At 41.1% G+C, this 144,179-nt stretch overlaps 3 protein-coding genes and 2 long non-coding RNA genes across 5 annotated transcripts; 2 read left to right on the forward strand and 3 right to left on the reverse strand.

Annotated features, from left to right (window-relative positions):
* Positions 1 to 3,279: 3,279 nt before the first annotated feature.
* Positions 3,280 to 8,681, reverse strand: LOC307136885 (uncharacterized protein). Its single transcript, XM_079834222.1, has 3 exons — positions 8,485 to 8,681; positions 6,706 to 7,926; positions 3,280 to 5,406 (listed from the first exon to the last, which is right to left on the reverse strand). The coding sequence occupies exons 2-3, from the start codon at positions 7,849 to 7,851 to the stop codon at positions 5,341 to 5,343; spliced, it is 1,212 nt and encodes a 403-aa protein (XP_079690348.1). The 5' UTR covers positions 7,852 to 7,926; positions 8,485 to 8,681; the 3' UTR covers positions 3,280 to 5,340.
* A 17,557-nt stretch (positions 8,682 to 26,238) lies between these two features.
* LOC307136898 lies at positions 26,239 to 44,628 on the forward strand. Its single transcript, XR_013817853.1, has 3 exons — positions 26,239 to 26,388; positions 40,210 to 40,778; positions 44,122 to 44,628. It is a non-coding gene; the product is annotated as an uncharacterized lncRNA (long non-coding RNA).
* Positions 44,629 to 53,045: 8,417 nt separating this feature from the next.
* On the reverse strand, positions 53,046 to 63,833 carry LOC307137830 (protein NLRC3-like; the record flags this gene model as incomplete). Its single annotated transcript, XM_079835802.1, is given in 12 exon segments — positions 53,046 to 53,137; positions 53,140 to 53,222; positions 53,545 to 53,718; positions 56,686 to 56,859; positions 59,397 to 61,193; positions 61,518 to 61,634; positions 61,727 to 61,843; positions 61,972 to 62,085; positions 62,471 to 62,587; positions 62,719 to 62,801; positions 63,620 to 63,734; positions 63,811 to 63,833. Coding segments are annotated over 12 exon segments (3,006 nt in total).
* Positions 63,834 to 97,768: 33,935 nt separating this feature from the next.
* On the forward strand, positions 97,769 to 109,597 carry LOC307136897. The gene is made up of 3 exons (XR_013817852.1): positions 97,769 to 97,913; positions 101,366 to 101,943; positions 108,958 to 109,597. It is a non-coding gene; the product is annotated as an uncharacterized lncRNA (long non-coding RNA).
* A 1,796-nt stretch (positions 109,598 to 111,393) lies between these two features.
* On the reverse strand, positions 111,394 to 133,171 carry LOC307136879 (protein NLRC3-like). The gene is made up of 5 exons (XM_079834211.1): positions 131,381 to 133,171; positions 130,767 to 130,940; positions 125,184 to 125,357; positions 117,857 to 118,030; positions 111,394 to 111,875 (listed from the first exon to the last, which is right to left on the reverse strand). Exons 1-5 carry the CDS (start codon positions 132,970 to 132,972, stop codon positions 111,869 to 111,871), a joined length of 2,121 nt encoding a protein of 706 aa, XP_079690337.1. The 5' UTR covers positions 132,973 to 133,171; the 3' UTR covers positions 111,394 to 111,868.
* Positions 133,172 to 144,179: the final 11,008 nt, after the last annotated feature.

Here is a 144,179-nt window from a genome sequence, read left to right on the forward strand (position 1 = left end):
CGGCTTGGGGAGTCAGGGTGGCTTGGGTACCCTTCTGGATCCCTGTCATTCAGAGAGGGGTCTCACCCCCCTCCTCTGACCCACCAGAGCTCATCCTGGTCGGCTTGGGGAGTCAGGGTGGCTTGGGTACCCTTCTGGATCCCTGTCATTCAGAGAGGGGTCTCACCCCCCTCCTCTGACCCACCAGAGCTCATCCTGGTCGGCTTGGGGAGTCAGGGTGGCTTGGGTACCCTTATGGATCCCTGTCATCCAGAGAGGGGTCTCATCCACCTCCTCTGACCCACCAGAGCTCATCCTGGTCGGCTTGGGGAGTCAGGGTGGCTTGGGTACCCTTCTGGATCCCTGTCATCCAGAGAGGGGTCTCACCCCCCTCCTCTGACCCACCAGAGCTCATCCTGGTCGGCTTGGGGAGTCAGGGTGGCTTGGGTAACCTTATGGATCCCTGTCATCCAGAGGGGAGTCTCACCCACCTCCTCTGACCCACCAGAGCTCACCCTGGTCGGCGTGGGGAGTCAGGGTGGCTTGGGTAACCTAATGGATCCCTGTCATCCAGAGGGGGGTCTCACCCACCTCCTCTGACCCACCAGAGCTCACCCTGGTCAACTTGGAAGGTCAGGGTTGCTTGGGTGCCCTTCTGGATCCCTGTCATCCAGAGAGGGGTCTCACCCACCTCCTCTGACCCACCAGAGCGCACCCTGGTCAACTTGGAAGGTCAGGGTTGCTTGGGTGCCCTTCTGGATCCCTGTCACCCAGAGAGGGGTCTCACCCACCTCCTCTGACCCACCAGAGCGCACCCTGGTCGGCTTGGGGAGTCAGGGTGGCTTGGGTACCCTTCTGGATCCCTGTCATTCAGAGAGGGGTCTCACCCCCCTCCTCTGACCCACCAGAGCTCATCCTGGTCGGCTTGGGGAGTCAGGGTGGCTTGGGTACCCTTCTGGATCCCTGTTATCCAGGGGGTCTCACCCCCGGTCTGTGCAGAATGTGTATCAATTTATTAATTACATCACTCTAACTCTTCCACCGTCCTGCCGCCTTTCTGAGACGGTGTTGATCAGGCTTCTGCGGGAAATGCAAAGCATAAAGAAATCACTGAAGAGGAAGGTGGCCGTGCACCAGACTCCGGTGAAGTCAATGAAGGAACAGAGGATATTGAGTAAATCTACTATTTTGAAGTGCCAGAGTCTGGCAAAGCAGGCCATTCCCAAATACTGAGTACGCCCCCCATTTAACTCATTGTACTGACATATTGTAAAATGCAGAAGAAATGTACAACCTGAACTCTGATATAGCGCTCTGTGTTTCTAGCCCTCCTGGAATGTGACACCACTCCCGCACTTCAGTGGAAGTTTTATGGCCATATGTCTGCTTACCTGGCAGCTCTCTATGGTCACAGAGGAGGGGTCTTTCAGAATATGACCATCCAGGAGTTTAAGGAGGTCCAGGAATCCCCCTCAGAAAAGGCTTTTCTGATCAACGTGAGTGTATGACATCCTTTTAATGCATCAGGTGACCATACTTTGTTTGATTTCTGTTCTGATTTGTCTTTTTTTTTTGAGTCAACAGAAAGAATCACATGACTAACCAGATGTTTGGCCCAGCCCAAATTGCAGTGAACGCAGAGGAGTACGAGTGGATGCGGCGTTTCCTGAACATTTACTGCAGACTTCCGGGTGGGAAGGATGTGCAATATTTATTTTTCATGTCCACTCCCAATCCCTGCAAAAAGGTGGTGATGTACTTTCAAAAGGCTTGGACGTCAATGGGCCTACCTGGCAGTCCGAATTTCACGGCACCTCCATCGCCAGCCTTGTAAGTGTTTTCTCTCATGAGGGCATGTTTCAGAGACATTTAGCTAGGTGTTGTCTTATCAAATTGCTTTTGTTTTTTCTTTTCTCTGTCTTTCTAGGCAAAATTCACTCAGGATCACATGAAAATATCTAAGTTCATGTGCAATGATGTACAGACGGCAGACAAATTTTATGTAACAAACTTGTCGGCCAAGCAAGCTGTGCATGCTATTTGAGGCTGCTTTGGAGGGTGAGGAGAAGACTGCAGCTGGGAAAAAGCGACCCGCCCAGAAGACTATCTGTCTGGGAAAAGCCATCTGAACAAGCCCCAGCCCCTTCATCATGACTTTTTTTTGGAAGGGTGAAGCAGGGATGTCCGAAGGTGAGGTAACAGGGTACAGCGGAGAGAAGGCGAGGCATCCACCACTAAGCCCCATTCAGCACTCCTCCCCAAATCACAGAGTGTTTTGATTACCCCGCTATGGTCTTCCATCAAGAAGAGATTTAGAGTCAGCCATATCTTACCCCTAAAATTCAGAACAGTAAAGAAAATGGCCCAGCAGAAGACTGATAAATTGAAGGTGAAGCGAGCAATCGAAAAGTGCCGTGGTAAAAAGTAAAGCCTTTTTGCATTTTCCCCCCGATTTTCCCCCCCGATGGACATTCACAAGGACTATACAAAATATGTTTCGTAATAGGCTTTTTTAGTTTAAATATTAGATTATTTTCTTAAATCTCTTTTTATTTATTTATTTTTTAAAAGTTTCGTTTTAACATCTAACTCTTTTATTTAATTTTTTTTAAATATATGCTATATATTTTTTGTATTAAAGTATTCAACTTATTCTTGTGCGTGATGATTCTATTTAATCTGCTGTGTGAACATTTTGTCTGTCATTTTTCCTTTTTATTATTGTTGGTTAAATACACCATAGTCACTTAAATATGTGTTCCAGCTTGACCAAGAACCCAGGTAACGTATGAACCCCTGTAGCTTATCTGACTCCCCTGTGTGGTGCACTGTTGGTTTTACCTAAAAAACCCCCACTGCAATTATGAAATATAACCCATTAATGTATTGACAGCCGACAGGGACCCTGTCAAATAAGTTACAGGTGGGAGAATTAAAGTTTCTGAGAATTCAACCGCTCCAGCATCCCATCTGTAACTCATCTGACAGGCCCCCTGTAAGCAGTCCATGGACAGGTCATTTCTAGGAATTATTATGCATAACTAATAGCTATAATGTACATCAGTGTGTTGTATTGTGGCCCCTGTGTGGTGTACAGTGGGTTTTACCTCATAAAACCTCTGTAATTATGAAATATGACCCATTAATGTATTGTCCACAGACAGCCTATAGCGACCCTGTCAAATAAGTTACAGATGGGACTTCACCAACTAGATCCCATCTATAACTTATCTGACAGGGCCCCTGTAAGAAGTCCATGGACAGGTTTTAGGCTAATAATACATAATTAATAGCTGTAATGTACATCAAGTCAAGTCAAGCCATCTTTATTTATATAGCGCTTTTTACAATGCTGATTGTTTCAAAGCTGCTTCACAGTGTTAAATATATGCAAAGTGTTAAACAGGAAAATAATGCGACAGAATTTGATTCGGCTGTACAGCCTCTCTGGAGAAAACAGTGATGTTATCCAGCTCAGTTCAATTATCATATAGTGTCAATGCGGACAGATCAGTAATATATAGTTGAATATTTAGTGTCCCCAACTAAGCAAGCCAAGCCAAAGGCAACAGAGGCGACAGTGGCAAGGAACCAAAACTCCATCAGGTGACAGAATGGAGAAAAAAACCTTGGGAGAAACCAGGCTCAGTCGGGGTGCCAGTTCTCCTCTGGCCAATTAACAAACAGTGTGTGATTATGATTCAGGCAACATTACAATTCAGAAGTCATATTAGATCAGAATATTCAGAATATTTGTCCAGTTCCATCTGATTGAAGATCAGAGATGGGTTTGTTGAGGCTGTTGTGTCGATGAGGAAGTCACAGAGGAGATTCTAGTTGACATGGTCTCTGCAGACACTTCAGAGATGCGTTGGTCGTGTCTAGCGCAGGTCCACCATCTGATCTGGATACGGCCCAGATCCGGCTGACTGCAGTAAACCTTGGGATAAACAGAGAGACTAACATTAGCGTAGATGCCATTCTTTTTATGATGAACGAGTACATCAGGTGTTATGGGAAGTGTTCCCGGTTCCAGCAGACCTAGTAAATGCAGCCTAAAACAATCATTTAACTGATTTGAATAATATAAACTGATAATGTTCTATATGTATGCAATAGTAAAGAGATGTGTTTTTAGTCTAGATCTAAACTGACAGAGTGTGTCTGCTTCCCGAACAATGCTAGGAATGCCACTCTGGCTCCACTCTGGCTCCGCTCTGGGGCTCTGTCCGCTCTGGCTCTGGTCAGGGGGCCGGAGCCCATCGCTCTGGTCTCTGGCCGCTCTGGCTCTGAACAGGGGGCCGGAGCCCATCGCTCTGGCCACTCTGGATCTGGTCAGGGGGCTGGAGACCAACTTTCTAGTCTCTTGCCGCTCTGGCTCTTGTCGGTGGCCGGAGCCCATTGCTCTGGACTCTGGCCGCTCCGGCTCTGGTCAGGAGGTTGAGGGCACAACATCCTCAACATCGCTCTGGCCGCTCTGGCTCTGGTCAGGGGGCTGGAGCCCATCGCTCCAGGCTCTGGCCAATCTGGCTCTGTTCAGGTGGCCGGAGCCCATCGCTCTGGACTCTGGCTACTCTGGCTCTAGTCAGGACTCTGGCCGCTCTGGGCTCTGGGCGCTCTGGCTCCACTCTGGCCGCTCTGGCTGCTCTGGCTCCGCTCTGGTCTCTGGCCGCTCTGGCTGTGGTCAGGGGGCTGGAGCCCATTGCTCTGGACTCTGGCCGCTCTGGCTCTGGTCAGGGGGCTGGAGCCCATTGCTCTGGTCTCTGGCTGTGGTCAGGGGGCTGGAGCCCATCACTCTGGACTCTGGCCACTCTGGCTCTGGTCAGGGGGCTGGAGCCCATCACTCTGGGTTCTGGCCGCTCTGGCTCTGGTCAGAGGGCTGGAGCCCATCGCTCTGGACTCTGGCCACTCTGGCTCTGGTCAGGGGGCTGGAGCCCATTGCTCTGGTCTCTGGCCGCTCTGGCTCTGGTCAGGGGGCTGGGGCCCATCACTCTGGGCTCTGGCCGCTCTGGCTCTGGTCAGGGGGCTGGAGCCCATCGCTCTGGGCTCTGGCCGCTCTGGCTCTGGTCAGGGGGCTGGAGCCCATCGCTCTGGGTTCTGGCCGCTCTGGCTCTGGTCAGGAGGTTGAGGACACAACATCCTCAACATCGCTTTGGCCGCTCTGGCCAATCTGGCTCTGTTCAGGTGGCCGGAGCCCATCGCTCTGGACTCTGGCTGCTCTGGCTCTGGTCAGGGCTCTGGCCGCTGTGGGCGCTCTGGCTCCACTCTGGCTGCTCTGGCTCCGCCCTGGTCTCTGGCCGCTCTGGCTCTGGTCAGGGGGCCGGAGCCCATCACTCTGGACTGTGGCTGCTCTGGCTCTGGTCAGGTGGCCGGAACCCATGGCACTGGACTCTGGCCGCTCTGGCTCTGGTCAGGGGGTCTGGTCTTCTGTCAGACACAAATGAGAACAAACAAGGTAAGTCAATGTAGTGGGTGCAGGTAGTATGCAGATAGGATTATGGGAAGTGTAGTGCAGATGCGGTGAGTGAGCTGGTGACTGTGACACTCTACACCAGGGGTGGGCACTTCCAGTCCTGGAGGGCCACTGTCCTGCAGAGTTTAGCTCCAACCCTGATAAAACTCACCTGCCTGTAGCCTTCTAGTAATCCTGAAGACATTGATTAAACTCTGCAGGAAAGAGGACTAGAAGTGCCCACCACTGCTTTACTGTAAAATGATCTTGTTTCAATAAATGGTACACGTGACAAATTCAATTAGAGTATTATTTTGTATTTAAGCTCCATGCTTAACTCATGTCTTTTTAAAAGTTTGGAGAAATATTACATTAGATAATGTTTGCAACAAAGTGAGGGGAAAGTTTAACAACCATGCAATATTTTTAAGGTGGAACGGATAGTTCGGCGAATAAGGAGCTAGAGTCAGTCATTTTCAAGGAAGCAAACATTACAAAAACATTACAGATGTTAAAGTAAATGTGTTTCAACATTCTCTGTACTTTTGTATTTCAAATATGTAAACTACACCCACCATTTTTGGTTAACTAATAAACTTTAGTTGTGGCTTTTAGAACGTTGGATATTTTAAAAGTAATGTTCTCCAATACCAATAATTAAACAGTGTAATTTAAGCATATAGGGCATGTGTTTACCAAAAAGAGAATAGGATAATCATTAAGAGAAATTCATGTTTGGTTAAGTACTTGACGTTTAGGTTTTTACAATATATTTAAAATACAAGAAAATATTTCATGGTTACTTTAACAAGTAAGTCAGTTGAAATCAGCTCACATGCTCATTCACCTTGATCAGGTTACCACCGGTTCACAACATGTTAGTGGCTCCCATAATGTACTGTATATTCCTGCAGAGGTATAGAAATATTAAACTCTTTGATGCTTGGTTTCTCTGAGCTAAAGAATTGTTTTATGCCCTGGTGTAAAATGGCGCCGAGTAAAACTCTGAAAATACTTTCACTTCTATTAGCAAAGTAGCCATTCCTGTTTGATGAGAAAAATCGAGCTCATATTAAACAGTTCAGTTATGATAGAGACTAATACCTGACTAGTTTATAACAGTTATCATTTAAAAATTGTATGATTGTGTTGGAAATGTTTTTTTTCTTCTAATAAAGACAGGCAAGTTTGACAAGTTTCAGTTGAGGGTTGTTGGTTATTAGTGTGTGTGTTTTTTTAATTTAATTTATTAAGTTATGCCAAAAGAAGATCACTTGGACTCTGGTCAGGGGGCTGGAGCCCATCGCTCTGGACTCTTGGACTCTGGTCAGGGGGCCGGAGCCCATCGCTCTGGACTCTTGGACTCTGGTCAGGGGGCCGGAGCCCATCGCTCTAGACTCTTGGACTCTGGTCAGGGGGCTGGAGCCCATCTCTCTGGACTCTTGGACTCTGGTCAGGGGGCTGGAGCCCATCGCTCTGGACTCTTGGACTCTGGTTAGGGGGCCGGAGCCCATCGCTCTAGACTCTTGGACTCTGGTCAGGGGGCTGGAGCCCATCTCTCTGGACTCTTGGACTCTGGTTAGGGGGCTGGAGCCCATCGCTCTGGACTCTTGGACTCTGGTTAGGGGGCCGGAGCCCATCGCTCTAGACTCTTGGACTCTGGTTAGGGGGCCGGAGCCCATCGCTCTGGACTCTTGGACTCTGGTTAGGGGGCCGGAGCCCATCGCTCTGGACTCTTGGACTCTGGTCAGGGGGCCGGAGCCCATCGCTCTGGACTCTTGGACTCTGGTCAGGGGACCGGAGCCCATCGCTCTGGACTCTTGGACTCTGGTCAGGGGGCGAGAGCCCATCGCTCTGGACTGTGGATGAGGACAGGAGACAGCACGGGACTCTGGACGGGGACAGATGATAATACATATGGAAGAACATGGCCTCTCTCCAGTCCACTGCTGAGATGTCTGGGAGGTCCTTTGGATGTACATAGTCCACCCCAATCCAGTACAGTGCCTCTCAGATGCCACTTCGTCATCAAAGGGGCTCGTGGTGACAAGATGACAGAAGCCTGCAGTGAATTCGAACAGATCTCGGCTCTCTTGAGCCACCGCCGCAGTCTGTCCCGCGAGTCCCCAACTCATATTCTTTATTGTGGTCTGGTCTTCTGTCAGACACAGATGAGAACAGACGAGGTACGTCAATGTAAATGGTTTACTGCAGAGAAATCCAGAGGCAGAGTAGAGAGACAAACAGGTGAGAGGATATGCATATAATAGTTGGTGATTTAGCTGGCTAGTAACAGTGTTCTCGGTGCAGGTGAAGGACTGGTGCAGGATGCTGGTGAAAAGGGTGAAAATATGATCCTGACAGGCACAGAAGAATGGATACAGGCAGACAGAAGACAGAAGACGGATCAGGTGATTCATGTAGGTTTTCAGGTGAGCAAGACAGGGTAGGTCATGTGGTGCTTATCATAGATGAGACCAGACAATAGTGACACACTGTAAAAACGTGACAAATTCAATTAGAGTATTCTTTTGTATTTAAGCTCCATCCTTAAGTCAATGTCTTTTTAAAAGTTTGGAGAAAGATTACATTAGATAATGTTTGCAACAAAGTGAGGGGAAAGTTTAACAACCATGCAATATTTTTAAGGTGGAACGGATAGTTCGGCGAATAAGGAGCTAGAGTCAGTCATTTTCAAGGAAGTAAAAATTACTAAAACATTACAGATGTAAAAGTAAATGTGTTTCAACATTCTCTGTACTTTTGTATTTCAAATATGTAAACTACACCCACCATTTTTGGTTAGCTAATAAACTTTAGTTGTGGCTTTTAGAACGTTGGATATTTTAAAAGTAATGTTCTCCAATACCAATAATTAAACAGTGTAATTTAAGCATATAGGGCATGTGTTCACCAAAAAGAGAATAGGATAATCATTTCAAGAAATTCATGTTTCGTTAAATACTTGATGTTTAGGTTTTTACAATATATTTGTAATACCAGAAAACATTTCATGGTTACTTTAACGAGGAAGTCTCTTAAAATCAGCTCACCTGACTAAAGCTCATTCCCCTTGATCAGGTTACCACCCATTCCCAACATGTTAGTGGCTCCCATAATGTACTGTATATTCCTGCAGAGGTATAGAAATATTAAACTCTTTGATGCTTGGTTTCTCTGAGCTAAAGAATTGTTTTATGCCCTGGTGTAAAATGGCGCAGAGTAAAACTCTGAAAATACTTTCACTTCTATTGGCAAAGTAGCCATTCCTGTTTGATGAGAAAAATCAAGCTCATATTAAACAGTTTAGTTATGATAGAGACGAATATCTCAGTAGTTTTGAACATGTATCATTTAAAGATTTTTAGTGTGTGTGTGTGTGTGTGTGTGTGTGTGTGTGTGTGTGTTTTATCTCATGAATATTAAGTTAAGTTATAAGAAGATCATAACATCTTGGGTCTGTATATCAATAGTAGAGTATTTACTTTTTTCAAGACAAAATAAAAAAAACATTTAAAGAAATCATTTAAGTAGCACACAGATTAGACATTACACAGTGATTTCAGGGAGTTAATTCTGTACATTCTAGAGCCTTTTTAATTTATAAAAATGGATTTACTCTATGTGAAATATGAAGGAAATATGTGTTAATATCTTATATATACAGCAGCATATTGTAAGAGAAACATTCTATCGGTAAACACAAATAACCAAAGGCACATTCCTTTAAATATAATTTTGAAAATTGAGTTTACATAAAATTAGTTTATGTCATTTTTACAAAACCAGAACTCTTCATTTGGTTCATAACAGTTCAACAGAATGTCCTGTTGTGGGAAAATGCATTCAAGCGTGTGGTTATGGATGATGAATCCAGTGTGTTTCTGGACAGTAATGTAGTCCAGCATCTGATCTCTAAAGAGCTTCATGGGTAAAGATGGCGGCTAGATCACTGTTAAACAGCCTTCAGGTCTGATATCAGAACTGTGCATGTGTAACGGAGGCCAGCTAGTAGTCACTGCGCGAGTAAACCTCACTCCTCTGATCTCAAGAGACGCTCTAACGACTGATGCTAAAGGGTAACAACCTTTAGTCTCCTTGTTAGAGCGGCTGACTCCCATGCCGGCGGACCCGGGTTTGAGTGCCGCTTAGAGTGGGCGGTTTGAACGGGAAGGGTTACACATGCTTTCATTTAGATATGGCACTGATGGTTTTAGCTCCATATATATAGGTCCAGTTTGGGACCGAAAATAAGAAACAAGATTTCAAACAGAAATTAAAGCTGCAAGCAGCGATGAAAGGGCCCTCGCACCTGTGCCACCCTCACCCGGTGGCTTTAGGAAAACTGAGGACGGTGGGCAATGTGCATTTAGGTATATAAAAATAGGAGGACTACATCAGTCATTTGTATTTGCCACACTTTGAATAGGCCCTAACAAGATTTTTTTTTTTTTACCAGACAATTTAGCTTGTTTTAAGCAAAACATTATTTTACTCATCTAGTAAATGCATCTTGATTTAAGAATTTAGATATTTAAACTGTAAACAAGACAAAAATACAAAATAAGAAAGGCATTTTTTGTGGTGTATGAGGTTTCAGCTGTTTACAGAGAGTGTGTGTCGCTCCAGGCGTGGGCGGTTCTGAGTGCAGAAAACACACTCACGAAGCTCCTGATCAGAATCCTGTCGAGTGTTATGTAAGAGAAGAGTGTGTGGTGAATGCTGAAGAAAGGAGTTACTTTAGTGACGCTTGCACAAAACACCTTATGTCAGGAAAGCATGAGCGATAACTCCATCATAATTGCAAAATTGTCTGGTTTTGTGCAGATATTAAAAACAATAGAAGATCTATAGTTATTGTTAGTGTTCATTTAAACTATTTTTTTATTCCTAATATAGATGTTCAACAAGTCAGATTCGCTCCATTCATTTTAAAGCAAGTTTAATATTTAAGATTCATATTACACGGTGAAGTAAACATTAGTGATGCTTTTCCACAAGCTGCAACTGTAGGAACTACTCTAACTATGGTGATGCGGATCATCTTCTGAGATGGTATTCCTTGGAGCATCCACGTTGTTGAGACCCTTCCGCATCCTCAGCAGGGATCTCAGGGTCTCAGGTGTTTTGCCCCTTAACCTGAACACCTCGCCTGAGTGGGACAGCGAAGACTGACTAGCCTTCACCTGCAGAAGGATTCCAGCTGTGGGCTCTCTTCAGCCACAGCCATCTTGAACTGGACTCGGCTGCTGCAGCTATGTCCCTGGTGGCTATCTTCAGCTGTTTAGGCTCCAGGCCCACCCTCTGGAGGAAGTAACACACCGATTTTGCTGGGAACCCGCGGCAGCCGACTTCAATGGGATAGCTGGTTGCGTGCCACCCCTTTAGAACTGCTTCTTCGACCAGGTCTTGGTACTTGGCTTTTTTCAGTTGGTGGGACGTGGCAAGCCTCTCTTCCCAGGGCACCGTGAGCTCAGCAATTATGATGGTTTTCGTGCTCTTAGATAACAGGACCATATCTGGACGGAGAGTGGTCACTGCCACCTCCTGCTGGAAGACAAGCTTCCTCTTCAGGTACACTTTCAGCTCCCAGTCAGAATCTTGTTGCAAAATAGAGGGTGGGTTCTTAGCCACCTTGCTGGACTTATGAGCCTTGTCTCCTTCCCTCACAAAAGTTATGGCTTCGGGCAGATGGGCCTGCTTGTTGTTGTTGGCCTTGACTCGCCGCTGTTCCACCCATTTGGCGATTTCCGTGAGGACCTTGTCATGCCTCCATCTGTACCGCCCTACTGCCAATGCCCTTTGACAACCGGTCAGGATGTGGTTAAGTGTACAGGAGGCTGCTCCACATTGGTTGCAAGATGGATCTTCCCCTCCGCCCCAGATACTTATGTTTCTTGGAGTTGGCAGCAGGTCAGTCACCGAGCGCAGGAGAAAGCTCAACTTCCCTTGGTCGGTCTGCCACAGTTCCTTCCATGACAGCGGTGGCTCCTTTGTGTCTGCCACCACTCCCACGATATCCTGGTGCTTCCAGTGGGATTCTGCTTCCATCATGGCTTGCTGGGGCTTCCACTTCATGCCACATTTGATGGTCTTGATTGCATATCTTACTTTCCCATCATTAGATGCAAGGAGTGTACTGACTGCCCTTCCTTTGGTGACTTTAAACTCCTCGACTACTGATGAGACTGGCAAGGGAAGCTTGGAGGTCTTGCTGTACAGGTTGATTGCGATGAATGATGGGGGGACTCCCAGCCACTTCAGCAAGAACTTACTGCAAAGTCTTTCCATTCCTTCCACCTGGGACATGGGAAATTCGTAAAGTAGCAAGGGCCATTGCAGCCGGGGTATGATGCCATACTGAAAACACCAGACTTTAAACCTCCCGAGCAGTTGGCTGTGCTCGATTGCCTTAAGCCAGGTGTTCAGCTGGGCCTTGCTATTAGTGAGATTGCCACTGTCCTTTAAGGAGCTATCATACTGCTTTCCAAGGCATCGGATATTTTGATCCTGGATTGTTGGGATTTCAGAGCCTTGGATGTTGAAGAGGTTTCCTGTTAGCTTCCCCTTCAAGATACTGAGGCTCCTTGACTTTTCCGGTTTAAACTGCAGGCATGACTATGTTGTCAACTTTTCCAATGCGCTCAAGATCCACTGTGTTCCCTGGATAGATGGAGTCATCACCGTCACAACATCCATGAAAGCGCGACAAGCGGGGTGTCTCATGCCGTCCTTTGCTTTCGGGCCTCTGCACTGCATTCCTCCTGCCTTTAGCAACAAATTCATAGCTTCTATAAACAGGGCCACAGAAATCGTGCATCCTGCCATGATGCCCTTCTCGGTCCTTTGCCATTTGGTGGTAACGCTTCCCACGGTGAACCTCATCTGCAGCATATCCATGTGTGCCATTACTAGCTTAACTACCTCTGATTACATAATCAGCACAATACTTTTTTTTTTACAGCTTTGAGACTGATGTCGATTTTTCTATTTTTAGTTTATCATCCATAAAAATATTAATTATTGTAAATATATTAAGTTTCTTCCTCCTCCATATCTGAATTGGATCTTAGTGAACTGTTGACGAGTGAGATGGAAGTCTTGGTCAAAATGAAAACCAATTAAAGGTGTGCGATATTGACAAAAAATTATATCTTGATATTTTCTGGGATTTTTCCAGTAAGGATAATTAGACAATATTTTGCTCAGTGTGTTATTGTGTTGAAACTTTTGGCAGAAGTAAGAGAAATTACCTTTTCTAATAATTTTTAAATAATCAATTTTCTTTAGATTAGATTAGATTAGATTCAACTTTCCTCTCCTTGAACTGTCACCTTATCGTGGTGGAGAGGTTTGAGTACCCGAATGATCCGGGGAGCTATGTTGTCTGGGGCTATATGCCCCTGGTAGGGTCTCCCAAGGTAAACAGGTCCTTGGTGACGGGCCAGACTAAGAACAGTTCACAAACCCTTTATGATGACAATTACAGCCAGGACCGAGACGTCGCCCGGCATGGCGCAGCCGGGGCCCCACCCTGGAGCCAGGCCCGGGGTTGGGGCTCGTATGCGAGCGCCTGGTGGCCGGGCCTCCCCCCATGGGGTCCAGCCGGGCTTAGCCCGAAGGAGTGACGTGGGGCCGCCCTCCTGTGGGCTCACCACCTGCAGGAGGGAGCATAAGGGGCCGGTGCATAGTGGATCGGGCGACAGTCGAAGGCGAGGCCCCCGATGACCCGATCTCTGGACACGGAATTTGGCTTTAGGGACGTGGAATGTCACCTCGTTGGTGGGGAAGGAGCCTGAGCTTGTGCGGGAGGTCGAGAGGTAGCGACTAGAGATAGTCGGGCTCACCTCCACGCACAGCTTGGGCTCTGGAACCACACTTCTTGAGAGAGGCAGGACTTTCTACCACTCTGGAGTTGCCCATGGTGAGAGGCGGAGGGCTAGAGTGGGTTTGCTTATAGTCCTCCAGCTCAGCCTCCATGTGTTGGAGTTCACCCCGGTGAACGAGAGGGTCACTTCCCTGCGCCTTCGAGTCGAGGATAGGTCTCTCACTGTCGTTTGTGCCTATGGGCCGAACGGCAGTGCGGAGTACCCGGCCCTCTTGGAGTCTCTGGGAGGGGTGCTGGAAAGTGCTCCAACTGGGGGACTTCTACTGGGGGACTTCAATGCCCATGTGGGCAGTGACAGTGACACCTGGAGGGGCGTGATTGGGAGGAACGGCCGCCCTGATCTGAACCCGAGCGGTGTTCTGTTATTGGATTTCTGTGCTAGCCATGGTTTGTCCATAACGAACACCATGTTCAAGCATAAGGGTGTCCATCAGTGCACGTGGCACTAGGACACCCTAGGCCGGAGGTCGATGATCAACTTAGTGGTCGTGTCATCAGACCTTCGGCCATATGTCTTGGACACTCGGGTGAAGAGACGGGCGGAGCTGTCAACTGATCACCACCTGGTGGTGAGTTGGATCCGATGGCGGGGGAAGAAGCTGGACTCGGCAGACCCAAACGTACTGTGATGGTCTGTTGGGAACGTTTGGCCGAGCCCCCTGTCAGAGAGATCTTCAACTCCCACCTCCGGCAGAGCTTAGACCGGATCCCGAGGGAATCTGGAGATATTGAGTCCGAGTGGACCATGTTCTCCACCTCCATTGTCGCTGCGGCTGCTCGGAACTGTGGCTGTAAGGTCTCCGGTGCCTGTCGAGGCGGCAATCCCCGAACCTGGTGGTGGACACCGGAAATAAGGGATGCCGTCAAGCTGAAGAAGGAGTCCTATCAGGCCTGGATGGCTTGTGGGACTCTGGAGGCAGCTGACAGGTACCGGCAGGCCAAGCGGACTGCAGCCTGGGTAGTTGTGGAGGCAAAAAATTGGGGCCTGAGAGGAGTTCGGTGAGGCCATGGAGAAAGACTATCGGTTGGCCTCGAAGAGATTCTAGCAAACCGTTCGACGCCTCAGGAGGGGGAAGCAGTGCCCTACCAACACTGCTTACAGTGGAGATGGGCACCTGTTGACCTCAACTGGGGATATCGTCGGGCGGTGGAAGGAATACTTCGACGATCTCCTCAATCCCACCGAAATGACCGTTGAGGAAGCAGTGGCTGGGGACTCGGAGGAGGACTCGTCCATCACCCGGGCTGAAGTCATCAAGGTAGTTAAAAAGCTCCTCTGTGGCAAGGCACCGGGGGTGGATGAGATCCGCCCTGAGTACCTCAAGTCTCTGGATGTTGTGGGGCTGTCTTGGCTGACACGCCTCTGCAACATCGCATGGCGGTCGGGAACAGTACCTCTGGACTGGCAGACCGGGGTGGTGGTCCCTCTTTTCAAAAAGGTCCACATGTGTTTTGTGGATTTGATGGATGGAAGATGATGGATGGATGGATGGAGATTCAACTTTATTTCAACTTTATTGTCATTACACAAGTACAGGTACAAGGCAACGAAATGCAGTTTAGGTCTAACCAGAAGTGCAATAGCAGCAAGTGCAGGATATACAATGGTTGCATAAGTGCAGGATATACAATGGTTGAATAAGTGCAGGACATGGATATGTACTGAATATATATGTATATCAGTGATGCGCGGGTCAATGTATAAACAACCCGCACCCGACCGACGTTTTCAACTAACCCGCCCGCAACTCGGACCGCAAAAAAAAAAGAAGAAAATATTGTACCCGACCCGCATTTTTTAAAAGTAGTAAATGCTCATCGTAGCTCATTGGGCCATTGAGAAAATGTTTCAGGCCCTGACGTGGTGTGCTCAGGTGCAGCAGCGAGAGCAGGAAGTTCTTGCGGCGGCCCATCATTTTCCATTTCAGCTCCAGATGCATATTATTGATGAACGCGATGTGTATGTTTCGACCCGGCTTGAAGAATTCATCAGCCCACATTTGGAAAACATTTGGAAAAGTGTGAAAGCCCTTAGGAGCGCAAACTGTTATTTTTCTGAATGCTGTATGATATAGCCTAGTGTTATGTAATACAGGCTTGATTTATTCATTTATTTCGTTTAATTTTCTTAACAATTAAGATGCTGCATGTGTTTATCCAGTCTAATCGAAGTGTGCGTCTCTCCCCCGACTTTCCCAACAAAAATCCCGCCCCCTCTCAGAAAATACATAAAACTGACTTTAAATGCGTTTAAAAGTAGCCTATTAAAATGGTACAATGGCATTGCTCAGTTCAACGTTTTGGGAAATCGGGCATTTTGTCCCGCGTCAGCATTTATTCAAAAGTTAATAACGCTCAACATTCAAAAGGTAAATAAGGATTTATTGACGATCCGACCGACGGTGACCCGAATATCATTAAAAATATTTTTGGATGACTCGTAACCGCGGGTAACCGCGGGTGGCCGCGGGCACCCGCTCATTTTGGATCAACCCGCGCATCACTGATGTATATGTATATATATATATATATATATATATATATATATATATATATATATATATATATATATATATATATATATATATATAATGTTCATAATTTTTATGGACAGAATTTGTAGGCGCAGCCAAGGACCGGAGAGTGTCCGGTTTGGGGACCATACTATTTCGTCACTGCTTTTTACGGATGATGTTGTCGTGTTGGCCTCCTCAGACCAGGACCTTCAGTGTGCACTGGGATGGTTTGCAGCCGAGCGGCTGGGATGAGAATCAGCACCTCCAATCCGAGGCCATGGTTCTCAGTTGGAAAAGGGTGGATTGCCCACTTCAGGTTGGTGGAGAGTTCCTGCCTCAAGTGTAGGAGTTCAGGTATCTTGGGGTCTTGTTCACGAGTGAGGGAAGGATGGAACGGAGATTGACAGACGGATCGGTGCAGCTTCTGCAGTAATGCAGTCGATGTACCGGTCTGTCGTGGTAAAGAAGGAGCTGAGCTGTAAGGCAAAGCTCTCGATTTACCGGTCAATCTACGTTCCTACACTCACCTATGGTCATGAGCTGTGGATCATGACCGAAAGGACAAGATCCCGGATACAGGCGGCCGAAATTAGCTTTCTCCGTAGGGTGGCTGGGCGCTCCCTTAGAGATAGGGTGAGAAGCTTGGTCACTCGGGAGGAGCTCAGAGTAGAGCCGTTGCTCCTCCACATCGAGAGGAGCCAGCTGAGGTGGCTCGGGCATCTATTTCGGATGCCCTCCTGGACGCCTTCCCAGGGAGGTGTTCTAGGCACGTCCCACCGGGAGGAGGCCCCGGGGGAAGACCTAGGACACGCTGGAGGGACTATGTCTCCCGGCTGGCCTGGGAGAGCTGGGAGAGCTCAGGGTTCCCCTGGAAGAGCTGGATGAAGTGACTAGGGAGAGGGAAGTCTGGGCGTCTCTGCTAAGACTGTTGCCCCCACGACCCGGCCCCGGATAAGCGGAAGATGATGGATGGATGGATGGATGGAGATTCAACTTTATTGTCATTACACAAGTACAGGTACAAGGCAACGAAATGCAGTTTAGGTCTAACCAGAAGTGCAATAGCAGCAAGTGCAGGATATACAATGGTTGCATAAGAGAGAGAGAGAGAGAGAGAGAGAGAGAGAGAGAGAGAGAGAGAGAGAGAGAGAGATGGTTATTACTATAAACAGAATTTACAGGTGAATATGTACAGTGAATAAATATACAGATGCTATTACTATAAACAGAATTTACAGGTGAATAATGTACTATGAATATAATATAATATACAAATGGCTATTAGTATAAACAGAATTTTACAGATAGAGGTATACAATGAGATGTTAGGCTAAGATGAGGAATATAGCAGTGGATTAAGGTAGTGCAATAAAGTATGGACAGAAGCTATCCAAAAAAAGTGTAAAAGTGCAGTGGAAGTGATTGCATATTACAGTTAGAAGTACGGTGCAAAATGCAAATGTAAACAGTAGGTACTGTAAATAACAGTCGGCAGTGCAAATGAGCATAATCCAGTTAAGGTATGGTAGTGCAAGATGCATAAGAAAACAGTTGTTACTGTAATAAACAGTCGGGAGTGCAAATTGACATTCCAGTAGTGGAAATAACAAGTGAAGGCAGATGTGAAGTGGGAGAGGAGAGTTAGCAGTATATGAGGGAAGTGGATCAACGGGGGTTAGAGTTCAATAAAGAGACAGCTCTGGGGAAAAAACTGTTCTTTAGTCTGCTGGTTATGGTCCGGAGGCACCTGAAACGCCTGCCGGAGGGCAGGAGAGAAAACAGTCTGTGGGCTGGGTGAGAGGAGTCCTTGAGGATGCTGCGAGCTCGATGCAGACAGCGTTTCCTCTGGATGTGCTCGATGGCAGGTAGTGGAGTCCCTGTGATGCGCTGGGCAGTTTTCACCACCCGCTGCAGTGCCTTGCGCTCCGCAACAGAGCAGCTCCCATACCACACTGCGACACAGTTGGTCAGGATGCTTTCTATTGCGCAGCGATAGAAGTTCACCAGGATAGCCGAGGAGAGCTGATTCTTCCTCAGTGTCCTCAGGAAGAAGAGGCGCTGGTGAGCCTTCTTGACCAGGCTGGAGGTGTTGGTTAGCTTTTTAGTTCTTTAGCTTTTTATGGGCATTTTTACCTTTATAAACAATTTTTTTTAAACCTAATTAAATGTATGCATCATCTTTTGTGTCAAATTCTTACATTTAATCAAATTCAATTCTAATAATAAGACACAGTAGGGCTGTTACGTTCAACTGAAACCAATATCTGCAGTAACATAATTCATGCATTGCAGCGGAAACGTCTCGGTTACGTATGTAACCCTTGTGCCCTGAAGGAGGGAACAGAGAGACGTCACCAATGAATTGGGATCACTTCTGGGAGCCCTATCAGCTTTGAGTGTATAGCCTACAGAATGAGCCAAGGCACATTGGCGTGCAAGATTTGTATCTCGCGCTCTGCCCCACAGAGCGGGTATAAATACAGAAGCAGATGCTTCAACACTGACTGGACTCACGCCTCTATGAGGCGCACTGTCCATCTCCATACAAAGAAAAGAGATCCTCTGCATGGGGGAGAGTTTGCTCTTTTCCCAGTTGACCCAAAGTCCCAACTGACTGAGGTGACTGAGCACCATGTCCCTGTGTTCGCACAACTGCTCTCTCGATTGGGCCAGAATCAGCCAGTCGTTGAGGTAGTTGAGAATGCGAACTCCACGCTCTCTTATGGGAGCAATGGCCGCCTCAGCGACCTTCGTAAAGACACGGGGCGACAGGGACAGCCCGAAGATTAGGACTCTGTACTGATATGCCCGCCCCTCAAACGCGAAAATGTTTTTCTGCGTTAGCATCTTGAACAGCAGCCTGTGCAGGGACTGATTCAAAAACCGCAGGTCCAAGATTGGCCGTAACCCACCGTAAAAGCCCACTGTGGAAGCCTGTCTTCATATCGGCTGGAGGGAATGGCTCTATTGCATCCTTCGCCAGTAGGACTGTTATCTCCACCCGTAAAACAGGAGTACAGGAGGCTGCCAGGTGAACTGAATCGCATAGCTTAGTCTGATAGTATGGATTAGCCAGCAAGACGGGCTTCCAGCGACCGAACAAGCGGGACTAACGGCACCAGTGGGGCAGCAAGGAGGAGGGCCAGTGGTGGAACACAAATTAAATGAGAACAAAGGATTTTCCCTCTGCCCTCCTCTGGGAAGCGGTGCGGTCACCATTCCTCGAAGAACTGTCCCCTCCATCTCGGGGTGGCCCACCTCAGGGTCGAAGAGAAGAGAGAGAGAGACTCTGAGATCTCTCTTTTTACAGTCTGGGGGTGGTGACACCCTCCTGAGGTAGACTTGACCAATGAGATTTTTGGGATTTCCAAGCAGGAAAGATTTGACGGCTCTTTGTTTCAAACATGAAACCAGAAGGGTCTGTGCCCATTTATATTCTAATTAATGCAACAAACACATATTGTCTCCTACGAGAACGTGACATACATGAAAGTGTAAGTCGTGAAGCGAGCATTAATTTAATAGAAGACAGAACATATATGAGGTTACATGAAATAGTTAGTTGTTCATAAGTTATAAATATAATATAAATTGTTCATTTATAGACGGGTTGTCTATAACTTGAGGCAAAAGCGTGTGTTTTACAGGCTTTGTGTCTTTTCCCTGTGGACTTTCCACGTGGCCAAATTCTTTTGAGGTCGTAAAACATCTTATCTGTCTTGTTTCCAGGGTAACCGAGGATCCTTCTCTGTTGTGTTAAGGGAGAGTCTGTTATTAAGCATAAGCATTTAAAACATATTAGTAAATGTAACCGGCGATTATGTGTCTGATTTCACCTCAGTTGCTACAATATATATATACACTCACCAAAAGGATTATTAGGAACACTATACTAATACTGTGTTTGACCCCCTTTCGCCTTCAGAACTGCCTTAATTCTATGTGGCATTGATTCAACAAGGTGCTGAAAGAATTCTTTAGAATGTTGGCCCATATTGATAGGAGAGCATCTTGCAGTTGATGGAGATTTGTGGGATGCACATCCAGGGCACGAAGGGTTGCTCTATTGGGTTGAGATCTGGTGACTGTGGGGGCCATTTTAGTCCAGTGAACTCATTGTCATGTCCAAGAAACCAATTTGAAATGATTGGAGCTTTGTGACGGTGCATTATCCTGCTGGAAGTAGCCATCAGAGGATGGGGACATGGTGCTCATAAAGGGATGGACATGGGCAGAAACAATGCTCAGGTAGGCCGTGGCATTTAAACCATGCCCAATTGGCACTAAGGGGCCTAAAGTGTGCCAAGAAAACATCCCCCACACCATTACACCACCACCACCAGCCTGCACAGTGGTAACAAGGCATGATGGATCCATGTTCTCATTCTGTTTACGCCAAATTCTGACTCTACCATCTGAATGTCTCAACAGAAATCCAGACTCATCAGACCAGGCAACATTTTTCCAGTCTTCAACTGTCCAATTTTGGTGAGCTTGTGCAAATTGTAGCCTCTTTTTCCTATTTGTAGTGGAGATGAGTGGTACCCGGTGGGGTCTTCTGCTGTTGTAGCCCATCCGCCTCAAGGTTGTGCGTGTTGTGGCTTCACAAATGCTTTGCTGCATTCCTCGGTTGTAACGAGTGGTTATTTCAGTCAAAGTTGCTCTTCTATCAGCTTGAATCAGTCGGCCCATTCTCCTCTGACCTCTAGCATCAACAAGGCATTTTCTCCCACAGGACTGCCGCATACTGGATGTTTTTCCCTTTTCACACCATTCTTTGTAAACCCTAGAAATGGTTGTGCGTGAAAATCCCAGTTACTGAGCAGATTGTGAAATACTCAGACCGGCCCGTCTGGCACCAACAACCATGCCAGGCTCAAAATTTCTTAAATCCCCTTTCTTTCCCATTCTGACATTCAGTGTGGAGTTCAGGAGATTGTCTTGACCATGACCACACCCCTAAATGCATTGAAGCAACTGCCATGTGATTAGTTGATTAGATTATTGCATTAATGAGAAATTGAACAGGTGTTCCTAATAATCCTTTAGGTGAGTGTATATATATACACTCAAAAAAATTAGTTGTTGAATTTACTTAAAAAAGCAGCGTCAAGTGGTTCCAAACAACTATATTGAGTAAATTTTACAAATAACATTTTAGTTATATGATCAAAAGAAATTCAAGTAAAGCTGACAATATATCTTTGAGTAAATACAAACCATTTGAATTTGTCACTGTTACATAATATTTATATGTCCAGTTTACTTAATAATGTTATGCTAAATTTATGAAAGTTTATTATGTGAACACATTTACTGAATAAATTTACCTTATTAAATTAACTATTTGCTCTACAAGTGTAAGTGGAAAACTATTAAATAACAACAAGCATATTTTTGGAAACAAAATGCAAAAATAACTTATTGGACAAGCTCATTTTAATTAAGGGCAGAAATTCCATCCAATAAATGTGTGTATGAGTGCCCACAGCCTAAACACAGGCACTCTTCTGCATGGTAACCACAAAATTACAGAAACTCCTCTAAATGTACAACATAACCATACCTGTCAAGTATCCCGTTTTGGCCGGGAAAGTCCCGTATTTTACCCTTCTTTCCCGCCGTCCTCCCGTATTAGTATTTTCCTGTAAATCTCCCGTATTTTAACCTGCGTTATTAAAAAACAATAATACCGGAGTAAAAAAACGAAAACATTTCCAATCTGAGCTCTGTAACTAGCCTCGCGATAACTCCCATCTGCAGTAGCCTACAGTATAGGTGTCAGTTGTCGCGAGGTTAGTGTGTGAGGTCAGATGACGAGTGACAACGCGGGAAAAAAAACAAAACAGAGACGGATGATGGACGTAACGATAGAGACGGATTAAGGCACTCCTGCCAACAACAACAACAAAAAAAAACCCTATTGTCAATACCGTGATCAATGGGACAGCGGATTTAATTATAAAATGTAAGTGACTTAATGTTAATTAATTGTTTATGGAAATGGCATATGAAATCAGTGTAATTTCCAGTAGTGATGGTATTCAAGAAAACAACACTCTTGTTAGTGTGATGTTGCTTAACTGTATCATATGTTATAAATATAATAACTTCACCATTTTAACCGTGTATGTTAACTGAGTTTCTTTGTATGAGTGGCGCTCATTTGTTTTCGATTTTCTCGTCGAGAGGCTGCGCGAGCCTCAACAGCACAACCTTGTCAGTTCGTTTTATATTATCCACTATCGATCGCCACTTACACTAACTGAATGCAGAATCATTATTGCACTTTGGTGATTCCCTAGTTATTTTTTGTTTTGACATTTTACTCAGGATACTTGTCCGTTGGGCAAGTAAAATTATTTTTCACTCAACAAGCGTTCATGTCGAGCCCTGCCCATAGCAATGCAAGTTCAGAAAGGGTATTTATGGTACGAAAGATTGTTACAGAGAATAGGATGACATTAGCCAACAGAACAGTTTGTGCTCTACTCTCATGTAAAATGAACCACTCTGGCCCAGCCCACAAATACACTCCTTCCAAAACAGTCTTAAAGAATGCAAAGTCTGCAACAAATTTGTACAATAACTCACTAAAAGAGTAAAGAAAAGTTATGTGAAATGAAAAGAAAAACTGTAAAAGAAAAGCAATATGAAATGAAAAGAATGTGTGGAATGAAAATAAAATGTAAAAAGTTTAATGAACAGAAAATATGCAAATAATCCTTTAAATAAATGCTCATCATATATACCCTTTTGTGTTTTCATTTGGGCTATAACACCTGTCTTAAAATGTAAGGGATACTGGAGCTTGGTTGGGGTGGTGGGACTGCTTGCGGTGGGCGCCGAAAAATGTCCCTTATTTTCAAATCCAAAACTTGACAGGTATGAACATAACTGAACATTAAACATTAACATAACAAACAAAAAACACATACAATAACACTTTAATCCCTAAATTTACTCTCCTAATGCAGTCCCTTGCAAAGCATGCTGGGAACTACAGATCCACTGCCCAGTTTGTTCGTTTCACTCAGCAATGTTAAGTTGACCGAACAAACAGTGTGCGAAATACGGGACATATTCACCAAGTATACAGAACTCAAAACATTTATTCACAAATATTAGGGATGCACCGATTGTTCGGCAACCGAAATTAAGAATAAGTGAAAAGACTGAAAACATTTTTACGAACAAAGAGGTTTTTGATGACGCGATCAAATATAGCAACTAGCGTGTGTGAGAGAGGCATGCATGCTTCTAAATGCAGCACATGTCGGAGGTGTGGAAGCATTAGGCCTTGTTTTTTCGACTTTTTTCTGACTTTCGACTGACTGCGCACACGCTTCGTCCGCTTAGCACTCTGCGATGACGACATTTTTGCCACGTGCACCCGATCGCGCTCGTGCGGACGTGTCGAGTATAAACAAGGCTTAAAGAAGGCTTTATAAAGTGTCGCAAAATGTGTGTATATGTATCTTAGTGTTTTGTCTGGGTTGTTTGGGTGTGTGCGAATGTGTCCAAGGACTACTGAATGTTTTGTCAAATTGTGCACGCATACCATAGCAGAAAAGTCAGTGTTATACAAGGAAAGTTAGAAAGTGAAGCTCAAGAAATAAGAAAATATTAACAGTTAGTCAGACTCCACTCACTGCTCAAACCGCCGGAGTTTTTATTCAGTGCTGAGTTATACAGGCTTGCAAAACCTCTCATGAACAAACAGACAAAATTTGATTATGATTTGATTATGCAGAGCTGCCAACTCTCACGCTTTCGCCGTGTGACACACGGTTTTGTCTGTTTTCACACGCACTCACGCCACACATCCAATTTCTCACGCAAAAAAAGCACACAAAAAAAAAGAGTCCGATCTTGGGCCGAGACTCGTTCGTCCTTTTCAAACTCCCTGACGGTATGAACTGAACCCTATGCGCTGCTGTCCATATATAAGTAGATGCCTAGCGAGTGTTTCTATGGGCCGCTTTCGAACTGTCAAAGCTGGTCGTGAACGCGCTTTGTGAACATTCGAATGTTGCCTGTGCGTCTGCAACTGTAGTTATACGCATGCTGCATGTATGAATATCTATATCTGCAATAGACTGAAGCAGAGGATTTTATAGGATTTAGTTTATCATTAATGGTAGATAATTCTGCATATGCTAAAATCTTAACATTATTTTAACATTGTTAATATTATATAATCAGAGAAGTAATTAATTGGAAATAAATCATAAAGCAATCAGCCATCAAAATAAATTATTTATAAAATTAGTAATAAATTAGCTTATATGTTTAATAAACATCAATATAGACTATTTATTCAAATCAAGTTTTAAGTAGGCCCTATGCCTAATCATTATAGGTATTATTTGAAAGCTTAAATTCTCAAAAATCATCCTGTTTTGTAAAAAACATCACATAACTGAATTTAAACAATTCTTAAGAACAGGGAAAATTATAAATTAGGAGTCAAAATGATAAATTATACTTTTATTTAAAATATGATTTTATATAATATTCTAGATACATTATTATTCTACATTATTTGAATGCACGTAGTTTATCAATCCAACAGTTAACAACCGTTTACAACACTGTGTGTATGTGTAAACTGTGTAAAAATAGGGGTTTTTCATTTGCATTCATCTGAATTCGGCAGCAGACTCCCTGAATGAAAAAGCAGAAATATGTTGGTTTCTCTTCTTTAACTACTCTTAAACTTTGTTTAATTTAAGCACTTTCTAAGACCAATGTTTGTTTTCACATAGTTGCCAGTCCTTGAATACTGTGTCTGAAATTCAAGAACCGTGAACCATGTGTTTTTGTGTAGATCCAAACATCCAAACATTATAATTGCTAAACTAGCACAATACATGAAGAACACGTTAGCTAATACCATTCTAATACCATTCTAATACCATTCTAATAAAAATATCAATCAACCTAATCAGCCTTAAACACTGGTCTATTAATAAGTCATTAGGCACAACAATAGTTTTCTGGTTGAATGTTTAGCTCAAGTCTAGAAGGCTCTACAATGATGCCGAACATGAATCAGAATAAGTTCAGGTATTGCACATCAGACCACCCCAAAATCCACTAGAATGCAGGAAATCACATCTATTTAATCCAAAATTTCCTGGGGGTGGACCTTCAGCTATGTCTGCTTCACAGAATGTAACCAATATTGTCCATCTCCAGTAGGCTGCCCATATCAACGGCTTTGGGCCTCCCCACAAACCACCAGAATGCAGGGTATTCATGGGTACAACATCACATTAATTCCAATTCTCTGATATCTGAGCCACCAACTTGTGTGGCTGCGTGTGCGGCATCATTTTGATATCCCCTGACAAAATCTCACTCCAAGGTTTTTTGAAAAGTTGGCAGGTATGGATTATGATACCTGTAGGCATAATAGGCCAAAGATAAGATAAGATGGCCAAATAAAAATATAACTTTGTTTTTAAGTTATATTGTGCTTTGTTTGTATAATATCTGCTTGAATGCAAAAAATGTTCAGTGTTAAATAAATGTTTTTAAATTGTAGTTTTGTAAAAAAAAAAAAAAAAAAATTGGATCGGTATTGTGACCCCCCCCGAATATTGATGTGTATTTCGTACACTGCGAACAAACACTTATTAAGTAAAGCTGACAATACTAATTTTTAGTAGAAACAACAAAAATGTAAGTTCATGTAGTTACATGAGTTTTTAAGTAATGTGAAGAAGGATTATTTGAGTGCAACTAACAACAGTGAAAGTTATTTTTTTTGAGTGTATATAATTTTCCTTTTCCTCTTTTTTCTCTCCCCCTTATTTGTAATTGTGTGTATATTTATTTGATTTGTCTCTTACTTGTATAAGCAGCTGTGTTGTTAATAAAAATTAAAAAAACTTCCCGTTTCAGAAGCCACTTTGAGCCAGTTAAATAAGGACAGTAGTCGCCTTGTCAGAACAGAACTACGAAAATGAAAGTATTCTGTGGTAAGAAACTGTTTTATAATAACAAACCTTGTGACTTCAGTAGTAAATATAGATCCTGTTTGCATCCTGTTTAAATGGACACATAATATTTTTGCACTAAATCCAAATAAGGATAATTACTATTCATACAACGTGTATTTGCACAATGGGTAAATTGTATGAGCACTGGTGGGCAGAGAGGGCAGAGTGAAAACAGCCTTTGACTATTTGCATTTAATATAAATAGGCACTGTCTTTTTCTAGGAGTATGAAAATATCATAAATGAAATGTCCCAACAAGTATTACATATAGTGTGAAAACCTGTTAAACAAGTAGGGTTGTTGATATTTGTATATTGATATGTTATGCAACAATTGATCATAGATAAGGAATAATGATACAGTACACATATATAGTTCTAGTTCACAACAACCCCAAGTTACAAAACGCATCCAACGGCATTGTGTCTGGTCAAAATTTGGTGTAAAGACGCCTCTATACTGCTCTGTACTGCTTATTGTCACATAAGCTTGAAGGAATCATACGAAGACAATACTTCAGAACAGACAAGAAGAGCAAAAACAAGAGTAAGTAAAAGAGGACCAAGAATTTTAGTATAAAATTCATTTTAATATTCAGATGTGATATTCAATGAATTATTAATAGCTGATTTTTACTTAAGTTTCTGCTCTTGACATGGCTGTAGTTTCTCACTACTGTGTGTAATATTGTAAAATGGTTGTTCTTTATTTATTTTTCATTGAATCATTTTCTTACAAAGACTTTTCTTTTGTATTTGGGTTGTTGACGTGACATGAAATATATATAATTCATATTGTCATCATTTAAAATGCAGTAAATGGTTAAACATTTCTTTGTCTTACATGGACCTGTTGATATAAAAACTATAATTTTTGTTACATTTTTAAGCCAAATCTCAAAATTGTCCTCTGGTGTGACGGTCTCTAAGCATGGTTCAATAAATTACAACTTTTATAAATTAAGAAAAGCATAAAAATGTTAATAAATAGCTCAAGCATAATTTTACAAGTGTCTATTTTAGTAAATGGCAGTCTTTTTTTGTTCATCTATATATTTCTAAAAGCATCTTGATACATTTTGTCACTGTAAACCATGTCCTCCTATATGACACCATATCCTGAAAAAGCATTTTAAATAATTAAATAAGATTTGTTCAACTGCTTTCTATTCTTTTTTTGGACCCACTTTATATTAAGTGGCCTTAACTACTATGTACTAACATTTTAATGAATCATTTGATACAATGCACTTATTGTGTACATACATGTCTTTACATTGTACTTACATTTTTAAATAAACCTGAATGTAATTACATCTGTAATTAATTTCTGTAGTTACATTTGTAATTACACTATTGACACTTCCCTAACACCAAACCCTACCCTTAAACTTACCCTTACCACCACACCTGTCCCTAACCCTACCCGTATCCCACCTCAATATCAGCAAAGGTGTTTTGCAACACAATTTGAACACAATAAGTACATTGTACTTATTTTTTTATGTAAGTACACAGTAGTTAAGGCCACCTAATATAAAGTGGGGCCCTTTTTTCAGTGTTCTTTAAAGGGTTAGTTCACCCAAAAATGAAAATTCTGTCATTAATTACTTACCCTCATGTCGTTCGACACCCGTAAGACCTCCGTTCATCTTCGGAACAGAAATGAAGATATTTTAGTTGAAATCTGATAGCTCTGAAAGGCCTCCATTGGCACAATGGCACTTTACACTCTCAAGACCCTTAAAAGGTACTAAAGACGTCGTTACAAAGTCCATCTCACTACAGTGGTTCTAAAATAACTTTATGAATTGGCGACAATAGTTTTTGTGCGCAAAAAAACCCTAAATAACGACTTATATAGTGATGACGATTTCAAAACACGGCATCATGAAGCTTCGAAGCGTTATGAATCAGTGAGCCGAATGATGATTCGGATTGCGTGGCAAACCGCCAAACTGCTGAAATTTGGCGATTCAAACTGCTGATTCGACTCGCTGATTCATAACGCTTCGAAGCTTCATGATGCCTTGTTTTGAAATCGTCATCACTATGTAAGTCCTTATTTAGGTTTTTTTTGCGCACAAAAACTATTCTCGTCGATTCATAAAGTTATTGTAGAGCCGCTGTAGTGAGATGGACTTTGTAACGACGTCTTTAGTACCTTTTAAGGGTCTTGAGAGTGTAACGTGCCATTGAGCCAATGGAGGCCTTTCAGAGCCATTGGATTTCAACTAAAATATCTTCATTTCTGTTCCGAAAATGAACGAGGTCTTACGTGTGTCGAACGACATGAGGGTAAGTAATTAATGACAGAATTTTCATTTTTGGGTGAACTAACCCTTTAATGCAATAATTAGAACATTTTTACTGTTATAAATGTGATTTTCTTTGTTTTTGAGACAGAAGGAATTGAGGGAGAGAAATGAGTGGGAGGGAGAGAACACAAGTAAAGAGAGATAGAGATAATATGAACAGTGGTTCACGCAGAAGGGAAGAGATCCTAAGAGATTAAAGCAAAGTAATTAAGGATCGAAATGATGCCTTTAACTCTTTCTTCTATGCCGCATTCAAAGTTAAATAAAAACACTTTAATGTAATACCCCTCACTTTCTTTAATGCAATAACTACAATTTCTGTCCTTTAGTGTGACATCTGGTGACACACATAAAAGAACCACAGTTCCCTTTCAGTCGGTCACTACGACGTACGTCGGTATTACCGACGAATTGGGATCACTTTAGAGAGCCCCTATCAGCTTCGAGATTTAGAGAACAGGCCAATGGGCCATTGGCGTGCGAGATTTGCATCTTGCGCTCCGCCCCGCACCACGGGTTTAAACAGGAAGCGAGAGCATCGCACTGACGTCATTCACTTCGGAGCCGAACGGCGTTGATGAAGCAAGCCTGCTTTTCTAAAAGAAAGCCTATCTGCAAGAGAGATGCTCCAGAGAACGAGAAGGACGCTCTGTTTTGGCGAAAAGTCACAATCAGCGTGACCACGTGCTCACCGCTGCATCAGCATAACAAACTGCTGTTCTCACAGCAACTGTCGGTCTGGTGAGGGCGTTTGTTTCAGTGAGCGCAAACACAGGACTGCACTTACCACCTGTGTGTTGCCGCGGTCTTCCCCTGGGTGCTTCAGCACTGTTTAAAGAGCGTTTCCTCACAAAAGAGCAACACTGGTGTGACACTGCGTCTTTTTCAAGACGTCATTCCACTCGTGCGTTTCTGGATGCGGTTGTTTCCTGTCCTGACGGCCACGATCCCTCTCGCATAAACATGTTGAGACTGTGTTCGTGGGTGATCCGTGTTCTCTCAGGGGAACGGGATCACGTCGACGCGCTGGTCATCTCGCCTTCCGCGTGAGGGTTTGAGTGTTTGAGTGTTCAGCGCGCCGTGTGCCGTCTAGCTGCCGAGTGACAGGGCTACGCATGGCGGCCACAAACACAGTCTCAACAGCCCGCTACGCATGTTGAGACTGTGTTTGTGGGTGGTCTATGCTCTCTCATGAGAGCATAGCCACGTCGGCGCGCTGTTCGTCTTGCCTTTTTCATAAGGGCTTGAGTGTTCAGCGCGCCGTGTGCCGTCTCACGGCCACGCCCACTGTCTCACATGTCTGCTGGTAGCTTACAGATGGGATTGCTGGTCCTAAAAAAAAAAAAAAATGGGACCTAGCGTTTCGTTTGGGGCTCTAGCAGAGGACAGATGTCAATCGCTGCATCGGAGAGAGGGCTGTTAAGTGTTGAAAATGAAGATAATGCTGAGATTCCCACTATAATAGTGGGCGCTCGTGCTGAATCCGATTCATACTCGACAGCCATGCTTTCCCGGGTGGCTGAGGCATAGTGCAACGCATAAATCGCCTTGCCTGCCCCTTGCCTTTCCCGGATGTGCGTTGGAAGGCTTTTGCATTATGGAACTATTGGTGCCAAAATATGGAACACCAATAGGGCCATAATCTGTATAAAGTTTTCCTCTCTCTCACTACCCTCATCGGTGGGGTGGCAGTGCCACTGGCAGGCCACCTCCGCCCTGCTTAGGGCATGAGGGTAGTTCTCAGCCGAGGTTGAGCTACGCACAGCCCTTGGCTAGACGATGTCCAGAAACACCATTGACCCGGATTTGGTTCGGGACTGTTCTTCCCCCGGAGGAGGGCCGGGTAAAAACCATTAGTAATTCTGTTCCGCCACTGGGGTTAAAAACAGCCAGTGGTACCCAAATATATATATATATATAAAAAAAAAAAAAAGAGAGAAGAACAGTTCCAATATCTCTGGGTCTCGGGAGTTCAGGAATGGCAGCGTGTGACGCTACAAGCCTCGCCGCCCTCATTCCCCTCCCCACAAGAGGGCGAGAATGGCAGTGTGTGACGCCACAAGCCTCGCCACTCTCATTCCCCTCTTCTCAGCGGTGTGTGGACGACAGTGCGCGATGCTATGCCTCGCCGCTCTTGTTCCCCGCTGAGGAAGGAGGTGAGGCAGACCGCGTGCAACGCCACAAAGCCTTGCCACGCTCAGCCCCTCCTTCATTTGGAGAGCGCGCTGGGCGGTGTACAACGCTCCCATGCCTTGTCAGCCTCTGGTGCCTCTCCAAATCACCAGCAGGGGGTGCCGGCTGTGGGAACGCACTCAAGCGGCCTTCCCACACTCGCGCACCCCCTCAGCGGATGCAGGTCGTGTGTCAGACCCAGACCCCTACACGGACCACTCCCATGTCGTCCTGGGGTCCCTGCATTCCGCCTCGCTGCCCTGCTGCGGGTACGTCTGTGGTACCGATGACCCCGCTTGTTCGGTCTCTGGGGGCCTGGCTAGCGCTCCCCAGCCCGTCTCGCTGGGTCATCTGTACCATCAGACTCGGCTTGCGATTCAGTTCGCCCGGCGTCTGCTCAAGTTCGGGGAAGTTCACTCCACGTCTATTGCATGGGTGGATGCCCCCGTGCTTCAGGCGGAGATCGCTGTCCTACTGGCGAAGGACGCGATAAAGCCGGTCCCTCCAGCCGATATGAAGTCCGGGTTCTACAGCCCGTACTTCATTGTACCCAAGAAAGGCGGCGGGTTACGGCCAATCTTGGACCTGCCTTACTTGAACCGTTCCCTCCACAGGATGCCGTTCAGAATGTTAACGCAGAAACGCATCTTCAGGTGCGTCCGTCCCCAGGATTGGTTTGCAGCGATCGACCTGAAGGACGCGTGCTTTCATGTCTCGATTCTCCCTCGACACAGACCGTTTCTACGCTTTGCTTTCGACGGACAGGCATGTCAGTACAAAGTCCTGCCCTTCGGGCTGTCCCTGTCGCCCCGTGACTTCACGAAAGTCGCGGAGGTGGCCATTGCTCCCATGAGAGAGCGTGGTGTTCGTCTTCTCAACTAACTCGACGACTGGCTGATTCTTGCCCAGTCGCGGGAACAGTTGTGCGAACACAGGAACATGGTGCTTTGGCACCTCAGCCGGTTGGGTCTTCGGGTCAACTGGGAGAAGAGCAAACTCTGTCCCGTACAGAGGATCTCTTTTCTCGGGATGGAGATCGACTCAGTCGCCATGACAGCGCCCCTCACCGAGGAGCGCGTCCAGTCGGTGTTGAGCTGCTTGAATACGTTCAAACGCAGTACAGCGGTTCCACTGAAATAGTTTCAGAGGCTCCTGGGGCATATGGCAGCAGCAGCCGCAGTAACGCCACTAGGGCTGCTACATATGAGACCGCTTCAACACTGGCTACACGACCGAGTCCCGAGATGGGCGTGGCACAGCGGGTCCCTCCGTGTCCAAGTGACGCAGAAATGCCGCCAAACCTTCAGCCCGTGGTCGGACCCTTCATTTCTACGGGCAGGAGTGCCTCTAGAACAAGTGTCCAGGCATTCTGTTGTCTCCACGGATGCCTCATCCACGGGCTGGGGTGCCACGTACAACGGGCTTGCAGTATCGGGTCTGTGGACGGGGCCCCAACTGCAATGGCATATCAATTGCCTGGAGTTGCTGGCGGTTCGTCTTGCTCTCAGCCACCTCAAAGGGTCGCTCAAAGACAAGCACGTTCTGGTCCGGACGGACAGCACTGCGGCCGTTGCGTACATCATCAAACAGGGTGGTCTACGCTCCCGCCGTATGTCCCAACTCACCCGCCATCTCCTTCTGTGGAGTCCGAAGCATCTGAGGTCCCTTCGTGCCATCCACATTCCGGGCCCGCTCAATCGTGCGACGAGCTGTCACGGTTGCCCGTGCTGCCCGGGGAGTGGAGACTCCACCCCCAGGTGGTCCAGCTGATTTGGAGTCGCTTGGGGCCGCACAGATCGATCTGTTTGCCGCCCCGACACGACCCACTGCCAGTGGTACTATTCCTTGCCCGGGGGAACCCTCGGCACGGATGCCCTGGCACACAGCTGGCCCCGGGGCCTACGCAAATATGCGTTCCCCCACAGTGAGCCTTCTTGCACAGACACGGTGCAAGGTCAGGGAGGACGAGGAGCAGCTCCTCTTGGTAGCTCCGTACTGGCCCAACAGGACTTGGTTCCCGGAAGTAGTGCTCCTCGCGACAGCACCTCCTTGGCCATTCCTCTGAGGAAGGACCTCCTGTGGCACCCGCGTCCGGACCTCTGGAAACTCCATGTCTGGTCCCTGGACGGGATGCGGAGGTTCTAGGTGACCTACCACAAGCGGTAGTTGACACCATCACTTCCGCCAGAGCCCCCTCTACGAGACATCTATATGCGTTGAAGTGGAACCTGTTTGTCGACTGGTGCTCTTCTCACCGAGAGATCTGTGCTCTCTTTTCTTCAAGACGGGTTGGAGCGAAAGCTGTCTCCCTCCACCCTCAAGGTGTATGTTGCCACTATAGCGCAATCATGACCTGGTTAATGGTTAATTCATTAGGCAAGCACGATCTGATCGTCAGGTTCCTGGGGGGGCGAGGAGATTAAATCCGCCTCGTCCTCCCTTTATCCCCTCTTGGAACTTGACTCTGGTGCTGACGCACTTCAGAGGGCGCCCTTTGAGCCTTTACAGTCAGCGGAGTTTAAGATCTTGTCTCTAAAGACAATACTCCTGATTGCATTGGCCTCAGTTAAGGCATTTTCGCCTGCTGGGCGACACCTAACACGTTCGCTAGGTTTTATAGCCTACGTGTAGAACCGGTGGCTTCTCGTGTGCTCGCTTCCCATAGTCAGCTTCACTGAAGTGCCCGTTCTAAGTGTCGGCTTGCTGCGCCATTCCCTTCCCCATGGAACGGATACGTGCGCTTATTTTCTCCAGTCGAGTTCCCCAGGATTGGCGAACCCTGTTGAGTCCTCCGCACCCCTCGGCAGTCGGATGTGGCGGAGCGTCCGACGCCAGGTCTGGCACTTGTATGCATCGGTGGAACTTGTGTCGGACTGGGGTCTGTATGTCGTGACCCCTACGGCGGTCCCATACGTGTATTCTCCACGGTACAGCTCCCTACGGCGAGCTCGTGTCTTTCCCTTGGCAGAGTTCCTCTGCCGTCTCAGTTCGGTGTCGTCCCCCGCCTGTATAGGCCGGGGCCACCTCTGGGACTTCTGTATGTTGTGCTGCCCACGGCCAGCCCATACGTGTTCTCTCCACATGGTAACTCCCTCCGGGCATGATGTGGCTCCCGCAGCGTCCTTCGGGCACGCTTTCCCAGCGTTATCCAATAAGTCTGCTGAGTGGGTCTTGCGGAACAGCAGTGTGACTCTCCCTGCGTGAATCTCCCCGCCCGCATCAGAACGGGGTCTGAGGGGCTCTCGCTGGGCGCTGGAAGTGGTAGTAACTGTGGCGTTTTCCATAGGGATCCCAATTCGTCGGTAATACCGACGTACGTCGTAGTGACCGACTGAAAGGGAACGTCTCGGTTACGTATGGTAACCCTCGTTCCCTGAAGGAGGGAACGGAGACGTACGTCCCGTCGCCACAGTTCCTTACCATCACTGCATGGCCGAGTCACTAGTTCGGCTCCTCAGTGAAAAACGTCAGTGCAATGCTCTCGCTTCCTGTTTATACCCGCGGCGCGGGGCGGAGCGCAAGATGCAAATCTCGCACGCCAATGGCCCATTGGCCTGTTCTCTAAATCTCGAAGCTGATAGGGGCTCTCTAAAGTGATCCCAATTCGTCGGTAATACCGACGTACGTCTCCGTTCCCTCCTTCAGGGAACGAGGGTTACCATACGTAACCGAGACGATTTGTTTTTATCTCAAAATATCTTAAAATAATAGTTGAGAATTGCTAGGGCATATATAATCATCACTCATCTTAAAATGGTATAATTTTCAGCAGTTTCGAAAGGATGACAGTGAAGTTTTTCTCATATTTATTGAAAATGCCCAACAAGTCCAAGTCATGGGGGAAAATAATGTTATTTATAATTATTAAATAAATGGCACTATATGAAAATAAGTGTCTAACAATGAAGATACATCTCTCATGGTATTTGTAAATTAAGTGTTTTTTTTAAGTGTTTTCTTAATTTTGTGTATAATATTACCAATTCTGATAAAAGGTCGGAACTTTCAGCATGAGTGAAAATGAGGAGTAAGTGCTTAAAAATACCATGATTGACATGAAAATATGAGACAATTGATGGGTGATGAACTGAAATGATGTTTAAGTCGTGTATTAGCTGTGTGTGTAGCAGAGGTGGGACAAAGTCATTGTTATGCAAGTCACAAGTAAGTCTCAAGTCTTTACCCTTGAGTCCCGAGTCAAGTCGAGTCAAAGATGAGGCAAGTCCCGAGTCGAGTCAAAAGTCAAAGCCAACAAGTCTCAAGTCGAGTCCAAAGTCCTACCATTTTAGTTTCGAGTCATTTCAAGTCCTCTTACCACAGAAATAAAATGTATACAAATCATGTATGTCTGTAAGATTTGTATTTATTTAAACCTCTTTTTATACAATGATATTAATCAAATACAGTAAAAAACTGAAAAAAATAATTTTCACAAAAAATGCTTGTATTTCAACAGCATATTGCACTAGAACAATGCACAGCAGCTTCAGTCCTGTATTGTATTGACCTCATATTGCAAAACAGTTTAACTTTCAAATAGACATGGGTCCTTTTAGCTTAAACTTAGGGCTAACTTAAACATGTCATCAATAAAATCCTCACTCCTCAAAATGATCACTTCTGAAAAACTGGACCAATGTGAAATATGAGAGAGAGAGAGAGAGAGAGAGAGAGAGAGAGAGAGAGAGAGAGAGAGAGAGAGAGAGAGAGAGAGAGAGAGAGAGAGAGAGCGCCCGCCAACTCTCCAAATATACAATACTCAAGTGTAGTCTAAACCTCAAACTGACTGTCAAAGTGTAAAATCGCTACAAATGTCATGTCAGATCAATGCAAGAACCAAATATAAGCAATTTTGATACACAGGAGTAAGACAAACACAGCACTAAACTATATCACAATATTGTTTCTGTTCAATTGACAGATGCTTTGCCAGTGCAATGACGCAAACTCCACATTAGTGATCTTTCAGGTTCTTCATAAAACTGGTGGGACAGATTAAACTATGGCGAATATACATAGCAGGATAATCAATTTAAAAAGGCTATTATTCACCTAGCTGTTGAAGTCTTCGATGCAGACAGTGTTTCAGTCTTTTGTTGGTAGGCTATAAATCAAGTGTAACCTTTACTAGACGATTCGTGCAGGCAACGCGCATGCTCTCTGCATGCATACAGGTGGTGCACATTTTTTTCACAGAGATACACTGAGAGCGGCACGGCCGTGTGAACATTTTTTCCCCCAGGTTTTCATGGGAAGTAGCAAGTCTTCTCGAGTCAAAAGGTGCAAGTCCAAGTGAAGTCACGAGTCATTGATGTTAAAGTCCAAGTCGAGTTGCAAGTCTTTGTACATTTTGTCAAGTCGAGTCTGAAGTCATCAAATTCATGACTCGAGTCCAGGTCACATGACTCGAGTCCACACCTCTGGTGTGTGGTGTTAAAGGGTTACTTCAGCGATTAGCATTAAGCTTTGTATCATTAGAAATCCAAAAGTATATTCAAATGACCGTGCTTCCCTCCCTGATGTCCCCCTGAGACAAAAGATTTTTTTTTAAATCTTCATTTTGCGTCATCGGAGGCTTTTTTGACCAGAGGCTAGAGACTACAGTCAGTAGAAGGAGCTCGTTCTACATGTTATCAACCCGCCCATAGGAGTGGGATCTCACTTACAGAAGGTAAATGAGCACGGCCGCTTGGGCATTGATAACGGAGCGGTGCGAAGCAAAGCGATTGTTCTCAATGAATTTCTATGAAAGTAGAGCTTCCATAGGCATTAAGTGAAAACACACCAGACTGGACACGCGCCGTGAATGAGTTTCGGTTTAGAATTAGCACCAATTCGGGGCAGGTTGCTTGAATTGTGGGTTCATGAAAGCACAACAACTAAACGGCACAATGACAAACTAACTTAAATAGGCACATTTCGCTTTGATCATCTTGCAATCTTCTGCGATCATCTGGTCTGTCAGCTCTTCGCTCTTTTGATGAATGATATCTAACTCTAGCTGTGTTTGTGCTGAGACTCTCGTTCGGCTCGTGCTGTATTGAGCCCACGTTCAGTTTTTAATTGCAGTGTCAGTTCTCTAACTGAACTAAATTATTTTATTACAATAAAAATCAAAACGACAGCGGGGTGATGCCGTGGTGGGCAAGAGCTGTAACTGGTAGGCGTGGCTTTGGGAGTGGCCTCGTAGGGCAGCGAAGCAAGTGCATTCTGGGAGTTGTTGTCTTTTGTCCATATGAGCCAAAAATAAATTTTCTGTCTTTTCTCAGTCTAGAAGGCACCAACTTCTAAAATAATTTCACATTTCTACTACATAAATGACCTAGTTTAAATACACATTCATCTTCTCAGCACTGAAGTGCTCCTTTAAAGAAGCGAAGCTACAACGCACACGTGTAACCAGGCCTATAATCACCCCACTCACGTGTTAAAACTTTATCTAGTGTCATTCCATCAGCCATTAACTTTAAAGGGGTCATGAACTGGCTTTTACATTTTTTTTATACTGTTGTCTGAGGTCAACTAATGACGTTCGTGTGGTTTTTACATTCAAAAACATCATAATGAATATGTAATAGGCTATTTTCCACCTTAGTTTTGAGGCTCTCTGAAGAAACGATCGGTTTTGATGGGCGTGCCGCACTGAAGACTTGGAAGTAAACGCCCACGGCTAGGATTGGATAAGATTTGGATATTATAATGAGCGTCAGCTCCTCTCAGTACATGTGGGAATTGTTTTGAAAGTGTCTGGAGAATCGCTCACAGGGCTTGCAAAATGTCTTTATCAAACAAACACAAAGATTCATCTCTCATCCACCCGCGATTGATTGGAATGTTATTTCTGTATTACTTGGCTGATCATCAGTTAATATAACCGCGAACCGTACACACACATACACACACATGCGCGCAAGAAAGTAATGTTATTTCACTATAGCCCGTCGGCAGGCCGGTGATAGCCCGTCTGAAAAGCACATAGCCCCGGGACGCTGGGCTTTGCGAGTGACCGCGTGCTAAGGTATGTAATCAATAGATATCAAACGATCTGTAACAACGTAATGCTAACACATATAAAAACATGTTTTATGCAAACTGCACCATGTGTGCGTGGGATCGACGACGCTGATAATAAACCCCTGTGAAATATCAGATACGTGAGTTTTGCTTACACTTGGCTACAACCATTCATGCCAGCTATCCGGTCTCTCTGTGTAAAGCGTTACAAACACATTATCAAGGCTTGAAATCGCTCCATATGCTCCCAAAATGTATTCTCTGCAACCTCAAAATTCACACCACACAAATCGACCGATGTTATAGTTAGATATGACAGCACTACGGCAGCACGGATCGCCACAGACGAGCAGCTGAATATCTCTTCAGCAAACTGCCGCGAATGAAAGTAAAAGTTACACTCTATACACCATCATCATCATTAAAGGTAAAGAAACTAAATGATCAATGCTTATGCCACTCTCTCTCTCTCCTATTGCGGTCCTTGATTTTGAAATTAACTGTTTATCAATAAAATGCAGCTCGTATTTGTTGATTTCGGCGATGTGAACTCCATTAAAAATGCATATAGCGTGAGAATTGAAAATCGGATTTGTATCCGTTTTGCGGAGACACATTTATGTGGCCAAGTGTAAATGGAATCGTTCTGATAAATCAGATAGATATCCGATCTGTAAAAACACATGAAGTGGACCAGCTTATAAATAGGCCCAGCAAGAAAACTCTTCAGGAAGATTGAAATATAGGAAGAAAAATATAAATATTGAATTGGGGAGGGGGGTTACATGAATGTATCTCTGAACAAAACTGACTGTCTTCAGAATAGTTTCTATGGCATTTTACAGCGGTACCCATACGCTTCTTTTCCATAAGCACCACCTACTGAGAGTGAATTAGCATTTTTATTCAGTCCATCTGTAAAGTCAGAGCATTCTGTATTTGCTCTAAGTCTTGAAATTATGCAATCTAATTTAAATAAAAAACAACTGCTCATGCTACATGTGTGTATCTTTGTTTGAATCGAGATTAAATGCAGTGGTTGCCTCACATTTCAAATGGCAAATTTTTTTAAGGCCAGTTTGGCCTGTTATAGAGCAAATAAACAACAAATAAATTTGTTTAAATTAAGAAAAAACAGATGGTTTTGGAAATAAATAAAAAAAACTCTGAATCGGCCATGAAAAATCTATAGGTAGATCTTGCCTTTCATCAAGGCTGAGGTCAGGGATATTTGGCTTGAAAAGTTGGTGACCACTGGTCTATGGTTTGAATTAGTGATGGGCAGACCGAGGCTTCGTGCCATATTGTTTTGAAGCTTCGAATCAATCCGACACTCGTCTCTACGGCGACACCTAATGGTCACTTGAATGTGTTGATCTGAAATAACCATGACAATGAAAAAAAATTATCGTTTTTAACATCTGTCTGACAGCTACAAGATCTTGGTTTTGTAACCTGTAGCCTCCTCATTGTGAATAACTATAGGTTTTTTTTTGGTCATGAAAAATTAGCATTAATAAAATAAATAAAGCCACAATGTGTGACATTTTTTACATAACATTTTTATTCAAAAATATTATTTGCTCTGTTGTTGAAGGACTTAGCCGGACTTAGGACGACTCCAGCCTTTAAAAAAATCCTCTCACAAGGGACACTTGTTGCTGGCATGCACAACATTTTTTTTTAGCAAGTAACTTACATACAAATGAGGGAAAATCACTGCTATTACAAAATCTCTCTCCTCTCAAAAAACCCACGAGGTTGAAGATGGATTAACTTCACTTTTAAACTGTGGGGAATGAGGTTCATACAGATGTGTGACTGTGTGGTTTGTTCCCGCACCAGTCACGTGACATGGGTGTTTCGAATCACAGTTCGAAGCAGTGTTTCGAAACATCTGCACTTCGGGATCTCAACAAAGCGCCGAAACATCAGTTTTGCGTCAGCCATCCCTAGTTTGGACTGCTTGCCTGTGTATGACCTTTTGCCTGTTTTTGACTACGATTGTGGATTACCCTTCAATAAAGCTGCATTTGGATTCTCAACCTTCGTGTCTCGGAGCAGTACACTACTGTTTGCACTTTGAGGCATTATTTTGATAGCCTGGCTCCTATGTACTTCCGCTCAATTTTCATTTTCCTTCAGTTCTCCGTCTGAGATTGCGGAATATTCTCTGGTTTTCTCCGGTCAAATTTTAACTGGTCCAATCAGCGAACAGAGGGAGTGGCTGAGAATGATAACGTTGATGTTGTGCGCTAGTTTGAGATGTAGTTCAGTAATGGTGGCGGAGAAAGATGCTAGCGAAACCATTCTTTCCGTCGTAGCACCGCTGCCGAATATCCAGAAGTTAAAGCCGGAGGAAGAACAATCTTTGCTGAGTTTTGTTGGTGGCCATGATGTTGTGGCCCTCCTCCCCACAGGGTTCGGGAAAAGTTTGATTTTCCAGCTTGCTCCATTAGTGGTTATACGTCACGACCAAACATTAGCGATTGGTTATGGCAGATCCAGAGATCCAATAGTTTTAAACTTCAACAAAGTACCCGCCTTCAAGGAAGTTAACGCTTGTCAATGGAGAGTGGCGACAGTCACTGTACGACATTCTGATAGGACCAGGCTATTATTTTGATACTGGTTTAAGAAAACTAACGCTAGTAGAGTAAAAAGGGCGTTCAGTATGTAATGAGTGCGTTCTAGTGTACACACTATGGAGAGTGTTCCCGATCTAATCTGCCTTTTTCATATTTCATACAGAAATACATTTGTTGCACCAACACCCGTTCTTAAAAAGGGTAACATGTAAATGTAATGTCTGTTCTTTACTTGTTGGATATGCAATAATTAAGATATTTTCTTGTTCATTGAAGGGGACCTGTCCATCTTTAAACACCTCAAGGGAAGCAGTCAAACATCATCAATCAAGCTGATTGTGTGAACCCAGAAGATGTCTTTAATGCAAGATTTTTCAAACACATTTAAAACTGGACTGGCCAAAAAGGCTGTTTTCACCTCTCTTCCAATGAGTCTTTTGTTAGTTCCATTGGAGGGGCTGTTTGATGGCCATTTTTCATGCCCATGCAAAGCTGAGCTGAATATAAAAATATCAAACTATATGTTTGCTGCACCTTTTCTTTTCTCTTTTGCTTTAATGTTTTTATTTTTACAGCCAATTAAACCCTTACCTCAAGATCAATGTTGCAATTACTTTGCAAATCTTTTCAAAAAGTTGTTACTTTGCCTGATTCCACCTTTTGTGTGGATCATTCTTCTGCTCCTTGATGGTGATTATATTGCCTGTCGGAACACAGACTGGAATGGCGTGTATGTTTCTGAGGATGAGCATCATGTGAAATGGTGTAAACCCAATGAATCGATCCCAGGAACAAATGAGACCAAACTACGAGATCTGACTTTGAGCTTTGTTGCCGGTTCACAGGTATGGCTTATGGATTTTTTTTAATTCAGAAATGTTGTAGGTTATGTTAAAAATCATAAGAAAAAGACATTTTCAAAAAGATAAATAAGTAAATTATTATTATTATTTATTTTATTTTTATTTTTTGTTCAGGGGGGGGGGGCGGCGGTGTCTAATGCTATTTCATGCATTCTGAGTTTTTTTACACTGCTTAAGGGATTCCCATGCTAAACATGGCCAAAGTTTAAAAAAATAAGTTGGTTGTCTGATGGAGTATTTCTGTACCAAAAATACTCCTTCCGGTTTCTCACAACTAAATGATTTGAGCTAAATTAATTATTTCATATTACACCTAGGGGACGAGTCTGACGTGCAAAACTGTTCCTTGCTACTGCTAAGTCAAATACAATAGTCCATAAACCAAATCATGTCCTCATAAACGATGAGTAAACTCACACAAATGTTGTAATACTCTCACATGACATGGTGTTCTAAAAAAACATTTTTCCCCATTCCCCATAACACAAGCCATTAGGCAAATATATACAGTTACAGTACACACCACATGAAGACGTCCAGCTGTAGTCGTTGTTGCTGCTGCTCCCGTTCAATTTCAGCCTCTGGATCTGATTCTGGATCAAATATGTATGGCTGAATCTGATTGATAGCCATCGTGTATTTAGGATAACGTTTTTCCATGTTTAAAGGTCCCATGGCATGGCATTTTTCTATTATTTTATAGTGTTTTCTGAGGTGTACTTATATTATTAGTATGATTTTTACATCATGAAATGTCATCATTTAGAAATAAAAGGCATTTTTTCTATACTGCTGTTTGCCCTGTGGCTGAATGCCCTGCTTCAAGAGGCGTGTCTGCTGTGAGACTTCAGTAAAAACGCCCACTGTTGTGATTGGCTGACATCTTTGCATTTTAAATGAGCGGAGGGGGCGTGGTTTAACGAGGCACGAGCAGGCACGAGTCTGCCAGAGAGACGGATGGACCTGTGTTCACTTCTCATCAGTTCTCTCAGCATGTCTCAGTTCAGGGTGAACTGTTGTAGTTACTAGCATATACTTCAGGTTATTAGTTTATTTCTAGTCGGAGGGGCTGTCACTCATGTCAGAAAGTTAGTAACTTTAGTAAATTATGGATCAGCGCTGACTCGAGACGCGAAACGTTTAGAACGATTCAGTCCGATTTGGTGAACTGGTTCGGTTCACTAAAAAGAACCGATTCAAAAGAATGATTCGTTCGCGAACCGGACATCACGGAGACGAAGCGATTGCTAACAAAGTTATTTATAGTAACTACTGAGTTATGAGAGCACTGTCAGTCAGCGCGAGTTTATTGTGTTTGTATCTGAGAGTTCTGAATAAACACGAGTCCCAGTCACACCGAGTCCTCTTCATCATTATTCTACCAACTTTGTAACACATGCAATGTACCATTACAGCGAGATGAACGAGTTAGTAAGTGTTGAGTATAGCATTATTTCTAGATATGTTCCAATCATATGAATAGCGTCATTGACGCGCATTGAGTAACGTTACACAGCGCAAACAAAGACACAACAGCAGTAATCGAATGTAATCCAGTTTATTGTGGGGAAAGCTGGCTAGCCTAGCCGGATACCCTCACGCTTACCCTCCTTCTGCTTAATCTAACGCCGCGTTTGGTGCCTCCGCTGTGGGCCAGATGCAGTACTGGGGGTCGGGGATGTTGGAGGCCGAGCTTTGGCGTGTGTGAAGTTTATCTCTAAAGATGTGACTGCTGATGTTAAACAGAAAAGACTGTATGCACATTTTAGAACAGATAGACGCGACAAGGACGTACAAAAACACTGACTCACAAGATAGAAAACACGAAAACACTGTTCTGTCGGGAGAGAGAGAGAAGCCGCTGCGTGTCCACAAATAATAAATAATAAGCTACACATAAGAAATCAATGATCACAGATCAGAAGGAACTGAAGAAAGACTTCTGTTTTCATTTGTACATCCAAACACTGAGAAACTGCCAGCGTTCACTCGTTCACAAATAACGTTAATGATCTCTCGCGCTTGCATGGGCGTGCCAGATTCTCTGGGCGGAGGAAAGGGAGGAAACCGTTCCTGCTTGGACGTCAAACCAGGAGACTTCAGGATTGGCTCGTCTGGCCTGTCATTTTCTCAAAGGCAGAGAAAGACAGCCAGAACTCGGGTTTACACCGATCAACATTTCTATCCACTTGGGGACAATATTCAGGCTAGGGGAACTCATATTAATGTTGAAATACCTCATAAAATGAAAATTTCATGCCATGGGACCTTTAAGGATGTCACAGCTTTCAGACGCTCTCAACGCAATAGCTGCGCGCCCTCGTCATTCGCCGCTCGGTTTTATTCAGAAAGACTTGGTACAGCGGATCTGTCTTTTATAAATATAATAAAACTAAAGATTCTTGGGAGATATGAAGGATGCAATACATGTGCCTTTCTTGTACAATGGAATGATCTTTGCTATTTTCATGTCAGATGGGACTATACTCCTTTCTAGAGAAGGATTCACAATAAATGCAATAATTGGAGCATATCTGCAGCATCTTTTAAAAATCTCGCTGGAATACCATCTAGCCCAGTTTACATGGACACCTGAAGTTCTTCTAACATCTTAATCATTTAGTCTACTGTAACCATAGACAAAGGGAGTTTATCCACTAAACTCTTTGCAATTGTTGAAAAGAAAATATTACGTTTATTAGCAACTTTACTTTTATCAAATTCAATCTTACCATCAACACCTAATTTTGATTCTTTAACCTTCAATTTACCAATCGATTGAAACCTATTTAGCACTTTCCACAAAGATTTTGGGTCTTCCTTATTAATCTGAATTTGTTATTTTATAAAATTGCTTTAAGCCACCTTTATAGTAATAAAGGTAATTACTAAATTTATAAAATTCTTAAATTCTAAGCCATTATTCTGGTTTTATCATCTCAATTATTTACAATAATGCATGGACCTAACTTGACATAATGATTTTATCATGATTAATATCGCATCTAACTTTACATAATATACATGTATACATCACACACACACACACACACACACACACACACACACACACACACACACACACACACACACACACACACACACACACACACACACACACACACACACACACGAAAAATGTGTACCAGTGAATAACTATGAATATGAAATCACCCTCTATCAAGACATTTAACTCTACACTGCTTCACTGGTTATAATATCCCTGTAAAAAGTGGCCACTTTGGATAAAAGTATCTTCTGAATGTCAGTCGACTATAAAATTGTTGTTGTCTTCATTTACTGACTGTTGTTTTTATTTCCCCAGGAAAATGGTTTTATTGTCCTCATACTTTTAAGCTGTCTTTTGATAGTCACTGCATTCATCAATGGCTGCTGCAGTGAAAATTGAAGGGACTGAGGAACAAGTAAACTTCTTCCAAAGAACAAGACACCACTCAAAGTTTCAAAATTATAACCTTCAATGTACATGCATTTAGGCTCACATGATTGTTCATTCTTTTTCTTGCATATTTTCTTGCATCACTATTTTCTAAGTAATCTTTTTAGTGCATTTTGAACATTTAAGATGATAAAGCAGGGGTATATACATATATAGGCTGATTTGGATGTGCACAAATACAGTATCTTTACAATGTACCCAAATATTAATATCAAAGTTTTGTGATCTTGTCCATGTCTTAATCATTGAGATTTGTACTTGATAAATTGTAAAAAATAAATAAATCTGGTTTACTTGTAGTGTCTTGATATAACTACAGTATGTGTTAAATTAAAATGGCTCTCCCTGCTGCATTAAATTAAATGTATAATTAAATGTGTGTTTTTTAATAAATAATTAAACACACACACACACAAATAATAATAATAATAATAATAATTATAATTATAATTATAAAACCTACCTATAACTAACAACCTGTCAGGGTTGTTGTAGGGAAAGGAGCGAGGACTCATATGCAGGGGAATGGGCTTTTTAATGATAATAATAAAATAAAACAAGACAAAACAAAAACTACCCCGAGGGGGAAAAACAGACTTGACTTGACTTGACTTGACTTGACTTGACTTGACTTGACTTGACTTGACTTGACTTGACTTGACTTGACTTGAAGGGAGCAGGGAAACATGAGGTAAATACGACGACGATTCCGCACTGGACTGCAAACACAAGGAGATTAAATAGGGAACAAACAAAAGAGGGTAACGAGGGAAGACAGGTGGGGCAAATGAACCAATAATCAGGAAACAAGGTGGGCGGGGTTAGACAATGGACACGAGCACATGGCACAAAGAAACACTTGACAAGACATGTGCTCACACCAAACATGACATGAACATGCAGCTAATGAAAACTCATCAGCTGCATGTTCACACAAAACTTGACAACATAAAAGCACGCAGCCAGTGAAGAACACCAACCACGTGCTACACAACATAAGACAAAACATGAAAGCACACGGCCGATGTAAATATGAACCGTGTGCTACACAGAACACAGACAGAAGAGCACACGCTCACATGACAAGACAGAGCGCACGAGAACGAACGAATGCTCATTCCGTGCGCTTGAGACAAAACAAACACGCGGAGCATGAATGTCCGAATCCCAACACAAAACTGAAACCCAAACTAGACCGAAGTGCTGGGATCCGAACACCATGCCCCGCACAAAACACAAGGACAGAAGAGCACGCAGCTCAAGCATGCTCAAAGCTGCACGCTCACACAAGACAAGACAAACAATACAGGAGTGTCAGGGCTCTGTCACAAAACCATCAATAAACTAGACAGAAGTGACAGAACCCTGACACAACCCACTTTCTAATTTCCCCCTTTTGCAGCTTAACTACATAAACGCATACAGTCAAAGCAAAAATCAAACAGCAGATATAATGTTTTCTAGTGTGTGCAGGACACTATAGTTAATATATATAAAGTGAGTATAACAACATTTAATATTACTGTGAAACAACTGTGAAATATTATACCCAAAAATTCTTTAAACAGTGGACTACCAGTAAAATGTATCAAAAATTGGGACCAACATTTATTCTGACACTTTGACCTGACCATGTTTTGCAGAAGTATTTTTTCTTTAATTGCTAATGCGACCTTTGACACCACAGACTGAACAAAATGAAGCATTGCTTGGTCATTGGTTGACCTAAATTGGTATTATCTAATTGTGTACTTACATTTACCTAACTGGTTGATTGTGATCCATTACATCCCTTTCTATCGAAAGTTATCGGACATTATCAAGATTAATTTGTTATGACACAGTTTAACTCTGAGTTCTTATATTTTATTACCATTTTCTAAACTACCGTGATAATGTGAGACATGTTGAAGGTGTCTGAATAGATTTTTTGTTTGACTGTAGCTAACAGTTCAAATACATCATACACTCAATCTTCAAAACAACAAACAGATGTGTTGCAGTAGCATGCATATGCAAGGTATAATGGTGTGTGCATACCAAACGCAAATGTAATTATTTGCGAGAGTAGATTGCATATAAAGTCAATGCAAAGACATGAATTCGCACTGGGGCGAAGCAAATGACGTGAAGATGGTGACACATTTGCCACAAACGCAAACTTCTGCACGAGTTGAAAAATGTCAACTCAAGTGGATAATCCGCATGGGAGCGTTTTTGCGCAAGCCAATCAGTGTAGAGCTTATTGAGACGTCTGGTTTGACAGGTTATCAAACTGGACACCCATTATCCTCAAGTAGTTCTGGAAGTGGCTGTCATCCAGGCGCAGTTCCTGGAGAAGACGGTGAAATAACAATAATAAAAAGAAACAGACAAATAATTGAACAAATCAATGAGTAAATGAAGAAAGGAATCAACCACCTTACACCTGCCTCAAACTGTCCAGTTTACCAGAGTTGTAACTGACTAGGCTATGAAACAAAAAAGTAACAGATCATCAGAAAAACAGAATATAAAAATATAATAAAATATATAATATAAAGGTCAGATCAGAAATCACCTCATGAAAGAATATAAAGTAATAATAATTGGCCCCTTCCTTTAAACGTATAGAATTAAACGTAATGCCAACAGTGTGGTAAAGACGATTACCTTACACATTCCTTCCCTAAGCACAATATTTTCTGTACTAGTACCGAAGACAGTTAACGGGGTCTGGGTCAATAGAAACACCATAAATATCACTAAAAGATTTAAAGATATCTTTCCAAAACCTCTCCAGTCTTGGCCATGACCAGAACATATCGGCTGTTGTGGCTGGTGAGTGTAGGTATCTTTTGCATGCAGGACTAATTTTAAATTGGTGAAATGTAGCCTATAGTTGGGTCATCTATAGCAGTTCCGTGACCATGGAGAGCGATGGTTCGTTTCTCACTGCATTTTTCATCTATAAAGGTTAAAGAAAAAAATGAGCCGGGGTGCCCCTCACAAAAATGTGGGGAAATTTTGTGAGAGCCCTATATCCAAAATGGCTGCCGTCAGCCAAGCTGGAAATGAACTTTTTAATGGTTTTGCCCACAATGCTGCATAATACATGCAAAGTTTCTTAGACTATGGGTTTGTGTCTGTTTATTCTGTTGAATGTGATCTGTCTGTAGTAGCTCTTTATTCTCCATCAACTGATCCAGAGAATGTCAGACTATCATCTGCAACCTGTAAAAACACAAATTATCAACAAACTATTTGCACAATTATTCAGAGATAATGAAATAACCCTGGAATGTACAATTTTTTAAATGTCTTTTTAACCATTCATATTTTGATTTTGCATCTAAACCACCATGAATGATGACCCTTGACACTTATCCATAATCCTGTATGACTGCCCTCCTTCTGTCACTGGGCCAGTTTTATTTGACAACGAAAGTAGTAATAAATATTTACCATTATCTTCTATTGCATTCTATTCTTCTTCTATTCTCATTCAAAACACAATTTCTGGTATAAAAAGACAATGACTATGTTTATAGGTGCAAGTAAGTCTTTACTCTGATTACTGAAAATAATCACATTATTATAAATTTTAGTTTTTATAACTAAGTACAAAAACATGACACTTTTTAATCAAAATTATTTTATGTATAGTATACGATTTAATAATATATAATAAAGTTTTGTTTCAAAATGGATAAGGAAAACATAGTGCCTTGAAAATCTCTGCAGTTCATCAAAAAATAAAAATGGGACGTCTGTCAAATGAAGGAAGGCAGTTGGAGTTTTCGATACTGACAAAAAGAAAGGTAAAATAAACAACATCTTCTGTGTCTGAATAAATAAAATTATCACTAAAAGAAATCACTGAGGCAATGCAGCTGAATAATTTATTCATGCTGCAATGCATGCTGGGAGATATTGATGAGTTTTGATTGGTGGCCCATCATACACTGAAATTTTATCATCACCATTGTTGAGATGCATATGTTGATTCTTGATGTCTGTTCAAACATTTTGATTTTAAAACTCTTCAGATTATCACAACACTGGTGGATCTCATGCTGTAGAATCATAAGGCTACTATAAATAATGTAAAATTCCTGACCCATACAATCAAATATAAGACTCTATATCAGATCAGTCAATCAGGCCACTACATGATATCATCTGATTCATTTTCTCTCAGATTTTCTTACCATAGCCAATGTGTCTTACAAAAGAGTAAACATAATGTTAAAAAGTCAAGGGTCAAAAGCCCATCTAAAGCAAACACTGATCACCATCGTGGTAGCTTCAAATGAAACAATACATTATCAACATCTAAACCTGTTAATTCTCCAAAATAACTTCTGCAGACATTACAGAAATGAATGTAATCTGGTTCATAATAAATTAAGATGGTAATGCTGTTTGTGGAGTTTAGTCCTCCTCTGCTGAGATTTTGAGATATTTAATGTCTTATTTTATCTTCAGTTGATTTTATCTGTGGCTGCATTAGTTCTTGTGTTTCTGTTTGTCTCTACTCTTTGTTTCTGTTCTTGTTGTTTCTCTCAATTGACATTCCCGCATTTCTCTGTGTTTCTCACCTCTTCGATCTCGAAATCAGAACAATTTAGAAACAAAATCAGATTTATAGACTCGACCAGGGACTCGACCAGGGCCAAAGGAACAGGCAGGTTCATTATGGCGAATAGTGTCCTCGTCCAGGCCCATCAGAAAAAACGCGTTAAGTGGTGCACTTGGCCAGTTCACCAAATAAGACAGCTCAGCAAATTCCTCCACATACCTCTCCAGAGGGCGACCTTCCTGCCTAAGCCCCCACAGGCGATCCACCGCTGATGTGTCTTCTAGGGAAGACACGGGAGAACACGGGGTCAGGAAGATACCCATCTCTTTGTGGAATTCCTTCAGTTGGGTCCGTTCTTCTGTCACGGTGTGTAGTGCAGCAGGGAAGAGAAGATACGGAGCTTCCACAAAAGATAAGTTTATTCACAGGATGAACACTAAACACCAAACACATGTAAGCATAGCAATAGAACGGACAAGGAGTGTTGGGAGTGAGTCCAATATAAAGGGAGTGCAGATGACGAAGACCCGGTGCAGGGAATCCAGGGAGAGCGGGATAGATAATGAAGGAGTGAATTCAGGTGTGAGACATCATGGGAAATGGAGTCCGGGACAGACGTGGATTGTAACACCTATCATATAATAAAATATAATTGATTGTTACTACTGTAAATCTATATTAAATTATTATGGGATATCCTTAAATGCTTTCAGAATCTTTACTTTTTTAAATGATTTTGTTTCTACATTTGTCAGATATATTTCTATATTAACATATTTTAATGACAGCATATTTATTGATCAAAAATGAATTATTTTATTCATCAAAATAAACAGAAAATAGTTCAAACTTTTAAAATTAAGTAATAACTTATTTTTTAATAATGTGTGGGGTAAAAAGCCCCCCTCGATACCCCATACATTTTTAAGATTTTTAAATGAAATAAACCAATTTTATGATTTATTTTCACACAAAATCCATTGCTCCATAAATGTACAATACAAACATATATATTTTTCTGTATATCATACATTATAGAAGTAGTGAAAAGCAAATTTTTCTTAAGGTGTGCCTTTAGCCCCGTTGTACCCTACCTATTATTAGTTATTGCATGGTCCACAGCAACCCTGTACTCTACCAAATATTTAAACATTCCAAGCAAATCAGTATTTTGTCCATCATTTTTACATTTGGGATTTTAAAATGGCCAACTTTGCCTGTCCCGCTAAAAAGTTGCCAAGTGTACACTGTGCCTTCCGTTCTTTCTTACATTTCACACCCAAAATGCACATATTTTTGTAAACATCAAGCCAAGCTTAGTAAATATTTTATCCAACAAATCAAACAAAGGAGTTAATCTAAAACAATCACAAAATAAGTGAAAAACAGTATCAAGAATATCACAAAAAGGACATGTAGATAGAACCATTCCATTGAATTTTGACACATAACTATTTGTTGCCACAGCACAATAGAGTACTCTCCACTGGAGATCGCCAGACCTCTTAGGAATAGGGGGCTTATACAAACACCTCCATGATGGAGTTATTTCTGAAGAAACTGTTAAATACTCTCCCCATTTGGAATCAATACGTTTTTTCAATTGAATGTAAAACAAGGATTTCACACACATACAATATAACATCTTTTTATCAACATTGTGAAACATTACATCTTCAAACCCTTTCAATAAAGTATTATTTAGATCTTTATCCAAATCAGAAATTATGTTAACTCTAACATCCGGAAATGACAAAAACATTTCACTATTACCAATAAAATTGTTTACATAAGTCAAGATAGTTTGAGGAAAATATTTGTTTAAGATCCTCAATTAACCTTTCAACATATCTCTCTGATCTGAACCCAACTTTATCAGCTATTGATTTAGCCACATATCACTGACCTTTTGCCAAACCAATTAGGTCTTTTACAGTAACTATTTCTGTATTTAAGTAATTTGTGTGAACAATCATTCTTTACTCTGCACACATGAGTATGTGACATTAACTTACCCCTCACAGCACACACCAACTAAAGAGTAAAATGTGATTTGAAGTGTCGGTTTTCCCTAGACACAAGCAAACATCTACACTCTCGTTTACATGCAATTTTCATCATTCTAAATATTTTTTAAGAAGTGTGGTCATTTTTACCACCATTATTCACATAACCCAATGCACAGCACAAATGATGCACTCACATAAAGTAGGTGTGTCACTGGCCACTGTTTTAATGTACTTAAGTCAAATGAAAATCACATTTCGATGGACGTATTGGATGGTTATTCGGCTCTGTGATGAACATCAATATGTGATAGCAATGCCACAGGTTTACACTACACTGCCATTGTGTTCTTCACACTGTGTCTGGATGAAGATAAGCAGCAGATACTGGTGGCAGCGATTCAGACGTCATATCCTTGTACGTACGAGCACATGTGCACTTTGGTCAGAGTGGAATAGCTTAAAGGATATAGTTCACCCTAAAAATGAAAAGTAAGATTTTAAAATAAATGTCATATGGATGAGCGTGAGCAGGACATTTCTTTAGATTTCTAATTTTGTTGTCTGGAAAGGAAAGAAGGGCATGTGGCATTAGAACAACACAAGGGCCAGTGTTTCCCCTAGAATTTTTTCCAGCAGCGGTGCTGTTACGTGCCGGAGGTTGTTACCAAGCCGCTCGTTGGGGGGTCCGGGGGCATGCACCTCCGGAATAATAAAAAAAAAACCTTAAACCATGACTTCTGGCAAGTTTTGTGGATAGAAATAGACATTTTGAACATTAAAATCCAAATTAAGCTTTTCATTAGTTTAAAAGGTGACTAGCTTATAGCCTATTTTACTTCAATAACCTGCAGGGACCTGCAGAAAGTTCCTAAGGGGCAAGGGCTCAAATGTAAGAAAGGGGCAAAAAAAAGTGTTTGGATACTATTTTATGTTTTTGCAAAAAGTCTCATGCTTATCAAGCTTGCATTTATTTAATCAAAAATACCGGAAAAAAACAGTAGCCTAATATTGTGAAATATTATTACATGATGTTTTTTTTTACCTTAAGTTTTTATTAATCAAATATATATATATTGTTGTTTTGATTCACATTATGGCTCAATCGTCACCAAGTTTATTAGTTGCTGCCCCTTTAAGACGCAGATCTAAAATCATTCTCCGTTTTACGCCCATTTAAGCTAAACTGTGTTTAAGTGAATACTCTCCAAGCCTGTCATTTTGAGATATAGGCTATTTTGTTGTGTATTTGATGGTTTAGTCGCGCACACGAAGCATATGTGCAAGTCGGTCCGTTTCGCAGCTTGCGTACACACACACACACACACACACCCGCCTTGAACTTGGAAACAGCGTCTTATTGTGGAAAGCGCGGATTATTGTGCTTTTCATTTAATCAAACACGTTCTGCAATTTAGCCAAAGTGGAGAGTGCATTTGACAACAATCACGGATTGTGCTGAATCTGACGTTAAATGCATGTTTGGGGAGAAATGACAGCGCGCGCTGTGAAGGGAAGGAAGTTGTGCTAGACGATGCGCGAGCATAGTTTATAATAGTTTTACCTCATATCTTCTTTTTTTAATCCTTGGAAGCGAAAATAAGATTAATATCACAGCCCTGTGATATTGTGAAAGTGTAAGCAGACTACATTTTTGTTTAGTTCTCTGGCCATCGTCAATCTCTCTCTCTTCTTTACAGTGTGTAAGTGAATGTCGTGATATTACTGATCATGTGAAGATTTTGCAGTGGCACTGAAAATCCAGCGGCGGCGCTGCGCCGCTGTGAATACATTGTAGGGGAAACACTGAGGGCGAGTAAATTATGACTTAATTTTAATTTTTGCGTGAACTATCTGTTAAGGTGTTTACATGCCTGTTTGTTGCAATTAAAATCAACATATTTTAATAAAATTCTTATTACTATAATAATGAGCTTAATCAAATCAATTTGATTGAAGTATTGTGTTTACAAGACTAAATCTCATTACAATCGCATTATGAGAGTACATGTAAACGTAGTCAGTGATACAAGCTAAATATAGTATTGTTTTGAAATGAAAAGAAAAGAAAAGAAACATTAATTAACTTAATTCTTCCTGTAAATGGAATAAAATTCTTATTAAACATATTTAAAGTATGAAAATATTACCACTAAAGTTATCTAAGGAGAAGAAACTATATTAACTTTCAATTCAAATAAAATTTTTGTAATCATCACTACTCACTTCAGCATCTCCAGTTTATAATGTGGATCATCCTTCAGGTCAGAGAGCAGCTTCACTCCTGGGTCTCCTAGTTTATTTCCATACAGACGAGTTCTCTCAGGTGTGAGGGGTTTGATCTCAGAGCTGAAGCCAGAGCAGCACAACCTTCATCTGTGACACCACAATAACATAACCTGTAGAGAACAATGACTCTTCAGTCTCTCGGTTCAGGATCTACAGCTCAGATAAGCAGGAACTTCACAATCGGTCCAGTCTACGGTTTAGACCTACTTCTACATGCTGCTTGAGAAGATTGTTTTAAAATATCATACAAATATAATATAGTATCTAAAATTGTATCAGACACTTTGTAAAGAACGTAATGAACATGAAAACAACATCTCTAGTAATCTGTCAGGACATATTTTTAGTTGTGTTTATCGTGTTTTATTGTGTATTATTAATTAATCACAGTAGGAGAACAATGAGAATGTGGAGAGTTTTACACAATCTTACAAAAGTTTCTCCAGTTTACAGTGATGATCCTTCAGTCCATCTGAGAGCAGCTTCACTCCTAAGTCTCCTAGTTTATTTCCATACAGACCTAGTTCTCTCAGGTGTGAGGGGTTTGATCTCAGAGCTGAAGCCAGAGCAGCACAACCTTCATCTGTAACACCACAATAACTCAACCTGTAGAGAACAATGCCACTCTTCAGTCTCTCAGTTCAGGATCTACAGCTCAGCTAAGCAGGAACTTCACAATCAGAAAGAGAGACTTAATCAAAGGCATGATTATTGTCACCAGTATTATATTCCATGTACACTAATGATTGTTTTGCACAGTGAATCAGTTTTAAAGTTTGCAAATGACACTACAATAATTGGTTTGATAACAGACAGTAAGGAATCTGACTCTAGAAAAGAGGCATCAACATTGATTGAATGGCGTTACACTCACAATTTTAAATTAAGAATTCAACAACAAAGGAAATGGTGTCTGATTTTCAGCATTTATTTTGAGAAAATATTCTGTTATACCATTAAAGGGGCTATATGCAACTTTTCCCCCAAAATAAACGTAACAATAGCCTTTTTATTTTACCATTTATGACTCAAACATCTCCTGATGAGCATACTGACACCTTGTCTGCTCACAGTGGGTGCACCTATAAGCCTGTATCCTATTTTTCCTATTTTCTGGCGGGTCGTCTTTTCCCGTGCTGTCTGCGGATGTGACGTCACCACCGCTGCGAGAGCGAGCAGAAAATGAGAGCAGTTCTGTTTTTTGGCCACAGGTGTCAGTCGCGAGTTTAAATTTCAGAAAAACGCATATAGCCCTTTTAACTATTAATGATGAGGTCATTGAAAATGTTTATAGTTTCATGTTTCTTGTAGCAACAATTTGTGCATTGTTGAAGTCGTTTTTGTCTCAATATTATAATTGTGGATGAGCTCACCAAAAAATCCAGACAACCAGGTTGTTATGGAAATAAATAGATAAATTAAATTAACAGAGGGTCAAACTCCCGTCCGAACACCACTGGCCATAAACTCACTGGCAAGTGACAATTGGCTGAAACCAGAGCCAATGGTGAAAGTGTTTGCGTCTTAAGACCCTGCCCTATTTTGGAGGTTCTGCCCACTTTTGGAGTCCACACCTCATTTTGGAGATGTCCGGATTGCAGTTATACCTACTTGTGCATCTCAATCAAACGTTACCTATAGCAACTCAAAATCAGCATGTCACAAACAGTATATGGTCATAAATCACAAGCAACAGCCAATAAGGAGCCAATGACACTGCCACAAACCTGTGTCATAGTGTTTGAAGTGCCAATTTTGAAAGTTCAAATGGATGATATGGCGTATCGGTACGATATATAATATTTATATTGTGGAATAAGTATATTTTCCTCTCATGGTGTAATCGTACGACTTCTGAAGACTTGGAATAAAAATGCACAAAATAATGGACTAGAGTTATGACCAGTTTATGGTGCGTTTTCATGTTATGGTGAGCAGCTGTCACATGGGAGAAAAAATAAAAACTAAATGATTAAGTGATGATTAAATGGTGACTGAATGTTATTTATTTTTTAGCATTTGCTGTCTGGTGAGGGTTACAGACTGCTGTTCTGTTAACCCCTAGAGGTCGACGGTGCGACCAACTAATTTTTTTTTCTAATCATTGCGAAAGAGACTCAAAATACTTTGGTCATTCAGGCAAGCAGGGCTGGACAATTATCGCTAAAATTCGGCCCTGGACAAACCCGGCCCATCCGGCCCATGAGTTCCCTTGTGAATGTTTTTGCTGGGGTTAGGGCCTTAAATTCGAGTAAATAAATAAAACTAGGACAGGGACAAATAATGCTGGATATTATTGAATTTACTGCAAATGCAGTTAACAAATTTAATATTGCACTTTTGTCACACAGAAATGCACTTGACATTAAAGAACAGATTTTGAGCTAGGATGCATTAATGTAAATGTACTGCTTTTGAATTTTGTCATCATTTACTCACCCTCAAGTTGTTCCAAACATGTTTGACTTACTCTCTTCTGTGAAACACAAAAGAAGATATTTTAAAGAATGTTGGCAACGAAACCATTTTGGTTAGGCTACCATTGAATATTGTATGGGCAAAAATTAAGGTGAGTAAATGATCACATTTGATGTTGGACTACCCCTTTAAAAACAAGAATATTTTAGAGTTAACACCTAATTTATTTAAGACACTGATATCTATCTTTCATGAGGCTCTCATTGAAATAACATTTAATTAAATTTCATTAGAACTATTAAAAAGTTCATTAAACATTTTAAGAGAAAAAATCTTTGTCCTTAATTAATGGGATCCAGGCTTTAAAGCTGTTTTGTTGAATTATCCTTTAACTACCCTAATTCAATTTTATTTATAGTTTAACTGCAGTTTCATTTAACTGTAAGATCATGGTAGTCACAGGTAAAACCATGCTCTTCATTACCATGGGTATATGGTTTCTAAAATAAATAAACAATAAAGAAAACTATTGAATTTGTAATAAAAATATATTGTAAGGGAATATATAAGATGAAGGGAACACTTTTTTAAAAAATGAAGGAATTTTTCAATGGGGTCAGCTGGACCCTAAGGACCAATTAAGGGTTAAACACACCTGAACAAACTAATCAAGCTTTTCACTAGAAACCTCCCAAAATTATTAATTTAGTGAAAATACATGTAATAAATGTCATGACTGTATTTTATCTCTTAAATTGTTGTCTTGTTTGAGCTTGTTCATTTGTCTTGTTTACAATCTGTGCTAGGTACATTTTTACTTTGCAGAGTTTTGTGATAGTAAAATATTTAAATTCAAATCAATATTTTGTATGCAATTAGTTCCTTATGTTGCAAATAGATGTATGAAAAGCAGGATAATATACATTAGAATGGTTCTCATCACAAAAAAAATGTTACAAGGTGATCAGGACCCTGGCTTGAAACAGAGGTTTCTTGTAACGCCCTGAATGCACAGCTAGCCGTGGTTTATCCATTACATATAAGTATTAGTAATAAAAACTGTCAAACACTTTGGAAATAATCTAATGAAGACTAAACAACAAAATTATCAATTGACCATAAGATAAAAATGGAGACACATTTATACAATCTTACCACAGTTTCTCCAGTTTACAGTGAGGATCCTTCAGTCCATCAGAGAGCAGCTTCACTCCTAAGTCTCCTAGTTTATTTCCATACAGATTCAGTTTTCTCAGTTGTGAGGGGTTTGATCTCAGAGCTGATGCCAGAGCAGCACAACCTTCATCTGTAACACCACAATCACCCAACCTGTAGAGAACAATGCCACTTTTCAGTCTCTCAGTTCAGGATGTTGTGTTAATTGTTTTTTGTATATCATTCATTAATCCCAGTAGGAGGAGAATGCGAATGTGGAAAGTTTGACACAATTTTACCACAGTATCTCCAGTTTACAGTGAGGATCCTTCAGTCCAGAAGAGAGCAGGGGGTGTGTACTTTTATTTACTTTTGTTTTATACAAAATATTCAATCAACTATCACAAACTATGCATCATTTGAAAGCTAAAACACTCAAGATTCATGTTCTGAACTTGTTTTTGCAATAAATACACCAGAGAGGAAAGGGTTAAATGAAACGCTAAAGGACCGTCCATGTAAACATTAGCAAAATATCAGCGTTACTCATCTTTCATCTCCTGTCGTTCAGATCAGATCGGACGAATCCAATAAACACCCGCATACATCTCTGTGTAAGAGTCCATTCTTCAAAATGCATCCCACTTTTTAATCCAAAACAACGAAAAAATAGGGAAAAAACTAAAAATCCTCCGTTGTTTGCAAGAGAGTTTTGAGTTAGCGTGATCAATCATGTCCATTTTCAATGAAATATCGATTCTATTCCGTGTCTGGCAAACTCCCCCTGCTAGAATAGTTTCTCCCACGTATTTTAAACCCTCCCCCGTCTCTCTCCTTCAATCAGAGTCTCTTCTGGGATGCATCATATAGAGGAAGTGCCTTACAGGCTTGGTGAGCTGTCAATCATTGCGCCCATGGTTTTCGTTGGATAAAGGCACTCGGTGCCCAGCCAATGCCTTTCCAACAAAGGTTTGATTGATGGACTTAGTAACCAATCAAAAGGCATTATCTTGCGCAGTTTGCGTAAGTAGGCTTTGGTGAATACTGTTTGTGCGCTGGCTGCGCGTTCTCCATGGCGCAACTGCAGTGGAGCGCGCAGTCTCTCACTGACGCTTCCCATCAGCTAAATGAGTTTTTTACACTTTGTAATCTCTGTAAATAGTTGCTTTAGTTTTTCAGTAACTGTTTATCCATTATAATTAGTAGTATATTGCAGTTTATTGCAGATTTATTTGAATGAAAAACTACTCTTTACAATAGCAAATGTTCTGAAATAAATGGCCTTTTTGAAATGACGCCTAGACTTTTCTTGACATAAAAGCTCACAGAAGCTACATTACTGAGAGAATCATCCTCATATTTGAATCATGACATGATTAGACATTCAGTTTTATATTTAAGTTATTTTCAGGCTCTTAACATTAAATTATAATATTTTTTTCCCTAAGTGAAAACAAAAAACAAAAAACGTGAGTCACTTACATGTATATTTACATGTATATTACTCTGTTCCCATATTACTTTGAGTTATTATGACTCTTGGGTAGCAATATTTCAAGTGTCTAGTTTAAAATAAGACCAGGTTTATGAATATAGACCATAGGGTTTAAGAGCTGCAGACATTTTCATTTGGGTATATCGTTTTCAAAGAATTCTCAAAAATGGGGCGCTTGTTAAGAGGTTAAATTAACTTAAAGAGTTGTGAGGAAATGAGATGCGTGGGAGAGTGCGTCAGATCCGTGTCATGTTTGTCAGCGGCCGTTCCTAAAGTGACAGGAGCACTGATGATGCCTGTCATTAATGTTCATCAAAGAACAACGGGAACAGAGAAAATTGTAGCTTTAATGATGATTCATCTATATTTCACTTATTATTTATGCAGTTAAGAAATGTGCTTGATAACTATTACATTTCTGTATATGTCTAACAGGGAAGGCCCAGGTAAATATAACATTTATTATAATGGTTTTATGTAAAAATTGTTTTAAGTTCACTTAAATAAAAGTTTGTTTTAAAGCCTATTAAATGTTGAAATTGGCAGCTTTCAGTTATACTGTAATGTAACGTCATTAATGTTTCATAGAGACATCAGTGATACTGGCCTTCATTCATAAAAACATGACAATACAACACATTTAAAATATGCAGCATTTAAATTGTTTCTACATTAATTTAGAGAGTAACTGAAATTATTACAATATCAAAATCTTAAAACTTAAAACATAAAAACTTGATTTATCGTGATTAATTACAGAAAGAAGTCCGATTAATTCGGAGGGGGGGGGGGGGGTATCGATTCCCAACACTAATATATATATAAAGACCCTATTAAATACACAGTTGCTGTTTGCTGTCAGTTTTGATCCCTGTCACATTCAATCCTTCACACAAACACAAACACAAATGCACACACACACACACACACACACACACACACACACACACACACACACACACACACACACACACACACACACACACACACACACACACACACACACACACACACACACACACACACACACACACACACACACACACACACACACACACACAAACAAACAATCCTCCTCAGCTGCTCTCCTGCTCATTGACAGTGATGGGATTATGATAAAGCTTCCCTTTTTGTTGCTTTGCTTAAAAAGCACATCCTGAAATCCTAAATGTGATCATGTTTTATCAGTGTTGTGATTGTTGCCAGTGTGACTTACTGAACTGATCTGGATTCTTTAACCACAGGCAGCAGCTTCTGAAGAACTTCATCTGCTGTATTTTTCGCTCCAATAAACTGCTTTAGATCAAAAACATCCATCTTCTGCTCTGATGTCAGCAACACATAAACCAGAGCTGACCACTGTGAAGAGGAGAGTTTGGTTCCACCTAATTTTCCAGATTTCAGATAATGCTGGATCTCCTTCATCAGTGAATCATCACCCAGTTCATTCAGACAGTGGAACAGATTTATGGATCTCTCTGGAGAGCGATTCTCCCTGATCTTCTGTTTGATGTACTGAACTGTTTTCTCTTTGTTGTAGGAGCAGCTTCCTGTGTGTGTCAGTAGTTCTCGTAAGAGAGTCTGATTGGACTCCAATGAGAGACCCAGAAGGAAACGCAGGAAAAGGTCCAGATGTCCATTCTTACTCTGTAAAGCCTCATCCACAGCTCTCTGATGCAGATCAGATAATGACACATATTTCTTTAAGTTTAAAACCTTAGAAAACGGACTTGGTTCGGTGATTTGTTCAAAAACATTTCTGTTCTCGTTTGTGAAGTATATGTGTGCATATAGAGCTGCTAGATGTTCCTGGATGCTCAGATGAACAAAGCAGAAGACTTTCCCCTGATACAAGCCCAACTCCTCTCTGAAGATCTGAGTGCACAATCCTGAGTACACTGATGCTTCTGTCACATCAATGCCACACTCTCTCAGGTCTTCCTCGTAGAAGATCAGGTTGCCTTTCACAAGCTGCTGGAAAGCCAGTTTCCCCAGTTTGAGAATCATGTCTTCATCTTTCACTTTCTTCTCATAGTCCTTCTCATGTTTGATGTTGGTCTGAATGATCAGGAAGTGTGTGTACATTTGAGTGAGAGTCTTGGGAATCTCTCCTCTCTCTGTTTCACTCAACATCTTCTCTAGAACAGTAGCTGAGATCCAGCAGAACACTGGTATGTGGCACATGATGTGGAGGCTCCTTGATGACTTCAGGTGTCTGATGATTGTATTGGCCAGACTCTGATCACTGATTCTCTTCCTGAAGTATTCCTCTTTCTGTGGGTCATTGAAGCCTCGTACCTCTGTTACTCGATGGACACACTCAGAAGGGATGAGATCAGCTGCTGCGGGTCTGGAGGTGATCCAGATGAGAGCAGAGGGAAGCAGATTCCCTGCAATGAGGTTCATCAGCAGCACGTCCACTGAGGCTGATTCAGTCACATCACACAACCTCACATCGCTCTGAAAATCCAGAGACAGACGACACTCATCCAGACCATCAAAGATGAACGACACTTTATACTTATCACTGGATATTTCCATTTCTTTTGTTTCGGGGAAAAAGACATGAAGAAGATCTGAAAGACTGAGTGTTTTGTCCTTAATCAAGTTGAGCTCTCTGAAAGGAAGTGGAAATATGAGCTGGACGTCCTGATTCTCTTTCCCTTCAGCCCAGTCCACAATGAACTTCTGCACAGAGACTGTTTTTCCAATGCCAGCGACTCCCTTTGTCAGTACAGTTCTGATGGGTTTGTCTTGTCCAGGTAGTGGTCTAAAGATGTCATTGCATTTGATTGGTGTGTCCACCGTTGTTGCCCTCCTGGATTGTGTCTCAATCTGTCTCACCTCATGCTCATTATTGATCTCTCCACTTTCACTCTCTGTGATGTAGAGCTCTGTGTAGATCTCATTCAGGAGTGTTGGGTTTCCCTGCTTTGATATTCCTTCATACAGACACTGAAACTTCTTCAGCAGATTTGATTTGAATCTGCTTTGTATCAGTTGAGAGTCATGACTGAAAGATTAAAATAACAGATTACAACATGAATTAAAAATGTGAAAGTGATAGTAAAATAAAAAACACTGTATTATACTAAAAGTGAATGCTATTGTGACTACAGTGAGTTGGTATATGTGGTACAAAGCATGAATGTAAACAAATAATTGGGGTTTGAGGGATGAAATGAAAAGGCATTTCTAACTGTCTATCTGAAAATAGAGGAAGAAACGACACACATCCATATTCTTTCCAACTGGTGCAGTTTTATTTGTGAAAATAAAGGAAATGGTTAAACAGGGGTTTCATGATTATTATTTGTCTGAAATTAAAATATTATACCTCAGATCAATTGATGTGCGTTTTCCCTTAAATTCTAGTGGTTTGTCCATAGACTGGTCACTCTTCTTGGACACACAGCTGGGCTCCGGTGAGTTTGATTTCTTCACATGGAATCGACTTTAATAAAAGAGAGACAATACAATAGAGATATTAGAATATGGAGATATGGAGAATATGAAAATCTATTAATACATCCATCCATGTTGTACCTTAAATTAGTTGATGTGTGTTGTCCTTTAAATTTTAGTGGAGTGTCCATAGACTGGTCACTCTTCATGGACACACAGCTGGGCTCCGGTGAGTTTGATCTCTGACTGTGTAATTGACTTTAAAAAAAAAGTGACAAGAAGAATTCATGTAGTTAAAACGACAATTTTACATTGCACCATGATAATGTCATCCATCCATCCACCCAACCACCCACAAACCCATCCATCCATCCATTATGTTGTACCTCAGATCAGTTGATGTGCCTATTCCCTTAAATACTACTCTGTCCATAGACTGATCACTCTTCTTGGACACACCGCTGGGCTCTGGTGAGTTTGATCTCTGACTGTGTAACTGACTTTAAAAGACATAGTGACAAGAATTCATGTAGTTAAATTGACAAATGATGTTTTATTAACAAGGTTCGGGAGGAGCACGTTCAGATAATTGACACAAGCGGAGAGCTAATCTACAATAGAGGTATATATACGCGGCAGTCTTGCCTCCGTTTGTTGACAGTTTATCACTATTCCTCCACCACCTCTTCTCCACACTTTTAGTTCTAACCACTTACATACACGAGGGGTACTCTGGGTTCGGGCCAAATTCCAAGCTTGAAGCCCCCCCCCCGGACAGCACACCAAATACGCATTTAAATTGACTCTCTATAAATTATATGTAAGTGTGAACTCGTGAATTTTACATTGCACCATGATAATGTCAATCCATCCATCGTGTTGTACCTCAGATGATTTGATGTGTGTTTTCCCTTAAACTTTAGTGGTGTGTCCATAGACTGGTCACTCTTCATGGACACACAGCTGGGCTCCGGTGAGTTTGATCTCTGACTGTGTAACTGACTTTAAAAGAAATTGTGACAAGAAGAATTAATGTAGTTAACTTGACAATTTTACATTGCACCATGATAATGTCATCCATCCACCCAACCCCCACCCATCATCCATTCATCCATACATTCATCATGTTGTACTACAAATCAGTTGATGTGCCTTTTTCCTTAAATTTTAGTGGTGTGTCCATAGACTGGTCACTCTTCATGGACTCACAGCTGGGCTGTTGAGGGAGACATTATGCTTATATCACTACATTACATAAGCACTAATCTAGCTTATATTAGGGGCATGCAGTCCATATAAGCTGTGAATGTGCTGCATACCCAATCCATTTGGGAGAACGAGTTTGTGGATTCGCTAATTGATTAACACTATAAATGACTAAAAATTCCCATATCATTGGAGGTGTAACATAAAGCTTGCATAATAAAATAATGCTAATACGTATGTAACTGTCTACCTAATAACTAATCTCTCTTGCCTCCCCTGAGCTCCATTGATGCCCTCCATTGCACAAATAAAATATATTGTGTAAATTGGCAGGCAAAATTTGCATAGCTGGCTATGCCCCTGACATACGGGTATAAAAGTGGCATTGCTCATTCAGCTTGGTTCTTTGGAGTTGAATGCCTGTATCTCATCACATTGGTGTGTCGTCGCACATTCATCCTTTGGACAGACCTTGCTTTTCTATGGACAGGAGCTCCTATAGAACAAGTGTCTAGACGTATTGTTGAGACATTACGGGAGGAGGTTCTGACCTTTTGATTCAGGGCAAGCATGTGTTGGTCTAGATGTACAACACAGTGAACATGGTTTACATCAACCACCAGGGTGGTATTCGCTCTTGTCGCATGTCACAACTCGCCCACCATTTCTTCCACTAGACTGAAATCTCTGTGGGCCACTCACAGCCTGGGTGTCCTCAATCATTCAGTGAACTTGCTCTCATGACAGGTTACACTTTAGGGAGAGTGGAGACTCCATCCCCAGATGGTCCAGCTGATTTCAAGTCAATTCAGCCAGGTGCAGGTAGACCTCCCAAGAATCCTCCCATTGCTCTTTGTGTATTCCCAAGACCCCCCTCAGCATGGACGCACTGGCACACCGCTTGCCCAGGGGCCTGCCCAGGTATGCATATCCCCCAGTGAGCCTAATTGCACACACATTGTTCAAAGTCAGGGAGGACACAGGTACATGTTTTGATGGTTGCACCTTATTGGTCCAACCAGACCTGGTTCTCGGCGGTCATGCTGTTAGCAGTAGCAACTCCATGATGAATCCCCCTGAGGAAAGACCTTCTTTCTCCTCTGGAACCTCCACAAGTGGTCCCTGGACAGGATGAGGAGGAATTCAGAGGGTTATCAATAGCAGTGATAGGTACCATTACTCAAGCCAGAGCCCCCTCAACAAGATGGCTGTATGCTTTGAAGTGGCGCTTTTTTTTGTTGCTTGGTGTTCTTCCCGTAAGTGCTGTCTTTCCTCCAAGAGGGTCTGGATAGACACCCATCTGCTTCCACCTTGAAGGTAACACAGTGGATAGTGAATCAATTTGACCCTTTACAGTCAGTCGAGCTTAGTGCCCTCTCTATGAAGATGGCCCCCCTGACTGCGCTCACTTTGGTCAAGAGAGTGGGGGACCTTCAAACGTTCTCTGATGATGTTACGTTCCTAGAGTTTGGGTCAGCAGATTCTCAAGTGGTCCTGAAACCCCAGCCCGGCCTTTCAGGGATCAAGTGGTAACCTTGTAAGCATTGCCTCCCAATGAGTGAGACCCTACCCTATATCTGTTGTCTCCTGTTCCCATGTCTGAGGATCACTCTACTAGGGTTAATCTATGCATGCAACCATTTTCATCCAGAGTTCTGGGAACTCAGATGACTGGTAGGGCGTAGTGTAGCCTTAGCACCATTCCCCTCTCCAAGGCGATGGTGAACCTTGGACCACTTATCTCAATCATATTAGCACATTACGGTAGATGAGTTTGGCAGAGGAACTCATTACCAGAACCATTACCTGTGGTATGCCCCTTTCAGGTGAGCCCTCATATTTAGGTTTGTGCTCCATATGTAGTAACTCCATAACTGTGGTCCCATATGTGTATTCTCCACTCTTCAGATTCCCATGCATGAACCCTGTCTTCCCCTGGATGGGGCTTCGCTCCATCACCAGTCACTGTGGTTTGTAGTTTCTTAGGTGTAGCATTCCACAGAGACTTCCCTATGTTGTACTACCTCCGATAAGTCCAAATGATATATTCTACACATACAGACCTTCCCACTGGGTAGGATTTGGCAGTGTTCCCTTTCCTTTTGAGAAGGAGAACACTTCCCATTGTTAACAGCCAGTTGTGCTCAACTGTACATTACTTTAAATTGATTCAGCAGAAAAGACTTTCTACAGCTGAAGTGACCTTCTCCACTGTATGGGTTGAGTGCATTTGTCACTGGCATGTTTGGCTTGCCAGCATCTGCACCACTGAAGCTTGCGAGTTCAATAGCTGTGGCTTTTAGTATGTTCTACACAACGTGACATAACTCTGAACCACCGCTGAGGGGTTGAAACGCAGTCTCCTCAGAACAAGCCTGAACCTCTTTTATACCCGTATGTCTGGGGCATGGCCAGCTATGCAAATTTAGCTCTCTAATTTCACTGGCCTTTCTTGAATATGCCAGAGGTGATTGGGGCTCTTAAGAGCGACCCCTAGTGTCGACACAATGTCTCTTTTAAGATTTTGTTGTACCTGCATCCTGAAGAAAAATCTCCATCTTCGGATGTTTGTGTGTCCTCCATGATTCATTCAGTCTTCATGGAACTGCTTGGGTCTGATGTGTCACACTGACATACAAAAATAATTTAAAATTATTTTTTGTAATTTACTTGAAGGGTTACAGAACTGTAAAACTGACACTTTAAAACATTGTGGAAAACATACCAAATTAATGTAACCAAAACATGACAAACAGTTTAAGTATTTGGGTAACAAAAAATCATCATCCCAAATTTCAACTTCAAGAACAATTGTGTTTTATTTCTTCAGGGTACACTATGTGAGTTTTTTAATTTTTTTATTTACCTTTAAATTGCTAGATTTTATCAATAAACAATAAATAAATAGTAATTTAAGCACATTCTTTCAACTTAAATTCAAAACAACTCACAATTTCATTCATAACCTTTTTAATTCAGCTCAAAATATCGTACATTCGGTGTCTCTGCTGACCTCTTGTGGTAAAATAATAATATAACATGATTGCCTCTAGATGGCCTTATAGCTCTATATGAAGAGGATGAGCTGTTCCACAGGGTCCTAAAGTCAGTTTATCTTCAGGATGCATTCAGATACACATGTAGACATTATACAATAATTTTTTGGTCAAGTTTCAGAAAAGTTTTTTGAATTTTTAGCATTTTTAGGTTATTCTATGTGTACTGAAGCATTCCATTCATTCCTAAGGGGGTCAAATTGACCCGTGAGGGAAGGATGTGTTACTTTTTCAAATTTACACCACAAAACTCCATTTCTTGTGTGTGTATTCGTGGTTCAAGTGCGACAAAAGTCATGAGGTCTTGGAAAGGATGAAGGTTAAATACCAATGAAGTGTGGTCTATGCTTTTTAATCAGTTTTATTTAGCTAAAAATTACACATTATAACATCATAACTAGATGGGAAAAAAAACTTTACTGTTATAAAAATACATATTTGTGAGCATTAGGGATTGTTGTCATGCGATGAATCAGGCCAATTGTTAGAATCGTTTGAGAATCAACATCGGCTTGGCTTTTCAGAGATGGCGAGAACTAAGGGATTTGAAATGCTGTAAAAGCGATGTGGAGATGATGGTGTTTTTATTACTCAACAGGTGAATGAGGGTGACTGCAGCTACTTTTTTGCCAGCTTCTTATTTGCTGAACTATCTGTTCCACCTTAAAAATGTTGGATAGTTGTTACACCCCACTATTTCTATTGGCTGTATTTTTAAGTAAAGGAACAGTTGTACCAGAAATATTAGATTGTGATAGGGCAGCAGTTTTCATTAAACAGTAAATATATACTCTCTACACTGTATGCCTTTTTAAAAGTCTGGAGAAAGGTTACATTAGATAATGTTTGCATCAAAGTGAGGGGAAGGTTTAACAACCAAGCAATATTTTTAAGTTGGAACGGATAGTTCGGCGAATAAGGAGCTAGAGTCAGTCATTTTCAAGGAAGTAAAAATTACAAAAACATTACATATGTTAAAGTAAATGTGTACTGTAAACTACACCCACCATTTTTTGGTTAACTAATAAACTTTAATTGTGGCTTTTAGTTCTCCTATTCATAGTTTTCACGTGACGTCACACGCTTATAGCAACGCCCACCTGAGGGCAAAACGAGGTCTGTAGTAAGTTTTAATGTAGTAAGACAGTGATATTAAAGACCAAATTCAATATACACATTATTGATGTTGCATACAGGCAAGCAAATTAACACAGAATATTAATGCAACACAAGATTTCTCGTTAAGTGTTTCCCATCGGAAACCATTATAAAGAAAACGCATTGCGTTCATATTCTTGGCTCATCTACTGGCCTATAGTATGCATCATCAAAAATTTGTAAACTGAAATTAATCTTTTAATATCATGGTACATTAAGGCACTTTAAGGATGGGTTGCATTAATAAGGATTCTTTAGCCTGGCGTCGGTTTATCCCGATCAAATTTATTCTAATGGTCTTTCTACATGATTAATATGTGTTTAAAATTAAGTGGTGCAACAAAACTCGATTTAAAATAAAACCCAGATCAACAAATCCTTGATTAGCGTTAAACTTTGCTTAATTTAATCCTTATTGGTGCTACTCACCCTATGGGGTTGTTCACATTAAGTGTTTTTAAAAAGTCCCGCTTTTTTAGTGATTGAAACACTGCAGCAGGAGCTGTATATGGATCACAACTGCCCAAAACTTGCATCTTGTTCACATATTTTTGTTTTCAAGATTTAAAAATTGACAGGCTTATGCTGCAGTTTTATGGCTGTTTTGCCCTGTAATTTAAGCATATAGGGCATGTGTTCACCAAAAAGAGAATAGGATAATTATTTCAAGAAATTCATGTTTCGTTAAGTACTTGATGTTTAGGTTTTTACAATATATTTGTAATACAAGAAAACATTTCATGGTTACTTTAATGAGGAAGTCTCTTAAAATCAGCTCACCTGACTAAAGCTCATTGACCTTGATCAGGTTACTACCGGTTCCCAACATGTTAGTGGCTCCCATAATGTACTGTATATCCCTGCAGAGGTATAGAAATATTAAACTCTTTGATGCTTGGTTTCTCTGAGCTAAAGAATTGTTTTATGCCCTGGTGTAAAATAGCGCAGAGTAAAAATACTTTCACTTCTGATAGCAAAGTAGCCATTCCTGTCTGGTGAGAAAAATCAAGCTCATATTAAACAGTTCAGTTATGATAGAGACTAATACCTGACTAGTTTATAATAGTTATCATTTAAAGATTTTGTGTGTGTGTGTGTGTGTGTGTGTATGTGTTGACTGGTAATCCCTACATTATGGGGACAAAATGTCCCCACAAAGATGGCAATATCCGAAATCCTCGTCCTTGTGGGGACATTTGCTGGTCCCCATGAGGAAAACATCTTATAAATCAGACTAAGTGATGTTTTTTGAAAATGTAAAAATGCAGAATGTCTCCTGTGATGGGTAGGTTTAGGGGCAGGGGCAGTGTAGGGGGATAGAATATACAGTTTATACAGTATAAAAACCATTACGCCTATGGAAAGTCCCCATAAAACATGAAAACCCAACATGTGTGTGTGTGTGTGTGTTTTATCTCATGAATATTAAGTTAAGTTATAAGAAGATCATAACATCTTGGGTCAGTATATCAATAGTAGAATATTTACTTATTTCAAGACAAAATAAAAACAACATTAAATGAAAAAAAGGGCAGAAATAATTTAAGTAGCACACTGATTAGACATTACACAGTGATTTCAGGGAGTTAATTCTGTACATCCTAGAGCCTTTTTAATTTATAAAGATGGATTTACTCTATGTGAAATATGAAGGAAAATATGTGTTCATATCTGATATATACAGCAGCATATTGTAAGAAAAACATTCTATTGGTAAACACAAATAACCAAAGGCACATACCTTTAAATATAATTTTGAAAATTGAGTTTACATACAATTAGTTTATGTCATTTTTACAAAACCAGAACTCTTCATTTGGTTCATAACAGTTCAACAGAATGTCCTGTTGTGGGAAATGCATTCAAGCGTGTGGTTATGGATGATGAATCCAGTGTGTTTCTGGACAGTAATGTAGTCCAGCATCTGATCTCTAAAGAGCTTCATGGGTAAAGATGGCGGCTAGATCACTGTTAAACAGCCTTCAGGTCTGATATCAGAACTGTGCATGTGTAACGGAGGCCAGCTAGTAGTAGCTGTGCGAGTAAACCTCACTCCTCTGATCTCAAGAGACGCTCTAACGACTGATGCTAAAGGGTAACAACCTTTAGCCTCCTTGTTAGAGTGTTTCACTTCCATGCCGGCGGACTCGGGTTCGAGTGCCGCTTAGAGTGGGCTGTTTGAACAGGAGGAGTTACACATGCTTTCATTTAGATATGGCACTGACGGTTTTAGACGGTTTTAGGAAAAAAACACTCACGAAGCTCCTGATCAGACTCACAAACACAAACTGCACCAGCTCTCGTTGCTCTGATAGCAAGTTTCCAGATGGGTGTGTCGAGTGTTACGTAAGAGAGCAAAACAAATATTCCCTGTCTCAATTTCCATAGCATTACGCCGGCCACCTCGTCCCTCGAGCTGCTTTGCCTGATGGGAGTTTGATGGTGAATGCTGAAGAAATTAGTTACTTTAGAGACGCTCAAAACATCCTTGCACAAAACACCTTATGTCAGGAAAGCATGAGCGATAACTCCATCATAATTGTCTGGTTTCGTGCAGATGTTTAACACCATCCATTTTACAGTCAGCAGGCTCTTGTGTTTGTCCTCGTATGTTGGGAAATATTTCTCAATAATACTTGTGTAAAATGGTTTTTAATTAAGCACAAACTTAATTGCCAGATTCATATGACATAATCAGCACAAGACGAAAGTCTTTTTTTTTGACAGCTGTGAGACTGATGTCCATTTTTCTATTTTGAGTTTATTATCCATAAAAATATGAATTATTGTAAAAATATTACGTTTCTTCCTCCTCCATATCTGAATTGGATCTTAGTGAACTGTTGACGAGTGAGATGGAAGTCTTGCTCAAAATGAAAACCAAATAAAGGTGTGCAATATTGACAAAAATTGATATCTTTATATTTTCTGGGATCTTTTACCTTTTCTAATAATTTTTAAATAATCGATCTTTACCTTTTTATGGGCATTTTTACCTTTAAAAACCCATCTATGCATCATCTTTTGTGTCACATTCTTAAATTTAATCAAATTCAATTCTAATAATCAGACACAATAGGGCTGTTACGTGCAACTGAAATCAGCATCTGCAATAACATAATGCATGCAGTACAGAGGAAACGTTTCGGTTACGTATGTAACCCTTGTACACTGAAAGAGGGAACGGAGAGACGTAAGTCAGACGTCACCAATGAATTGGGAGCACACAGAAAGAAACCGGCTCTACAAGTAGGCTATATAATCTAGCGAACGTGTTAGGTGTTGCCCAGCCCGCCGCTCTACATATATATCTGTCAGCGAGGCGCCATGCACCAGTGCCCAGGAAAAGGAAACAGTCTTAGTGGAGTGGGCTCTCAACGTGAGCGGGCAAGGCACGCCTTGATTATGGTACGCCAAGGTGATGACATTCCACTATCCAGTGGGCCATCCTCTGCTTGGAGACAGCCTTTCCCTTCTGCTGGCCTCTGTAACAGATGAAGAGCTGTTCTGAGGTCCTGAAGCTTTGCATTCTGTCCATGTATAGCTGCAGAGCGTGGGTTGAACAGGGAAAAGCCAGGGCTGGGTCTGCCTCCTCCGAGGGCAGCGCTTGCAGGTTCACCACCTGGTCCCGGAAGGGAGTGGTGGGAACCTTGGGCACATATCTGGGCCAGGGTCTCAGGATCACGTGAGTTTTGACCGGCCCAAACAAATTTGTTGTTCGAACAATGTATTGACCGAAAAATGCCTGCAGGTCCCCTAGCCTCTTAATGGAAGACAAGATTTTCAAAACTGCTGACTGCATGTGTCCTTCAGGTCGATCGCTGCAAACCAATCATAGGGGCCGAATGCATTCGAAGATGTGTTTCTGCGTTAGCATCTTGAACGGCAGCCTGTGCAGGGACCTATTAAAAAAACGCAGGTCCAAGATTGGCCGTAACCCACATTAGAAGCCTACTGTGGAAGCCTGTCTTCATATTGGCTGAGGGACCGGTAGTATGGTACAATAGTATGGCATCTTTAGCCAGTAGGACTGTGATCTCCACCCGTAAAACAGGAGCACAGGAGGCTGCCGGGCAAACTGAATCCCATAGCTGAGTCTGATAGTATGGGTTAGCCAGCAAGACGGGCCTGGGAGCGACCGAACATGCGGGACCAATGGCTCCACAGATGTCCCACAGTGGGCCAGCGAGGAGGAAGGCCAGTGGCGGAACACAAATTAAATGAGAACAAAGGATTTTCCCTCTGCCCTCCTCCGGGGGAGGGAGCGGTGCGGTCCCCATCTCTTGAAGAGCTGTCCCCTCCATCTCTGGGTGGCCCATCTCAGGGTCACTTGGACTTTCGCTTACTACCTGGCTTAGTAGTGGCCTGAGTGGAAGGAGTGGCCTTCCTGCGCTGTTGCCCCGATGGAGGCTTCTGCTGGGCTTTAGCGGGAGACGAGCAGGTGGAGGATATGCAGCCCGTTCCACTGGCGGGATCTCCACTGACCCCTTGGTTGGCCCGTCATCGAGGGTAGTGAGGAGTGAAGAGCCAGTTTCTGGCAGAAAAAGGTGCCGTCCAATAATTGTTACATTTATATTGTTATTTTCTAGAAACTCAAAGCACTTGACATAGAAGGGGGGAATCTCCTCAGCCACCACCAATGTGCAGCACCACTTGGATGATGTGACGGCAGCCATATTGCACCAGAACGCCCACCACACGCCAGCTAATGGTGGAGAGGAGAGAGAGGGATGAAGCCAATCGTATATATATGGGGATGATTAGGAGGCCATGATGGACAGGAGCCAATGGGCAAATTTTGGCTAGGATGCCGGGGTTACACCCCTACTCTTTATCAAAGGACATGCTGGGATTCTTAATGACCACTGAAAGTCAGGACCTCGGTTTAACATCTCATCCAAAGGACTAACTGTGAGTGACTCTCTAAAAACTTTCCGCTCCTTACCTAAGCTTCCAAGCATGCTACCATCTAGCAACAGACTGCATATTCTTAGAGAATTAGCACGTGACATAGAGGTTTTTAACCCTAAGACAACTAAAAACAACAGTTGTATTTAAAGGATGTAGATGCAGCCTTTAAGTACTTTTCTGAGGCCAGCATGACTGACAAAGTTTTTCTTCTGAGAAAGACCACATCACAGATTGTCTATGGCTTCATGGATAGACAAATCCAGATATTGCTAACAATTATGACAAATTGTGTAAAGCTCTTCTGGTAGAGTATACTCTATATTAGAACCCATCTGCCTCTCGTCTCTCAGCTTTCCGAATTAAGCAAGGCTGCCATGAGTCTCCCAGAGAGTACTATGAGCGCTTAAGCATTACTGATGCTAGTTAATAACAAATAATCTTTCGTTTATTTTTTTGATGCATAACAAAGTTCTTCACCTTATTTTCAGAGAAACAACAGTTTATCTTTCATAAGATAACACAACTCTTCCATAGCCACACTCAACTTAATCACATGTATTTTATGCACCTTATTCCTTGTCTGGCTATCACCAGACCAAGCTCAATTTAAGATTGAACATTGGTCTGGGGAGTCTGCTCTGTATTTTCTACTGCACACGCAAGCATAAACGCGCATAAATTAATTGACTCTGTATGCACTTGGACAGTCCTTCAACCAATCAGACCACAAGAGGCGTGATAAACAAGCATAATTCAAATGACTGTACGCAATTGGTTAGTCCTTCAACCAATCAGACCACAAGAGGCGTGATCAACGGGCAATGAACCATCGCTTCTCTATCCGTCATCGTGATAATCCCTCCAATAGCGGGCCAGGTGGATAAGCCAGTCTGTGATTGGTTCCCGCAAAAGTGTAACAGAAGCAGTAGAAATGAGTGTATGGGTTTCCAGACTGAGTTGCCGGGCGAAATCAAATCGCTGGCAGATCAGGCTGGGTTTACCCAGTCTACCTTATTCCTTTATCATTCATTGTATTCATTCAGTAGTTGTGTTAGTTATTCTTTTTATCTTTTGTTAATAAAATCAATTTTATTACAATTGTGTCTTACTTGTGCTGATAATACAGAAAAGGCTCTACAAGTTAGAAATCTCACCAATCTTTCAGATAAATCAGCTGACCAATTCTCCCCACTTTACATTCAATCTAAAATGGTTTAACAACCTCCTGTTTGGAGTGCTCTCATACAGCAAAGGTAAAAGACCTTGACTAGTGTCCCAACTAAGAGAGCGGGAAGGTGGTCATCTGATGTACTCATAACCACACGTTAAGTGACGTGTGATCCAAAAATCACAATGTCAGCGGTGACAAGAGTACCAATCACTACCTTATTTAGCATCCTTGGATGGACAAAAGTAAAATCACTACATAATTGCCGTCCTTGGATGGGCCCGAAAGTGAAATTATTACATAATCTTTATGTTTTCTGAGACCTTTTACCTTTTACCTTTTCTAATAATTTTTAAATAATCGATCTTTACCTTTTTAATGGGCATTTTTACCTATAAAACCCCTTTTTTTTTAAACCTAATTAAATCTATGCATCAGCTTTTGTGTCAAATTCTTAAATTTAATCAAGTTCAATTCTAATAATAAGACACAATAGGGCTGTTACGTGCAACTGAAATCAGTATCTGCAGTAACATAATGCATGCAGTACAGAGGAAACGTTTTGGTTACGTATCTAACCCTTGTACACTGAAAGAGTGAACGGAGAGACGTAAGTCAGACGTCACCAATGAATTGGGAGCACACAGGAAGAAACCGGCTCTAAAAGTAGGCTATAGAATCTAGCGAACGTGTTAGGTGTTGCCCAGCCCGCCGCTCTACATATATATCTGTCAGGGTAGTGAGGAGTGAAGAGCCAGTTTCTGGCAGAAAAAGGTGCCGTCCACGACCTAGTGAGCTCCTCATGCACTTCTGGGAAGAAAGGCACTGGGGCGGGGTGCTGAGAACCCCCCAGGAAAGCACAGCCATCAATTCTGGGTCCGTCTCAGGCAACGCATCCGAGTCTTTATCCCCAGATTCAATTTCAATTCAATTCAAATTTATTTGTATAGCGCTTTTCACAATACACATTGTTTCAAAGCAGCTTCACAGAAAGTGCATTTCTGCCAGAAAGACTCGGGAGATTAAATACTGTGACAATAATCCATTTATTAACAACCCAGCAAGCAATAAAGTATATTGGCATAGGCCCCGTCCGTAGCTAGCAATCTGAGGGTCCGGACTCTGCATATCCTGCCTGAAGACGAAGGCAGAGGCGCAGCTGACCCCCGTGAGGTATGGAAGGGACCATCCTGGTGGTGGTGGGGTGGATGTAGGGAAGGATTTAACTTGGAGGTGGTGGGGAGGATGGCGGTGAATTGGAGCGTCAGCATCTGCGAACTCAAACATGCGTAAGTACCGATCTTTTATACCCAGGTATTTAGCATGTGATTGGATAGATAAAATTAAAGTGACATGACAATTAAGTCTTCCCGGCAGAACTTATGCTAAAGCTTCCATTTCATAAATGTACATTGAAAAATGTTAGAAAGAGAATGTTAAAGAAAAATTTTAGGATAAGTTAATCAATCATGTATTATTTTAGGCCATAACAACGCTGGGGTTGAGTCGTCTCTTCACAGGCGTCGAGTCGTCTCTTCACAGGCGTCGAGTCGTCTCATCACAGGGGCATCTGAAGTCTCCATGAGAGGCTGGATACAAACTGGAGCTGACGAACTAGTTACCTCGGGACTAGTGTCAACAGAAAAGCAGATGGGAAATAATTAGCATAGCTGCTGTTCAGAATATTAATGCTGTTGGTGCGATTTAACTGTAGTATAAAACGCATTTATAATGTGAATGCTTGGCTAAAGAGATGCGTCTTTAATCTAGTTTTAAACTGGGACAGCGAGTCTGAACCTCGAACAATATCCGGAAGACTATTCCAGAGTTTGGAGAATGTGAAAAAGCCCTCCCTCCTTTAGTGGACTTAGATATCCTAGGAATGACCAGAAGCCTAGAGTTTAGTGATCTTAAAGAGCGCGATGGATTGTAGGGCGATAGAAGATCCGTTAGATACACTGGAGCTAAACCATTTAGGGCTTTATAGGTTAGTAGCAATAGTTTGTAATTGATACGGAACTTCACAGGTAACCAGTGTAGAGATGATAAAATTGGTGTTATATGATCATATTTTCTTGACCTAGTAAGAACTCTAGCAGTTGCGTTTTGGACTAACTGTAGCTTGTTTATTGATGATGCAGGACAACCAGCTAATAAAGCATTACAGTAATCTAGTCTCGAGGTCATGAATGCATGAACTAACTTTTCTGCATCAGAGATAGATAGCATGTTACGTAGCTTAGCAATGTTTCTAAGGTGGAAAAATGCCGTTCTTGTAACATATGAAATATGATTTTCGAAAGACAAGTTGCGGTCTAATATAACACCCAGGTCTTTGACTGTAGTGGATAAAGCGACAGGACATCCTTCCAAGTTAAAGTTGTATTGTGAGAGGTTTTGTGGGCAGTTTTTTGGACCAATAAGTAATACCTCCGTTTTATCTGAATTCAATAGCAGAAAATTACACGTCATCCAGTGTTTAATATCATCAACACACGCTGTCAGTTTAGATAATTTAGCGTTTTCATCTGGTCGTGATGAAATATATAATTGAGTGTCATCAGCATAACAGTGGAAATTAATTCCATGTTTTCTTATAATATTACCAAGTGGCAGCATATATATAGAGAATAGCAGAGGGCCTAGCACGGATCCTTGCGGCACCCTATAGTCTACTGATGTTATCTTTGATTTTTCCCCATTTAGATAAATACGATCTAAACCAGTTTAATGCCTGTCCCTGAACACCAGTGTAATTTTGAAGTCGATCTAATAGTATTTTATGATCTATAGTATCGAACGCAGCACTAAGATCGTGTAGAACTAGTATTGAGATACAGCCTTGGTCAGAAGCTAGAAGTAAATCATTTGTGATTTTAACGAGCGCGGTTTCTGTGCTGTGATGCGGCCTGAATCCTGATTGAAATTTTTCATAGATATCATTTTCTTGCAAGAAAGAGCACAATTGAGTGGACACAACTTTTTCTAGTATTTTAGACATGAATGGAAGATTTGAAATTGGTCTGTAATTTGCTAGGTTATTATGATCTAATTGTGGCTTCTTAATGAGAGGTTTTAAGACTGCCAACTTGAATATTCTTGGAACATGACCTAAAGTTAAAGACGAGTTAATAATATTGAGAAGAGGCTCTTCCACTACAGGTAACAACTCTTTCAGTAGTTTAGTGGGTATTGGATCTAATAAACATGTTGTTGGTTTAGATGCAATGATAAGTTTATTTAGCTCTTCCTGTCCTATAGTTGTAAAGCGGTGTAGTAGTTCTTGAGGGGCGATAATTGCGGTTGAATCATAAGACATCATTAATGATTGTACATTTACAATTTTGTTTCTGATGCTTTCTATTTTGTCAGCGAAGAAGTTCATAAAATCATTTCTACTAAACTGTAACGGAATATTTTGTTCAGGCGATGCTTGTTTATTTGTTAGTCTAGCCACAGTGTTAAATAAAAACCTTGGATTATTTTGGTTATTTTCTATTAGTTTGCGAAGATGCTCAGCCCTGGCTGCTTTTAGGGCCTTTTTATAACGTGACATACTATCTTTCCACACGATTCTAAAGACCTCTAAATTAGTTTGTTTCCATTTACGCTCTAAGTTACGAGTTTCTCTCTTGATAACATGTGTAGCACTGTTGTACCATAGTGCTTTAGGTTTCTCTCTAACCTTTTTTAATCTAATTGGTGCTACAATTTCTAATGTACTTGAGAAAATGGTGCTCATACTGCTAGTCATTTCCTCTAGTTCATCTGTTTGTTTGGGTTCACTTAGCAGCTGAGACAGATCAGGTAAGCTATTTGAGAATCTATCTATAGTGGTTGGAAGGATTGTTCTGCCTGGTCGATAACGTGGCGCAACATGACAGATTTCAGCAGTACGCAGTATGCAAGTTACCATGTAATGGTCAGTGACATCATCACTTTGCGGTATAATATCTATATCGGTTGGGTTGGTTCCATGTGATATAATTAAATCTAGTGTGTGATTAAGACGATGAGTGGGACCAGTGACGTTTTGCTTGACCCCAAAGGAATTTAATAGATCTGTAAACGCAGCCCCTAACGCATCATTTGTGTTATCTACGTGTATGTTAAAATCTCCAACAATTAATGCTTTATCGACGTTGACCAATAGATCTGAGAGAAAGTCTGCAAACTCTTTTAGGAAATCAGCATAGGGCCCTGGAGGTCTATATACAGTAGCCAAGGCTAGAGATAATACGGATTTCTTTCTTACATCTAAGAGCGTAACATTTAGCACTAGTACTTCAAACGAATTAAACCTGTGACCTGTTTTCTGGGTAACATTTAGAATATCTCTATAGATTGTTGCAACACCGCCGCCACGACCAATCAGACGGGGCTCATGCTTATAACAGTATCCTGGTGGAGTAGACTCATTAAGACCGAAATAATCATTTGGCTTAAGCCAGGTTTCAGTAAGGCAAAGTACATCGAAACTATTATCTGTGACCATTTCATTTACAATAACCGCCTTAGGTGTGAGCGATCTAATGTTTAGAAGACCTAGTTTTAGAAATTGTTTTTGTTCACTAATATTGCGATTTTCTGGTTTAATCACAATTAGATTTTTCCTAGATCCTACAGTAGATTTAATGTTTGACCTCACTAAACGAGGAATAGACACAGTTTCTATATAATGTTCTACATTGGTACTTATGTCAATTAAGTTAGGACAGCAAATACTGTGATTTGGACTTTGACTTACTAGTCATATGATGGCGGTGTGCAGCGCTCTGGAGATGTTGTCCGACAGAAGAGCCGCTCCGATTCTGCTGGGGTGAAGGCCATCAGGACGGAAGAGCCTAGGTCGCTCCCAAAACAGATTCAAATTATTTACAAAGAGCAGCTTCTGTTCATTACACCATGACATTAACCATTCATTTAGAGCAAATAATCTACTGAACTTTTCATGTCCTAGTCGGTACGTGGGTACTCTGAATCATGATTCAACACGGTGATTCATAACGCTTTGAATCATGATTCAATACGCTGATTCATAACGCTCTGAATCATGATTCAACACGCTGATTCATAACGCTCTGAATCATGATTCAACATACTGATTCATAACGCTCTGAATCATGATTTAACACACTGATTCATAACGCTCTGAATCATGATTCAACACGCTGATTCATAACGCTCCGAATCATGATTCAACACGCTGATTCATAACGCTCCGAGTCATGATTCATAACGCTCTGAATCATGATTCAACACGCTGATTCATAACGCTCTGAATCATGATTCAACACGCTGATTCATAACGCTCTGAATCATGATTCAACACGCTGATTCATAACGCTCTGAATCATGATTCAACACGCTGATTCATAACACTCCGAGTCATGATTCATAACGCTCTGAATCATGATTCAACACGCTGATTCATAGCGCTCCGAATCATGATTCAACACGCTGATTCATAACGCTCCGAATCATGATTCAACACACTGTTTCATAACGCTCCGAATCATGATTCAACACACTGATTCATAACGCTCCGAATCATGATTCAACACGCTGATTCATAACGCTCTGAATCATGATTCAACACGCTGATTCATAACGCTCTGAATCATGATTCAACACGCTGATTCATAACGCTCTGAATCATGATTCAACACGCTGATTCATAACTCTCTGAATCATGATTCAACACACTGATTCATAACGCTCTGAATCATGATTCAACACGCTGATTCATAATGCTCTGAATCATGATTCAAAACGCTGAATCATAACGCTCCGAATCATGATTCAACATGCTGATTCATAACGCTCCGAATCATGATTCAACACGCTGATTCATAACGCTCTGAATCATGATTCAACACGCTGATTCATAACGCTCTGAATCATGATTCAACACGCTGATTCATAACGCTCTGAATCATGATTCAACACGCTGATTCATAACGCTCTGAATCATGATTCAACATGCTGATTCATAACGCTCTGAATCATGATTCAACATGCTGATTCATAACGCTCTGAATCATGATTCAACACGCTGATTCATAACGCTCTGAATCATGATTCAACACGCTGATTCATAACGCTCTTAATCATGATTCAACACGCTGATTCATAATGCTCCGAATCAGGATTCAACACGCTGATTCATAACGCTCTGAATAATGATTCAACACGTTGATTCATAACGCTCCGGATCATGATTCAACACGCTGATTCATAACGCTCCGAATCATGATTCAACACGCTGATTCATAACGCTCTGAATCATGATTCAACACGCTGATTCATAACGCTCTGAATCATGATTCAACACGCTGATTCATAACGCTCTGAGTCATGATTCAACACGCTGATTCATAACGCTCTGAATCATGATTCAACACGCTGATTCATAACGCCCTGAATCATGATTCAACATGCTGATTCATAACGCTCCGAATCATGATTCAACACGCTGATTCATAATGCTCTGAATCATGATTCAACACGCTGATTCATAACGCTCTGAATCATGATTCAACACACTGATTCATAACGCTCTGAATCATGATTCAACAAGCTGAATCATAATGCTCTGAATCATGATTCAAAACGCTGAATCATAACGCTCCGAATCATGATTCAACACGCTGATTCATAACGCTTCGAATCATGATTCAACACGCTGATTCATAACGCTCTTAATCATGATTCAACACGTTGATTCATAACGCTCTGAATCATGATTCAACATGCTGATTCATAACGCTCCGAATCATTATTCAACACGCTGATTCATAACGCTCCGAATCATGATTCAACACGCTGATTCATATCGATCTGAATCATGATTCAACATGCTGATTCATAACGCTTCGAATCATGATTCAACACGCTGATTCATAACGCTCCGAATCATGATTCAACACGCTGATTCATATCGCTCTGAATCATGATTCAACATGCTGATTCATAACGCTCCGAATCATTATTCAACACGCTGATTCATAACGCTCTGAATCATGATTCAACACGCTGATTCATAATGCTCTGAATCATGATTCAACACGCTGATTCATAATGCTCTGAATCATGATTTAACACGCTGATTCATAACGCTCTGAATCATGATTCAACACGCTGATTCATAACGCTCTGAATCATGATTCAACACGGTGATTCATAACGCTCTGAATCATGATTCAACACGCTGATTCATAACGCTCTGAATCATGATTCAACACGCTGACTCATAACGCTCTGAATCATGATTCAACATACTGATTCATAACGCTCTGAATCATGATTTAACACACTGATTCATAACGCTCTGAATCATGATTCAACACGCTGATTCATAACGCTCCGAATCATGATTCAACACGCTGATTCATAACGCTCCGAGTCATGATTCATAACGCTCTGAATCATGATTCAACACGCTGATTCATAACGCTCTGAATCATGATTCAACACGCTGATTCATAACGCTCTGAATCATGATTCAACACGCTGATTCATAACGCTCTGAATCATGATTCAACACGCTGATTCATAACGCTCCGAGTCATGATTCATAACGCTCTGAATCATGAATCAACACGCTGATTCATAACGCTCTGAATCATGATTCAACACGCTGATTCATAATGCTCTGAATCATGATTCAAAACGCTGATTCATAACGCTCCGAATCATGATTCAACACGCTGATTCATAACGCTTCGAATCATGATTCAACACGCTGATTCATAACGCTCCGAATCATGATTCAACGCGCTGATTCATAGCGCTCCGAATCATGATTCAACACGCTGATTCATATCGCTCTGAATCATGATTCAACATGCTGATTCATAACGCTCCGAATCATTATTCAACACGCTAATTCATAACGCTCTGAATCATGATTCAACACGCTGATTCATAATGCTCTGAATCATGATTCAACACGCTGATTCATAATGCTCCGAATCATGATTCAACACGCTGATTCATAACGCTCTGAATCATGATTCAACACGCTGATTCATAACGCTCTGAATCATGATTCAACACGGTGATTCATAACGCTCTGAATCATGATTCAACACGCTGATTCATAACGCTCCGAATCAAGATTCAACACGCTGATTCATAACGCTCTGAATCATGATTCAACATACTGATTCATAACGCTCTGAATCATGATTTAACACACTGATTCATAACGCTCTGAATCATGATTCAACACGCTGATTCATAACGCTCTGAATCATGATTCAACACGCTGATTCATAACGCTCCGAGTCATGATTCATAACGCTCTGAATCATGATTCAACACGCTGATTCATGACGCTCTGAATCATGATTCAACACGCTGATTCATAACGCTCTGAATCATGATTCAACACGCTGATTCATAACGCTCTGAATCATGATTCAACACGCTGATTCATAACGCTCTGAATCATGATTCAACACACTGATTCATAACGCTCTGAATCATGATTCAACACGCTGATTCATAACGCTCTGAATCATGATTCAAAACGCTGATTCATAACGCTCCGAGTCATGATTCATAACGCTCTGAATCATGATTCAACACGCTGATTCATAAAGCTCTGAATCATGATTCAACACGCTGATTCATAACGCTCTGAATCATGATTCATCACGCTGATTCATAGCGCTCCGAATCATGATTCAACACGCTGATTCATAACGCTCTGAATCATGATTCAACACGCTGATTCATAACGCCCTGAATCATGATTCAACACGCTGATTCATAATGCTCTGAATCATAATTCAACACGTTGATTCATAACGCTCCGAATCATGATTCAACACGCTGATTCATAACGCTCTGAATCATGATTCAACACGCTGATTCATAACGCTCTGAATCATGATTCAACACACTGATTCATAACGCTCTGAATCATGATTCAACACGCTGATTCATAACGCTCTGAATCATGATTCAACACGCTGATTCATAACGCTCTGAATCATGATTCAACACACTGATTCATAACGCTCTGAATCATGATTCAACACGCTGATTCATAACGCTCTGAATCATGATTCAACACGCTGATTCATAACGCTTTGAATCATGATTCAACACACTGATTCATAACACTCTGAATCATGATTTAACACACTGATTCATAACGCTCTGAATCATGATTCAACTCGCTGATTCATAACGCTCTGAATCATGATTCAACACGCTGATTCATAACGCTCCGAATCATGATTCAACACGCTGATTCATAACGCTCTGAATCATGATTCAACACGCTGATTCATAACGCTTCGAGTCATGATTCATTACGCTCTGAATCATGATTCAACACGCTGATTCATAACGCTCTGAATCATGATTCAACACGCTGATTCATAACGCTCTGAATCATGATTCAACACGCTGATTCATAACGCTCCGAATCATGATTCAACACGCTGATTCTTAGCGCTCCGAATCATGATTCAACACGCTGATTCATAACGCTCCGATGCATGATTCAACACAGTTTCATAACGCTCCGAATCATGATTCAACACGCTGATTCATAACGCTCCGAATCATGATTCAACACGCTGATTCATAACGCTCCGAATCATGATTCAACACGCTGATTCATAACGCTCCGAATCATGATTCAACACGCTGATTCATAACGCTCTGAATCATGATTCAACACGCTGATTCATAACGCTCTGAATCCTGATTCAACACGCTGATTCATAGCGCTCCGAATCATGATTCAACACGCTGATTCATAACGCTCCGAATCATGATTCAACACACTGTTTCATAACGCTCTGAATCATGATTCAACACGCTGATTCATAACGCTCCGAATCATGATTCAACACGCTGATTCATAACGCTCTGAATCATGATTCAATACACTGATTCATAACGCTCCGAATCATGATTCAACACGCTGATTCATAACGCTCTGAATCATGATTCAACACGCTGATTCATAACGCTCTGAATCATGATTCAACACGCTGATTCATAACGCTCTTAATCATGATTCAACACGCTGATTCATAACGCTCCGAATCAGGATTCAACACGCTGATTCATAACACTCTGAATCATGATTCAACACGCTGATTCATAACGCTCCGAATCATGATTCAACATGCTGATTCATAACGCTCCGAATCATGATTCAACACGCTGATTCATAACGCTCCGAATCATGATTCAACACGCTGATTCATAACGCTCTGAATCATGATTCAACACGCTGATTCATAACGCTCCGAATCATGATTTAACACGCTGATTCATAACGCTCTGAATCATGATTCAACACGCTGATTTATAACGCTCTGAATCATGATTCAACACGCTTATTCATAACACTTTGAATCATGATTCAAAACGCTGATTCATAACGCTCCGAATCATGATTCAACACGCTGATTCATAACGCTCTGAATCATGATTCAACACGCTGATTCATAACGCTCTGAATCATGATTCAACACACTGATTCATAACGCTCTGAATCATGATTCAACACGCTGATTCATAACGCTCTGAATCATGATTCAACACGCTGATTCATAACGCTCTGAATCATGATTCAACACACTGATTCATAACGCTCTGAATCATGATTCAACACGCTGATTCATAACGCTCTGAATCATGATTCAACACGCTGATTCATAACGCTTTGAATCATGATTCAACACACTGATTCATAACACTCTGAATCATGATTTAACACACTGATTCATAACGCTCTGAATCATGATTCAACTCGCTGATTCATAACGCTCTGAATCATGATTCAACACGCTGATTCATAACGCTCCGAATCATGATTCAACACGCTGATTCATAACGCTCTGAATCATGATTCAACACGCTGATTCATAACGCTTCGAGTCATGATTCATTACGCTCTGAATCATGATTCAACACGCTGATTCATAACGCTCTGAATCATGATTCAACACGCTGATTCATAACGCTCTGAATCATGATTCAACACGCTGATTCATAACGCTCCGAATCATGATTCAACACGCTGATTCTTAGCGCTCCGAATCATGATTCAACACGCTGATTCATAACGCTCCGATGCATGATTCAACACAGTTTCATAACGCTCCGAATCATGATTCAACACGCTGATTCATAACGCTCCGAATCATGATTCAACACGCTGATTCATAACGCTCCGAATCATGATTCAACACGCTGATTCATAACGCTCCGAATCATGATTCAACACGCTGATTCATAACGCTCTGAATCATGATTCAACACGCTGATTCATAACGCTCTGAATCCTGATTCAACACGCTGATTCATAGCGCTCCGAATCATGATTCAACACGCTGATTCATAACGCTCCGAATCATGATTCAACACACTGTTTCATAACGCTCTGAATCATGATTCAACACGCTGATTCATAACGCTCCGAATCATGATTCAACACGCTGATTCATAACGCTCTGAATCATGATTCAATACACTGATTCATAACGCTCCGAATCATGATTCAACACGCTGATTCATAACGCTCTGAATCATGATTCAACACGCTGATTCATAACGCTCTGAATCATGATTCAACACGCTGATTCATAACGCTCTTAATCATGATTCAACACGCTGATTCATAACGCTCCGAATCAGGATTCAACACGCTGATTCATAACACTCTGAATCATGATTCAACACGCTGATTCATAACGCTCCGAATCATGATTCAACATGCTGATTCATAACGCTCCGAATCATGATTCAACACGCTGATTCATAACGCTCCGAATCATGATTCAACACGCTGATTCATAACGCTCTGAATCATGATTCAACACGCTGATTCATAACGCTCCGAATCATGATTTAACACGCTGATTCATAACGCTCTGAATCATGATTCAACACGCTGATTTATAACGCTCTGAATCATGATTCAACACGCTTATTCATAACACTTTGAATCATGATTCAAAACGCTGATTCATAACGCTCCGAATCATGATTCAACAAGCTGATTCATAACGCTCCAAATCATGATTCAACACGCAGATTCATAACGCTCCGAATCATGATTCAACACGCTGATTCATAACGCTCCGAATCATGATTCAACATGCTGATTCATAACGCTCTGAATCATGATTCAACACGCTGATTCATAACGCTCTGAATCATGATTCAACATGCTGATTCATAACGCTCCGAATCATGATTCAACACGCTGATTCATAACGCTTTGAATCATGATTCAACACGCTGATTCATAACGCTCTGAATCATGATTCAACACGCTGATTCATAACGCTCTGAATCATGATTCAACACGCTGATTCATCCATCCATCCATCCATCTTCTTCCGCTTATCCGGGGCCGGGTCGCGGGGGCAACAGTCTAAGCAGAGATGCCCAGACTTCCCTCTCCCTAGACACTTCCTCTAGCTCTTCCGGGGGGACACCGAGGCGTTCCAAGGCCAGCCAGGAGACATAGTCCCTCCAGCGTGTCCTTGGTCTTCCCCGGGGCCTCCTCCCGGTTGGACATGCCCGAAACACCTTCCCGGGAAGGCGTTCAGGAGGCATCCGGAACAGATGCCCGAGCCACCTCAGCTGTCCCCTCTCGATGTGGAGGAGCAGCGGCTCTACTCCGAGTTCCTCCCGAGTGACTGAGCTTCTCACCCTATCTCTAAGGGAGCGCCCAGCCACCCTGCGGAGAAAGCTCATTTCGGCCGCCTGTATCCGGGATCTTGTCCTTTCGGTCATGACCCAAAGCTCATGACCATAGGTGAGAGTAGGAACGTAGATTGACCGGTAAATCAAGAGCTTCGCCTTACGGCTTAGCTCTTTCTTCACCACAACAGACCGGTACATCGACCGCATTACTGCAGAAGCTGCACCGATCCGTCTGTCAATCTCCCGTTCCATCCTCCCCTCACTCGTGAACAAGACCCCTAGATACTTGAACTCCTCCACTTGAGGCAGGAACTCTCCACCAACCTGAAGTGGGCAAGCCACCCTTTTCCGACTGAGGACCATGGCCTCGGATTTGGAGGTGCTGATCCCCATCCCAGCCGCTTCACACTCGGCTGCAAACCGTCCCAGTGCATGCTGAAGGTCCTGGTTAGAAGGGGCCAACACGACAACGTCATCCGCAAAGAGCAGAGACGAAACCGTGTGGTCCCCAAACCTGACACCCTCCGGCCCTTGGCTGCGCCTAGAAATTCTGTCCATAAAAATTATGAACAGAACCGGCGACAAAGGGCAGCCCTGCCGGAGTCCAACATGCACCGGGAACAAGTCTGACTTACTGCCGGCAATGCGGACCAAACTCCTGCTTCGGTCATACAGGGACCGGACAGCCCTCAGCAAAGGACCCCGGACCCCATATTCCCCCAGCACCCTCCACAGGACGCCACGAGGGACACAGTCGAATGCCTTCTCCAAATCCACAAAACAAATGTGGACTGGTTGGGCAAACTCCCATGAACCCTCCAGCACCCTGTAGAGGGTATAGAGCTGGTCCAGTGTTCCACGACCAGAACGAAAACCACACTGTTCCTCCTGAATCCGAGGTTCAACTATCGGCCGAATTCTCCTCTCCAGTACCCTGGCATAGACTTTCCCGGGGAGGCTGAGAAGTGTGATCCCCCTATAGTTGGAACACACCCTCCGGTCCCCCTTTTTAAAAAGAGGAACCACCACCCCGGTCTGCCATCCCAGAGGCACTGTCCCCGACCGCCACGCGATGCTGCAGAGGCGTGTCAGCCAAGACAGCCCCACAACATCCATAGACTTGAGGTACTCAGGGCGGATCTCATCCACCCCCGGTGCCTTGCCACCGAGGAGTTTCTTGACCACCTCGGTGACTTCAGCTTGGGTGATGGACGAGTCCTCCTCTGAGCCCCCAGCCTCTGCTTCCTCAATGGAAGACGTGACGGCGGGATTGAGGAGATCCTCGAAGTATTCCTTCCACCGTCCGACAACATCCCCAGTTGAGGTCAACAGCCGCCCATCGCCACTGTAAACAGCGTTGGTAGGGCACTGCTTCCCCCTCCTGAGGCGCCGGACGGTTTGCCAGAATCTCTTCGAGGCCAGCCGATAGTCCTTTTCCATGGCCTCACCGAACTCCTCCCAGGCCCGAGTTTTTGCCTCCACAACCACCCGGGCTGCAGTCCGTTTAGCCTGCCGGTACCTGTCAGCTGCCTCAGGAGTCCCACAAGCCAGCCAGGCCTGATAGGACTCCTTCTTCAGCTTGACGGCATCCCTTACTTCCGGTGTCCACCACCGGGTTCGGGGATTGCCGCCTCGACAGGCACCGGAGACCTTGCGTCCACAGCTCCGAGCAGCCGCTTTGACAATCGAGGTGGAGAACATGGTCCACTCGGACTCAATATCTCCAGCCTCCCTCGGGATCCGGTCGAAGCTCTGCCGGAGGCAGGAGTTGAAGATCTCTCTGACAGGAGACTCGGCCAAACGTTCCCAGCAGACCCTCACAGTACGTTTGGGTCTACCGAGTCTATCCAGCTTCCTCCCCCGCCATCGGATCCAACTCACCACCAGGTGGTGATCAGTTGACAGCTCCGCCCCTCTCTTCACCCGAGTGTCCAAGACATACGGCCGCAGGTCAGATGAAAAGACCACGAAGTCGATCATTGACCTACGACCTAGGGTGTCCTGGTGCCATGTGCACTGATGGACACCCTTATGCTTGAACATGGTGTTCGTTATGGACAAACTGTAACTAGCACAGAAGTCCAATAACTGAAGACCACTCGGGTTCAGATCAGGGGGGCCGTTCCTCCCAATCACGCCCCTCCAGGTTTCACTGTCATTGCCCACGTGGGCGTTGAAGTTCCCCAGTAGAAAAACGGAGTCCCCAGTCGGAGCACTCTCCAGCACCCCTCCCAGGGACACCAAGAAGGTCGGGTACTCTGCACTGCTGTTTGGCCCGTAGGCACACACAACAGTGAGAGACCTATCCCCGAGCCGAAGCCGCAGGGAAACGACCCTCTCGTTCACCGGGGTAAACTCCAACACATGGCGGCAGAGCTGGGGGGCTATAAGCAAACCCACACCAGCCCGCCGCCTCTCACCATGGGCAACTCCAGAGTGGTGAAGAGTCCATCCCTTCTCGAGAAGTGTGGTTCCAGAGCCCAAGCCGTGCGTGGAGGTGATTCCGACTATCTCTAGTCGGAACCTCTCAACCTCACGCACAAGCTCAGGCTCTTTCCCCGCCAGCGAGGTGACATTCCATGTCCCAAGAGCCAGTTTCCATGTCCAGGGATCGGGTCGTCTAGGCCCCCGCCTTCGACTGCTGCCCGATTCGCTTTGCACCGGCCCCTTACGGTCCCTCCCGTGAGTGGTGGGCCCACGGGAAGGTATCCCCACGTCGCTCCTTTGGGCTGAGCCCGGCCGGACCCCGTGGGGGAAGGCCCGGCCACCAGGCGCTCGCATACGAGCCCCAACCCCAGGCCTGGCTCCAGGGTGGGGCCCCGGCTGCGCCATACCGGGCGACGTCACGGTCCTCCTTTTTTTGGCATCATAAGGGTTTTTGAACTGCTCTTAGTCTGACCCGTCACCTAGGACCTGTTTGCCTTGGGAGACCCTACCAGGGGCATATAGCCCCGGACAACGTAGCTCCTAGGGTCATTCGGGTACTCAAACCCCTCCACCACGTTAAGGTGGCAGTTCATGGAGGAGTTCACGCTGATTCATAACACTCTGAATCATGATTCAACACGCTGATTCATAACGCTCCGAATCATGATTCAACACGCTGATTCATAACGCTCCGAATCATGATTCAACACGCTGATTCATAACGCTCAAAATCATGATTCAACACGCTGATTCATAACGCTCCGAATCATGATTCAACACGCTGATTCATAACGCTCTTAATCATGATTCAACACGCTGATTCATAACGCTCCGAATCATGATTCAACACGCTGATTCATAACGCTCTGAATCATGATTCAACACGCTGATTCATAACGCTCCGAATCATGATTCAACACGCTGATTCATAACGCTCCGAATCATGATTCAACACGCTGATTCATAATGCTCTGAATCATGATTCAACATGCTGATTCATAACACGGAGGTGTTACGGGTGTGGATCGGCATGAGGGTGAGTAATAAATTACATTATTTTCATTTTTGCGTGAACCAACTCTTTAACTGCTGTTATGGGTTGTAACAGACTCAGGCCTGTTACTATGTTTACTCCTACTGAGGGTACTACTACTACACACCACCAGAGGCACTAGGGTGCGTTAGGAGGCGGTATATACCCAGGTGGGTAGTAGAGTTAGCCAGATTTGTTGGACAGAGGAAGCATGGCTTACCTGCTGTGTGGCCGCAAACTACTTTGAGTCCTGATTGGGAAACTTTGGTTTTAAGCTCAGTCAAAGTAAGGAGTATTTTCTTTTCTTTTTCTTCATTTATTCTTCATGTTTTCTGGGGTGATTGTTATTTGAGATTGGTTGTTAACTGGTTTCACTACTAATGTTTAATTTATATTTTCTGTTGTAGAAGGACTCTTTGGTGATACTAGCATTCACATCCCTTTCTGAGATTGCTTGGATTGCAATTTATTGTCTGTGTAGGTTCATTGCCTTGTGGATCTCTTGGATCTTAAGCACAAAGGATCGTAAGGAATACCTGCATGTTTATCATCGTCTACGTCTTTCATCAACTGGTATCGTGCATCTGTGGACTATTTGCTATAAGTGTTTTGTTTATCCTGAACACTGTTGGGTCCTACTTCCACAGGTGGTCTTTTTTGTATGGACATTGTGTGTGTTGGTTTTCAGTATCCATTGTCGCATAATTTTGTTTGGTTTGTTTATTTTGTTTTGTTTTGGTGTTTAGATAAAGTTGCAAGAACACTGTTTATTACCTGACTGTTTTGTGTGTTGTATACCTGGTTATATTATGTCTAAGAAGCACTAGTTTGTTGCTGATTCCCTTCCCTAAAAATCAGACTTATAGCAGCCTTTAACTTAAAGTAGTTTAGGTAGTTATAGAATGGCGCCCAAACAGGGACCAGCAAACTTGTACCTTTGCATCTATTGACCAGTGTTTATTTTCACCCAGTATGGCCGATCATATTGCTCCAGATGGGGATGGGTCTGCACCCAGATTGGATTTTGCATCAGAGCCATTCACCTTACAGAGAGAGCCTCTCAAGGAGCTGATTAGCACGTTTAGTGAACTGTACATTGACTCTGAGGAAGAGGAAGAAAGGATCAGGGATAACGTTCCTGATGACGACAACATTCTGAATGACTTCGATCTTCCACCTCCACCTCCCACAGAAACAGATGAAGCACCAGGTCATACCTTATTTACATCAGTTACAGCATTAATAAAAAGACTGACAGAAAGAATTACGTCATTGGAAGGTCGCTTAGCAGAATGCGCTCAAGGGATGAGTGATTGTGTTCCATATGCTGAATTTGAGTCTGGGTGCAAGGCGAGCGAAGACAGAATAAAATACCGTATGGAACGGGAGTGTGACAGAACTAAGAAACAGTTGGAGCTCTCCATTCGAGATCTGGGGCGGTCCATGCTTGATTGTTTGAAGAGACGTGATATTCAAGTTGATCAGAAACTCAGATCTCTTGTCCCATCCATGTCTACGCCAATTCACCGTGATCAAAGCCCTTTAGTAACACGTCCTGTTGTTAAACCCAGAGACCAAACTTATAGTCTTCAGTATAGCCACTTGCCAGTTTCCGAAAGCCAGAGCTCAATGCAACATAATCCACCCGTGAAACTCGACTTTCCTGGTTTCAGTAATAACCAGGATGAAGATCCAGTCGTATTCATTGAAAGATGCGAGGAATATTTTGCTGTTCGCCCCCTCAGTGAGGGTGAGATAATGGCTTCACTCACAGCTGTATTAAAAGGTACCGCAAAAGACTGGTGGCTGGCTGAACGGAGAAATGTTTAAGATTGGAAACAGTTTAAAGAAACTTTCTTGCTCTCATTCTTAAGTGAAGATTACGAGGAGGTTGCTGCAAGGAAATTACTTGAGAGGAAACAAGGTGCGAAGGAGAGCATCAGAGATTTTGCTTTCCAATATAGGGCCTTATGTTTGAGGTGGAAGAGTGAAATGCCTGAGAAGGAAGTGGTCCAAGCTATTCTACGAAATTGCAACCCACGTCTTGCAAGTTTGCTTAGAGGAACGGTTAAAGAAGTTGGAGAGTTGGTTAGAATTGGGACACAGATAGAAAGAGATTTCGAGGAGTCCAAGAGATATTGGAGCCTTGTTAACGTTGAGGAACAAAGGAAGAAACCTCAATCTTCTCAGGACCTTCAACGTAAACCTCCTCATGCTAATACCAGAGTAGTCCAATCCAATGTTCAATTTGATTTAAAGACAGTCACCATTCCCATCGTCTTACAAGACAGATACTTCAAGGCTATGGTTGATACTGGTAGCACCTTGTCCCTTATCCAAAAATCTTTGTGGAAACAGCTATGCAAAGAGGAACAATTCCAGTCAAGTAAAGGACAGTCGTTTCTGCTTGCCAACGGACAGCGGCAGACAGCCATTGGTAAGGTGGAATGGAGTTGTGAGATCCAGGGGCAATATATGAAAGTCATATTGTTTATCCTGAATGATGCAGACTTAACTGTACCGATCATCCTAGGTATGGATTTTCTGCTCGCTTCGGGAATAAAGTTAGATTTTCAAAAAGCACAGTACAGTTTGCCTACAAAAGAAGAGACTGCTGAAGGGAACACTTACCCATTTCTAACCAATGAATGCAATTCAACTGTGAACTTTTATCTTGCTTTGCCCACTCCTACAATATCTGAGGAAACGCTACATTCCATCTACCAACTCGCACAACAAGCCGACACGGGTGAACAGTTTAAGGGACAGCTGGAAGATTTAATGTTAGAATGGCCATCTGTTTGCACACACGAGATTGGACGGTCAAGTCTGGTAAAACACTGCATTATCACTACAAATGATGTGCCAGTAAGAAAACGTGCTTACAAGGTTTCAGTAGACAAGCAAAGATTTATTGATTTAGAAGTTAAGGACTTGTTAGCCAAAGAGATCATTCGACCATCTATTTCCCCTTGGGCTTCACCAGTGGTGGTAGTCCCAAAAAAAGATGGAAGTTCAAGACTTTGTGTGGACTACCGAGGTCTTAATGCTAAGACGTACCTAGATGCCTACCCAATGCCCCAGATCCAGGATATCTTAGAGTCGCTGCATGGAGCAGCGGTGTTTAGCACTCTGGATTTGAAAAGTGGATATTGGCAAGTGGATATGGAGAAGGACAGTATCCAGAAAACTGCTTTTGTCACATCAACAGGGCTCTATGAATTTTTACGGCTTCCTTTTGGGCTGAAAAATGCAGCTGCATCCTTTCAGAGGTTAATGGAGCATGTATTAAGAAAGCTCAAAGGCAAGTGCTGTTTCATATACATTGACGATGTGGTGGTATTTTCACAGAATGAGAAGGAACATCTTCAACACCTTAGCCAAGTTTTCCATTGCTTTCATGATGCAGGTCTCACCCTCAACCTAAAAAAATGTAATCTCATCCAGCGATCACTATCGTTTTTAGGACACATTGTTTCAGGTGATGGTATAAAAACTGATCCATCCAAAGTAGCAGCAGTCAATTCATTCGCTACACCCCAATCACTTAAGGATGTTCAACGTTTCTTAGGTTTAGCAGGCTGGTATCATCGTTTTATACCACATTTCTCTGATAAAGCTGCCCCCTTACATGCACTGAAGCAGAAAAATTCCACGTGGTTGTGGACGGAGCGATGCCAACATGCATTTGACACCATTAAAAAAGATCTGACACAAGCCCCAGTCTTGATACCACCTGACTTTGATAGACCATTCAGAGTTCAAACTGATGCCAGTGAGCTTGGTTTGGGTGCTGTACTTACACAGGAGTCAGAGGGAGAAGAGCATGTGATAGCATACTCTTCTAGACTGTTACGAGGACCCGAGAAGGCTTACTCTGTTTCAGAAAAGGAGTGTCTGGCTGTGGTATGGGCCGTCGAGAAGTGGAGGCCATATCTCGAGGGTCATCCATTTGAAGTGGTTACAGATCATGCAGCATTGACCTGGGTTTTTCAACACCCAAAGCCATCTTCACGACTAATACGCTGGACCATACGTTTACAAGGGTTTCACTTTACCGTCAAATATAGAAAAGGACAGTGTAATGTTGTACCGGATGTGTTATCCAGAACCCAATGTAATCACACCTCACCTGATATAATTGCTGTAGTGAAGGCCATAGCACTTCCCACTGACATTCCGGTGGATCTTGCTCAAATTGGCATCGCTCAACAGAATGATGTAGAACTTCAGGAGTTAATTGGTAAAGCACAGTCACAGACTGTTCAAGACGTATCTCGAGTGCATTATGTTCTACAAAATGGATTTCTATTTCGCAGCGTACCCAACGGACAGAAAGGACAGAAGTTGCAATTAGTCATTCCAGCAAGGTATCGTGAAGAATTCTTACGCTACGCACACGACAATCCACTCAGCGGTCATCTGGGAAGGTTAAAGACACTTCTTCGACTTCTAGATGTAGTGTATTGGCCTAGCTTGAGAGCGGAAGTGTGGAAACATTGTAAAGAGTGTCCTACCTGCCAAAAATACAAGCCTTCTCTCTCAAAACTCTCGGGTCACTTGCAGTCTACTCCTGTTGTTGAACCAGGGCATATGCTTGGTGTTTACTTGATGGGACCATTCCCACGAAGTACAAAACAAAATGAACACCTTCTGGTCATCGTGGATTATTGTTCCAAATGGGTAGAGTTGTTTCCCTTAAGAGCAGCAAGAGCACCGCAGATAGCAAGGATTCTGGTCGAGGAAATATTCACCAGATGGGGTACGCCAGCTTATCTAGTGTCTGACCGCGGTGCACAATTCACCTCACACCTTATCAACCTAGTATGCAAGCAGTGGGGTGTTATACAAAAATTGACAACGGCCTATCATCCACAGACAAACTTGACCGAACGTGTCAACAGGAATCTCAAAACAATGATAGCATCATATGTAGGGGACCAGCATCGTCATTGGGACAGATGGTTGCCTGAGTTTCGGTTCGCAATTAACACAGCGTGGCATGAGAGTACAGGATATACACCTGCAGAAGTAGCGCTGGGACGCAAGCTAAAAGGCCCATTGGAGAGAGCCTTGCATAGACCACCGGACCCCAATAACCCTGCCTATCCAATCCTTGAGCGCCAACAAAACCTCATCAAACTGGTAAAGGAGAACATTGAACAAGCACAGGTCAAACAGAAACGCTACTACAACCAACACCGCAAACAGACGCAGTATCAGGTGGGAGATGTAGTTTGGGTGCGGACTCATCCTATGTCCAGAGCGGATGAAGGGTTTATGGCAAAACTTTCTGCAAAGTGGAAGGGCCCTGCAGAAATTGTTAAGTGTCTCGGACCTGTAAATTATTCTGTTTCTTTTTTCAATGATGTTCATAATATTGAAACTTACCATGTACAAAATTTAAAGACTTGTCATGGTTATGACAAGCTTTCTTCTGAAGGGGGGGGGTATGTAACAGACTCAGGCCTGTTACTATGTTTACTCCTACTGAGGGTACTACTACTACACACCACCAGAGGCACTAGGGTGCGTTAGGAGGCGGTATATACCCAGGTGGGTAGTAGAGTTAGCCAGATTTGTTGGACAGAGGAAGCATGGCTTACCTGCTGTGTGGCCGCAAAGTACTTTGAGTCCTGATTGGGAAACTTTGGTTTTAAGCTCAGTCAAAGTAAGGAGTATTTTCTTTTCTTTTTCTTCATTTATTCTTCATGTTTTCTGGGGTGATTGTTATTTGAGATTGGTTGTTAACTGGTTTCACTACTAATGTTTAGTTTATATTTTCTGTTGTAGAAGGACTCTTTGGTGATACTAGCATTCACATCCCTTTCTGAGATTGCTTGGATTGCAATTTATTGTCTGTGTAGGTTCATTGCCTTGTGGATCTCTTGGATCTTAAGCACAAAGGATCGTAAGGAATACCTGCACGTTTATCATCGTCTACGTCTTTCATCAACTGGTATCGTGCATCTGTGGACTATTTGCTATAAGTGTTTTGTTTATCCTGAACACTGTTGGGTCCTACTTCCACAGGTGGTCTTTTTTGTATGGACATTGTGTGTGTTGGTTTTCAGTATCCATTGTCGCATAATTTTGTTTGGTTTGTTTATTTTGTTTTGTTTTGGTGTTTAGATAAAGTTGCAAGAACACTGTTTATTACCTGACTGTTTTGTGTGTTGTATACCTGGTTATATTATGTCTAAGAAGCACTAGTTTGTTGCTGATTCCCTTCCCTAAAAATCAGACTTATAGCAGCCTTTAACTTAAAGTAGTTTAGGTAGTTATAGGGTGTTGGGTTCTGACAGTGGAGGGGGGCCGGGTAGATTGGAGGGGGATTGGTTTCTGTGCCAGGGGGCTGTTGGTTGTGTTCCCCAGCATAGCTCCCAGACATAGTGTGATGTGTACCTAAAATCCCATAAAACAGAGATTATTATTATTATTTTTATTATTATTATTGTTGTTCATATTCTTAATATTATTGTTGTTGTTGTTGTTGTTATTGTTACTATTACTATTATTACTGCTACTGCTACTACCACTAATACTACTACACTATTATTATTACTATTATAACAGCTTTTACTACAACTATTATTATTATGATTGTTTTAAATTGTTTTGATATCTATTTATCACTCAGTGAGTTCGTATCTATATCTTTCTTTTAGTAAATATTGATGTCACTAATAACAAATCACATTAGATTAATCTATTGCTTAAATGTATTACTATACTATAAAACCCTATACATGTGTATATTTTGCTGTTTTATTCTTTTAAAGGAGCTGTATGTAGGACTGTGGCCAAAACTGGTACTGCAATCACTTTCAAATTACTGTTGAGGGGTGTCTCCCCTCTCCCCCTCCCCCTGACTCGAGGTTGCCAGATAGGCTGCAGATCCTGCAGGAACGTAGGCTGCTACGAGGAGCTTTCAATGGCAAGTGACGAGTCGTACACAGTAAGTTTTTTTTCTTTCTGTTAATTATGTTTATGCTTCAAGAGCGATGTTTTGTGAAGTAATTATGAATCGCAAAAATTTACTAATGGCGATTAGCCAAATATAATCGTAAACGCCCGTATGTGACAGTACATTCCCACATGAAAAAATACTATAGTATATTATAGTAAAATTACAGCAAAGCTAAATAACATTAGCAATGGTCATACAGGTCAACTTGCAGCATGTTTTGTCCACTATATATGCGAAGAACGAATTAGGAATAATTTTTACTGAGCGTTAGGCTACTGTCTCAAATACGTTTTCACATTGCCATAATAGGCGTGCTAATGTTGTTTTCCTCAGCGTCCCAGCATAATGACAGAGAAACGGGCTCTGATAATGCATTACTAATGTTAGCAATGACGACTTGCCGTTTTTATTTAACAAACAATTCCTTAACGTTACCTTTTCAATTCAATGACCCACCTCCTCCATCTGCGCTAACCTAACGTTACTTTGCACGAACATGCATAACTTTGTTCGACTGTCATGAATATTTGAAATGTCCATTTACATTAAGTACAAGTTAGCCAAACATAGATGAACCTTACCTGTCCAGGAGAAAATTAGCAACGTTGGCATCAGTCTTCAAATTATTCTCCGTTTTCAGCCGTCTCCATCTTTCAAAGGCATCTCTTATACAAATCCTTGTTTTATTTCGGACACTGCCACGACGTTTTTCTGATTCATAACGAGGTCGTTTAGGTTTCATAAAGTTAGACATTGTTTATCCAAAAAGTTTGTAGCTGCAGCTGTGGTAACTAGAGCAGAGCTGGCAACCCGAATGCAGAAACACTACTGACTTTGTGATTGGTAGATAGGCGGAGGGTGGCGCTTCAGGCCAAAACACAACATGTCAACATCAACATCAGTTGAGGGCTGCAACTTCACTTTTAAAATGACAATATCTTGGCCGGACAACCGTTGTCAGTGATATAAGTATTTGAAATTAACATGATTTCTTAATGTCTAGTGACATATCAGGGCCATTTTATGATTAATTGAAATACATTTCTTACATACAGTTCCTTTAATATATACTTTTCCTTTTCTTCTTTTTTTATCTCCCCCTTAGTGTGTATATTTATGTGATTTGTCTCTTACTTTGTATAAGCAGCTTTGTTCTTAATAAAAATAAAAAACCTCCTGTTTCAGAAGCCACTTTAAGCCAGTTAAATAAGGACAGTAGCCACCTTGTCAGAACAGACCTATGAAAATGAAAGTATTCTGTCGTAAGAATCTGCTTTATAATGTGACCAACCTTGTGACCTCCTCTTTGCATCCTGTTTAAATGGACACAATCTTCATACAATGTGAATTGAAATGTAAATTGTACGAGCAGTGGTGGGCAGATTTAGTGAAAACAGCCTTTGGCTATTTGGATTTAGTGTAAATAGACACTAAGCACTAGACACGTCTTTTTCTAGGAGTATGAAAATATCATAAATGAAAAGTCCCAACAAGTATTACACATAGCGGGAAAACCGGTTAAACAAGCAGGATCATTGATATTTTTAGTACACAAAGATAGTTCTGGTTCACAACATCCCCAGGTTAAAAACACATCCCAAGGCATTGTGTCTGCTCATAATTGTGTGGAAAGACGCCTCTATACTGCTCTGTACTGCTTGAAGGAATCATACAAAGACAATACTTCAGAACAGACAAGAAGAGCAAAAACAAGAGTAAGTAAAACAGAACCAAGAATTTTAGTATAAAAATACATTTTGATATTCGGATCTGATATTCAATGAATTATTAACAGCTGATTTTACTTAAGTTTATGCTCTTGACATGGTTGTAGTTTCTCACTGTAATGTTGCTGTTGTAATGTATTTATTTTTCATTGAATCATTTTCTTACAAAGACTGTTCTTATGTATTTGGGTTGACATTTTCACTGTCACGCAATATAAAAAAATATATAAATAATATTGTCATCATTTAAAATGCAGTAAATGGTTAAACATTTCTTTATCTTGTTGATTTTTTGTCTTGATCTAAAAACTTTAGATTTGTTACATTTTTAGCCAAATCTCAAAATTGTCCTCTGGTGTGATGGTCTCTAAGCATAGTTCAATTAATTACAACTTTTTTAAATTAAGAAAAGCATAACATTGTTAATAAATAGCTCAAGCATAATTTTACAAGTGTCTATTTTAGTAAATGGCAAACTTTTTTTTCATCCATATATTTCTAAAAGTATCTTGATACATTTTGTCCTAGTAAACCATGTCCTCCGGTATGACACCATATCCTGATTTTAAATCTGGCGATTTCAGTTGAATTAGTTAAAGGACCCCATTCAGGGTCAAATTCCTGAAGCACCCTGAGAAACCCATGACATGTGCACACTGTTAGTTTTTGTCTAAGAAATTTTTGGAACCACTGTAAAAGTGTTAAGTTTTGTTGTCCTTTGGAGTGATACCTCTAATTTTTTATTAAATATGTATATTAAACTACATAATCATGGAAAATTATACAGATCTGTCTTGCTAACTGCTAATGCTAATTAGCTATAAACAGCAAGTTCATTATCTGACTCAAAAAGCTGAAACAGAAACCAAAGATGTCACACAAGAGGACAAGGCCTCTTTAAAAAGCGTTTTAAATCATTAAATAAGATTTACTCAACTCCCTTCTGATCTTTTTTCAGTGTTCTTAAATGCAATAATTTGTAATAAATAAACTGTTTTGCAGAAAATTTGTACTGTAATAAAGTATAAAATGTGATATTCTTTGTTTCTGAGACAGAAGGAATTGTGGGAGGGAGAGGACAGAAGTATAGAGAGATAGAGCTAATATGAACAGTGGTTCACGCAGAAGGGAGGAGATCCTAAGAGATTGATGCAAAGTAAATAAGGATCGAAATTATGCCTTTAACTCTGTCTTCTTTGCCGCATTCAAACACATTATTGTAATACCCCTCACTTTCTTTAATGCAATAACTACCATTTCTGTCCTTTAGTGTGATATATATTGTCCTCTGGTGACACATAAAAGAGGAAATGATGTTTAATAATAAATCAGATGTTAAATTAAAAAAAAAAAAGTTAATAAATAGCGTTAAAATTATTTTATTATCCATTTGGTGAGAATGTAATGTTAAAATACAGAAACAGAGTTTGGGTTAAAACTGCGATTAAAGTAATTCATAAAATGATGCGTGCAATAAGAACGTTTCATACAATTATAAATGCTGGAGTAATGTAGCTATACTGAATTTGTCATTTGTTTATGAGTATAGAGTTTGTACATTACCTGTATTTATGTTAAGGGGGTGTAATGTGATACTTTAATGTTATTTGATATACTTACCTCTGGTAAGAGTGAGTGTTAAACATGTTTAAGTTTATTGTGTTATAGTGTGTATGGGTTTAGAGGTTAAGAAGGTAACCTCTGTTAAAGATAGTGTGTCCAGTCACTTTGAGGCATTATTTTGATAGCCTGGCTCCGCCCTCCTACGTACTTCCGCTCAATTTTAATTTTCCTTCAGTAGTCCGTCTGGGATTGCGGTATATTTAAACTATACATTTTAGCCGGTCCAATCAGCGAACAGAGGGCGTGGCTGAGAGCGATGATGTTGATGTCGTGCGCTAGTTTGAGTTGTAGTTCAGTAATGGTGGCGGAGAAAGATGCGAGTGAAGCCGTTCGGTCCGTTGTGGCACCGCTGCCGAATATCCAGAAGTTAAAGGGGTGATGAACTGAGAAATCAACTTTCCCTTGAGCTTTTGATATATAAAAGGTTGTGGTAATATAAGAATATCCTGTAAGTTTCAGAGCTGAAAACTTCCCTGTTAGTCAAAGAAAAGCTTTTATTGACACCAGGCCCAGAAAATGAGAGATCTCAGTATATGCGGATCTCTTACATAATAGGACCTAGACTCCGCCTCTACAGATAAATATGCTTTTGTAGCCCTGCCCACCGACTCGTGAGCTAAGGATTGTCCCTGCACAAGCTTCCTTCTGAACACACACTTATGTGAGTAGGCTAAAACATGTTTTTTTATATGTGTTAGTTTTGCATAACATTACAGATCGTTTGACATCTATTGATTACATACCCTAGACTGCTGTCACAGGGTGGAGAAGGTGTTGTTGAATTGGTTCACTCGTGATCGGCTTGTAACGTTATGAGCCAGGCGCGAGTGTGTGTGTCTCCGCGTCTGCGCGCGTGTGTGTCTCTCCGCGTCTGCACGTCGCGAATGAGTGAATGAGTGTGTGTGTGTGTCCGTGCGAGTGAGTGTGTGTCCGCCTGCCCGCGCGAGTGAGTGAGTGTGTGTATGTCCGCGAGAGTGTGTGTGTGTGATGTAATCATTGTGTTTGTTTGATATTTTGCGAGTTCTCTGAGCATTTCCCCAGACGATTCCTGGGACTGACGGTAGCTGAAGCTCATTAAATATGCAAATCTTATCCAATCCAAGCGTGGGCGTTAACTTCAAAGTCTTCAGTGCGGCACGCCCATCAAAACCGAGCATTTTTCAGAGAGCCTCAAAACCAAGGCAGAAAATAGCCTATTACTTATTCATTATGATGTTTTTGAATGCAACACACACACACAAACGTCACAAGTTGACCTCAGACAACAGTATAAAAAAATAAAAAAGGCAGTTCATGACCCTTTTAATGCCGGAACAAGAACAATCTTTGCTGAGTTTTGTTGGTGGCCATGATGTTGTGGCCCTCCTCCCTGGTAAAAGTTTGATTTTCCAGCTCGCTCCGTTAGTGGTGATATGTCACGACCAAACGTTAGCGATTGGTTATGGCAGATCCAATAGCTTTAAATTTCAACACAGTACCCGCCTTCAATGAAGTAAACGCTTGTCAATGGAGAGTGGCCAGACTCTCTGTACAAAAGATATGTACGACAGTCTGATAGGACCAGCCTATTATTTTGATACTGGGTTAAGAATCCTAACACTAGTAGAGTGAAAAGGGCGTTCAGTATGTAATGAGTGAGTTCTGGTGTACACAATATGGAGAGTGTGCCCGATCTAATCTGCCTTTTTCATATTTCATACAGAAATAAATGTGTTGCACCAACACCCGTTCTTAAAAAGGGTAACATATGTAAATGTAATGTCTGTTCTTTACTTGTAGGATATGAAATAATTTAGATATTTTCTTGTTCATTGAAGGGGACCTGTCCATCTTTAAACATCTCGAGGGAAGCAGTCAAACATCATCAGTCAAGCTGATTGTGTGAAAGTGTGAGCCTCAGAAGATGCCTGGAACGCAAGCATTTTTTAAAACATTTAAAACTGGACTGGCCAAATCTGCTGTTTTCACCTCTCTTTCAATGAGTCTTTTGTTAGTTCCATTGGAAGGGCTGTTTGATGGCCATTTTACATGCCCATGCAAAGTTGAGCTGAATGCAAAAGTATCAAACTGTACCTTTGCTGCACCTTTTCTTTTCTCTTTTGCTTTAATGTTTTTAGTTTTACAGCCAGTTAAACCCATACCTAAAGATCAACTTTGCAATTACTTTGCAAATCTTTTCAAAGATTTCATACTTTGCCTGATTCCACCTATTGTGTGGATCATTCTTCTGCTCCTTGATGGTAATTATATTGCCTGTCGGGACACAGACTGGGATGGCATGTATGTTTCTGAGGATGAGCATCATGTGAAATGGTGTAAACCCACTGAATCAATCCCAGGAAGAAATGAGACTGAACTACGAGATCTGACTTTGAGCTTTGTTGCCAGTTCACAGGTATGGCTTATGGATTTTTTTTAATTCAGCGATGTTGTAGGTCATGTTAAAAATCATAAGACAAAGACCTTTTCAAAAAGATAAATAAGTAAATTATTATTATTATTTATAATTTTAATTTTATTTTTTGTTCAGGGGGGGGGGGGGGGGGGTAATGCTATTTCATGCATTCTGAGTTTTTTACACTATTAAAGACTTGGATTCCCATGCTAAACATGGCAAAAGTTTAAAAAAATAAGTTGGTTGTCTGATGGAGTTTTTCTGTACCAAAAATACTCCTTCTGGTTTCTCACAACTAAATGATTTGAGCTAAATTAATTATTTCATATTACACCTAGGGGACGAGTCTGACGTGCAAAACCGTTCTCCTTGCTACTGCTAAGTCACATGCAGTAGTCCATAAATCAAATCATGTCCTCATAAACGATGAGTAAATTCACACAAATGTTGTAAAACTCGCACATGATATGGTGTTCTAAAAAAAAAAAAAACGTTTTCCCCATTCCCCATTACACAAGCCGCTAAGCAAATACAGTTACAGTTACAGTACACACCACATGGAGACGTCCAGCTGTAGTCGTTGTTGCTGCTGCTCCCGTTCAGTTTCAGCCTCTGGATCTGATTCTGGATCAAATATGTATGGCTGAATCTGATTGATAGCCATCGTTTATTTAGGATAACGTTTTTTCCACGTTTCAGGATGTCACAGCTTTCAGATGCTCTCAACGCAATAGCTGCGCGCCCTCGTCATTCTTTAGCTCCGTCCACACAATACGCCTCCAGTCGCTCGGTTTTATTCAGAAAGACTTGGTACAGCGTATCTTTCTTTTATAAATACGATAAAACTAAAGACTTTTTGGAGATATTTGGACACTAAATTTTTCAACTAAACATCGAAATACATCTAAATAATAAACTAAATTAACCATTTAAACTAAATTACTGATCAAATTATTGATCTAAAGCCCACACTGTCACTGTATGATACTTGAAATTTTTCCAGAATGGCTATACAGCTGAATAAAATTATGCTGCATTATTTTCCTGTTTAACACTGTAAAGCTGCTTTGAAACAATCTACATTGTTAAAAGCGCTATATAAATAAAGTTGAAGTGAAGTGAAGTGAAGATATGAAGGATGCAATACTACTCTATAGGCACTCAAGATTGACATAAGATTGACATGAGATGGACAGAAACTGTGTGTGATAGCCCCTTTTAAGGTTGTTATACAGTGGCAACATTCAATGTGATCTTATTAGTATGAGTAGTTCCTGAAGACTGACTAACATGAGTATTTATGGCTTCACATGGGTTTACAAATAATTATTTAATATATTTTAGGTCTGACATTTAAAGTAAAACCTTGTAACCTGTAATTATATTCTAGCAGACATTTTGAGTTTTGTGGTTAAACAACACACAATATATGCTGCCCAGCTTCATAAAGATGCAAGGCTGGACTTGGGGCTAATTTTGATTTGATTTATTAGACAACATAATAGTGAAAATACACTCATTTGTAAGGGATAGCACAATAACGTTTAAACAAAACTTGTTTCCATTGTGGTCCTTGCTGTAGAGCACAACTTCACTCCTGGTGACAGGTTATAAAGAAATTGCACACTATTATGATTACAACACAACATTACAAACACACATTTCCAAAATGTATATCACGATTAATCAATTAATCGTCCACCCAAATTCATCATTAATGCAACCTATCTAATAGACAACTTTTAACTTTCATACTAAATCCAACCATATTTGACATACTCTTCACATCTAGAGGCAACTTACTCAACTCTTGGGCCCCTGAGTATTCAAAAGTCCTACGACCGGACATGTCATAAATGACATAATGTGATATCCATTAGACTCTGCCAAGTATTATAACAATGTTTCTCACACACCCTAGAACAATACATATTAAAGTATGTAGGAGCTCTTTTATTAATTATTTTCACAATTCACTTGTGTGAGTGCCCGTGATCACCACCAGACTGTACTCCAACCCGGAATGTCATTCTATCATAGACTACATTACCCATAATCCTTTGCCCGGACTCATTAGCACTCACTGTTTACACTCATTACCCCATTACCCCAGCCTATATAAACCATGTTCACTCTGTCATTCACTGCGAAGTCTTGTTTGTTGTAAACTGCATTTCTGAGCGTTTTCCCTGGTTTCATGTCTCTGGTTTTGGATTTCTTGCCTGTTCCGTGGATTACCTCCTCTCTCCTGTCTTGTTTGCTGTATTGGACTGATTACCTGTTATGACCTCTTGCCTGTTTGTTGACTACAAGTAGTGATGGCCAAATGAAGCGTTTCGAAGCATTATTGCTTTCTGATACAATTGTGTCGAAAATGGTTCATTACTCGAAGCTTCATTCAGTTAGAAATTGCAGCACCATCTCCTGGTGAAGTAAATGTAATGCAACAAAGCTGACAACCATAAAATGCAAGAAGGCTTATATGTTAACGCCCCGTTTATTACGTGTTTACCGAGGCGATCAAAGCTGAAACAGTGTTAGTGCTGTGAAACTCATTTATGTAGGTGAATTTTACAGATACTGATGAATTTCATGTGTTCACCTTGATAATAAAACATTAAGCATGATGTGTGTGTGTGTGTGTGTGTGTGTGTGTGTGTGTGTGTGTGTGTGTGTGTGTGTGTGTGTGTGTGTGTGTGTGTGTGTGTGTGTGTGTGTGTGTAATTATTTCTTTAGACAAGGACAGAAGATCAGACCAGCTTAAAAAAAAGTTGGAAACCAGAAATTCTAATGGTTTCTATTAAAATAGAACTCAGAACTCAGTATAACTTGTTAACTTGTGGGACTGATATTTTTGTATGTTGAAAAGGACGTGCTTGTGTAACTGGTTGTACTTGTATAATGTAGCAGAGGATTTTTGAAGTTTCTGTCTTTGATGCGTGTTTTTATGTAACAATGTTCATATGTTCTCTAATTAATAATAATAATAAAAAAATTATTTAAAAATGTGGCACAGGGTGACACTGAAATAAACTCAATCCACTCTCCTCAACAATAACGCCAATCCAAACACTACTACTACAACCCACGGTGTTGCCATGGTTTGGCTTCACTTTTATAAGAAATTCAGCCGCCAGGGTTCAAACCTGTCAACACTGGATTGGGCTGTCAAAGCAGTCAGGTGGTTCACTACAGGAATAAACCAGTGTGTTTGCTTCAGAAGTCTTTTTCACGTGACTAGTGACCAAGGGGCGAAATTGTCAATCACACATTGGGGGGGACAGCTGTGGGACTTTTTGTGGTGGCGCATGCACACATTTTTTTAATCAAAATAAAATAAAAGTCAGAGTTTGAATGTTTGTAATTGTGTAACACAACAAGGAATTTCCTTACATCTGATCGTCAAACCAACGTAGCGCCAACGTTCGGGAATCCATGAAATGCACACTTAAGCCCCTTTTTGAGCACTACGCCGAGACCTAAAGCACGATCAATGTAGAATTCAACAGCTGAGATACGCGCGTCTTCCTCTGATTGTAAACAAATCGCTTCTGGGTCATGTGTCCGAGCGCCGGATCTGCTCATATTCTCACGCATGCGTCGTGGAGACACACACGGAAGACAAGAACAAGTTGGATAAAGGTGTTATTTTGATTTTTTTTTGCGCACAAAAACTATTGTCGTCGCATCGTAAAATTATTGTAGAGTCACTGTGGTGAGATGGACTTTGTAACAACGTTTTTAGTGCCTTTTATGGGTCTTGTGAGTGTAAATGTACTGAATACCAATGGAGGCCTATCTGAAGCCTTTCTCAGCATCAGCTTTACACTAAAATATCTTCATTTGTGTCTGAAGATGAACGGAGGTCTGACGGGTGTCCAACCACATGAGGGTGAGGAATTAATGACAGAATTTTCATTTTTGGGTGAACTAACCCTTTAAATGGGATCAATAAATTAAATTAGAAGACAACACTGGCTGTTACCAGTCAAATTAAATAATTTACAACTTAAAAATTACAACTGCATTAAATAATGTTATGAGATTGTTTTAAATATTTTTTGAATATACAAATAAGAAATGTTGGAAAGATGAAACTAGACCACCAGTAGGTGGCAGCAGGTGACCGTCTTAATGAGTGAATCATTGAGTCGATTCGTTCAAACGCTGATTCATTCAAGAATTAGGCAGTCGTTTACGAATAGTTCATTGAATCTTTGATTCTATCGATTCATTCAAACGCTGAATCATTCACTAACACGCTGTTGCTGTGACACGCGTTCTGCTGTGATCTTTTGGAACTATTTTCGCTGCTGAAATAGAACAAAAACACTCTATATTGCATCAAAATCCGAGTGACGTAATGTTAATAATTGTTTATGGAACTGTCATTTGAAATCAGTGTCATTTTCAGTCGTGATGTTATTCAGGAAAACAGCACTCTTGGTAATGTGACGTTGCAACTGTATCATGTTATAAATATAAATAAACTCCGCATTTCTACATGTTTACTGCAGTGTGTTAACTGAGTTTCTCTCTGTGAGCGGTCCACATTTGTTTCGATTTCTACTCGAGAGGCTGCGCGAGCGTCAACAGTGCAACGTTACCATCAATTCATTATACATTATTATCATTCACTGTCAATCGCCACTTACAGTAATGAATGCAGAATCATTCTTGCATTTGGGTGATTCCCTAGTTATTTTTGTTAATGGTGTTTTATCAGGCTACTTGTCCGTCGGGCAAGTAAAATTCTCTTTCACTTGCCCCTTCAAAAAATCCCATGAATTTTTCACCCTTTGAACTGTCCCAATTAAATAAGAGTCCAACCGGGCTATGACCATACTTGAAAAACCCACAACACTTAATTTGGCTAGAGCAGTATTGAATGGTTCACTGTGCCAAAAGCTTTTTGAAGATCCAAGGGTACCATTCCACACATTTTTATTTTGTCACTTATTGAGCAGTAGGCTAGCTGGAGCCATTTACCTCCAGTCTTTCTGCTGAGCTAGGCTAGCGGTGGGTGCGTCAGACAGAGTTATGGCACGCACAGAGATGAGAATGGGATGTATGGACTTATCTAAAGCAAGGAAAACACCAAACCGACGCCGACCAACTAGTGGATACGAAAGCAGACTGCGAAGTTGGCTCACGTCTGCAGCATCTGGGTCCAAAGTTGCCTTGACACACCAAGCAGACGCTCGACATCCGACGGCCTAGTAGCACGTCCGTTCTGTGCCTGCGTAAGAGTAAATAGCTTTCCGTACCAGCTGGTGGCAGTCGTCTGTTTCTCGTTATTCAAATCGGGAAACCAGAAGAGCTACAGGGATATAAACAAAACATCTCATAATCTCGCTCACCACAGACGGTCACTTCTGTTTTTTTTCTTGTGCACTGATTCGCTTGCTGAACAGCCAATCAGAATGATCAGATGGCCCGACTGACCAACAAGCGCCGACACCGATTCAACATGTCGAATCAGCTGAAAAATAGCCGACGAGGACCAACATCAGCCAACGGTGCGGAACACACCGAGAAAACTCGGGGATGCGGTGAATAAACTAGAGTCCCAAAAAGTCAGTGTGTTCCTTTAAATAAAGTAAAGTAGTTTCTACTCTAAATTTTCGAAGAATCGAGACTGGATGGTAATTATCGGGATCATATCGATTACCTTTCTTGTACAATTGAATGATCTTTGCTATTTTCATGTCAGATGGGACAATACTCCTTTCTAGAGAAAGATTCACAATAAATGCATTAATTGGAGCATATCTGCAGCATCTTTTAAAAATCTCGCTGTAATACCATCTAGCCCAGTTGACATGGACACCTGAAGTTCTTCTAACATTTTAATAATTTCCTCTAATGCAACTTTAGTAAAAACAAAAGAGTTAGACAATATCCCTTAAAAAAAAGAAATCTCTTTAAACAAAATCTATTCCATAAAATCCCCTAGACAAAGGGAGTTTATGCAATAAGCTCTTTGTAATTGTTGAAAAGAAAAGATAAAATGTATTAGCAACTTTACTTTTATCAAATTCAATCTTACCATCAACACCTAATTTTGAACCTTCAATTTACCAATCGATTGAAACCTATTCAGCACTTTCCAAAAAGATTTTGTATCTTCCTTATTAATCTGAATTCGTTCTTTTATAAAATTACTTTTAGCCACCTTTTATAGTAACAACGGTAATTATTACATTTATAAAATTCTTTAATTCTAAGCTATTATTCTGAAGTTTTACCATCTCAATTATTTACAATAATGCATGGACCTAATTTGACATAATGATTTTATCGCTATTAATCGCATTAGACATGAAAGTCTTTGTTTACATAATATACATATATACATTATACATTATACACACACACACACACACACACACACACACACACACACACACAATTAATAGATATATATAGAATAACTATGAATATGAAATCGCCCTGTATCGAGACATTTAACTCTACATTGCTTCACTGGTTATCCATTTGTTAAGTCGTGACGTAAGGAACGCTGTTTCTGGGTCCAAGCCTCAACTCGTTTCACTTGAGAATGCCATCGACGGCCGTTTATGAGCACTATTTATTCATATTAAACATCAAACATTTTAAAAAGTTAAACATTTTAAATACTTACAGTCTACACAACAGTCTCTGTGCACACAGTGTCGCAAACATTCATATTTTAACGATTTATAAAAGATGAATCACTGTCTAGCCGTCTGGAATTTTGGTATAGAGATAAAGGTTATGATTATATATTTTTTGTAGTATTACACCACATTGTGTATGTACGTATACAGCACCATTTGTTGTTTTTCTTGTGGTATGAGATAGAGCGTTTGAACCCGGAAGCGCTGCCGTGTGATGTCAAGACTTAACAACCGGATAATATCCCTGTAAAAAGTGGTCACTTTGGATAAAAGTATCTTCTGAATGTCAGCCGACTATAAAATTGATGTTAAAATTGGATCATTTACTGACTGATTGTTTTTATTTCCCCAGGAAAATGGTTGTGTTGTGTTTTTGGTTTTAAGCTCTGTTTTGATAGTCACTGCAATCCTCAATGGCTGCCTTTGCTGCAGCTGCTGCTGCCACCGCCGCTGCAGCCGCCGCTGCTGCCGCCGCTACTGCTGCCACTGCTGTTTCCACCGCTGCTTCAGTGATGGACAAACAATTGAACTGACTGAGGATCAAGAGTAAACTTCTTCCAAAGAACAAGACACCACTCAAAGTTTCAAAATTATAACCTTTAATGTACATGCATTTAGGCTCACATGATTGTTCATTCTTTTTTTTTTTCTTGCATGTTTTTCTGTATTTTTTTAAGTAATCTTTTAGTGGTCTTTTGAAAATTTAAGACGATAAAGCAGTGGTGCATGCATACATAGGCTGATTTGGATGTACACAAATACAGTGTCTTTACAATGTACCCCAATATTTTGAATATTCCCTGTGTTTAGTGCTCTTGTCCATGTCTTAATCACTGAGATTTGTACTTGATAAATTGTACAAAAAAGATACATCTGGTTTGCTTGTAGTCTCTTGAAATAACTATATATTCAATTAAAATGGCTCTCCCTGCTGCATTAATTTGAATGTATAATTAAATGTATGTTATTTTAATAAATAATTAAACACACACACACACACACATTCAGTATCATCTATTTTAAAGCATTTTAGTTTTGAATAACTGCAACCCTTACATTTCTTGCTGAAGCGTTTCCTATTACTTGTTTCCAGTTTTGGCGTTTAACAGGAATGAATAATACACATACAACTGTTCAAAAGAGAAAAGAAAACCAAGAATGAGAGTAAGTAGAAACATGATATCCACATTTTTTTTGTCAGTGGTACAGTTTGTGTTTCTGTGTATGCGCTGTATAAATTAATTGAGTTCCCTTTCAGTCGGTCATGTTCGACGTACATCAGAAGTGAAATGACGAATTGGGATATCTCATGAGAGATATTAGGATTCGATTAGGAGCCTGTGTTGCTGTGTCTCTGGAGAATGTGACTTCAAGAGAGTTTCTTCGTGTTGCATTTGCTGCATCTCGTGTTTGTGCGTTCAGCACGCAGAGGCAGCATTTGTGGATAGTTTATGTTCTCACTATGGGAACATGACTATAGCGGTGTTGCAGCCCAGGCTTGCCTACCTCGGTTCTCGAGGCCAAGCACCCGCCCCTATGCCCTGGTCTAATGCTCCCTCTTGTTTACACCAGGGGAGAGTTACTTCGGCAAATAGGCTGGGGGGACCTATGGTTTACATTTAGGGCTTAGAGTAATGTTGCCTGAGCCAGATCCCAAATTGGCAGCTATATGCTTTCCCGAGGAACCATGGTTCCACCCGAAAGACTCAGGAGGCGAGAAAAACATTTGTATAGGATTTATTTACAGTTTGTATACAATGAGTATCGAATAGATGAAATGCTAAAGTTCTTTGGCCCATCCATAGTCCACATCCGGAGGGTGGCGGATGTTTGCAGTTCCTGCCTGAAGATGAAGGCAGGAGCGGAGCCTGCCCCTAAAAGAACTGATAAATCAAAAGATACCTACCTGTTGGAAGATTCTTTGGATAAAGTACCTAAAATATTTGCAAGGAAAATAGATTATATTATTAGAATATGGACATTGAACATGCAATAGATATGGATATTGACATGTTAAATCAATAAACAGAAATAATTGTTAGGCTACTGCCTAAAGTATGGGAAGGAAGCCGTGAAGGCAGAGTGAAATATCTGTCACAGTTTTTTATAATTTACATTTACACTTACAATTTACAATTTGGCCTGTGTGCAATCGAATGCTGTGCGCTGTGAATTTGCAGTTTTTTTTTGGATTCCTCTGTTGGAGTCTTATTCATCTGTCAGTCAAACTATTCAATTCTAAAGCAGAGAACCTATTGCAAAGCACTCAATGTTTTTCTTCAGGTTGAATAACTTAATTTTTTCTTCAAGGAACAGATCATCATCTCTGATAAGAACTCTAAGATTTCTTGTGTTAAAAAAAAAAAAAAAAAAAAAAAAATATATATATATATATATAATATTAAGGTAACACTGTACAATAAGGTTCATTAGTTAACATTAGTTAACAACATTAGTTAACATTAACTAATAATGAGCTGCACTTTTAAAGCATTTATTAATCTTTGTTAATGTTAATTTCAACATTAACTAATGCATTATTAAAATCTTGTTAACATTAGTTAATGCATTGTGAACTAATATGAACAAACCATGAACAGCTGTATTTTTTTTTAAAACAGATGAGCTAATGCTGAACAGAGGTGTTGTTCATGGTTAGTTCATGTTAACTAATGCATTAAATAATGTTAACTAATACAACCTTGTTGTAAAGTGTTACCAATATTCATTTGAGAGTAGTTTGCATTTGGGGAATAAAGTACAACAAAAAAGGAAAGAATGTTTGCTTAAGTTTATAAATAACTTTATTTGATCTAAGTGGTAAACCCTCATTTGTGGCTAATCTAAAAACAAAAAGAGAAAAGTTATAACATAGAGATGAAGGCCACGATAGTCCACATGGAGACAAAGACCACATAGAGATGAAGGCTATGATAGGCCACAGACAAATTCATGAAAGGCTATAGAGACTAACGAAAACAGGATCGATGAGTAGTTGCTGAGCATTTGAGTTATTTTGAGTCAGATCTTGCTTGTAACTAGAATGCTGAGTATGATCATGTACACAGCACCTTGATAGAGGATGCCGACTCCACACATTGAGCTGTGTTCGTAGCAGCATCAATCCAAAAGAATGTCCTATGCATAGATAAGTTGGAGAACAGCAGTTCTTTGCATCTGCAGTTAGGAAGATTCTAAACCATTGGGCGTGACTCCCGCTCACAGCTTTATAGAAACTCTGCCGATAGATCTCCATATAACCGTCAGAACCTGCCGAGAGAACAAACAAGAACAGCATGACAGATAAGTAAAAGATGCCCTTGCAGAAGGATAAAAATGTTTTATGTGATAATGCTTTACTAAATAACCATAGCTAGCTATTGAACCCTGCAAAGCTACCAACCTTTGAAAAAAATAATCAATGCGAGTGTCATCATTTGATACCTTAAGCCAGGTTCATACTGAGCAATTTTGGCCATGATGTGGCAGTCTGAGACAAATAATTGCAATCACAAAAGATTCCTTTGACCCTGAATCTGATGTCTTTGATAGAGTTTGACATGCTCACCACAGCCGATTAATAACTGTTGTGAAACATAAATTCACTGAATGTGAATGGGTTGATGTAAAACTCTGGACATGTTTTCTTGTGTGTGTCCAGTTTTTTTTTTGGAATGAACATTGTCGTGTTCATGTGCATACAGTCTGAAAATCATCAATAACGATAACTATTATTAAGTCACACGTGTGTCAGCTTTATTGAAGAGAAAAAGCTCGCTGCGAGCGGGTCCTTGTCATTTGGCCCGGGAATCAATAAGCATGTGCAGACTGCGAGTCAATAGTCAATGCTATATTTGGTACCAGCTGATAGGCAGCCATTTTAAAACACTCCCCTGCATATTTGTGCTAGTCTCTGAAGACTGTTGAGAGTTGGCATTTACGACGCGTTTTGCAGTATTTAGCATAGCCAATGACAGACATCTCTGTTGAGCGCTTGAATGCAATGCCCAATTGGATGAGTTTACGTAAAACACAGAATACACAATCAAGATCAGGTGGTTCAGCACTTGTTCACTGGCTAAATTCTGCCTCCTAGAGAATACATTCAACCAATGAAGAGTAGAACATGCAATAGATTCATGGTGCAGTGCAGTCAGATTAGACAGTTTTGTAGGAGTTTAGTTGAACTGAAGCATTTAACAGTTTCCATGCATTTATAAAGGGAGCGCACTTTGCTTGCTTACTGTATTCATAAAAGATTTGAATTATGTTCCCACGCTTCGATTTCAGTTGCTATACGGGATGCAATCTTTGTGTAAATGGGTCGGATTGAGTACGGAATTAAATGAGTGCGGCTGTCGAATAACAAGTCAAACCTTGTTGTGTATACAAACTTTTGATATACACGAAATATGGTGCTGTGAGCTTTAGCGAGAATACACATTTCTCTTCTATTCATAATCGTAACCAAGTGAGATGAAACAATATATATTATATAGTTACGAAAATAGACAAAGGCACCCAGATATCACAGTAGCTATTAAAACGTAGGTAGAGACATATTTACTGAAGTAACACGAAGACGAAAGCACACAATTACTATATATGGTCTGTTTGGAAATAAAGCGTATATTTATAGTGCAACATGCAACGACAGGTAAAACATGGTACTCACTATAAATTTGTCGACCCAAAATTGGTTCTGAGGCTGTATCTTGGCCAAACTTTGATCAATCAAAACGAAAATTGGTACACTTGATCGGACCCATGATCTAAGGGTCCATTCCATATTTGGTAGCAGCACCACCTATAGATCTAAACCTCATGCTAGTTATACAATATAGAATATAGTGTTTCGACTCACTATAAGTCTCAACCATAAGAAATATTGGCATTAAGTTAGCTTTGCATGATAACCTGGTTAATCTTTTTGCTAAATCATTCTCATACTGAAACCTCTGCTCAGCAGGCTGTTGAATGTGCATGAGCGATAAGCTCAATGTGTTACGTCACGGATTTTGACTGCATCATGTCGTGGGTTTGAAACTCAGTGTGACCCATGCCCTGACTGCAAGAGGTACATTGGCAGGATATGATGCAGAAGTTGCATCTGTTCCAGGCATTTTGCCTAAGAATGAATTCATTGGACACTATTAAATACAACATGCAGTGCATTTTTGTACAAATTCATTGTTCTTCTTCTTGAATGGTAGTCAATGGCACATTGGTTAATGGCACATTCACGATTCATGCTTCTTTCTCGACTTTCTGCATTCACATGAAGTGTGTAAAGAGTAAAGATTATGCTCTGAATTTTGGCCTGAACCCAAAGTATCCCCCCTGTGATAAAGATAGTCTAGAACTAGACTGTATTGTATTATGGATTGTGTTGACGTCTAATAAGAGTTTATTAAAATCAAAGTGAGGAGATGGGGTGGTGGAGGGATGCTAGAATAAAAACGGTCAACGAAAGAAGGCAAATCTGCTGTATATATACACACACCTCTTATTGTTGATTAAATTGATTAGCTTAATGTGCCCCACTCATGTTTAATTAGGTTTAATTATCTGAGCGTGCTCCACTTGTGTTTAATTCGGTTTAATTATCTGAACGTGCTCCCCCCTGAAATTTGTTAATAAAACATCACATAGGCATCACTGGTGCTGCTCTTCAGTGGTTAACTTCATATCTATCAGATAGACAGCAGTTTGTTAGGATAGGTAAGGATCAATCCCATACCGTTACTATCTCTCATGGTGTACCTCAAGGTTTTGTACTTGGTCCTCTTTTATTTCTCATTTATGTGCTGCCATCATGGTCTCAACTTTCATAGTTACGCTGATGATATTCAAATTTATTTCACGGTTAAACGGTTTTATTAGCTTAATGCTGATAAAATGCTGAAATCCTGTTGATTGGCCCTAAATCCCAGAAATTACCCCGACATGACATTTTCACTGACTACATTTACATGGACAGCAGTGATCTAATTATTGACCTTACTCTGAATAAGACAATATTCTGATTTAGGCGTTTACATGAGTTGCTTTTAGAATATGCCGTTCATGTTCCCGTTTTACATGTTATAGAACATCGCTCGATTAATGGCACGTCATTACGTCCCCATGCCACGCTACGCTGTCCAATGTCCAATCATAGCGTGACTTTGGCAGGCCTTTAAAAATCAATGGGCTCAGGCAACCCACTGTAACTTTACCTGCGCAGTTTCGCTGTTGGACAGTGTTACTTAATAAAAAAGTTTTTAATGTAATTATATATATATTTACGTTGTTTTATTTTTTGTAATATTCTATATTGTCTCTTTCAGTTCTTTTGAAGAGACACTGCCCATCTTGCCTCCTTCTTGACAGCTTACATTTCGAATAATAACAATAAGTTTTTATCTGTAATCCCAGATTCATAATTGTCTGCTTACAACAGCGGACGGGAACCTCTAGGCTAGCGAGCCATATGGCCATTCAGTGAACGCTTGTGGCTCGACGGCAGAAAAAACAATCCAAACAATCACGATTTTGAAACCTTTCATCATTAATCAAAGCTATTATTTGAAATGTAGGCTGTCAAGAAGGAGGCAAGATGGGCAGTGTCTCTTCAAAAAAAACCCCAGAAAGACAATATATAATATTACAAAAATAAAACAACGTGTAGGCCTATATATACATTAATTATATTTATTATATTATATTTTAAACTGTGGGTGGTAGGGCTTTTAGTGTTATAGGCCCAAGCTATGGAATAAGCTGCCCCCGAATCTTCGTTCCGCACCTACTCTACAGACCTTTAAGTTCCCACCTTAAAATGTATCTGTTCTCTATGCTCAGTAAATAATTATTTACCTCTCTACTTCTCTTATTCTCTGATTACTTTATTGTATTTAATGTTCTCTTTGATTTTATAACTTCTTATGTTAATTATCTGTAGTTATTTGTTTATTTGTAATAATAAGCAGGCTGACTGAAACTTTGTTTGTCTATTGATTGTGCTATTGTACTACTATGTGTAGCGACCTTGGGTTCTTGAAAGGCACTGTCAAAAATAAACATGATTATTAGTATTATTCAACATCTTACATTAAGACTCTGTCCATTAGAGTAGTGGCCATTTTGAAAAGTACAGTATTCAGTTTTTTCTCTTCTTATGAAAATGTTGCCCAATTCTTAGGAAAATTGGCTTAGATGATCTTTGTACAGACCTGCACAGAAATGACTGAACATATTTTTGACATTTGCTACCATTCCTGAGAAATAACTTTCTGAAGTTGACTGTCACTGTGTTTGTTGTCATATGTGCCTAAATGCTTGCTGTGCTTGCTTAGCTGCTGTGCTTACAGTACTTGCTGAGCTGTTGTGCTTGCTGTGCTGCTTTTTTTTGCTGTATTGCTGTGCTTGCGGTGCCTTCGGGGGTTGGCCCCAGATTTCTGCTTGCAGCTATTATTAGGGACCAAGCACCGAAGGTGAGGACGCACCTATTGTAATCATTAGATTTCTTATTATACCGCCATGGAAGTCTATGGCAGCCCATAGAACCGCTTGCGGGAAAGTTATTGGCACACAGATAGAGGACAGTCTCAACTGTCAGTGTAGCAAATTTGGAGTCTCTAACTCAATCCCTCTAGTGCCACCACCTGTCCAAACTTTCACTTATGGTTATATTAAGAACTTTTGAAACATAAGGGATAGAAAAATGTGTCCTCCGATTCCTTGGCTCAAGCCAATTCGCCCCTCCATTTTGAATAATCAGAAAAAAATACTTTTTCGAACTCCTCCTAGGCGTTGCTCTGATATTCACAAAAAATACTTTTTGCAAACTCTTATAACTTTGGGTGTGGTCAACTTATTTTCATGGGAGTAACTTTTTTCCCCTCCTGAATCCTTCCTGAGTCCAACGATACCAAGCATGCCAGGTTTCACCTTATGGTTTGTGCAGCGTTGTGATTAAGTGCTTAAAAAACATTTGCGTATATGTCCGAAACCGTTACAATACAAGTTGATTAGCTAGATGGTAGTCCAAATGTCAAAATTTTGAAAGGAATTGGCTAAATTTTTTTTGAATATAAATGTCTATAACTCAAAAATAAAATAAGATATTGTCACCAATATCCCTTATTAAGTACAGTCACACATACTCTAAAAAATGCTGGGTTAAAAATAACCCAAGTTGGGTTGAAATGGACTAACCCAGCATTTGGGTTGTTTTAACCCAGCGGTTGGGTTAAATGTTTGCTTAAAACAACCCAATTGCTGGGTTAGTCCATTTTCAACCCAACTTGGGTTATTTTTAACCCAGCATTTTTAGATTGCAGCAGCTCTTCTGCCACTCACTGAGAGGGGTGTGTTCCGGCTGGAAAGTGACGTCCATGCATACCCTCTATAAAGCTGCATTTGGATCCTCAGCCTTTGTGTTTCAGAGCAGTTTGTGACATTAGCATATCACTTAATTATTTATGAATGTATAGTCATGTAATAGGAAATGTAAATTATTAATTCATCTACCAGTAACTTATAAGTGACTTATAACTAAATGTTATTATAAAGTGTTACGAGTTTGGGTATCTTGATGATCACATTATTTAATATATATGCATATGATTACATAGTGCTTCTTCACCTGTGTTTTGATCAGGAGATTCTGTACTCTTTCAGAAGATGTGTAATAGCGCCCCCTACCGTATAACGGTGAAAACATGGAAAGTCATACATTTCCATCAATGGCGAAGAGAGTTAATGTGCTGCCTTCATTTAAACACACACACACACACACACACACACACACACACACACACACACACACACACACACACACACACACACACACACACACACACACACACACACACACAAATTAATGTCCCATTTACACCTAATGTTGTCAGGTCTTCTTAGTTAAATAAACATTACATGAAACAGAGAAACCAAATACAGTTTGTATTTTTACATTAACTATGTAATTAAGGTTCTATTCATATATATATATATATATATATATAGTTTTTTTTTTTTTTTTTTTTTTTTAAATGAGTGCTTTATACATTTGTTAATGTCACATTTTGTTATATTTGTGTTGTTTTTTTTATCCTAATATGGATACTTTTCTCATCCAGTTTTTTGAGGAGGCTCTGTCTCCCTTGCCTCCTCGGAGGAAATGCCCCTGGTAAATATTACCAAGAAATTAAACTAAGAAGAAAAAACGTTCAATGAAAATTCAAACATTTCTAATCATCACAACTCACCGAAGCGTCTCCAGTTTATAATGTGGATCATCCTTCAGATCAGAGAGCAGCTGCACATCAGAGTCACTTAGTTTACTTCCAGAAAGATACAATGTTCTCAGGTGTGAGGGGTTTGATCTCAGAGCTGAAGCCAGAGCAGCACAACCTTTATAAGTGACATCACATTGTATCAACCTGTAGAGAAAAATTACACTCTTCAGGAACTTCACAAACAAAAAGAGACTTAATCCACAGCCTGTTTTGTCACCAGTATTATTTTCCATGTGCACTAATGATTGTGTTTCGCACAGTGAATCAGTTAAAATGTTTAAGTTTGCAGATGACACTACAATAATTGGTTTGATAACAGACAGTAATGAATATAGAAAGGAGGTATCGACACTGACTGAATGGAGTTACACCCACAATTTGAAATTGAATGTTCAAAAAACAAAGGAAATGGTGTCTGATTTTCAGCGGAGAGAAAATTCTGTTATGCAATTAACTATTAATAATAAAATGTTGATAGTTTTATATTTCTTGAAACAACCATTTATGCATCGCTGAAGTGATAATGAAGATTTATTCGGTTACTAAACAGCAAACGGAAGTGGCATGATAACTAAAGAAGCATTATCAAGCAATCCCATCAGAGACGGAGAAAAGTTTTGGCATATCTAAAGCTGCTATGTCCAGGTTTTACAGACAGTTACTCCAGTTTTATGGGGATTTTTGCAATCAAAATGACTGATTTTGTGGTGGTAGGTTTCAGATATTTGCGAAAAATTTGTTTTTTTTATAATTAGGATACCACATTTACCATATTATGTTAGATGCACAATAGTCATACATGCAAATTGCACAAATCTTGTTTATTTTGATATCTTACTAAAAAAAAAGGCTAGTCCAGTGGTGTATTATCTAGCTTTAATATGATCGCTTAGGGTGGGAAATATGACCAGAAGTAATGCACGGATTCAATACTGACACACATCCCAAACTTGTTCTCTCAAGACATAACCTCCAAGATTGACATTTAGGCTTACGTAATTATTCAAGTGCAATAAGCCGAGAAATAGAACACATTTTTGTATACTCGCACAATTGCTGACAGGCGGCAAACCTCCGCAGCCAGTCTGACATCGGTCAGTGTGGCAGTACCGAATTGAGTTTGTGGTATACAGCGTTTTTATTCATTCTTTTTTTAAGTGCTATCATTTGGTCATTCATCCATCTTGCGTAATCACTTTGCCCGGTCCTTGGCACTTGTAGAGATGTGAGATGGCAGGGTAAAAAGTTAAAGGTTAAAGGTTTGATTTTGCTTTCACACAGACCACATTCTACGCATGCACCGCAACGTCTGTATCCTCGTGAAATTAATGCATTACAACCTAAAATAAATTAGGGATGGTTCAATTAGATGATATTATTTATTTTAGTAATTAAAATTATTTTTGCGGTGAAATTACAAATTATGCAGGGTCGCAAAATAATGCGTAATTTTGTTGATATTGCGTTGTATTCAGCGATCATGTAATTGCGGAAATTTGAAGGGACTGTATAGAGCTGTGATTGAATGTGTGTTGACTTTCTCAATAATAGTGTGGTTTGGCAGCTCCACTGTCCAGAAGAAAATTCAGTACCCTTTCAGTCAGTCACTACATGTTACATCAGTGACTGATGTAATGGGGGTCTCGCTAGAGAGCCCTATCACCTTCGGGTATTAGAAAATGAGCCATTGGTATGGGAATACCATGGGTCTGCGGAATTTGCATCGTGAACTTCGACCAACCACGTGGGTATAAAAGGAGCCGTGAGTGCAATCTCGCATTATGTTTCTGCTTTGGAGCCGAAGTGTTTATGTGCTTCTCTTAACCTATGGAAGGATATAGTGGACAATTTTCAAAAGGAATTGTTCAATTTGTGGACGCATAAAATGTGACATTGAAAATTGCGCATTGCCGTTTGCATTTTGGTTAACATGAACGCACAACGACTGACAAATTTCAAATGGAAAAGCAAAGTCTGTTTGCAATTGCATTTCCAATGTCTTACGAGTTATGACCCTGCCATTTTGGAATAGCAATAGAAAATCATCTATTTGCTATTTCATTTCCTCCGTGTCCTGCCACAACCTGCACACAATTCAAATGGAATTGCAATCCCCTTTGCACTTGCATTTCCGATGTCTAACACAGTCAACTGTCAATCAGGCTTGAGGGAGGTGGGGGGGCCGGTATTTATTGATGTAGTCAAATGGGAAAATAGCAGACTCTCCCCCATGCAGAGGAGCTCTTTTCTCAGTAAGTAAATAGTCTCGGACACCATGTACACGCAGCTTACAAGCGAGTGTGTCAATTCGAGGGCAAGAATGCGTTTCCACTCAAATGGTTAAGAAGCTCCTGGGACATATGGCATCAGCAGCGGCGGTCACTTTGCTGAAGGTCAAGCATGTACTAGTCCGTTCAGACAACACAGCGACAATAGCATACATCAACCATAGAGTCTATGCTCCTGCTGTATATCACAGCCTGCCATCTCCTCTTATGGAGTCAGAAGCATCTGAGGTCACTTCGAGCCGTTCACATCCCGGGAGAGCTGATTCGTGCAGCCAACGAGCTCTAATGGCCATGTCTTAGGGAAAAGACTCTATCCCCAGACGGTTCAGCTGATTGGGAACAGTTCGGTGACGCACAGGTAGATCTGTTTGCCTCTCCAGACACTTCTCATTTCTGCTGGTTTTACTTCTTGACTGAGAGGACCCTTGGCATGGATGCGCTAGCGCATAGCTGGCCGCGGGCCTACGCAAGTATGCATTTCCCCCAGTGAACCTGTGCAAGATTAGGGAGGACGAGGAACAGGTCCTTCTGGTTGCGCTGTTTTGGCCCAACCGGACTTGGTTCTCGAACTGGTGCACACTTTGGCACCCGCGTTCTGACCTTTGGAACCTGTACGTGTGGGTTCTGGATGGGACGCGGAAGGTTTGAGTAACCTACCACCTCAGGTGGTGGCTACCATCACTTCACCTAGGGCCTTGTCTACTAGACAAGCCTATGATTTGAAGTGGAACCTCTTTGTCACCTTGTGTTCTTCTTGCAGAGAAGATCCCAGAAAATGCCCGACCGGGTCGGTGCTCTTCTTCCTCCAGGAAGCGTTGGAATGAAGTCTGTCTCCTTCCAGCCTTAAGGTTTATGTGGCGGCGATCTCTGTGCATCACGACCTTCTGGATTCTAAGATGGTAGGACAGTATGACCTGGTCGCCAGGTTCCTGAGAGGGGCAAGGAGGCTTAATCCACTTTGTCCTCCTCAGATGCCCTCTTGGCACCTCACAGTAGTTTTATCTGCTCTGCAGATGACGCGCTTCGAACCATTGCATTCAGTAGAGCTTAAATACCTCTCTGTGAAACTGCACTCCTGATTGCTTTGGCCTCCATCCAAAGGGTAGGGGACCTGCAGGCATTTTCAGTTGACGAAGCATGCCTGAAATTTGGGCCGGCTAACTCTCACGTGATCTCGAGACCCTGGCCTGGATATGTGCCCAAGGTTCCCACCACTCCCTTCAGGGACCAGATTATGACCCTGCAAGCACTGCCCCTGGAGGAGGCAGACCCAGCCTTGGCACTGTCATGAATATGAAGGAGTTTTTATACATGTTCATGGCAACTGTCATTAAGTGTCATTCGCTCAATTATTTAATTTTTAATGAAAAGATGACATTATTTGAGATGTCTTAGTTATGACAACTTGACATAAACCAATACATCATAACCTGTTAGTGTCTTTGTCATGAAAAATTGACATTATCAAGACAACATAACCTGTCATAAACATGACATAGCAGATTAATTATCAAACTTAAGTATTAAAATATTAAATATTATCCAAATTAAGTGTTAATACTCTGTCAAATTATTTTATATAAGTATCATGAATATTTTCCTTGACCTAAACTACAGTGGTACAAGTTGAATTTGTCATTAAAATGTCATTAAGTGTCAATACTCTGTCAAATTATTTTATAACAGTGAAAATTCACCTCAAAATGATAGAGTGGCACCACTGGTGAGGTGTACGCCATTATGATGGTGTCTTAGCTAGACTTATCCATGATGTAAAAAAGCATTTCAAGAAAATATAAATGTGTGGGATGCTGTAATTAACTGTTAAGGAATTTTTTTTTAAAAACATGAACTGAAAAATATTCACAACGCTGTTATAAAATAATTTGACAGAGTATTAACACTTAATGACATTTTAAATGACAAATTCAACTTGTACCACTGAAAAAAAGATTTATGACAGGTTATGTTGTCTCGGTAATGTCAAGTTGTCTTAATTATCTTTGCATTAAAAATGACATAATTGAGCGAATGACACTTAATGACAGTTGTCATGAACATGCATACAAACTCCTTCATGTTCATGACTAGTGTCATGTCATGATTATGAAGGTGTCATGTCAGTCTTATGCACACCCCTTCAAGTAAAGTGTTAGCCATAGTTTAACCATGGTATTTGTGGTAAAACTGTGGTTATATAAATGGTAATCAATTAGCCAAAAAAACATGGTTGCTACATTTTTACTACAATAAAACCATGATCATTTTTTGTAAGGGTGCTCCCTAGGGGTGAAGGCACACTCCACTCAGAGTGTTGCTTCCTCCTGGGCTCTAGTGCAGGGCATCTCGTTAACAGACATCTGTAGAGCTGCAGGCTGGGCGACACCTAACACATTCACGAGATTCTACAATCCGTGTAGAGCCTGTGTACTCGCTCCCAGTGGCCAGTAAATAGGACCTGCTCTGTGTCATCACTTGCTGTGCCATTCCACTCCTGGGACTGGATACGTGTTCTATTTTTACTCAAGTGAGTTCCTCCAGCACTGTTGATGCTGACACCAGAGTGCACGCCCGGTTGGTCAGCCCTCGTGTTAGGCTAGGTGCCTCCATGTGCATTGTTCCCCACTTGGGCAACCCCCACATGTGTATTTATTTACAACATATTTAATAGTATGTTGTCATGTTGGCCAGAGAACATTCCATATTCTGACTGTTTGTATCTAATATGACTTCTGATTTGTAATGTTGCCTGAATAATAATCATTCACTGTTTGTTCGTTTGGCCAGAGAAGAACTGGCACCCCGACTGAGCCTGGTTTCTCCCTAGGTTTTTTTTTCCATTCTGTCTCCTGATGGAGTTTGGGTTCCTTGCCACCGTCACCCCTGTTGTCTTTGGCTTTTGGCTTGCTCAGTTTGGGACACTAATTATTTAATTATATCACTTTCTATTAACCCCTAGGAGTCTGAGCTCTTTTGGGGCCCTATAGAAGTTTTGACATGCTCTGACATTTGTTTTTTTTCAGTTGCTTATAAACATAGGCAAAAGTGTAATTACACTGTATTCAGCACAAACTGGGCTACCATAATATCTAAGCAACATCTATGTACATGCTTGTATTTTTGAGAGAATAATGTTTATGCATGGTTTTTGAAAAAAAAAATTGTTTTAAAATGAAGGCCTCAAAACACAGAATAGATATGTTGAGCCTACTCATTCACATAAAACAATACACTGATTTAAAATTTAGCTTACCACAATCAGCTGCTGAATACGTTGCGGCACTGCTGTTCATTTATGTCAGTGCATTGTTTTATGTGAATGAGTAGGCTCAATGATTCTCAAAAAGGCTAGGCAAATACACCAATTAGTCAAAAGTCTTGTGGACCCATATCTATTGTGTGTTTTGAGGCCTTAATTTTAAAACAGATTTTTTTTTTTTTTTTTCAAAATCCACGCATAAACATTATTCGCTCAAAAATACACGCATGTACATATACCCCCCCCCCCCCAATTGGTTTACATTATTTAACACCTTACATTTCAATGTTTCTTTAGAAATATGTCTCATGTTTGTGTGATAAGTTTTCACTAAGCTACAGGTCATTTTCTGAAGACAATCAGATTAGACATCATTGAGAGAGAGGCTGCAGATTGCGCATCATGTTTGTTTTCTTTATTTTGCAAAAAGCACAACATTTTGTTTTTATTGTGACTGTACACAAAAACATTTAAACTTAACAGATTATAATGATGTATAAAACTTGCCTGAATGATAAAAAAACGACAGTTTTTTGAGTCTCTTTGGCACTGATAAGAAAAAAAGCGATCGTGGGTTAAATTATGTTGCATTATTTTCCTGTTACCATTGTGAAGCTGCTTTGAAACAATCTGTTCTAACAAACCCCCCAACTCAGCCTAGTTGGGTTTTTTTTTCTCCATTCTGTTTCCTTGCAACTGTTACCTCTGTTGGCTGTTAGCTTTTGACTTGCTTAGTTGAGGACACTAATTATTCAACTATATTACTGATCTGCATTGACAACATTGCATGAGAATTGAGCGGAGCTCGATAATGAAATCACTCTTTTCTCCAGAACGGCTGTACAGCCGAAACAAATTTTGTTGAATTATTTTCCTGTATCACTGTAAAGATGCTTTGAAACAATCTGTATTGTAAAAAGCACAATATAAGTAAAGGTGACTTGATTTGTTTATCTTGTTGCCAGAAGGTTTTTTGTACCCTGTAATGCAGAGGTGTCCAAACCTGTTCCCGGAGGGTCACTGTCCTGCAGAGTTTAACTCCAACCCTATTTAAACACCTGAATAAACTAATCAAGTTCTTCAAACTGACTAGAAACTTCCAGGAGAATGTGTTGGAGCTGGTTGGAGCTAAATTCTGCAGAACATCACCCTGAGGAGCAGGATTGAGCTCACCTGCTGTAATGGATTATAATACACATGTAAGATTTTGAAAGTTTCAACTCAAATAAATAATTTTCACAAAATTATTCATTTATAGGGAAAAGACATGTAATATGTTTTATTACTTGTGTATTTTATTCCTTAAATTATTGTCTTGTTTAAGCTTGTTCATTTGTCTTGGTTAAAATCTGCTTGCTATGAACATTTTTACTTTGCAGAAGAATTGGGTTTCATGAAAATAAAATATTTCAACTCAAATCAATATTTTTTATCTAGTAATTTTCTTATGTGGCAAATAGATATATAATAATATACATTCAAACAGTTCTCATTACAAAATAAATCTGACAGGCTGATCAGAGGTGTCTTTATTACCCTGATTGCACAGCTAACTACAGTTTATCCATCACATAAGTATTAGTAATAGAAACTGTCAAAAACTTTGGAAAGAATCTAATGAAGATTAAATAACAAAATTATCTATCAGACAATTTTTAAAAGTCTTAGACATAGTTTTTAGTGTATTATGTTCAATATTGACCATGTGAAGAAAAGGGAGGAGAACGTTGACACATTTATATAATCTTACCACAGTATCTCCAGTTTACAGTGAGGATCCTTCAGTCCACCGGAGAGCAGCTTCACTCCTGAGTCTCTTAGTGTATTTCCAGTCAGATTCAGTTCTCTCAGGTGTGAGGGGTTTGATCTCAGAGCTGAAGCCAGAGCAGCACATCCTTCGTCTGTGACATCACAAAACCTCATCCTGTAGACAACAATGACACTCTTCAGTCTCTCAGTTCAGGATCTACAGCTAGTATAAGCAGGAACTTCCCAATCTGTCCAGTCTAAGGTTCAGACCTGCTTATAAATGCTGCTTGAGGGGATTGTTTTAACTTTCATACAAATATTATATGTAAATAACCATAAGTATATTTTGTTACTGAAAAATGTGATTGTGTTTTATTTAGAATTTTTTTCCACTGAACTGGTTGACTTCCGGTCTTAGGCTATGCGTTTTTTTTTTTCCTTTGGAAGCGCGCGCGCCCTGGCTAGCGCAGTTCATAGCATGTAGCTTATCCCAAATACAGCAATAACTTCGACACAGAGCCTTGGTAAACATTGAAATCATACTTACAGCACCTCTGAAGAGGCAAAAGGTATGTTAAACAAGTTGAGATATGAGCATTTTGTCTGTTAATATGTTTGTTGTGCACAAATGTAAGACAGCACAATGTGAACAAAGTAAACTGATTAGTTGCATGTTTTTGTATACATTTCAGCTCTTACGTTGGTGATATGGTGAATGGATAAAGGTTCATAAAGGATTAAACATAAAACCATCAGTAAGAGTCTCATCCTTGTTCGGGGGGCATGTAACATAATATATTATGTAAAATTATATCAGACAATTTGCTCAAAAAGGAAATATTAATAATTAATCAAAACTCATATTTTATTATAAATATTTGGTTCAGTTAATCAAATTAACTTCATGTTAAATAATTAATATAATGATCAATGAATCTGTTCGTCCAGCGAACACTCATTATTGATTGGCCATATTTTCAGTGGCCACAGAAAAATAACTCTTTCGTAGCATGTAGCCATGATCTTATTGTTAAATTGCAGGGGTGTGACGAGATCTCGTGAGACTAAACTGTGATGAGATTTCTCGTCGAGGTGAAAATCTTGTCATGACCCTAGTGTGAGGGTGCACGTTAGGATAGAATATATCAACGCTACGTTTACATTACGCATCCACTCTAGTTTTGCTTTTTATAGAAATAAAAACAATTTAATTCGGGTAGATAACAGTCGCTTCAATTCCATCAGCTCATCCAACACGAGCTGTTCAAGTCGTACATAGTGTGCAGCACTGATCACATACCGAGAAGACATTGACTGATTGAGCGAGTGTTATGAGTGTGTGTTACGTGTTAGTGAAGCGCTTGCATTGAGCATGTGTTACGAATGTGTGTTACATGTTAGTGGACTGGACCGTGGTGGAGGATTCATTGCGCAGCAGAAGCGTCAGACTTATATTTTAAAATGGGCATTCAGCACCACCGCTCCCTATTCCCAAAGTATGCACGATCGCGAAATTGAAAGTGAAAATAAACGGGAGCGCGCATTCAAATGCAATTTCAATACGTTACCGCTGTTTGAATGCGGCTCCCTGAGGCACGCAAATATCTCCCAATATAAAAGCTATCTCGTTGTAACCATCTCTTAGTTCTGTATCATGCTTGAAGAAAAAGCTGGTCTCTATTTGCACATTGAATATTGAGTACTTTGATTATGGTATTATGGTTATTGTTTGCACTTAATATCTATGATCAATTTGTGGGAAGGAGTTCAGTTAGGAGGTCAAAAGAAGCTCATGTGCAGTTCTAAGGTCTGAAGAGACAATCATACAGGAGAGAAGCCAGTCAGTTGAGTTTTTGGCAAAACCTTTACAGTGCTTGTTGTCTTTTACTGCATATGATAATAACTTACTCAGAAAGTAGAACTGAAATGACATTCATTACAAGATGATGAGTTAAAACATTTCAAATGCACCTGCAAACATTTTTTTGTAGTCATGTATTTCATCATTGAGGATTTCTTAAAAATACTGTGTAAAAATCTTGTCTTAAAGTTTATTGAACTAAAACATGAACACAAAACTAATCTAAAAAAAAACACATACACACAAGCAGTGCTTGAAGTAGGGCAGTACTCACCAGTACACCATATCGGCACCTCTGCTGTTTACTCTTAAGCGCACCTGCACCTTTTCTTGCGTACTGCTACTTCTCGCCTTTATGAAGGACGCCCACATGTGTAATTAAGTGGCGCGCAAATCATTGTAGGTGCATTCACCATCGCGCTTCAAAAGTGTTAAGCCTTGTTTATACTTTCGTCTGGCTCCACAAAGCCAAGCAAAATGGGATCTCGCGCTCTCAACGCGCATGACCGCCCACTCCGCGATGACGTAAATGTTTGCCTCGCGCACCCTCGCGCTCTTGCGGACCCAGGGTGCGTCTCGATCAGCTCCCTAGTTCAGTAGTCAGGGCACTGATCAGGGAATCAGCCCATTGACTTATGTCCTTATCAGTGCCCTGACTACTGAACTAGGGAGCTGATTAAGATGCATGCCCAGTCTATGGTGTGGACGCGTCGAGTATAAACAAAGGTTTGCACTAGCCATTCCTATGCAATGCTGATGATAAAATGTGCATCCCATTTGAATTGTAGTAAAACAATACGGAGAAAGTCAAACATGAGCTAAAACAGCCACTAAAATGACTGATGAAAAGAGGGGAAGCATCATCCTGCAAGCTTTTTAAACTCCTGATGACCACATTTACTAGAATTCATCACGTTCTATTGTATTTATTGTGGTAAATTTTGACTAGACTAGTTGTAGAATTTATAATAGATAATCATATAAGGGAATAGATTTTTCACTAAAGATGTATATTACACCTGTGGCATGTTGTAGCTATAGTCTCTAACTGTGTTGCTATTAATTTAGAAAAAAGAAAGAAAAAAGTGAACATTGGTCTGCATGGTAATGAGGAGCCGTCAATGGTCTTGCTTTGTAAATAAACCCTTATTGTAACAAATGCTATAGTTAAACAATTACAAGAACTATATGTTAGATTTAAGGCTGAGTACAATTTAGAAAGAGCTTTAAAATACGGACCTTCTTGAATTATGGACAAAACAATCCCCCCATAACCACGCCCCCAACAAAGCCCCGTCCCCTCTGGTGAGTACCGGCATTTTATTTTTTCCACTTCAAGCACTGCACACAAGTACACATACATGGAAAAAATTTATTGTGAAAGTGACTGGAAACAAAACAGAGGAATGAAGCTATGAAAAGAGTCTTTCACCTGGAAGAACCATCTGTTTCTTACTACAAGCTCCTTTGTTAACAAAGGGGTTAACAGCTTTAACTACCTACACAGCAATTTAGTATATCGTACGTTACTTGCATTTGCCTTAACGGCTGAAGAGTGTCCATATACTGTATACAGTCGCAGGAGAATGTCTTGTTTGGTTTGATGGTGCTTAAGTTGCAATCGATTTCTTCCACGTTGAATGAATAAACGATGGTAAACTTGTGGTGTTAGTTGACTCTCTTATGGTCAAAGAAGGACACCGGATGAGGTCTCACATGAACAGCAATCAGGAACAGAAGCCAGCCAGCAAGCATTACTGGAGGGAATTTTGTGTTGGCTTTTAAGTTCAACAGAGGAAGTTCAACACACCTTTGCGTTTTGGCATGACCAATGACAAGGTGTCATTCTCAAGCGAGAAAGTTCCCTTTGTTTGAAAAGATGACTCATTTGCATGATTGGAGTAAGCTGTGGTTTGTGCCCCTTTATATTCTGATAAATATAACGAACACACACTGCATTCTATGAAAAAATTATGTCCATCAAAGTGCGAGTCATTAAATGAGGAGTATTTTGATAGGGGACATCATATATGGGCAGAGATGTATAAAGTACTAGAGACACAGACTTTCAAGTACAAGTTCCTTATCAAAAAAGTGACTTGAGTAGAAGTTGAAGTGCTCTTTAAGCACCACACTTAAGTAGAAGTACTAAAGTATTCAACATTTTTTGTACTTAAGTATTGCAAGTAGTTTATTTTAAAATGTACTACTCAAGTACTGAAAGTAAAAGTACAAGTATTGTGTTATGTAGTTATTAAAGAAAGTAGTCAAAAGTTTGAACATCATATTGTTTTTATTATTTCAAATGATTAACCTAAAGGACAATCACAATGTTGGTAGGTAATTTTTCTACACATTGCCATATAAATAACCTGAAAATACTGTAGTTCATTAAGATTAAATCTTACTAACCACTCTTACTATAAAAAAAATGGGGTAAGCACACTTATATTCTCATTTCAAGAGGTGTTCTGAGTAAATGATTTGTTTGTAACACTTTACATTATGGTTTGATTTGTTAACATTACATTAGTTAATGTATTAGACTAATAACTAACATGAACTAACCATGATCAATACATTTGTTACTGTATTTATTAATCTTTGTTAATCTTATTTAATAAAAATACAGCTGTTCATTGTTTGTATATGTTAATTCACAGTGCACATTAACTATGTAAACAAATAGAGAGCAATTTGAGCGCAAGACGCTCATGTTGTTTTAAAGACAGTGAATGCGCGCGCGCGGGGCTCTCTCTCTCGCGCGCTCTCTCTCTCTCTCTCTCTCTCGCTCACTCGCTCTCTCACTCTCTCTCTCGCGCACTCTCTCTCACAGCCACGAACACTTGAAGTTGAAGGGGTGGAAGGTGGTGTTTTTGGTTTGTCCATCTTTTAAGCTGATCAAAAGGCAGAACGGAAGCACGCGCAGTCTTCTTAATCGCTTGATTCGCTCAATGATGTGCCAGCTTCATCAAACCTGCCATCTACCGTTCTGGCAGTGGTAATGTGGGTTTGGAATGGAATGATTCGTAACATTTTTATAATTGTAACGAGTAACGATGCAGCACATAAAAAAAATATCGGAGTAAAAGTATTAAACTCATCTAAAATATGTACTGAAGTAAAAGTGGAAGTAGGAGAAAAAAATAATACTCTGGTAAAGTACAGATACTGCCTTTTAGTACTTAAGTACAGTAGTGAAGTAGTTCTACTTCGTTACTATACATCTCTGTATATGGGGCTACATTCACTAGTAATTATATTATCAGGCATGCATAACACTATACAATATAAATAGACAGTATACAAACAGTAATGATACACACAAAATGTACTGGGGAAATGGATGTTCATTCATTAGACAGATTGTAAATGAATTAGTGGAGAGAATTCCACTTCTATGGGCCTGCATGTCTGATTGTTGTTGCCAATACTGTTCTCTCATTGAGAACAATCACTCTCCCAAGTGTCTTTAAGGTGTATGAGTGGAGCAAAAGGGTAATAATTCACAGTGGGGCAATCAGACATCCGAAGTTTGTCTGGGTGAGGGGTTTGATCAGTTTGTGTTTGATCAGCCCATTCATTACACTGATGAATATTAAAACAAAATCTCTAGTTCTCTGACAGGCCACGTTTAGTTGTGTTAATTTTGTTTTATTTTAAATCATTCATTAATCCCAGTAGGAGGAGAATAAGAATGTGGAGAGTTTTACACAATCTTACCGCAGTATCTCCAGTTTACAGTGAGGATCCTTCAGTCCATCAGAGAGTAGCTTCACTCCTGAAACTCCTAGCTTATTTTCATACAGTTCCAGTTCTCTTAGGTTTGAAGGGTTTGATCTTAAAACGGAAGCCAGAGTAGCACAACCTTCATCTGTGACATCAAAATAATTCAACCTATAGAGATTAAAGATGCATGGTGAACTCATACAATTTGCAATTATTGAATAAAATGTTTAAACTACAAATGTGATTTCTAGAGGCAGTAAAACATAAATACAAAAACATAATTAGAGGACTAACAGTCCTAATCATACAGCAACAATATATGGAAAAAGAAACAGTTGTTGTTTGCTGTCAGTTTTGTTTCCTGTCACATTCAATCCTTCATCACGTCTCACACACTGACCTCAACAATCGTCCAGCTCTCTCACGCACACACACAAAAACCTCCTCAGCTGCTTTAGTGAGTGTGTCTCACACACTCTCCTGCTCATTGACAGTGATGGGATTATGAGAAAACTTCCCCTTTTGTTGCTTTGGTATGAAAGCACACACTCAAATCATAAATGTGGTCATGTTTTATCAGTGTAGTGATTGTTGTCAGTGTGACTTACAGAACTGATCTGGACTCTTTAACCACAGGCAGCAGCTTCTGAAGAACTTCATCTGCTGTATTTTGTTTTCCAACAAAATATTTTAGATCAAAAACATCAGTCTTCTGCTCTGATGTCATCAACACATAAACCAGAGCTGACCACTGTGAAGAGGAGAGTTTGGTTCCCCCTATTTTTCCAGTTCTCAGATAACATTGGATCTCCTGCATCAGTGAATCATCACCCAGTTCATTCAGACAGTGGAACAGATTGATGGATCTCTCTGGAGAGGGATTCTCCCTGATCTTCTGTTTGATGTACTCAACTGTGTTCTCTCTGTAGTAGAACCAGCTTCCTGTGTGTGTCAGTAGTTCTAGTAAGGGAGTCTGATTGGACTCCAATGAGAGACCCAGAAGGAAACGCAGGAAAAGGTCTAGATGTCCATTCTTACTCTTTAAGGCTATTTTTACAACTCTATGATGCAGCTCAGATAATGAATAATATTTATTCTGGTATAAAACCTTAGACAACAGACTTGGTTTGGAGATCTGTTCAAAAGCATTTCTGTTCTCGTTTGTAAAGTAAATGTGTGCATATAGAGCTGCTAGATGTTCCTGGATGCTCAGATGAACAAAGCAGAAGACTTTCCCCTGATACAAGCCCAACTCCTCTCTGAAGATCTGAGTGCACAATCCTGAGTACACTGATGCTTCTGTCACATCAATGCCACACTCTCTCAGGTCTTCCTCGTAGAAGATCAGGTTGCCTTTCACAAGCTGCTGGAAAGCCAGTTTCCCCAGTTTGAGAATCATGTCTTCATCTTTCACTTTCTTCTCATAGTCCTTCTCATGTTTGATGTTGGTCTGAATGTTCAGGAAGTGTGTGTACATTTGAGTGAGAGTCTTGGGAATCTCTCCTCTCTCTGCTTCACTCAACATCTTCCCTAGGACAGTGGCAGAGATCCAGCAGAACACTGGGATGTGGCACATGATGTGGAGGCTCCTTGATGACTTCAGGTGTCTGATGATTGTATTGGCCAGACTCTGATCATTGATTCTCTTCCTGAAGTATTCCTCTTTCTGTGGCTCATTGAAGCCTCGTACCTCTGTTACTCGATGGACACACTCAGAGGGGATGAGATCAGCTGCTGCTGGTCTGGAGGTGATCCAGATGAGAGCAGAGGGAAGCAGATTCCCTGCAATGAGGTTCATCAGCAGCACGTTCACTGAGGCTGATTCAGATATATTACACAACCTCACATCGCTCTTAAAGTTCAGAGACAGACGACACTCATCCAGCCCATCAAAGATGAACAACACTTTATATTCTTCACTGGATAATTCCATTTCTTTTGTTTCGGGGAAAAAGACATGAAGAAGATCTGAAAGACTGAGTGTTTTGTCCTTCATCAAGTTGAGCTCTCTGAAAGGAAGTGGAAATATGAGCTGGACGTCCTGATTCTCTTTCCCTTCAGCCCAGTCCACAATGAACTTCTGCACAGAGACTGTTTTTCCAATGCCAGCGACTCCCTTTGTCAGCACAGTTCTGATGGGGTTGTCTTGTACAGGTAAAGGTCTAAAGATGTCATTGCATTTGATTGGTGTGTCCACCATTGTTGCCCTCCTGGATTGTGTCTCAATCTGTCTCAACTCATGCTCATTATTGATCTCTCCACTTTCACTCTCTGTGATGTAGAGCTCTGTGTAGATCTCATTCAGGAGTGTTGGGTTTCCCTGCTTTGATATTCCTTCATACAGACACTGAAACTTCTTCAGCAGATTTGATTTGAATCTGCTTTGGATCAGTTGAGAGTCATTACTGAAAGATTAAAATAACAGATTACAACATGAATTAAAAATGTGAAAGTGATAGTAAAATAAAAAACACTGTATTATACTAAAAGTAAATGCTATTGTGACTACAGTGAGTTGGTATATGTGGTACAAAGCATGAATGTAAAAAAATAATTGGGGTTTGAGGGATGAAATGAAAAGGCATTTCTAACTGTCTATCTGAAAATAGAGGAAGAAACAACACACATCCAAATTCTTTCCAACTGGTGCAGTTTTATTTGTGAAAATAAAGGAAATGGTTAAACAGGGGTTTCATGATTATTATTTGTCTGAAATTAAAATATTATACCTCAGATCAATTGATGTGCGTTTTCCCTTAAATTCTAGTGGTTTGTCCATAGACTGGTCACTCTTCTTGGACACACAGCTGGGCTCCGGTGAGTTTGATTTCTTCACATGGAATCGACTTTAATAAAAGAGAGACAATACAATAGAGATATTAGAATATGGAGATATGGAGAATATGAAAACCTATCAATACATACATCCATGTTGTACCTTAAATTAGTTGATGTGTGTTCTCCCTTAAATTTTAGTGGTGTGTCCATAGACTGGTCACTCTTCATGGACACACAGCTGGGCTCCGGTGAGTTTGATCTCTGACTGTGTAATTGACTTTAAAAAAAATTGTGACAAGAAGAATTCATATAGTTAAATTGACAAATTATGTTTTATTAACAAGGTTCGGGAGGAGCACGTTCAGATAATTGACACAAGCGGAGAGCACTCAGCTAACAAACCCACAAACCCACCCATCCATCCATCCATCCATTATGTTGTACCTCAGATCAGTTGATGTGCCTATTCCCTTAAATACTACTCTGTCCATAGACTGATCACTCTTCTTGGACACACAGCTGGGCTCTGGTGAGTTTGATCTCTGACTGTGTAACTGACTTTAAAAGACATAGTGACAAGAATTCATGTAGTTAAATTGACAAATGATGTTTTATTAACAAGGTTCGGGAGGAGCACGTTCAGATAATTGACACAAGCGGAGAGCACTCAGCTAATCTACAATAGAGGTATATATACGCGGCTGTCTTGCCTCAGTTTGTTGACAGTTTGTCAGCATCCCTCCACCACCTCTTCTCCACACTTTTAGTTCTAACCATTTACATACACGAGGGGTACTCTGGGTTCGGGCGAAATTCCGAGCTCGAAGCCCTCCCCCCGGACAGCACACCAAATACGCATTTAAATGTATTCTCTATAAATTATATGTACGTGTTAACTCGTGAATTTTACATTACACCATGATTATGTCAAACACCCACCCACCCATCCATCCATCGTGTTGTACCTCAGATTAATTGATGTGTGTTTTCCCTTAAACTTTAGTGGTGTGTCCATAGACTGGTCACTCTTCATGGACACACAGCTGGGCTCCGGTGAGTTTGATCTCTGACTGTGTAACTGACTTTAAAAGAAATTGTGACAAGAAGAATTAATGTAGTTAACTTGACAATTTTACATTGCACCATGATAATGTCATCCATCCATCCATCCACCCACTGCCCACCCATCATCCATTCATCCATACATCCATCATGTTGTACTACAAATCAGTTCCTTCAATTTTAGTGGTGTGTCCATAGACTGGTCACTCTTCATGGACTCACAGCTGGGCTCTGGTGAGTTTGATCTCTGACTGTTGAGGGAGACACTATGCTTATATCACTGTGGCGGGCAGCGAGGCCGAGGGACCGTGAGGGCGGGACGAGGCGGCGCTCATCAGGGAGGATGAGCGCCAGCTGCGCGCCGCAGCGATCTCGGCCCTTGCGGAGGAGTGAGGGACTATAAAGGAGGAGCGACAACAGTGAGGGACGAGAGAGGACCAGGCCTGGATTTTATGTTGAGTTTTATTTACGTTTTGTTATGTGTTGCTGCAGTCGACCGTGAGGGGCTGCAGCTTTTTATTTTCATTTTGTGTTTGTTTGTATGTAGGCGGCAGTCGACCGTGAGGGGCTGTCGCCGCCATTTTATTTTGATTAAAAGTTTGTTTAATGTTCGCCGGTTCCCGCCTCCTTCTTCCCGTATGAACGAGATTTACTACAGTGGTGCCGAAGCCCGGGAGGAAGGAGGGACGCGCTGTCAAAGAGCCCTCGCAGCTGAGGGGGATCGCGGTGCCGCGGAGTTCGGGCAGCGCGGAGGAGAGAAGTCCGCGAGCGGCTGCCCGAAGCGGTGGTGCTGGAGCGGATGAAGGTCGGTGGGACGGAGAGCTCGCTGCCGTGCCCCTGGGTCGAGGTGGGGTGGCTGCCGTCCTAGAGGGAGCGCGGAGGAGTCACCGGCGTTCGCCGTGGGCCGGAGCCTGTATCCCTCCGCCGTGTAGGGGAGGGGCAGGGAGCGCGCGGGACTCGCTGCCGGCTGCCCTCGACAGGAGGAGCCACCGCCGGCCGCCAGGGGGCGGAGGAGCGTCGAGCCGTCCACCGGCCGTCCAGTACCACCGCATGGCACCGCGAAGAAGAACCTCTTGGCTGGCTGAGGACCGAGCGGCAGTGTGTCTGGGAACCGGACTAGAATTTTTTTTTTTTCTTTCTCTCTTTTCTCCTCTCTCCACTCTCTCGTCCCTGTCGCTCCTCAGGTTCCTCGCTCCGTTCTCTCACCTCGCTGTTCTTACCCCCAGGTCCCGCGGCCGCCGTGATCGGCCCCCCCGGGGAGGGGGGGGGGGGAGTAGAGCGCAGACTCGGGAGTGCCCCCCGGCCTGCGAAGGGCGTTGGGGGTATGTGGCGGGCAGCGAGGCCGAGGGACCGTGAGGGCGGGACGAGGCGGCGCTCATCAGGGAGGATGAGCGCCAGCTGCGCGCCGCAGCGATCTCGGCCCTTGCGGAGGAGTGAGGGACTATAAAGGAGGAGCGACAACAGTGAGGGACGAGAGAGGACCAGGCCTGGATTTTATGTTGAGTTTTATTTACGTTTTGTTATGTGTTGCTGCAGTCGACCGTGAGGGGCTGCAGCTTTTTATTTTCATTTTGTGTTTGTTTGTATGTAGGCGGCAGTCGACCGTGAGGGGCTGTCGCCGCCATTTTATTTTGATTAAAAGTTTGTTTAATGTTCGCCGGTTCCCGCCTCCTTCTTCCCGTATGAACGAGATTTACTACAATCACTACATTACATAAGCACTAATCTAGCTTATATTAGGGGCGTGCAGTCCATATAAGCTGTCAATGTGTTGCATACCCAATGCATTCGGAAGAATGAGTTTGTGGATTCGCTAATTGATTAACACTATAAATGACTATAAATTCCCTTATCATTGGAGGTGTAACATAAAGCTTGCATAATAAAATGATGGTAATACGTATTTAACTGTCTACCTAATAACTAATCTCTCTTGCCTCCCCTGAGCTCCATTGAGTTTTAATAGACCCCCTAAAGCATGCATTGGGTTTTTTGGGGGTAATTAATGATGATCGGGGGAAAGTCAGATGAGAGGAGGCAATCATCTCGATATGATTGGATATAATTGGTCATGATTGTATATGATTGGTTTGTGCGATAAGTCCCGCCTCTTGTTTTCATGTGCCTTCTTAGTTTGTGAGAGTAAGTAAGCAACTCAGCCATTATTACCACTTTATGTCACATCAAAATCAAACTTCAAATGGAGTGAAAACATGATGACTGTAGGGATTTTTTAGTGAGCAATCAGCTTGGAGAAATGAAAGGTATCCTACATCTTCATACATATCGAGCTTGATAACTGATGAAAATAAGTTGACCATTAAAATGAACAGCTGAACATCAGTTCACAAATAAAATATATTGTGTAAATTGGCAGGCAAAATTTGCATAGCTAGCCATGCCCCTGACATACGGGTATAAAAGTGGCATTGCTCATTCAGCTTGGTTCTTTGGAGTTGAATGCCTGTATCTCATCACACTGGTGTGTCGTCGCACATTCATCCTTTGGACAGACCTTGCTTTTCTATGGACAGGAGCTCCTATAGAACAAGTGTCTAGGGGTATTGTTGAGACATTACGGCAGGAGGTTCTGACCTTTTGATTCAGGGCAAGCATGTGTTGGTCTAGATGTACAACACAGTGAACATGGCTAACATCAACCACCAGGGTGGTATTCACTCTTGTCGCATGTCACAACTCACCCACCATTTCTTCCACTAGACTGAAATCTCTTTGGGCCACTCACAGCCTGGGTGTCCTCAATCATGCAGTGGACTTGCTCTCATGACAGGTTACACTTTATGGAGAGTGGAGACTCTATCCCCAGATGGTCCAGCTGATTTCAAGTCAATTCAGCCAGGTGCAGGTAGACCTCCCAAGAATCCTCCCATTGCTCTGTGTATTCCCGAGACCCCCCTCAGCATGGACGCACTGGCACACCGCTTGCCCAGGGGCCTGCCCAGGTATGCATTTCCCCCAGTGAGCCTAATTGCACACACATTGTTCAAAGTCAGGGAGGACACAGGTACATGTTTTGATGGTTCCACCTTATTGGTCCAACCAGACCTGGTTCTCGGAGGTCATGCTGTTAGCAGTAGCTACTCCATGATGAATCCCCTTGAGGAAAGACCTTCTTTCTCCTCTGGAACCTCCACAAGTGGTCCCTGGACAGGACGAGGAGGAATTCAGAGGGTTATCACTAGCAGTGATAGGTACCATAACTCAAGCCAGAGCCCCCTCAACAAGATGGCTGTATGCTTTGAAGTGGCGCTTTTTTTGTTTCTTGGTGTTCTTCCCGTAAGTGCTGTCTTTCCTCCAACAGGGTCTGGATAGACACCCATCTGCTTCCACCTTGAAGGTGACACAGTGGATAGTGAATCCATTTGAGCCTTTACAGTCAGTCGAGCTTAGTGCCCTCTCTATGAAGTTGGCCCCCTTGACTGCGCTCACTTCGGTCAAGAGAGTGGGGGACCTTCAAACGTTCTCTGTTGATGTTACGTTCCTAGAGTTCGGGTCGGCAGATTCTCAAGTGGTCCTGAAACCCCAGCCCGGCCTTTCAGGGATCAAGTGGTAACCTTGCAAGCATTGCCTCCCAATGAGTGAGACCCTACCCTATATCTGTTGTCTCCTGTTCACATGTCTGTGGATCACTCTACTAGGGGTAATCTATGCATGCAACCATTTTCATCCAGAGTTCTGGGAACTCAGATGACTGGTAGGGCGTAGTGTAGCCTTAGCACCATTCCCCTATCCAAGGCGATATTGTGCACTTTTAGGTTCAAATTAAAGTTTCCCTTGATGGTGAACCTTGGACCACTTATCTCCATCATATTAGCACATTTCGGTAGATGAGTTTGGCAGAGGAACTCATTACCAGAACCATTACCTGTGACATACCCCTTTCCATATGTAGTAACCCCATAACTGTGGTCCCATATGTGTATTCTCCACTCTTCAGATTCCCATGCATGAACCCTGTCTACATTACTTTAAATGTATTCAGCAGAAAAGACTTTCTGCAGCTGAAGTGACCTTCTCCACTGTATGGGTTGAGTGCATTTGTCACTGGCATGCTTGGCTTGCCAGCATCTAAGCCACTGAAGCTTGCGAGTTCAATAGCTGTGGCTTTTAGTATGTTCGACACAACGTGACATAACTCTGAACCACCGCTGAGGGGTTGAAACGTAGTCTCGGCTTCTCAGAACAAGCCTGAACCTCTTTTATACCCGTATGTCTGGGGCATGGCCAGCTATGCAAATTTAGCTCTCTAATTTCACCAGCCTTTCCTGAATATGCCAGAGGTGATTGGGGCTCTTAAGAGCGACCCCTAGTGTCGACACAATGTCTCTTTTAAGATTTTTATGTACCTGCATCCTTGGGAAAAATCTCCATCTTCGGATGTTTGTGTGTCCTCCATGATTCATTCAGTCTTCATGGAACTGCTTGGGTCTGATGAGTCACACTGACATACAAAAATAATTTAAAATAATTTTTTGTAATTTACTTGAAGGGTTACAGAACTGTACAACTGACACTTTAAAACATTGTGGAAAACATACCAAAAAATGTATGTAACCAAAACATGACAAACAGTTTAAGTAACAAAAAATCATCATCCCAAATTGAATTTCAGTTTTCAGTTTTATTTCTTCAGGGTACACTATGTGAGTTTATTTATTTTTTTATTTACCTTTAAATTGCTAGATTTTATCAATAAACAATACATAAATAGTAATTTAAGCACATTCTTTCAACTTAAATTCAAAACAACTCACAATTTCATGCTTAACCCTTTTAATTCAGCTCAAAATATCTTACATTGGGTGTCTCTGCTGACCTCTTGTGGTAAAATAATAATATAACATGATTGCCTCTAGATGGCCTTATAGCTCTATATAGAGAGGATGAGCTGTTCCACAGGGTCCTAAAGTCAGTTTAACTTCAGGATGCATTCAGATACACATGTATCAGCATTTTTTAAATGTTGAGCATTTTTAGGTTTTTCTATGTGTACTGAAGCATTCCATTCATTCCTAAGGGGGTCAAATTGATCCGTGAGGGAAGGATGTGTTACTTTTTAAAATTTACACCACAAAACTCCTCGAATCCAGTCAATTTTTTTGGTGTATTCGTGGTTCAAGTGCAACAAAAGTCCTGAGGTCTTGGAAAGGATGAAGGTTAAATACCAATGAAGTGCGGTCTATGCTTTTTAATCAGTTTTATTTAGCTAAAAATTACACATTATGACATCACAACTAGATGAAAAAAAACGTTACTGTTATAAAAATACATATTTGTTAGCATTAGGGATCGTTGTCATGCAGTGAATCAGGCCAATTGTAATACGTAATTACAAAAACATTACAGATGTTAAAGTAAATGTGTACTGTACTTTTGTATTTCAAATATGTAAACTACACCCACAATTTTTTGGTTAACTAATAAACTTGAATTGTGACTTTTAGTTCTCCTATTCATAGTTTTCACGTGACATCACATGCTTATAGAAATGCCCACCTGAGGGCAAAACGAGGCTTTCCTCCGTTGCCCGTCAGTCATTTTTACCAGGTTTGTATTAAGTTTTAATGTAGAAGACAGTGATATTAAAATACCAAATTCAATATACACATTATTGATGTTGCATACAGGCAAGCAAATTAACACAGAATATTAATGCAACACAAGGTTTCTCGTTAAGTGTTTCCCATCAGAAACCATTATAAAGAAAACGCATTGCGTTCATATTCTTGGCTCATCTACTCACCTATAGTATGCATCATCAAAAATGTGTAAACTGAATTTAATCTTTTAATATCATGGTACATTAAGGCACTTAAGGATGGGTTGCACTAATAAGGATTCTTTAGCCTGGCGTCTGTTCATCCCGATCAGCCCTTTAATTCTAATGGTCTTTCTACATGCTTAATCTGTGTTTAAAATTAAGTGGTGCAAAAATTTAAAATAAAACCCAGATCAACAAATCCTTGATTAGCGTTAAACTTTGCTTAATTTAATCCTTATTGGTGCTACTCACCCTATAGGGTTTTTCACATTAAGTGTTTTTAAAAAGTCTTTTTTTTAGTGATTGAAACACTGCAGCAGGAGCTATATATGGATCACAACTGCCCAAAACTTGCATCTTGTTCACATATTTTTGTTTTCAAGATTTCAAAATTGACAGGCTTATGCTGCAGTTTTATGGCTGTTTTGCCCTCCAGGGGCAGTTGTGACAGTCACGTGGCTGAAAACTATGAATACCAATAATTAAACAGTGTAATTTAAGCATATAGGGCATGTGTTCACCATAAAGAGAATAGAATAATCATTTCAAGAAATTAATGTTTCGTTAAGTACTTGATGTTTAGGTTTTTTTATATTTGTAATACAAGAAAACATTTCATGGTTACTTTAATGAGTAAGTCAGTTGAAATCAGCTCACCTGACTAAAGCTCATTCACCTTGATCAGGTTACCACCGGTTCCCAACATGTTAGTGGCTCCCATAATGTACTGTATATTCCTGCAGAGGTATAGAAATATTAAACTCTTTGATGCTTGGTTTCTCTGAGCTAAAGAATTGTTTTATGCCCTGGTGTTAAATGGCGCCGAGTAAAACTACTTTCACTTCTATTGGCAAAGTAGCCATTCCTGTTTGGTGAGAAAAATCGAGCTCATATTAAACAGTTCAGTTATGACAGAGACTAATATCTGACTAGTTTATAACAGTTATCATTTAAAGATTTTATGATTGTGTTGACGTTTTTTTTTTTTTTTTTCTAATAAAGACAAGCTCCCCTGTCTCATGAATATTAAGTTATGCCCAAAGAAGATCACAACATCTTGGATCTGTATATCAATAGTAGAATATTTACATATTAAAAAAACAAAAACAAAAAAAACAACAACATTAAATGAAAAAAATGTGCAGAAATCATTTAAGTAGCACACTGACATTACACAGTGATTTCAGGGAATTAATTCTTATAAAGATGGATTTACTCTATGTGAAATATGAAGGAAAATATGTGTTCATATCTGATATATAAAAAAAATTTAAATAAATAACCAAATATCCAAAGACACATATAATACAATTTAGAAAATCTTAGTTTACATAAAATTAGTTTATGTCATTTTTACAAAACCAGAACTCTTCATTTGGTTCATAACAGTTCAACAGAATGTCCTGTTGTGGGAAAATGCATTCATGCGTGTGGTTATGGATGATGAATATAGTGTTTCTGGACAGTAATGTAGTCCAGCATCTGATCTCTAAAGAGCTTCATGGGTAAAGATGGCGGCTAGATCACTGTTAAACAGCCTTCAGGTCTGATATCAGAACATGCTTTCATTTAGATCTGGCACTGATGGTTTTAGCTCCATAGGTCTCAGATGATGATGGTGGCAGATACAGAAGAACATAATTATTCATACATTTACAATGTTAATAGTCTAGTGTTCATTTTGAAGCATTCAGTGAACTCGTAGTAACCCTCATGTCCTCAATTTTGTCTAATTCATCTATTATCCTTTCTGTCCGGGCAACTGGGACTTTTCCCGGAGAATGAACTACTGGCAGAACTGTTGAGTGGCAGAGCAGTGAACATATCTTCATATTCTTTAGGAATGTCATTGTCATCAAGTGTCACTTCATGCCTAAAGCTTGACATACGGCTCTTACTAATATTGCAGGTGCATCTCTTTCTATGATTGGGAACTCGATTCTGTGATTTTGTCCTTTATGTTCACAGGTCAGCAGTTTCTGGCCCAATGGCGACATCTGGTGTCCAGATTATGTAAGCAGTGAATTGGACGTCTTTAATGTCAGAACATTGCAATCTGCACCAGTTACAGTTTAGGGTTGGAAAGGGTTTGAAAATTTCCATTAAACTTCCAGAAACTTTCCAAAAGTGCCCAAAAAATCCTGAAAAGTTTCTGGAGATTTTGCAACCCTAAATGTGACTTGCTTTTCTTTTATCTTGAGTTTCTCTTATTTCTCTTCCGACTTTTCAGCAATGCCAATTTGATTAAAAAAAAAAAACACCTCAACTCATCAAACTGATCAAAGTGATCAGTGTAGTTTAGTACGCACTGGTCTCTCAGTGATCAGTGTAGTTTAGTACACACTGGTCTCTCAGTGATCAGTGTAGTTTAGTACGCACTGGTCTCTCAGTGATCAGTGTAGTTTAGTACACACTGGTCTCTCAGTGATCAGTGTAGTTTAGTACACACTGGTCTCTCAGTGATCAGTGTAGTTTAGTACACACTGGTCTCTCAGTGATCAGTGTAGTTTAGTACGCACTGGTTTCTCAGTGATCAGTGTAGTTTAGTACGCACTGGTTTCTCAGTGATCAGTGTAGTTTAGTACACACTGGTTTCTCAGTGATCAGTGTAGTTTAGTACACACTGGTTTCTCAGTGATCAGTGTAGTTTAGTACGCACTGGTCTCTCAGTGATCAGTGTAGTTTAGTACGCAGTGGTTTCTCAGTGATCAGTGTAGTTTAGTACACACTGGTTTCTCAGTGATCAGTGTAGTTTAGTACGCACTGGTCTCTCAGTGATCAGTGTAGTTTAGTACGCACTGGTCTCTCAGTGATCAGTGTAGTTTAGTACACACTCGTTTCTCAGTGATCAGTGTAGTTTAGTACGCACTGGTCTCTCAGTGATCAGTGTAGTTTAGTACGCACTGGTCTCTCAGTGATCAGTGTAGTTTAGTGCACACTGGTTTCTCAGTGATCAGTGTAGTTTAGTACGCACTGGTCTCTCAGTGATCAGTGTAGTTTAGTACGCACTGGTTTCTCAGTGATCAGTGTAGTTTAGTACGCACTGGTCTCTCAGTGATCAGTGTAGTTTAGTACGCACTGGTCTCTCAGTGATCAGTGTAGTTTAGTACGCACTGGTCTCTCAGTGATCAGTGTAGTTTAGTGCACACTGGTTTCTCAGTGATCAGTGTAGTTTAGTACGCACTGGTCTCTCAGTGATCAGTGTAGTTTAGTGCACACTGGTTTCTCAGTGATCAGTGTAGTTTAGTACGCACTGGTCTCTCAGTGATCAGTGTAGTTTAGTACGCACTGGTCTCTCAGTGATCAGTGTAGTTTAGTACACACTGGTCTCTCAGTGATCAGTGTAGTTTAGTGCACATTGGTTTCTCAGTGATCAGTGTAGTTTAGTACGCACTGGTCTCTCAGTGATCAGTGTAGTTTAGTACACACTGGTCTCTCAGTGATCAGTGTAGTTTAGTGCACATTGGTTTCTCAGTGATCAGTGTAGTTTAGTACGCACTGGTCTCTCAGTGATCAGTGTAGTTTAGTACACACTGGTTTCTCAGTGATCAGTGTAGTTTAGTGCACATTGGTTTCTCAGTGATCAGTGTAGTTTAGTACGCACTGGTTTCTCAGTGAACAGTGTAGTTTAGTACACACTGGTTTCTCAGTGATCAGTGTAGTTTAGTACACACTGGTCTCTCAGTGATCAGTGTAGTTTATTACACACTGGTTTCTCAGTGATCAGTGTAGTTTAGTACGCACTGGTTTCTCAGTGATCAGTGTAGTTTAGTACACACTGGTTT

The sequence above is a fragment of the Gobio gobio genome (assembly GCF_949357685.1).
Source record: "Gobio gobio genome assembly, chromosome: 14".
NCBI lineage: Eukaryota > Metazoa > Chordata > Actinopteri > Cypriniformes > Gobionidae > Gobio > Gobio gobio.

What these genes read in the sequence shown, in the direction of transcription:
- LOC307136879 (XM_079834211.1), bottom strand. Translation starts at nt 132,972, where the DNA reads ATGGTGGACACACCAATCAAATGCAATGACATCTTTAGACCTTTACCT. An exon ending in AAAGAGTCCAGATCAGTTCT is followed by an intron (nt 130,941 to 131,380) that starts GTAAGTCACACT and finishes TAATCTCTATAG; the next exon opens with GTTGAATTATTTTGATGTCA. An exon ending in TGTAAACTGGAGATACTGCG is followed by an intron (nt 125,358 to 130,766) that starts GTAAGATTGTGT and finishes TGTTGTCTACAG; the next exon opens with GATGAGGTTTTGTGATGTCA.
- LOC307136885 (XM_079834222.1), bottom strand. Translation starts at nt 7,851, where the DNA reads ATGAATCACCTGATCCGTCTTCTGTCTTCTGTCTGCCTGTATCCATTC. An exon ending in GCCCCCTGACCAGAGTCCAA is followed by an intron (nt 5,407 to 6,705) that starts GTGATCTTCTTT and finishes TGTGTCTGACAG; the next exon opens with AAGACCAGACCCCCTGACCA.